Genomic DNA, 144,179 nt, shown 5'->3' with positions numbered 1-144,179 from the left:
CGACTTGAGTTACCTCAACAACTCGCGGCTGTACATAACACTTTCCACGTCTCGAATTTGAAGAAATGTTTTGCTAAAGAAGATCTCACTATTCCGTTAGATGAAATCCAAATCAACGAAAAACTCCAATTCATCGAAGAACCCGTCGAAATAATGGATCGTGAGGTTAAAAGACTTAAGCAAAACAAGATACCAATTGTTAAGGTTCGATGGAATGCTCGTAGAGGACCCGAGTTCACCTGGGAGCGTGAAGATCAGATGAAGAAGAAATACCCGCATCTATTTCCAGAAGATTCGTCAACACCTTCAACAGCTTAAAATTTCGGGACGAAATTTATTTAACGGGTAGGTACTGTAGTGACCCGAAATTTTCCATGTTTATATATATTAATTGAGATTGATGTTTACATGATTAAATGTTTCCAACATGTTAAGCAATCAAACTTGTTAAGACTTGATTAATTGAAATAGGTTTCATATAGACAATTGACCACCCAAGTTGACCGGTGATTTACGAACGTTAAAACTTGTAAAAAAACTATATGATGACATATATGTGGTTATATATATAGTTAACATGATATTATGATAAGTAAACATATCATTAATTATATTAACAATGAACTACATATGTAAAAACAAGACTACTAACTTAATGATTTTGAAACGAGACATATATGTAACGTTTATCGTTGTAACGACATTTAATGTATATATATCATATTAAGAGATATTCGTACATCATAATATCATGATAATATAATAATTTAAAATCTCTTTTGATATTATAAACATTGGGTTAACAACATTTAACAAGATCGTTAACCTAAAGGTTTCAAAACAACACTTACATGTAACGACTAACGATGACTTAACGACTCAGTTAAAATGTATATACATGTAGTGTTTTAATATGTATTTATACACTTTTGAAAGACTTCAATACACTTATCAAAATACTTCTACTTAACAAAAATGCTTACAATTACATTCTCGTTCAGTTTCATCAACAATTCTACTCGTATGCACCCGTATTCGTACTCGTACAATACACAGCTTTTAGATGTATGTACTATTGGTATATACACTCCAATGATCAGCTCTTAGCAGCCCATGTGAGTCACCTAACACATGTGGGAACCATCATTTGGCAACTAGCATGAAATATCTCATAAGATTACAAAAATATGAGTAATCATTCATGACTTATTTACATGAAAACAAAATTACATATCCTTTATATCTAATCCATACACCAACGACCAAAAACACCTACAAACACTTTCATTCTTCAATTTTCTTCATCTAATTGAACTCTCTCAAGTTCTATCTTCAAGTTCTAAGTGTTCTTCATAAATTCCAAAAGTTCTAGTTTCATAAAATCAAGAATACTTTCAAGTTTGCTAGCTCACTTCCAATCTTGTAAGGTGATCATCCAACCTCAAGAAATCTTTGTTTCTTACAGTAGGTTATCATTCTAATACAAGGTAATAATCATATTCAAACTTTGGTTCAATTTCTATAACTATAACAATCTTATTTCAAGTGATGATCTTACTTGAACTTGTTTTCGTGTCATGATTTTGCTTCAAGAACTTTGAGCCATCCAAGGATCCATTGAAGCTAGATCCATTTTTCTCTTTTCCAGTAGGTTCATCCAAGGAACTTAAGGTAGTAATGATGTTCATAACATCATTCGATTCATACATATAAAGCTATCTTATTCGAAGGTTTAAACTTGTAATCACTAGAACATAGTTTAGTTAATTCTAAACTTGTTCGCAAACAAAAGTTAATCCTTCTAACTTGACTTTTAAAATCAACTAAACACATGTTCTATATCTATATGATATGCTAACTTAATGATTTAAAACCTGGAAACACGAAAAACACCGTAAAACCGGATTTACGCCGTCGTAGTAACACCGCGGGCTGTTTTGGGTTAGTTAATTAAAAACTATGATAAACTTTGATTTAAAAGTTGTTATTTTGAGAAAATGATTTTTATTATGAACATGAAACTATATCCAAAAATTATGGTTAAACTCAAAGTGGAAGTATGTTTTCTAAAATGGTCATCTAGACGTCGTTCTTTCGACTGAAATGACTACCTTTACAAAAACGACTTGTAACTTATTTTTCCGACTAGAAACCTATACTTTTTTTGTTTAGATTCATAAAATATAGTTCAATATGAAACCATAGCAATTTGATTCACTCAAAACGGATTTAAAATGAAGAAGTTATGGGTAAAACAAGATTGGATAATTTTTCTCATTTTAGCTACGTGAAAATTGGTAACAAATCTATTCCAACCATAACTTAATCAACTTGTATTATATATTATGTAATCTTGAGATACCATAGACACGTATACAATGTTTCGACCTATCATGTCGACACATCTATATATATTTCGGAACAACCATAGACACTCTATATGTGAATGTTGGAGTTAGCTATACAGGGTTGAGGTTGATTCCAAAATATATATAGTTTGAGTTGTGATCAATACTGAGATACGTATACACTGGGTCGTGGATTGATTCAAGATAATATTTATCGATTTATTTCTGTACATCTAACTGTGGACAACTAGTTGTAGGTTACTAACGAGGATAGCTGATTTAATAAACTTAAAACATCAAAATATATTAAAAGTGTTGTAAATATATTTTGAACATACTTTGATATATATGTATATATTGTTATAGGTTCGTGAATCAACCAGTGGCCAAGTCTTACTTCCCGACGAAGTAAAAATCTGTGAAAGTGAGTTATAGTCCCACTTTTAAAATCTAATATTTTTGGGATGAGAATACATGCAGGTTTTATAAATGATTTACAAAATAGACACAAGTACGTGAAACTACATTCTATGGTTGAATTATCGAAATCGAATATGCCCCTTTTTATTAAGTCTGGTAATCTAAGAATTAGGGAACAGACACCCTAATTGACGCGAATCCTAAAGATAGATCTATTGGGCCTAACAAACCCCATCCAAAGTACCGGATGCTTTAGTACTTCGAAATTATATCATATCCGAAGGGTGTCCCGGAATGATGGGGATATTCTTATATATGCATCTTGTTATTGTCGGTTACCAGGTGTTCACCATATGAATGATTTTTATCTCTATGTATGGGATGTGTATTGAAATATGAAATCTTGTGGTCTATTATTATGATTTGATATATATAGGTTAAACCTATAACTCACCAACATTTTTGTTGACGTTTTAAGCATGTTTATTCTCAGGTGATTATTAAGAGCTTCCGCTGTCGCATACTTAAATAAGGACAAGATTTGGAGTCCATGCTTGTATGATATTGTGTAAAAACTGCATTCAAGAAACTTATTTTGTTGTAACATATTTGTATTGTAAACCATTATGTAATGGTCGTGTGTAAACAGGATATATTAGATTATCATTATTTGATAATCTACGTAAAGCTTTTTAAACCTTTATTGATGAAATAAAGGTTATGGTTTGTTTAAAAATGAATGCAGTCTTTGAAAAACGTCTCATATAGAGGTCAAAACCTCGCAACGAAATCAATTAATATGGAACGTTTTTAATCAATAAGAACGGGACATTTCATCTTCGCGCGGAAAGTATTCGACGATCATCTTTTCCTTCAAATCGGCCCAAGAGAGGGCATGAGCTTCATCGGTACCCACCGATTGAACATAGGTGTTCCACCAAGTGAGAGCAACACCGGAGAACGTGTGGGTGGAGTATTTGACCTTGTCTTGATCCCGACAACCGCTTATGCTAAAGACGGCCTCGGTTTGTTCAAACCAACGAGTAAGCACAACCGGTCCACCGGTTCCATCATAAGTGTGAGGTTTGCACCCCATGAAAGCTTTGTAGGAGCATCCCTCGTTTGAGTTACCGGCCCCATTGTTGTTGTTGTTGTTGTTGTGGTTGTTGTTATTATTATTGTTGTTGGAAGAGTGACCGGCCATGGCCGCATCTACGGCGGTAGCTATCATCCGTTCGAGAGCTTGTTCGGGAGTTTCATTGCGGCGTACACGACGAGGAGCCATTGTTCCTTCAAAACAAAAGAATACCGTTGGTTAGTATTCTAAATAATACTAACCGTGATATGGGATAAAGATAGAGAGAAAATTATCCTTGACCCGCCTTAAATTCTTTATGTCATAATGTCGGTATGTTCATATGAGTCACCGTAATATAATTTCCGGGAATTATATTACCCTAATTCATATGTGCATTCGACATTACATCATATAGTCAAGGTGGCGTGTCAATTAAATTATACAACGCAAGATTTAGATAGGATAAGAGTAGATATGAGTAAGAGAGTTCGAGTATAAATGCACAAATAGTCAAGTAATTCCTACGTCAAGTCTATATGCCGGTTGTAGTCTAGACTCACCAATGTACCCTAAGACTCGGGGTTGACACCAATGAACTCTAAATCCCTACAACCAAAGCTCTGATACCACTTGTAGCGACCCCGACAAATCGTCAAATGACGGCGTCATCTACGTATGGTCCCATTTCATGGTCGTAAGTCTTTATAACAAAGTTTGACCGAAAAGTATGTCGCATTCATTTCATAAATAAGGGTGTTTCAAAGTTTACAAAAGTAGTTTCCATAACAAGTACATAACAATGTTTAAAGTTTGTATGAAACACGTGCGACACGATTAAAAGTAGTCAAAAAGACGCTCCACGTATGCAAGTATACTCGACATCCAATGCAAGTATCAAATAGTATGAGCAGAAGCATGTATCACCTAAGTTCAAGGACCTGAGAAAAACATAGAGAATCTGTCAACGAAAACGTTGGTGAAATCATAGGTTTAAATAAGTAAATGAGTAATAGTAAGTTGAACCACAAGATTTGCAACATCGATAAAGCCATAGTACATCCTAAAAGTTAATATTCACGAGCACCCAATTATCAAAGCTTAACGTTCCGTCCGTTGAATACCCCATCAATTAGTGCTAGAACAACACTGTTCCCGAAAATATATTTCATTCGTAAACGGTAGCGAACCGTTTGAATGAGGGTTTGTCAAACCCATATGGCCATATAACATAAGTTCTCGCTTACACCATCTGATGTAATTAATGATAATCGGATTGAGGATTTTCGTTCTAAACTCGTATGTAGAATGTTTGTTTTCCCGTTCTTGTGTTCACTTAGTTCAAAAGTATCGTTTATGTTTTCTCATCCCAAAAGTAAGTTTAAAAGAGTAAAAGTGGGACTATGATCTCACCTTTGATTGCAAGAGTGAAATAGTACTTCAACAAGTAAACGTGCAAAGAACAATGCTAGTCTCGACCTAAACAATTAGGTTGTATCAATAACGATAGTCACGAAGGGTCAAAGATGTTCAATTAGTCCTATGACTCGACAAGACTCGATTATGTAGCATGTGAAGCAAATTGTCAAGTTTCATGCAAGATACAAGTATAGAATCATGTTAGAAAGATTGCATAATTAATTGGTTAAGTTTGACAAAAAGTCAAACTTGGTCGGGTCAAAGTCAACGAAAAAGTCAACATGTTCGGGTCGGGTCCCGGACAAATTTTCTATGCTAATTATTCATATACAAGTATATTAAAACAAGTTTCATGTGAATCGGAGGTCGGTAGCTAGTCAAACATTTCACGTGAAATGGGTCCAAGAGGTCAGAATCTGGCCAGGTGATTCTGCGCGCCGCGCGGGTATGTGGCGCGCCGGGCCACTACCTGGGCAGAGAATTCTGGTCAGTTTTTCCAAGTGTGCACGAACCAAAACCTTTTCTAACACAACACTTGACCCGCAAACACTTGTAACGCCTATCATACATCGTTGGAAAGGTATTTTGACGAGGAATGCAACTAAACACATCTCATCAATCAAACTTCTACTTGCAACAACCAAAAACCGCAATTAATGTTCCCCATTCAATGCATACAAGTCATAAATGCAATTTAATGATTTGGCAACCAAATTACATGAACGATACGCCGTTTCGAAGGTAATTAAGCATACAACACAACCTAACACTTACAATTAACATTATCAAGCATTTAAAGCATCAAAATTCAATTTACTTCTATCAAACCCTAACTCAAAATCACAATTTCAACAATCTTGCATATGAAACTAATCTATGTCAACCTACATACCAATTTGAAGCTAGTGATGTTAGGAACACAATTAAATCATGAACTTTCATCATTAAACAACATATGAACACCTAAAACTCAAGATTAAGTAAGCATTCTTTCAATATGAACTAGTTACACCAAAATAGCAAGAACAAGCATACAAAACACATAATCATACTAGACTTGAGCCATAGACACTAATTAACAACCTTTTAACTCAAAAATCTCAAGAACACATAAAATTAGTGACTTTAGAAAGTTACCCAAATTTGATGAAATCGGTATGGAATCGAAGAGGAGATCACGAGGAGTTCAAATATGTAATTTGTTTGGCAAGATGACCGCTAGCTCGATTTTGGATGATGAATCTTTGTATGGAAGTTGAGAGAAAAGTTGAAGTAGTAAGAGTGAAAGAGATGAGATTGAATGGATGAGGATGAGGGTTGACTCTTTGACCTAGTCAAAAGTTTCAACCCTTGGCAAGTTTGGTCCCTTAACTTTGAATCGGGTGCGTTAAATTACCTACACAAGATATTTTGAAACGCGTATTAACGGGAGACGTTATAAACATATAACGGAGTTTGAAATAGTATAAAGGAAAAATAAACGGAAAAAGGCGGGATGTTACACCTTCTGGGTTACTTCAGCAACCGGAGATCCCACAATGGAAGTGGGAAAGGATAACAATGGATTTCATCACCAAGCTACCAAAGACGGTAGGCGGATACGATACTATTTGGGTTATTGTTGACCGCCTTACCAAATCTGCACACTTTCTAGCGATGAAGGAAACTGATACAATGGAGAGACTTGCTCAGTTATACATCAAAGAGGTTGTATCTCGTCATGGTGTACCTTTATCGATCATCTCAGATCGCGATCCCTGTTTTGCTTCTAGATTTTGGCGTTCTTTGCAAGAAGCCATGGGAACTCGTCTCGACATGAGCACTGCTTATCATCCTCAGACTGACGGGCAAAGTCAACGAACGATTCAGACCTTGGAGGACATGCTGCGTGCATGTGTCATTGATTTTGGAAAGGCCTGGGAAAGACATTTGCCACTCGCCGAATTCTCGTACAACAACAATTATCACTCGAGCATTAATGCTGCACCTTTTGAAGCATTGTATGGCCGTAAGTGCCGATCTCCTATTTGTTGGGCCGAAGTAGGCGAAAAGCAAATCACCGGACCCGAGGTAGTCCACGAAATGACGGAGAAGATTGCTCAGATACAAGCGAGACTTAAGACTACCCGCGATCGTCAAAAGAGTTATGCTGATCTTAAATGTAAAGACTTTGAATTCAACGTTGGTGATCGTGTTATGTTGAAGGTTGCACCTTGGAAAGGTGTGATCCGTTTTGGAAAACGTGGGAAGTTAAACCCATGATACATTGGTCCTTTTGAAATTTTGGAACGTGTTGGACCCGTTGCATACCGTTTGGATCTACCAGCACAATTGAGCTCAGTTCATCCTACCTTCCACGTGTCAAACTTGAAGAAGTGTCTTGCTGCACCAGAACTTATCATACCACTGGAAGAACTTACAATTGATGACAAACTCCACTTTATGGAGGAACCTGTTGAAATTATGGATCGTGAGATCAAAACTTTGAAACGCAACAAGATTCTGATCGTCCGAGTACGATGGAATGCCAAAAGAGGACCTGAGTTTACTTGGGAACGAGAGGATCAAATGATGCAGAAGTATCCTCACCTTTTCCCGACTCCTCCATCTACCTCAGCTTAAATTTCGGGACGAAATTTTCTTTAACAGGTGGGTAATGTAACGACCCTGGATTTTCCAATGTTTATTTATTAATAATTACTATTATTAATACGTGTGATTAAACGAATGTATGTTATTACATTTATATGTTGCCATGACTATACGTACTTGAATTTAATTGCCCGAAACGTCTTTGTAACACCCGAAACTTTCACGAATAATATTTTTAGATATTATTTGCATTCATGATTAGTTTTATTAATCATTTTAATTAACTAAGGTTATTAGTTAATTACTTGAGCTTTAATTGGGTTTATTTGTTAAATACTTGAACTTGGGCCTTGTTAGTGTTAATGGACTTGAGTAAGCCCACCCTACTTATGTTAATGGATTAACTAGCCCATGTTTACAACTTGTAAGTATCATGTTAAGATGGAACTAGTTTGTTTAAGGCTTTAAGAATCTAGTTAGCAACTTATCCCCATGCATGACCATCCATTAACCACCTTTTATGAGCTTTACATGTAAGTGACTAGTGTGTAATCTCCTCTTCCCTTCCCCCACTTGAACCGTCGGCCTAGCACTCTTACAAGGGGTTTTTTGTTTTCAATTTTCATTACTTACATTCACTAGTTTCTCTCATTCAAACTCACACACACATACTTCTCATTTTACTTCCAAACTTTTCTCTCATTTCTCTTATCCTTTTGTAAGTAACTTTAACTTGTTCTTCCTTTTCTTTCTTTCTAAAACTGCCACCAAGGACTCTCATAATCATCATGATTCTTTGATTGTTACAATCTTTTGTTAGTTGTAGTTGTTACTTGATTATTGTTACTTACTTACTAGTTATTATCTTTCTTTACTTACATACTTACAAGGATCAAACTTCTTAGTTTAATTCTTCTATTATCTTGAATTTTCAAGAACACAAGAACATAAACTCACTAGTTTATGATTCTACTTCAATTGTTTCAAAAGTTGCAAGTTCCATGTGTTGATTAAAGACATACTTGAAGCTCATGAAGTAAACTTTAAAGTTTACTTTCTAAAGATCAAACTTTGGTTTGAATCTTTAAAGTATGAACAACCATGAACCTTTTCTTGTTTATTTAAGTTTACTTCTTCATTTTATGCACTTTAATTTCATGTAGTTAGTTTATATGGTCAAGTACTACAAGTTAGTCTTGATCTCATATCTCTTGAACAAATTAAGTTAACTTTGAAAGTTCAAGAACACACAAATAAGTTTTCTTTAAATATAACTTTGGATCTAGACTTTTGAGTCTTGGATCTTCAAGATCAAACTAAAAACTATGTTCTACTACTTATGATCTTGATTAGTTAGTTAACTTTCAAGTTTATAGTTCAATATTTCTTTTATAGTTCATATAAGTGTCAAACCTAAGACTTTGATGTAACTTTGGTTCATCAAACTACATGCAACTCTTAAGTGAGTTGTGCTTCATGTCTTAGACTTACACTAGGGTTATGATGGTCAAGACTTGGTTAAGAGGATGTAGATACATCAATGAGTTGTACACTTGAAGCTATATGCATCAAGGATGAGAACCATGATGAACATCAAGCACCAAGACCACCGGAACTCACTTAAACTTACTGTTTCTGTCCAAAACCTACTGACCGGCTGTTTCTGTAACATACCAGCAGACCTGGGCTGTTCTAACCATGATTTTTAGATAGATCTTTTCGAGTAGATAACTTTTCATATAGGACTCATCTTAATCTGAGTTACGGTTTAGGATTTATGGCCCTCCGATCGTTACTATGTCCTTTAACGTTGTGCAGAAATTTCTGACCTACTCGCACTTAGACCGTCGCCACGGTCAAACCAAGGCGAGTTTGCTTCTGTAAATTTTACCACACTTAAAAGACTCATAGGCGGAGCCATGGCCACTGGTCTCACCTTAATTCAGTAAGGGTAGAGGCCATGGTGACTGACTGAAGTCAGACTTTGTTTTAAACTACTTTCATAAACGAAACCTACTTTACGCCTTTTGTTTAATGATGAATGATGATGACCCTTAAGACCTTATTTACATACTTTTAAATCTATTAAGACGATTTACTGACTTAATACTATTTGCCTTAGGTTGAGGACCTTCGGACCGATTACTTGCACACCTTTTCCGAACCGACTTTACGACTACATTATCATTGTGAGTTATAGCATTCCCTTTTTACTTTAACTTATTTTGGGAACTGAGAATACATGCGGATTTTATGTTTTACATACTAGGCACGAGTACTTAAACTTATATATGTGTGGGTTATACAACGGCATAAACATTCCCTTTAGCTCGGTAACGTTTAATCATTGGTTTTTGAACCGTGAACGCGAATCTTAGATATGGATCCATAGGGTTTGACATCCCCACTCGGGCTAGTCGCGCTAGCAGTCAATGAGTGTTTAATACTTTGTAAACATACGCACTCGCCAAGTGTACTTTCAGGTGGTATTTTAAACGTTAAGTTAGTTACCAAGTGCCCACGGTTAAGCATATACTTTTACATACTTTGAAACGCTCGTTGTAGCACTGAAATCTCGTGGCCTACTTACATTACTGTTATACTTAAACTATAGCTCACCAACCTTTGTGTTGACATTTTTAAGCATGTATTTCTCAGGTGCTTGAGGTTACTTCTGCTGTGTACTAGTCGTGCTGTAGAACCCGCTGCTTAGAGTTGTTATCGCATGACTACTTATCTTGCATTCAAACTTATTTTCTTTTGAAACTATGTTATGTAACGACCTTTGAGGTCACGTTCACTTATTTATTGCTTCTACTTAGTGAAGCATGCTTTTGGATTGTAAAACATTTGATGTTTGTTATGACGTCACTTTTATTAATGAATGCAAACTCTTTTGAAATCGCATATAGTACTTAACCTTGTAATGATCCTATTGTTGATGGCCCGTACATGATGATTTAGTACGGGGCGTCACACGAGAACCAAGTGATAATTGATATATCAAGCCATCTATTTGTCATCAACCCCATGATATCATCAGGCATCATTGTGGAATAAGGGCTATCGTCATTGCCAAATACTTCTTGATCAGTCTTAAATGTTATCCCAGCAGTGAGCGGATTTACTCTTTTCATCCATTCTTTATAAAGTTTTTTCACGTTTGGGGGCCGGTTTTTTACTTCCTCATAATATCTAGCATGGAATTCCCTGAGTTCATTTGAACTCTTGGACAACGAGGCTTGTTTTTTTCTGGATGCGTGTTCATTTGATTCCTTTTTTGATGCACCCTTCTTCGACAACGAGGCTTGTTGTTTACCGTGTGATGAAGTTGGAGTTGATGGCTGTATCATGAAAATTGTAATATCAAACAATGCTTTCAACATATATAACCTTCCTAACTTAAATGAATTAATATCATATTATCCCATATCACAAAATAATATCATAAATATTCATTTTTAACACCTAAATACATCATATATACCCATTTAAACACTTAAAGAATTTTGATCAGCTTCTACTGTTGCTGCTGATGCAGCTTCTGCCGTCGGTCTGCTGCTGATCAGTTAGTTTATACTGAGGTCAAAGCTAAATTTAGACAACTATCCAGAGAACGCATATAATGAAAGGTCGTCGATAATTAACTTGAGGTATGATTTCTGACCTAAAAGTGTTGACTACTTTAGTCAAAATTAATGGTTAGATGGTGTAAAACGTACCTTGCAGATTTCAAGGTATTTGCTTGGCCATTGAATAAAACTACCCTTAGCTTGAACTAGAGTCATACTAGTATGGGTAGGCGGCGGTATGGGAATATCAAAGTTCTCATGTTCGGTTTCCACGATGTCCACTAATACAAATACATGACCAGCTTCCACATCATGATCACCATCTACTTGCACGGTCATGGTGGGTTGCAACAACCCTAGAGCATAACGAATCCTTTGCACCCCATAAGGGCGCAATAAATAGCACTGAGTTGGACCCTACAACAACATAAAAATCACAGATTCAGTTAGCATTTTGAACAAAGAAAGTTAACAAATGTAGTAAACATTTTGAGGAAAACAGATTCATGAATTTATAATTTGCATGTATTAATGTTATATTTTATATACATTTGTACTGCTTCAACTTTGTTCTGATGTTAAATGTAACACTTTTCTTTAAACCTCGCACCAACAACGGCTTACTTTCCTTTAAGGTAACCCTACCCAATTTGACCCGTGTGACTATTTTAATCCCATACCAAACCAGCAGCAGCCTAATTAACCTGACTATACCAAAACCTAACTTCAATTGGACTGTTTTAATTAACCTGACTATATGTGTTTTAATATCGATTACTAGTAGTTATCTTTAACCAAAATCAAACAGTGGGGTGTTTTATTGAGATTCAAAATCAAACATAAACAAATTCATGAATTTAGAAACTACCTGGACATGAGCCAACTGATCCACTTCTGGTGTTCCCGAGGCACAACTACTTCTCCTCGGTTCATCTTCTTGCACAACTAATCCCCGCTCAAGCTTCGCAATTTTTTCATCCGTTTTTTTTTTGTAAGCATCAAAATCTTCTTGCACAACGTGTGCCGTCTTTCACTTTTTCTTCTTCTCAACATATGGTTTCAAACCTTTCCTCCAACAAGTGGTGTAGCCAACCACCCTGGTACGCCCGTGATGCTCCGGTCCCATGACTGTCATCAGAAGATCTAATCCCGGTTCCGGGGCCCAATTTTCATCAACTTGCTTTTGTTCCAACTCTACCTGTTATATGTTAAATAATTATGAAATGATTATAATCAATCAATAAACCAATTATATATATATATATATATATATATATATATATATATATATATATATATATATATATATATATATATATATATATATATATATATATATATATATATATATATATATATATATATATATATATATATATATATAGAACAATAAAAAACAATACACTTACAAATTTTTTTACAGCGTCTTCCAATTCGGGAGGTATAATTCTCACCCCATCTGGACCTATTGACATCCTAGACAGCAAGTAATATCTCACGCGTCGGTCACGAATCCTATGTACAATTGTACATTTCTGGGGATCTTCGGCCTCCGCATCCCAAATGGGTATCGATCCCCGATAACCTTTACATCCTAAATGCGGATAATCCTTCCTTTTTAGTGCATTTCGTCTAGAAGTTTCACGCACTCTCTGAAAATAAGTGTAGCAATAAAATTAGCATCATCATAATTCATAATGAAACATCATATCATACCATACTTTAATATAACACTAAAAATAAAAATGATACATGTTTTTCTACGGTATTTTCGTTAATAACAAATTGTGCCCAATCTTTCTTCTCGATAAAATTATAAGGATCGAAAGGCTCCTTCCCTTTTAACATGAACTCCTTGCGAAGCATTGTTTTGAATCTTTTCCAAGTTCCATTACAAAGCTTAAGCACCTCTTTTTTGCATGTATCATCTTTAATATTCCAAAATTTCTGTCACAAAGTCAAATCAAAAATATTAAAACTTAGTAAAATTATAAACTAATACAATAAACATTACGATAATTATTTATATACTATACCTTGATCGCGGCCCAAAGTTCATCTCTGTCATCATTCTTGAATTGCTTCCAAGTACTCTTACAAATTGAAACAACTCTCCTTGTCACCACACCGCAATAATTCACAAATTTAGTTTGTTGCGGTCCAATCGGTTGACCTATGTCATTGAACTCGATCTCCCTCACTCCGGTCCACTTGGTTAAAGTGGTTATTCCTCTATGTGTACTTGTACTTTGTTGTCCTATTTCAAGATCAATACCATCAAATTCATAAACCCTAATTGTTTTAGATTTAAACTGTAGCACTAATTGATAAACCCTAACACTATTTTTTATAGTTATTATAAAGAGTAGCAACAGCAGTAAAATCAACAATAAACAATAGACATGCAATAGTGAACAAAATCAACAATAGTGAACAAAATTACCAATGTGAGTAAAATACAGCAGTAGACATGTGTAACATCCCGCATTTTTTCATTAAATTATTTTAACGACCGTCTTTTTTTTTTAGATAATATCTTCCGTTATCTAAATTTGTAGACCGTCTTTTTTTTTTTAGATAATATCTTCCGTTATCTAAATTTGTAGTTTCCGTTGACTAACGTTCATAATATTTCCGTTACTTAATTATAACATCACTCGTTTACTCGAGCGTTTCCAAAATATTCGTTCGGTAAAATCCCGCACCCGCTTCTAAACTCGAGGGACTAAAATTGACACGGGGCAAACTAGTTGACTAGGTCAACTAGTCCACCCCAATCACCACCATTCAATCATCTCCATCTCTCTCTCTTTCTCTCTAGCAAGAACACACACACATTTACCCAATTCAATCATTCATCATCTAAATTCGATCTAGGAGGCCAACATCAAAACAAATTACGTATTTGGAATCCTCTCTTCATCCTCTACAATTTGATACCAACTTCATCTCGTTTGGGTAACATTTCTAAAACTCTAGATTTCTCTAAATTCGTGTTTTTGATTTGAAATGGTGTTAGTTAGTGTCTATGGCTCGTGTCTAGCATGAATATATGATTTACTTGCTCGATTTGTTGTTTTGAGTAACTAGTATGAACAATTGAAATGGGTGTGCTTAATCTTTGATTTTGGATGAGTTAATGTTGTTAAATTGTTAAAGTTCATGTTTTAATTGTGTTACTAGTATCACTAGCTTCAATTTGGTGTGTAGGTTGATTTGGAAAAACATCACTAAAATGATTATTGATTTTGTGATTCTTGGCTAGGGTTTGATAGCTCTTAAAATGGACTTTTGATGATTTGAATGCCATGAAACATTGTTAGTAAGTGTTTAGTTGTATTGTATGTTTCGTTACCTTCAAAACGGCATATCATATGTATAAATTGGATTCCCGAATCATGAAATGCATTTTGCGAACTTGAGACTTTGATTATGAACATTTAACGATCTCTTGACGAGGTTTTTGTTGTTGTAAATAATAATACTCGATTGATGATATGTGGTTAGTTGTATCCTTTGTCAAAATACCTTTCCGATGATATAGGATACATGTTTTGATTAATTGCGGGTCATAAATTGGGATTGTTTGAGTTTTGGTTCGTGCATTTCTTTGTTGCACCAAAACAGGGCCTGGATACAGATCTGGACGCCGTCCTGATTCTTGGACGCCGTCCAGCCCTTCAGACTTAGACGCCATCCAGGCCTTCAATACTGGACGCCGTCCAGCCATTTTGGACGCCGTCCAGATGAACTATCAGGGGCTGTCCAAAATTGTCGTTTTTCGTTTAATTCTAACTATGCTACGCACCTCCGATTAACATGAAACTTGACCAACATGCTCATATATGATTAAAAACCTCAGAAAAATAGTTCGGGACCCGACCCGAACGTGTTGACTTTTCGTTGACTTTGACCGACCGAAGTTCGACTTTTTGTCAAACTTAACCAAATGATTGTGCAATCTTCCTAACTTGTTTCTATACTTGTATCTTGCATGAAACTTGACAAATTGATTCACATACTATATTTAATCGAGTCGTAACGAGCCATAGGACTAATTGAACACATTTCACCCGACCTTGTGTCGTAACCGGTTAATTGATACAACTTACTTGTTTAGGTCAAGGCTAAGCAACTTTCATGCACACGTTTACTTTGTGAAGTACATTTATACTCGTGCACTCGAGGTGAGATCATAGTCCCACCTTTTCAACAACTTTTTATACTTTTAAATTGTGGGCTGAGAAACATATACTTTGTTACATTTTGTACTACTTACTTTTATACTTTGAACACAAGTACGATGAAACAAACATTCCACAGCGAGTTAGAACAAAAATCCTCAATTCGATTATCATTAGTTACACTTGCAGGGTGTAAGCGAGAACTTATATTGTGTGGCCATACGGGTTTGACAAACCCTCATTACGGACGGTTCGCTACCGTCTACGGATGAAATATATTTTCGAGAAACAGTGTATGTTCTAACACTATTGTGATGGGGTTCTATGGAAGGAAACGTTAAGTCTTGATAATTGGGTGCTCGCGAACAAACTTTTGGAATGCAAACGATTTGGATAATCAACATATTGGAAATACTAAATCTTGTGGTTCAAAATATAACATTTACTAATACACCTATGATTTCACCAACGTTTTTCGTTGACAGTTTTCTATATGTTTCTCAGGTTCATACTTGGCTACTTGATTTATGCTTCCGCGCACTTTGATTACTTGCTTGGAGTCAAGTATACATGCATACGCTAGGGATAGCCCTTTTGGATTCAAACCTAAAGCTTACATACTTTTGCTATTTATAGCAAACCGTGATTTTAAACTAATTATGTCGCAAGTTATTTCATTTACACTTTGTAACTTTTGTAAACTTAAACTTGTTGTCGAACCTTTTGGTAAACTGAACTTTGCAAGCATGATACGTTTCAAAAGAACGCGACATAATTTTGGTCAAACGAGTCTCATATAGGGACTACGACCACGTAACGGGACCTAAGTTAGCGGCGCCGTCAATGACGATTTTGTCGGGTCGCTACAACATGCAATAGTGAACAAAATCAACAATTGGGCAAAATCAACAATTTCACACTAATTTTTACGAATTGGTAGAACATAATTACCATTGTAATGGAGAGCTAGGTCAGAGAAAACTAAAGTCGCTGGATTGATGCTGAAGCGGCATGGTAACTTGTGAAGCTAATATTGCAGTTAGGGTTTTGCAGTAGACATCAGAAAATGGAGGTAGATTTTGCAGTTAGAGTAAAATACAGCGGTAGACATGCAATAGAAAACTAAAGTCGAGTGCAATTAGATTTTGCAGTTAGGGTTTGCAATAGAAGAGGAAGAGGAATAATGAAGCTAGCGATGACTGAATAGATGAAGAGTGAAAGAGTAGAAGAGGAAGAGTGAAAGAGTAGAAGAGGAAGACTGAATACGACGACTGAAGCAACTAGGGTTTGCAGTTAGTGAATTGAATCGAGGAATTGAATAGACGAAGAGGAAGAGTGAAAGACTACAGCTTTAGGTCGCTCAATTTTTTATTTTGGCGGTGCCCCTTCTTTTTCCCCGCTATATTGAAATAAATCAAAATAAATTTAAATATTAATAATAATTAATTATTAGTAATAAATATTACTATATAATATTTTTAAACATTAATAATAATAATTATTATTATAGTATATACTATATTATTTATACAATATTATTTTTAAATCAACAATCATAAATACCTTTCTTTTCTTTTTTTTCGGGCGACGTTCATCGATCCATAAAACTTCATTATGATCGGTTCTTAAGTAAACAGTATCATCAATCACGTCACTTGTCGGTGTAATACCAACAGAAAATGGAGGTAACTCGTCAAATTGATCGTACTCTTCCTCGTCCACAACATTGTCAACTCCAACTATTCGACGTTTACCGTGCAAAAAGATGTGCCATTTCGAATCTTTTGGGTCTTCAACAAAGAATACTTGGGTGGCTTGTTTAGCGAGAATAAATGGTTCTGCGGTGTAGCCATCAGTAGAAATGTCGACGATTGTGAAACCATCTTTATCAACTTTAACACCCTTTTGATTTTCAACCCATTTACACTTGAACAACGGTATAGTGAAGGTATTATAATCTAATTCCCAAATTTCTTGTATAACACCGTAGTAAGCATTTTTTGCTATCCTCGACCTTGCATCACGGTTCCCCCTAATGAATTCTGTCGTTGAGGCTATAAGTGTAACTCCGCTATTTTGTAAGGTGCTCTTTGCGTCTTGTTGTTTAGTGTAAAATGTATACCCGTTAATGTCGTACCCTTGATATTTTGTCACCTTGATACTCGGACCGGCCCCCAACATTTTTACCGATTGGTCCACAACATCTGCCTTTTTTACTCTTTCTTTCAACCATGATGCAAAACTTTTGTTATGTTGAGTTGACAACCACCTATCATTCTTGTCGCGATTCTTAGATTTTAATAGCGCCATGTGTTGTTGTATGTACGGAGCAATTGAAACCATGTGCTGGAGAACTGTAAAATGTGCTTGCTGAATATAATTTTTGTCATCATAAACAAATTTTTTTCCTATTGTTCCAACTCCATGAAGTCTACCTTGGTGACGAGGCTCAGGTACACCAATGCTCCTCACACCCTCCAAATAGTCATTACAAAAATCAATCACCTCCTCAGAAACATATCCTTCAACAATACTCCCTTCTGGTCGACTCTTATTCCTCACATAACCTTTTAGGAACCCCATGTATCTCTCGAACGGATACATGTATCGTAAAAACAAAGGACCACAAGCCTTTATTTCATACACAATATGAGATACAAGGTGGACCATTACATCAAAAAATGAAGGTGGGAAGTACATTTCAAGTTGACAAAGAGTAAGGATAATATCACTTTGCCATGTATCCAAAACAGCAGGATCAATCACTTTTGAATGGATCACATTAAAAAACAAGCAGAGCTTTGTGATTGTATGTCGGATTCGGTCAGGAAGTATTCCACGAATTGCAATAGGAATCATTTGGGTCATCAAAACATGACAATCATGAGACTTCATACCAATAAGTTTAGTGTCTTTCATCGAGACCAAACTCTTGATATTAGCAGAATAGCCAGATGGAACTTTAACACCATGTAAGCATTGACAAAATTTTATTTTCTCGGCCTTTGATAGGGTATAACAAGCGACGGGCAAATAAGGTCGTTTTCCTACTTCTTTATTCTTCGGATGAAGCTCACTTCGGATTTTCATTTCGACCATGTCATTTCGAACATTAAGTCCATCTTTCGTCTTCCCTGGTATATTCAACAACAAACCTATCAAGCTGTCACAAACATTTTTTTCAATATGCATAACATCAATACAATGTCGGACATGTAAATATTTCCAATACGGTAGATCCCAAAAAATAGAACGTTTTTTCCAAATCCCTTTCTCTCGACTTGTATTGCTTTTTCCAAACAAAATGTTAATGCTTTCAACCTTCGCAAATGTAGCTTCCCCATCCAACGGTGGACGTAGACTATCAACCTCATCATTACCATCAAACAAATTTCCCATCATACGATATGGATGAGTTAATGGAAGTGATTTTCGATGTCCCATAAACACTGGTTTCTTACAATTTTTTAACCATACCGAACATGTTTCGCTTTCACAAATAGGACATGCCTTCATCCCTTTGGTACTATAACCCGATAAATTTCCATAAGCCGGAAAATCACTTATGGTACAAAAAATCATGCATCGCAAATTAAAGTTCTCTTTCATATATGCATCATATACTTGAACACCTGGACTCCATAACGTTTGCAAGTCTTCAACTATCGGGGCTAAATACACATCAATGTCATTTCCGGGTTGTTTTGGACCCTAGATTAATAAGGACATCATGATGTATTTGCATTTCATGCATAACCATGGTGGGAGATTATATATACATAAAAGAACCGGCCAAGTGCTATGACGGCTGCTCATGTTTCCAAAAGGATTAATACCATCCGAACTAAGTCCAACTCTAATATTTCTAACCTCATTTCCAAATTCCGTATATATATTATCAATATTCCTCCATTGAAAAGAATCTGCCACATGTCTCAGCTTTCCATCATTTTTACGCTCTTCGGCGTGCCAACGCAATAACTTTGCATCTTTCGGGCTGGCAAATAATCGTTTTAGTCTTGGAATGATGGGAAAATACCACAATAGTTTCGCCGGAGGGCCATTTTTTTGTCACGTCACTTTCAACTTCCGTTTGTTTTTTTTGCTTGTACCTTGACGCACCACATACATAACATTGATGCAAGTTTTTATTCTCGTTTCTATATAGTATACAATCATTGGGACATGCATGTATTCTTTCAACTTCCAATCCCATTGGACACAAAATTTTTTTTGCTCGATAATATGAAACGGGTAGCTCGTTATCTTTAGGTAGCATTTCGTGCAATAACTCTAAAAGGCTCGTGAAACTTTTATCGCCCCAATTGTTGTTCGCTTTTAAATTTACCAACTTTAAGACAGCCGATAATTTGGTAAACTTCATACAACCGTCATATAATGGTATTTCCGAGTCGGTTAAAACTTGTTGAAACTTTTTATAATTAGTTTCATCAATATTACCTTCCAAATCATGGAACATATCGTCTAAATCATCAAGATAACCATCACTGTCTGAATCAATATTTCTTTCATTGTGCGAATTGATATTTTCATCAATAACATCATCACTACGTTCATAAATAACATTATTGTTATTATTTACTAATGTTTCTCCATGCCATGACCAACAATCATACTCATCTACAAAGCCGTTTACTATTAAGTGTTGGCTAATTAAACTAAGGTACGCGTAGCTATTGAAATTTTGACATTTTTTACACGGACATGGGGCTTTCTCTTTTTGTTTTTTCACTCGATCCGCGTCGGCAACTTTTATAAATTCAGACAACTTTGAAAGATACTCATGACTATGACGTGGTATCTCGTACATCCATTTTCTACGTTCCATCTATACATATACATATAAAACTAATTAACAAGATATACATCACATGTATACGTAATTCTTGTAGGTGGCATAATATATGATAGTATATGAACTTAATGCTAGCAACAAATCATACATGAATGACTTAAGTTATAAAGAAATATATACCTTATGTTTGTTTAAGATTCAAGGTAACTAGTCAACGACAACTTTAAACTTCAACATGATGATAAATAATCTTCAAATAACTACATTCAAATTAAAAATTAATTTTTAACCTAATAACACATTCAAAATACATACTACTTAAATAAATAAATAACATTAAAATACAATGAATATTTAAAAATATACATAATAAAAGAGAAATGAAATATACCTTGATAAATTTCTTGAAATGAATTTATTGTTGTTAAAATTATATCATTGAGCAAAATAAATAAATGTGTAAGTTGATTGAGGATGAAGTAAATGTGTGTGTAATTGAATGGGGAGTTAGAAATTTAATGATGATGGTGTTTGAAATTGATTGGGGAGTGAATATGTGTGTTGATTGGGAGTGAAGAGATAAGAGGATGAAGAATGCAGATACAGCTACTAATAGGAGCCGTTATACAAAAACCAGATCGAAACCGGTTTTATATAAAAATCAGGTTTGCAAACCCAGAGAGGTTTTTAATAATAAACCGGTTTGCATTCAAAACCTACGGAACCGGTTTTATATAAAAAACAGGTTTGGAAGCTGAAAGCGGTTTTTAATAATAAACCGGTTTGGATTTTCGACATTTGAAACCGGTTTTTATAAAAAACCGGTCTCCATTTGCCTTACAATTCAAAACCGGTCTGCATTATCTTTCTAAACCCTTTTTTTTTCCCAAAATTAAAAAACAGGTTTCTATAAGGGGTTTGCATTCTTATTTATGTAGTAGTGACTGCCTACACCAACGCCAGCCAAACGCCGGCTCCCAACGTCGCGATACGACAAAAGGGTGGCGTTTTAAGCCTTCCTTGGCAACAACGGGGTTGAAACACCTGCGTTACAACTGGTCTTATAACCATTTTAAAAACTGAATTTTAAGTGGAATGAATGAAACCTATTTTTATTTCTTTGAGCACGTACAGTACTTTCGTATATTATTTAGTGATAAATTCTTATTAATGAGCAAGAGGTTTCGGATATTCGTTTAAAAGCTAAGTATTGAGCTCAAATCCATTGGTTCAGGGTGCCTCTACGCTGACATCATAATGGCAGATGGCCTTGCTTATTGAAAATAATAGTTTCCATAAATATTCAAAAATAATTACCTATTGCAGGAGCTGTTGGAGATAATCGGTTAATAGATGCAAATTATAATCTCACATCGAAAATTGAAAATAAAAAACATACGCTTATAAGCTTATAAGAACCTCTGTCTATCACAAATTTTGAATGCTCTCGAGTGGTAACCTTTTACAATTTATTATTTCTTCGTTCTACTAAAACTCAGATCTTATCTACATTCGACTGATGTAATTTTCTATTTAATAGACGTGTATTGCGGAGTTAGTTATGAAAATGATATGAATGACGGATTATTCAAGTAGGGTTTCACTATAAATATAAACTCTAGGTTTCCGTAAAATAGACACAATTATTTGGCATACATTCTCTCGGATTACATATTGAAGTTTCCGTAAAATAGACACAATCATTGGCATAAATTCTCTCGGATTACATATTGAACGACAGTTCTTCATGCTTAGGATTTCAGTTCACGTTTAGAAAAAATTTCATGGTTGGTCCCCAAAGTTTGTATCAAAAATCAAAATGAGACCTAAAGTTTAAATTGATCATGGTTGATCCCAAGATTTAAACATTGTACACGATTGATCCCGAAGTTAACTGAGCGTTAGTCATGCCGAATTAAGTTAGTCACGTGCTCGTCATTTTTTTCATTTCACTTATAACATGGATTGGGTTATGTTTAATGAATCAGAGTAGATGATATTCATTTGTTAAATACTAAAGCGCTTATGACCTTTTGCAAACCAACCGAGTATAAGGACACGTGCTACGAGGCATTAGCACACCTGGCTAAAAACACATTCGCCACCAAAAAGGACTCCCTAAAGTAACCAAAAAGGCCAATAAAAAGGCTAGTACTTTTAGGGAGGGTTTGCAATGTCGAACGAACGATTATGATAAGCATGCTTGTGTTGAGTAAACTGTGAGAAATAGTTGGGGTACGCTATCGATGACCTGCAATATATTAAAAAGGTTTCGTCTAATGCCAAAATTGGTACTTTACCTGTTCAAGCTAAATCACATCTGTCTGGCCGAAGACTGACTGCTGATTTCGTAGTTCCTCTCTTTTTAGTTCGTGATACAGTACTCGCGCAACAGCGCTTACAACAGCTCATAGCTATTATATGCAATGCATGGTGCTTCGGTACATCGGGGCTATGTTAGAAAATCAAAACCAAATGAATGCTAACTGCGGCTCGTGCATTCCAAACAACATGTCTTGATTTATGAAAAACTTCGTTGGGTATATTATATGTAATTCTATTATGATTTGGCTATATCATAAGCAGGCATAACCCAATCGAAGTTAGTTGGGTATATTGAGTAACCTTATTGAACTCAATACATATTGAGTAAACTAGTGAAAGGACATGTGGAACCACGAGTTTTTTAAATGAAACAGTTGAATTTAAATGTTTAGATATTAAACAAATATAAATGCTATAATCGATTAGTTAACATCACGTTCACAATCAGATATTCAACTACCATTAGCGTATGAATGAAAATGCAATTGGTAAACTATAATAAATTACGAATATATAATAAAGTGTATTAATCTACATCTATCTATCTATAGATTCTATTATATTGCTAAAATGATGACATCATAAAAAAACAATTTTCTTTGTTAAAAAATATTTAAAATAAAGAAGAAAAAAATCTAAGCACTCTAGATGACATCACTAATCATTTAATTTACAATTAAAAATATAATTTTTATAATTATACATATACAATTATATGACTGTAATTAACTATCATTTTTCTAATTAGAAAAATAAAATAAAATACGGGGAAAAATTGCATTGCTTAGTCGATAATTAAGCAAATATCATTAAACCACACCTACTAATATGGAAACAATATTAATATCCAATAAGCTCTGCATGCTTATATACCCAACCCTAACAAACTCTCTCCATTCATCAAATCTTTCTCTCTCAAAATTCTCTTCTAAAATAAAGGTTTGTAAATTTCCTCTCTATTATTTCCTATTTGAGTATGTTATTTTTCATATATAACGAAATTGACATTGATTTCCATATAATTTGCTGTAATCGATCGCAATTGTAGCATAATTAGTGGGAATGTTATTTTGTTAATTTATCTAATATATTCCGTAAAGTAAAAAACAATTTTTTTTTGAAATGAGAATAAATCTACGTAATCAGTTTTAATAAAGCGAATATTTTTGAAACTATCACTCAAACAATAAAAAAAAAAAAAAAAAAAAAAAAAAAAAAAAAAAAAAAAAAAAAAACAATCAACTTAAACAATCAATTTAAATTTGAAAAAAAATTGTAACAACTTTTAGCTAAAGTAAAAGACAACATATTTACTATGTTTATACGTTTTTTAAAACCAATGATTTGTATATTTAAATTTGGAATACAAAATATATGTGATATATGGTAATTCGGTCAAACAAATAAAAAATTGATTTGATTAAATACAAAAAGAAATTGTATTTACGATTATTTTATTTAATTATACTATTTGTAAAAAAATTTGAAAATTAATAGTTTTAATTTGAAGACTCAAATAATTAAATTTGTATCGATGCATTACAGAAGCAATGAGTCATATATCTTTTGATTGATTTCACGTGATGCTTATTTCAATTGATATAGTCATAATTGTGATAATTGATGTAAATTGATACCACAAATTCTATACAAATTGTGATAATTGATAAAAAAAAAATCGTGATGATAGAGAGAGACGGTGATTCATATAAACTATATAGTGATTGAATTGTGATAATTGATAGCATTAGTGATTGATATTTTCAATTATCACGAATTCTACAACAATTTGATACAAATTACGATAAAATTGTGATAATTGATAGAATTTGTGATTGATATCAACATACAATGATGTATCCAAATGTATTAAATTTATAAGGTTATCACATGAATATCAAGTAACAAATGATGTAGATTATTAATAGATGAACTTCAAGTATCAAAACACAAGCATCAAAAGATTCAAAACAAAAACTTTGAACTAAAAACAAACATTAAGACAATTTAAAAAAAAATCAAAGATCTAGACTTGTTAATCTTCACTTCAAATCATATATTCTTAATTTTCATACTTATATAAGTGTGCATGAGGAAGGCTTGTCTTAACTACAATCAAAGTTAGTACCTACATACATGAACACCATATTAAAATTAATTAATATCATATTTAAAAGAACGCATCATTGTTCCACATACATGAACATTCAAATAGGTGTTTTTATCATAAAAAATCATTTGCGCATAAATTTCTTTACGTATTTGAATGAGGAAACAATAGAGAGGAAATTTACAAACCTTTATTTTAGAAGAGAATTTTGAGAGAGAGAAAGATTTGATGAATGGAGAGAGTTTGTTAGGGTTGGGTATATAAGCATGCAGAGATTATTGGATATTAATATTGTTTACATATTAGTAGGTGTGGTTTAATGATATTTGCTTAATTATCGACTAATCAATGCAATTTTTCTTCTGTATTTTATTTTATTTTCCTAATTAGAAAAATGATGGTTAATTACGGTCATATAATTGTATATGTATAATTATAAAAATTATATTTTTAATGAGTGCTTAGATTTTTTTTCTTTTTTATTTTAATTTTTTTAACAAAGAAAATTACTTTTTTATGATGTCATCATTTTAGCAATATAATAGAATATATAGACATTAAAGTATTTATTTATTTATCATTTAATTTAAACAACTAACCCGCGATGCTGGTCGAGTTACTATGTATAGGGATGGCAATCGGCGAGAAAAAACCCGTGACCCGCGGGTACCCTATCCGCGATGGACGGGTAAAATCATTAAATCTTAACTGCGGGCACGAGTACGGGTAAAAGGTTATACCTGCCGACGGGTCGCAGGCGGGTCGTGGGTACACCCGTCACGGGTAAAACCCAATCCGCAAATTCATGAGACTTTTTCTAGTTTACCCGCGAGTTTACACATACAATTATTAAACTTAAAAGTGATTTTACTTATAAGGAATAATGATTAAATATATAATATTACCATATTAATTATTAGACAAAAATGATGAATAGTATCAGGGGTATTTTTGACATTTCGCCTTTTTCTTTAAACTAACTTTCACTTCGCCAAAAAACCCCCCCACACTGTAAAGTGCCAAATCAACATTTTCATAAAAAATCTTAAATAAACTCCACCCAAATATTCAACGGGTCATAGCTTGTCGCTCGCAACGAGTTAATTTTTTTCGACATCATCGTTAAACTCGAAATAATTTTACGAACACAATGTCACTAACTATACGCAAAACGGATTCTTTTTAAAAACGCCAAATATTTGGGGTACTTTTCATACACGACAGTTCCATAGCGAAACGTGTAGATGTACATATATTGTTAATTTGAAATAACATTTAAATCTTTCACGGGTTATACCTTTTAGTTCGACTCGAGTTGCGCTTCAACGACATCATCGTTAGCCACGAAATAATTTTACAAACTAAACGCAATAAAATACATTGAAAACCGAACCCCCAGCACGAAGCGAGGGTTCGAAAACTAGTTTTTACAATAAGTATAAAAATTTGATTTTCATGTCGTTTTATATGTAGCTTGTACATATGGTTTAAAATTAATAAAAAATTTCAACTTTTTAAATTTTTTTTTAACTAAGTTGTATGCTTTTATTACCCGTGGATTACCCGCGGATCACGGGTATCCACGTGTCATGGGCATGGGCGAACGTTTTTACCCGCAGGCTGGTAACGGGTCCTAATGAGCAAAACAAACCCGACGGGCGGATCGCGAGTATATAAGATCCGCGCCCATCGCCCGCGGATGCAATCCCTAACTATGTAATATATTGAAAGTTTGGCCTCTATCAGAAAATTAAAAAAGAAAACCCATGCCCAGGAATCGAACCTGGGTGTTTTAAAAGGATAGCTCTATTCAAGCCTACTACCTTTTTTTCCGGGAAGTATTATAAAAAAGAAGCCATTCATCAAAAGAATGAAGGCTTCTACAAACGTACAAAGGCAAAGTAAATCGGCTAACAATAATAAAACTAACAACATGAGCTTCTTAAGCCGATCCACTAAGCAACCTTACAAACAGTTGAGGAACGTGACAATATATGAAAGTAAAAGCACATACGAACACCTTGATCTTGATGTTGAGAACCTTGACGCAAACATTAACTCACATTGAATTTCTTAGATGAAGAAAAGGGAGCTTCCAAATTCCAAAATATGTTGAATAGAAATTGTTGACATGTTGATTATAACCCATTCAATTTCAACAGGAGGATGTTCAAGGGTGACAGAGAATAGAGATCAAAAAAATTAGAGTGCTTATTCTTCAAAGATACACGTGTTAACATCCCATGTGTCTAAGATTTGTGTCCTTGTACGCTTTGACAAACCAAATGCTCCCATAAAGCATTCAATGTAGGATACTGATCTTTAATTACCATGGAATCATAAATGGACAAAAATTTAACTTGCAAACGACTAACCATTGTACACGTCAAATGACCTCTTGCAAACGAATAACCATTGAACCCGCCAAACGATCTTTATTTGTGTTTCCAAGGCCGCGGGTATTCCATGAGGCTAACTTCATGCTTTCGATTTCTTGATTGGCAACTCTTCCGCCGCCATTTTTTCCATGAAAACGCCAAAGTTTTGAAGTTCTTCTTTGTATGTGATTTTTTTTGAACCCGTCTCACTGCTCTCTTTGTTTTCTGAGATGTAACTAGATTTTGAAACTTTAGCTTCCAAGGTTCTGATCTCACTTTGCGTGTCAAACATAGGAGATTTGTCACGCTCTTTATCAACCAACACTTGCTCACTTTGTACAGAAGCATTATTCAAACCGGAAATAGGGTGAGCGATTTTATTGTTAACAACTTTCGATTTATCACCTCTTTTACGAATGACATCGCAATAACTTTGACACTCTATGTCTATGCATTGGTTTTTCTTTTGAACATCGATGGGTGATGATATTTTTGTGCTACTTGTGTTTTGTGGGTTTGAAGGGGAAACGTTTTTTGTTTGACTGCTCGGGTCCCAACAAGTTTAAATAGGTATGTCGCATCTTCTCTTCCAAATGCAAATTGAACTAGTCGACCACCTAACAAATAAGTACGAAGCCGATTAAACATTTCCGATAGTAGCTCATCTCTTCCAATTTGTCATCAGGTGAGATTTTTACTTGAATAAGTTAGGGTTTCATACCGATTCATTTTGCCCTAATAAGTTAGGACGACGATTTCTTTAATATAGTACTACTAATCGTGAATCGATCGATTCAGTGATATATGAGTATTTATTACAAAATACTGTATCGATTTGTGTACCATCATCTCTATGTTTATATTGTATGAGTTGCCGAATTCAATTTCATCCAGGTCATAGAGGTCATAGTTGCAAAATGACAAACTTCCCAGCATGTGTACTGCACGTGACTCACTTAACTGGGCGACTAACGCTCAATTAACTTCGGGACCAATCGTGTCCGATGCTTAAAATTTGGACCAACCATAATCAATTTAAACTTTAGGTTGGTACAAACTTTGAGGACATGAAATTTTTCTCAGGTTTATATAATGGTATACCTACATATATACTTGCTCTTGCCATCGAATGGTGACATGCTTTCAATGGTGGACTCAACATTTAACCATCCTGGTAAATATTTGTTTGATCACCATATATGTTAGTCTTTCAAATTCATTGTAGGTGGCACAAGATAAACTAATGGCTAAGATGCCTTATTATATCAGTTCAATGACGTACTTCAAGTTATTGTAGGGTTTTAATTGGTTTCCATTTATGAGCAAATGTTAGTTCAAGCCCAAAGCCCAACAAAATAGGCCCAAGATGCTATTTGACTTAGTCAATCATTCTAGGTCATTTTAAACTTCAAGTGTGCAGCTATTTTGGTCATATGAGAGATCAGAGAGATCAAGAAAAAGAGTGAGATATTCCATTCCCGTTTTTGAAAATAGCAGGTCAGAATAGAGACGATCCCCAGAGATCTAACCGTTGGATCTTCATCAAATTTGGGCTGTGTCTTCCTGACATCAGTGCCAAGGATTTCAACCGTTGAATTCGTCTAAAGAGGTCTGTAGCTCGAGTTATAGCTTCTGGATCAGACTGCAGTTTTTTTGGTGAAATCATTCATCTTTTGTCTTTAATTGTTTCATATACTTGTTGATTGTTGTAGTTCAAGAGTATGATGATATTGTATACCTCTAGTTGATCTAGAGAAGGATTATTGTATTGCTCTCTTGTTGATGATAGTGGAATTTAAGTGGCTTAAATCGTCCCGTGGTTATTACTCTCGATTTTGAGAGGTTTTCCACGTAAAAAGTCTCGTGTGTATTGTGTGTGCTTGATTATTCGTTATTAGTTGATTTGCTACTGAATTGGGACAGATTTGGGTTGGATTCGATATAGCTTATTTGTTAGCATCCTCACGGTTTCATACGGGTCGGGAAATGTTTGTCAAACGGATGTTTGTTTCCGTTTTGTAGATTGCCCGTTGTGACCATTTTTCCATCAAATTGGTATCAAGAGCTAGGTTATTTGATTTGAGTTGTGTGAAAGATGAAAGCTAATACAAGTAAAATGATTAGTTTAAATGGTTCAAATTATCATGTTTGGAAAGGTAAAATGGAGGATCTTCTTTATGTAAAAGATTATTATTTACCTGTTTTTACTGAGGGTATGCCTGATGGTAAGTCTGAAGCTCAATGGAAAATTTTGCATAGACAGGTATGTGGGTCTATTCGGCAGTGGGTTGATGATAATGTTGTGAACCATATTAGAGGGGAGAATGATGCTAAAGCCTTATGGAAAAAGCTTGAGCAGTTATATGAACGAAAGACTGGGAATAACAAGTTGTTCATAATTAAGTAGATGATGGCTTTGAAGTATCATGATGGGACTCCTATTACAGATCACCTAAATGCATATCAGGGTATTATAATCAGCTTGCAGGTATGGGTATCAAGTTTGAGGATGAGATTCAGGGTCTCTGGTTACTTGGTACATTACCGGACTCTTGGGAGACTTTTAGGACATCTTTGTCCAACTCTGCACCGAATGGTACTATCACCATGGAATTGGCTAAGGGTAGTATTTTGAATGAAGAGATGAGAAGAAAGACACAAGGTTCCTCTTCATAGTCAGATATCTTGGTCACAGAAACGCGGGGGAGAAGTCATAGTAGAGGTCAGGGTAAAAGAGGCAATCATCGTAGCAGCTCACGTAAAGGAAAATTTGCTAATGTTGAGTGTTATAATTGTCATGAAAAGGGGCACACAAAGTGGTATTGTCCAAAGTTGAAGAATGAGAAGAAAAAGGCATATGACAAGAATAAACAAAAGAAAAGTGATGGTGGTGATGATGATAAGGTTGAAGTTAACGCTATCACATATGAGTTCTTTGTTTGTATTGATTATGATATGATCAATCTTACTCATGATGACACAAGTTGGATTGTTGATAGTGGTGCTACATGTCATGTTGCAATTTGTAGAGATCACTTCTCATCTTACACTCCAGGTGACTATGGATTTGCTAGGATGGGTAATGCCGGGTTATCAAAGATCGTTGGTATTGGAGATGTTTGTTTGAAATTTGACACGGGAATGGAGTTAGTTTTGCATAATGTAAAACATGTTCCGGATATGAGACTTAATGTTATTTCAACAGGCATTCTTGATGATGATGGTTATTATAACGGTTTTGGCAATGATATTTGGAAACTAACTCTTGGTTCTATGATAGTGGGAAGAGGCAAGAAAGACTCAAGATTATACATCACGCGTTCGAAGATCATCCAGAACATTGTTAACGCAGTGGACAATGTTGATTCTACTGAGTTGTGGTTTAAAAGACTTGGCCACATGAGTGAAAAGGGGATGTCTATCTTGTTCAAGAAGAATGTGTTGTCGGGTGTTAGTTGTATTGATTTGAGTAAGTGTTCTCACTGTTTGGCAGGGAAACAGACCAGAGTTACGTTTAAGAGTCATTCTCCTTTTCGAATGGAGAACATACTTGATCTAGTTCATTCGGATGTTTATGGGCCTATGAAGACTAGGACACTTGGTGGATGTTCCTACTTTGTTACATTCATCGATGATCATTCCAGGAAGGTGTGGGTTTATACTTTAAAGTCAAAGGATCAAGTATTTGAAAAGTTTAAGGAATTTCATACACTAGTTGAAAGGCCAACGGGGAAGAAACTCAAGTGTATTCGGACTGATAATGGCGGTGAATACATTGGCAGATTTGATGCTTATTGTAAGGAGAATGGTATTCGGCATCAAAAGACTCCACCAAAGACACCTCAGTTGAATGGCTTAGCAGAGAGGATGAACAGAACTTTGGTTGAGAGAGTTAGATGTTTGCTTTCACATGCAGGGTTGTCCAATTTCTTTTGGGGTGAGGCTTTAAATACGGCAGTTCATATTATTAATATACCCCCTTGTGTTCCTTTGCGTTTTGATGTTCCTAACAGGGTTTGGAGCGGCAAAGATGTTTCTTACTGTCATTTACGAGTCTTTGGATGTAAAGCATTTGTTCATGTTCCCAAAGATGAAAGGTCAAAGCTTGATATGAAGACTAAGCCATGTGTATTCCTAGGTTATGGTGAAGATGATTTTGGGTACAGGTTATATGATCCAATTCAGAAGAAACTCGTACGAAGCCGAGATGTTGTGTTTACAGAAGATCAGATGTTAAAAGATGTTGATAAGACAGATTCAGTTCCTCAACCTAGTGCTGATCTTGTTGATTTGGATCCAGTTACTCCACAACATGTTGGAGATGATGTTCATAATGATGAACATGGTACTGATGATGATTATGCTCCGGAGCAGGTAGAGATTCCAGTACCAGATGTGCCCCCATTTGTCCCACTTAGGCGGTCTACCCGAGACCGTCATCCCTCTGTTAGATATTCTGCTAATGAGTATGTATTACTCACTGATGGGGGAGAGCCAGAGTGTTATGCAGAAGCTATGAAAGATGAGCATAAGAAGGAGTGGGGTGAAGCCATGCAAGATGAGATGAATTCCTTACAAGAGAACAATACTTATGAGCTGGTGAAGTTACCTAAAGGCAAGAGAGCTTTGAGAAACAAATGGGTATTCAAAGTGAAGACAGATGAGCTTACTTCACAACCAAGGTACAAAGCTAGGTTAGTCGTTAAAGGATTCAGTCAGAAAAAGGGTATTGATTTTGATGAAATTTTCTCACCGGTTGTGAAGATGGGATCTATTCGAGTGGTTCTTGGGTTAGCTGCTAGTCTTGATCTTGAGGTTGAACAGATGGATGTCAAGACTGCTTTTCTTCACGGTGATTTGGATAAGGAAATCTACATGATGCAACCTGAAGGTTTTCGGGTTAAGGGTAAAGAAAATTATGTTTGTAGACTTCAGAAAAGTCTATATGGGTTGAAGCAAGCACCGAGACAGTGGTATAAGAAGTTTGAGTCGGTTATAGGAAAGCAAGGCTACCGAAAGACAACTTCAGATCATTGTGTTTTCTTTCAGAGGTTTGGTGATGATGATTTCATCATATTGTTGTTATACGTTGATGATATGTTAATTGTTGGTAAAAATATTAAAAGAATTGCGCAGTTGAAGCGAGAATTGAGCAAGTCTTTTGCTATGAAAGACTTGGGACCAGCAAAACAGATTCTTGGCATTCGGATTTTTAGAGATAGAGGTGCTAAGACGTTACATATATCACAAGAGCAATACATTGAAAAGGTGCTTAGTAGATTCAACATGAAGAATGCTAAAGTGGTTAGTTCCCCTCTTACTAACAACTTTAAGCTAACAGATAGATATTGCCCTACTTCAAAGGAGGATGTTGAGGAGATGGATAAAGTTCCATATGCTTCAGCGGTTGGTAGCTTGATGTATGTTATGGTGTGTACTAGGCCTGATATAGCTCATGCGGTAGGTGTTGTTAGTCGGTTTATGTCAAATCCGGGTAAGAAGCATTGGGAAGCAGTTAAATGGATTATGAGATACTTACGAGGTACTTCAAAGTTGGGTATCACATTTGGAAATGGAGAGCCGATGCTTGTTGGTTATACAGACTCAGATATGGCAGGAAACAAAGATAACATGAAATCCACTTCTGGATATTTGATGACTTTCGCAGGGGGAGCAGTTTCATGGCAATCAAGGTTACAAAAGTGTGTTGCATTGTCTACGACCGAGGCTGAGTATATGGCAGCAACAGAAGCGTGCAAAGAACTATTGTGGATGAAAAGGTTTCTACAAGACATTGGGTTTAAGCAACCACGATATGTGGTTCTTTGTGATAATGAGAGTGCGATTCATTTAGCTAGAAATTCTATGTATCATAAGCGGATAAAACATATAGATGTGCGGTATCATTGGATTAGAGAACGTCTTGAAGAAGGTTCGTTTGAACTTGATAAAGTTCACACCGATGATAATGGTTCCGACATGTTCACAAAGGCTTTAGCAAGTGAGAAGCTCAAGGTATGTTGCTCGATCGCCGGGATGGCGATTCCTTCCTCATAATTGGAAAGGGGGAGATTTGTTGGGTTTTAATTGGTTTCCATTTATGAGCAAGTGTTAGTCCAAGCTCAAAGCCCAACAAAATAGGCCCAAGATGCTAGTTGACTTAGTCAATCATTCTAGGGCATTTTAAACTTCAAGTGTGCAGCTATTTTGGTCATATGAGAGATCAGAGAGATCAAGAAAAAGAGTGAGATATTCCATTCCCGTTTTTGAAAATAGCAGGTCAGAACAGAGACGATCCCCAGAGATCTAACCGTTGGATCTTCATCAAATTTGGGCTGTGTCTTCCTGATATCAGTGCCAAGGTTTTCAACCATTGAATTCGTCTAAAGAGGTCTGTAGCTCGAGTTATAGCTTCTGGATCAGACTGCAGTTTTTTTGGGTGAAATCATTCATCTTTTGTCTTTAATTGTTTCATATACTTGTTGATTGTTGTAGTTCAAGAGTATGATGATATTGTATACCTCTAGTTGATCTAGAGAAGGATTATTGTATTGCTCTCTTGTTGATGATAGTGGAATTTAAGTGGCTTAAATCGTCCCGTGGTTTTTACTCTCGATTTTGAGAGGTTTTCCACGTAAAAAGTCTCGTGTGTATTGTGTGTGCTTGATTATTCGTTATTAGTTGATTTGCTACTGAATTGGGACAGATTTGGGTTGGATTCGATATAGCTTATTTGTTAGCATCCTCACGGTTTCATACGGGTCGGGAAATGTTTGTCAAACGGATGTTTGTTTCCGTTTTGTAGATTGCCCGTTGTGACCATTTTCCCATCAGTTATGAGTTATGTATTTATGATAATAGTAGAAACTGAAATAATATGGTGAAACTGAAATAGATATCATTTCAAAGTTTATATATTGCATGACGTATTTCTATTTACAAACTATAATAGTTCCTATTTGTTAGTTGCTAACAAAACTGTGATAACAGAGACAAATTCTTTACAAGCTCATAACGCGCCCAAATGAGAAGCAAGATTAATGAAAATGTCTTCACTACACGGAATCGTGAGGCCACCCATTGGATGGTTGTACCCGAACTCTTCTTCTGCTAGATGTAGTAATTCTTGGAACATAGGCTGGCTTAATAATGATACAGGTACCACAAATCGCTTTTTCTCTTGTTCACCTACATAAACAGCAAAGTAGCCTTTTGGGATGTCCATTGAGGTTGTTGTGTTGCTTCCGTTTGAGAATGATCGTCTAAGAGTTTTCTTCACTTGAATAATCCGAGGCATACGAATGGCCATTTTAGACTTTAAAAGTTTGATGAAAGCAGAGAATGTATTGAAATATTTCTTAAGATGTTTTGAAGGATTGTTATGAAAGTTCTGGTTGCTTTGTTCATATTGAATGGTTTATATAGAAGATGCATTAGGCATTAGATGATAGATAGTGATGTATGGTTCAGAAGGCAAACTCACATGTTTTTTTGTCTTCCAACTTGCTTTATCAAGGAATTAAAATACAAATACATTTTTATTAATGTAATTAAGGAAAATATATGGCCTGGTGTAAAGAACACCATGGTCCCTCATCATCATGATCATTCAACAAATCCTTGTATAATAGATTAGATTGTGGATATGAAAGGAAATTTTAATGTCTGATTGTGATGGGAGATATAAGAAGCAATCTCACATGGGTTTCTTTTTCAAACTTGTTTTATAAAACGAGTTATCAGTTTATTAACATTAGTACTATTAATGTGGACTACACTCGTATGGCCGGAGTTATAAACACATTTAGTGAAAAGTAGTACCAAATCACATGGTGTTTTCTTAAGGGTGAGGTGTATGTAAAATGTAGCGCCTTAATATCACCTAAAACCAAATATAAATTTGAAATCTAAGTGGCTTAAACATAACCTGTTTATGTCACAAACATGTTTTGATATCAACTAGGTTATTGGGCTAAAACTTGGATAACCCACAGTTATCTTAATGTTCATATGGATTTCATTCTTCATGTACTATCAGTAGATGAGTTCATGTGATAAGATTAGATACAGATGCAAGATGCATCCATCGTTACATGTATAATATATGGTCTGCTGATCAACTCTGAGGTTGATCTCATTAGTACCCACACAAAATTAATGTCTTTATTCTGTTGAGAGTAATGGTCTAAACATATTACTATATAAGGTATAGAATATAAAATACTTTTCATTCGGTAAGTTAAACATAATTGTATATTCATCATTCTTAAGAGCTTGTCAGGCCCATTTTTATGCATAAAATCAGTAATCACGTATGGCATGCAGAACTTCTGATCAATGAGTAGAAATTTTCTTATATACACTGATCTATAGGCTTAAGTATACTAGTTTCCATAAGTTATTCAGAAATATTTATCCAGATGCAGAAACTGCAGTAAAGTTCTTGTGTGGTATGTATCTTTCAGTTTATTCTTTCTGAAAGTCAGATATATCAATCTTATTCTTTTGTAGCATTTGTATGTAAACGAGGAACTAATGTGTTGAGAATCTTTGTTGGTAAAATCATTGACCTTTGGCCGTAATTTTTTTATATTTATTCTTGGTGACACAGATAAGATGCTTATATATGTTCAATTACAGATCAATTACAGACTTCGATTAAGAGTATGTGGATACCAAAATAGTGAAAGGTGCAATAAGTTTGTCATCTATGTCTAATGTCTAATTATATAGATAGTAAATAGTAAATAGAGCACAGTGAAGTAGAAATAGTTGTCATTTTAATTTGGCAATTTTATACAAGTGGAACAAGTATCTCTATTTACAAGCTAATACTAGTTCTTAGTGGTCTCCAAAATTGTGATCACGCAGATGAAGTGTAGAACTCATAAGGCACCCAAACGAGAAGCAAGGTTGATGAACATGTCTTCACTACACGGAATTGTGAGGCCACCCATTGGATGGTTGTACCCGAACTCTTCTTCTGTCTGATGTAGTAAATCTTGAAACATAGGTTGACTTAATAGTGATACAGGTACCACAAATCGTATTTTCTCTTGTTCTCCTACATAAACGGCAAAATAACCTTTTGGGATGTCGATAGATGTTGTGTTACTTCCGTTTGAGAATGATCGTCTAAGAATTTTCTTCGCTTGAATAATCCGAGGCATACGAATAGCCATTTTGCTACTTGGAAAGGTTGATGAAAGGAGAGATTTATTTTCAATGTATTCCTTACGATATTTGGAAGGATTGTAATGAAAGTTGTGATTTGGGTGTACATATTGAATGGTTTATATAGAAGGGGAAATGGGCATTAGATGATAAAGCAAACTCACATGGTTTTGTCTTCCAACTTGCTATATCAAGGATCAAATTACAAATAATCATTTACAGTAGTAAGTAAAACATACATGGTCTGGTTTCAATGTGTAAACAACACCATGGTCCCTCATCATCATGCTCATTCAACAAATCCTTGTATGGATTTGAAAAGAAATGTTAGTGACTGATTGTGATGGGTGTTATAAAAACTCATCTCACATGGGTTTCTTTGTTTGTAAGAAAAAGTTTAGTGTCACTACCATCACTTGATAAATATATTACTAGTACTATTATTGTGGACTACAGTTAAAACACAATTAGTGAAGAATAGCACCAAATCACATGGTGTTGTCTTATGGTTGAGGTATCTGTAGGACATTGTGCATGTCACCTAATTACAAGAATATAAACTTGAATAATAAGTGGCTTAAATGTAACCTATTTATGTAAAGTTTTTATGTACAAGGTCATTGGGCTAAAACTCGGAGAACTCACAGTTCTCCTAATGTTCATATTGTTGGAGGTTTTATTGAGATTTCGTGTAGGGTAAAATAATCGATAGCCGGATAAATCACTGAATCGTGGTATCACTTTCCGAAAGTAATTATTCGACCCTTATTGCCTGGGTTACACGAATATCACTTTGGGATAAGACAGAGATTAGTTCTTGTTATTGGCAGTAAACAAGAACTCTTTTACATAAGAGTATTAAGGTGTTTTTCGTATATCTTATTCTCATAAATGATAGTCTCTATTTATAGGCACCCAAAAACAAGTATTATTCCACGATGGAGATGTTTCACTAACTAATTTCGTTTTCAAATCTAAAACAAATCCTTTACATAAAGTTGTTTGTTTTATTTCAAACATCCTAATCAAGGAAATCGTTTTCAAATCTAAAACAAATCATTTACATAAAGTTGTTTGTTTTATTTCAAACATCCAAATCAAGGAAATCGTTTTCAAATCTAAAACAAATCCTTTACATAAAGTTGTTTGTTTTATTTCAAACATCCAAATCAAGGAAATCGTTTTCAAATCTAAAACAAATCCTTTACATAAAGTTGTTTGTTTTATTTCCAACAACCAAATCAAGGAAATCTAGATTAAATCCTTTTCATAAAGTTGTTTGTTTTATTTCCACCTAGTGCAAGAATAATACTTCCGTAATCACTCAAATTTGTGATAATGGAAAACCATTTTCGGGTCCGGGCAATCTATCACTTAATGGGTGTACACTCCGTACCTCCTAACCCATTTACAAGTATAGATTAAATCCCTCAATTACACTAAATTTCTAACAATCCTCCCCAATTTAGTGCAATTCGTTTCATGAGAATTAAACAAATTAAAACAAAAACTCATGCATAAATGAAAATATCTTGAAGATTGAATTTTCACCTTAGTACATTACACATTCCAAATATTCGAGAATCAGGGTGTTCTAAGAATTGAACCCTTCAACCCATTTTGAATAACTGAAAATAACATACACATAAGTTTTCAAATACTCTAAAGCTATCCTGACACTTTACAAGCCATGTGTCCATATCCTTTCATGAATGTATCCAAAGCTAAAAGTCCAAGCTTTGTTGAAGCGGCAAAACTTCACATTCACATAGGTAGTTCACTTCAGTCATGCACCTGCTCTTGCACTTTTTCAAATGAACTATTAAGAAGCTAGACTTCAACCTGACCTTCAGCAGTTCCGAGTACATACCTTACCTTGGGATGATATAAAATTTATGTACTCCAAATTTCTAAGTATAAGCCTTCCGCATTGAATTCAACTTCTAATTTTCATCAGAAGGGAATTGGGTATCTTATAATTAGAAATTTATGTGGACTTTAAACCCATCCCCACAGCAGACTTGTCAACCAAGTCTCTTGCCAATCCTTTCGTCAAGTGATCAGCTAAATTCTGTTGTGACCTTACGAACACTATAGAAATCACCCCATTCATGATGAGTTCACGAATCATACTATGTCTGACACCTAAGTGTCTAGACTTTCCATTGTACATCTGGCTATAAGCTTTTGCCAATGTCGCAGCACTATCACAATGGATAGACATGGGTGCTATAGGTTTAGGCCATAATGGTATCTCATGGATCAAGTTTCTAAGCCATTCTGCTTCTTTACCAGCAGCAGCTAAAGCAACAAACTCAGATTCCATCGTTGAGTTGGTAATACATGTCTGCTTTTTAGAAGCCCATGAAATAGCACCTCCCCCAAGCAAGAACACCCAACCACTCGTTGAAGAATGATCTTCAATATTGGTTATCCAACTCGCATCAGAATATCCTTCTATTACAGAAGGAAATCCACTGTAAGATAAACTATATGCCATAGTTTTCTTTAAATACTTCAGTACCCGCCTAATTGCTTGCCAGTGATGAGTACTAGGATTACTAGTATATCTACTCAGTTTTCCCACAGCAAAAGCAATATCTGGCCTTGTACATGTCATGGCATACATCAAACAGCCAATCACCTGAGAATACTCAAGTTGTGATATAGCTTTACCTTGGTTAGGCATAAGCTTCTCACTTGGATCAACAGGTGTACTCACAGGAGTACATTCAAAGCAATTAAACTTTCTCAACACCTTCTCAATATAATGAGATTGAGAAATTGAAATTCCTTTGCTTTCACGTTTGATCCTAATACCAAGGATAACGTCAGCCTCCCCCATATCTTTCATGGAGAACTTTGATGACAAAAATTCTTTTGTTAAATCAACTTGACTTTGGTCAGTCCCAAAGATTAACATGTCATCAACATATAGACAAATTATAACTCCTTTACCAGAATCATCAAATTTGCTATACACACATTTATCTGCTTGGTTCAATCTAAAACCACTAGATAAAACTACTTCATCAAACTTCTGATGCCATTGCTTAGGTGCTTGTTTCAAACCATATAAGGACTTCACAAGTTTGCACACCTTGCTTTCATTTCCTGGCATGACAAAGCCCTGAGGTTGGTTCATATAAACCTCCTCATCCAAATCACCATTCAAGAATGCTGTCTTCACATCCATCTGGTGAATAACCAGATTGTGAATTGTAGCCAAAGCAATCAGCAGTCTAATGGTAGTGATACGTGCCACAGGAGCATAAGTATCAAAATAGTCAATTCCAGACTTTTGTCTAAAGCCTTGAATGACTAACCTTGCCTTGAACTTTTCAATAGTTCCATCCACCTTCATCTTCTTTTTGAAGATCCATTTACAACCCAAAGGTTTGCAACCGGGAGGTAGATCAGCTAACACCCAAGTGTTATTGCCCATGATGGAATCCATCTCATCATTAATTGCCTCTTTCCAGAATGCAACATCCTGAGACCTCATTGCTTCATCATATGTTTTAGGATCATCATCAACATTGAAACAATATGAATATTGGGTAGAAACATCATCCCTAGAACCTTCAACTAAGTATAGTTGAAAATCTGGTCCGAATGATTTAGGTTTCCTTTCTCTTTTGCTTTTCCGAAGCTCAAGTGACTGATCAACAGCCTTTTCAGAGACTTCATCATTACAATCCTTATTGATTCCATTGTTACTTGGAATCATATCCTTTGGTCTAGGTATAGATGAAAATCGATTTTCATCAAAGATTGCATCCCTTGAATCAATCACAGAATTGATTGAGACAAATTCATTAGGCTCTATTACATAGAACCTATATGCCTTGGAATGTTCAACATATCCAATAAAAATGCAATCTATACCTCTTTCACCTAAACTTTTCTTTTTGGGATCAGGCAGTCTTACAACCGCCCTACAACCCCATACACGAAGATAATTCAAGTTAGGTTTCCTTTTATTCCAAAGTTCATAAGGTGTAATCTTGTTTCTTTTGTTAGGAACTCTATTAAGCAAATAACAAGCTGTTAACATAGCTTCCCCCCAAAATCCTTCACTTAAACCCGAATAGGATAACATGGAATTAACCATTTCCTTAAGGACCCTATTCTTCCTTTCAGATATACCATTTTGTTGTGGAGTATAAGGAGCTGTGGTCTCATGGATAATACCAACGGATTGGAAATACGATTGGTCAATGTATTCACCTCCCCTATCTGTTCTAAGTCTTTTAATCAAAGCCTTTTGTTGTAATTCTACTTCAGTTTTAAATATTTTAAATTTATCTAATGCTTCATCCTTAGTATGTAACAAATAAACATAGCAAAATCTAGAAGCATCATCAATAAAAGTCACAAAATATTTCTTGTTTCCTAAAGTAGGAGTAGCATGCAAATCACATAAATCACTATGTATTAATTCCAAAATTTCAGTATCACGATGTACATTTTGAAATGGTTTCTTAGTGATCTTTGTTAACATACACGTTTTACACTTTTCATTGTTCATGTCAAAAACCGGTATTAATCCATCTTTAGACATATCTTGCATTCTTTTAAAGTGTATATGTCCTAGTCTAGCATGCCAAAGTGTAGAATTATTTATGCTAGAAGTAGATATAAAAGCAAAATTAACATTCAAGTGATTAATGTTAAGTCTAAACATTCTATTGCATAAATAACCAAAACCAACAAACATACCATGTTTTGACAAAACAAACTTATCAGATTCAATCACTTGTTTATAACCACAACAATTTAACACACTACTGGAAACTAAATTTTTTCTTATTTGTGGTACATGCAAAACATCAAACAAACAAATAGTTTTTCCAGAACTAAAACACAAATCCACACTTCCACGTCCATGAACAGAGGCTGTTGACTCATTTCCCATATGAAGAATTGATCCATCAGTCACGGACTCGTAAGTCTTGAACCAAAATCTATCCTTGCATACATGGGTGGTGGCTCCCGAGTCAACCCACCACGCGACATCATCATCCTGCACAAAATAAGCCTCAGATATATATGAAACATAATAATTCTTATTTGAATTATTAAATATATTCTGACCTTTCGAGTTGTGGTTGTTTAAACCATTTCCCGAACCGCTTGTGCTAGATCCTTTGGCATTATTATTACCAAAAATAACCTTGCAATCCTTTTTTATGTGTCCAGTTTTACCACACTTCCAACAAGTCAATTTAGACTTCTTGTTCGGATTAGCCTTGTTATAACCTCGATGTTTACGTTTGCCCTTTTTGTCATTATTACTAGTGAACTTTTTATGTTCCACCATATTGACAACAGACGTACCAGCAACTTCGTTGCTCTTTGGCTTGTCATTATCCTGCAACCTGAGGGATTCCTCAATACGCAGATGACTACCCAACTCAACAAGAGTTAACTCCTCCTTCTTATGTTTCAAAGAATGTTTAAATTCTTTCCAAGATGGAGGTAGTTTATCAATTATGCTTGAGACTTGAATAGACTCATCCATGTTCATCTTATGTTGTGTGAATTGACCAAGTATACGAATGAGCTCATTGTATTGTTCCAAGACCGGTCTAGAATCGACCATCTTGTAATTATTAAAATTACTAACAAGGAACTTTTTACTAGAAGCATCCTCAGACATATACTTGGTTTCTAAACAGTCCCATAGTTCTTTAGAAGATTCAACATTTAGGTAAATATCAAAAAGGGAATCAGCCATACCATTGAGGATTAAACCTCTAGCGATGTAGTCATCGTTCTCCCACTTGCACCTTTTCCGAATTTGTTCAATAGTGGCATCATCACCATGATCTTCAGGAATTGGTGTGCTGAGTACGTACACCACACTCATGCTGCTCAGAAAGAAGTGCATCTTCTTTTGCCATCTCCTAAAATCAATTCCCTCAAACTTATCAAGTTTGGAGAAATTCGCCGTCATGTGTTTCATCGTAGCCGCCATCGATTATAACGAATAATTACTTTCGATTGTTGGAGGTTTTATTGAGATTTCGTGTAGGGTAAAATAATCGATAGCCGGATAAATCACTGAATCGTGGTATCACTTTCCGAAAGTAATTATTCGACCCTTATTGCCTGGGTTACACGAATATCACTTTGGGATAAGACAGAGATTAGTTCTTGTTATTGGCAGTAAACAAGAACTCTTTTACATAAGAGTATTAAGGTGTTTTTCGTATATCTTATTCTCATAAATGATAGTCTCTATTTATAGGCACCCAAAAACAAGTATTATTCCACGATGGAGATGTTTCACTAACTAATTTCGTTTTCAAATCTAAAACAAATCCTTTACATAAAGTTGTTTGTTTTATTTCAAACATCCTAATCAAGGAAATCGTTTTCAAATCTAAAACAAATCATTTACATAAAGTTGTTTGTTTTATTTCAAACATCCAAATCAAGGAAATCGTTTTCAAATCTAAAACAAATCCTTTACATAAAGTTGTTTGTTTTATTTCAAACATCCAAATCAAGGAAATCGTTTTCAAATCTAAAACAAATCCTTTACATAAAGTTGTTTGTTTTATTTCCAACAACCAAATCAAGGAAATCTAGATTAAATCCTTTTCATAAAGTTGTTTGTTTTATTTCCACCTAGTGCAAGAATAATACTTCCGTAATCACTCAAATTTGTGATAATGGAAAACCATTTTCGGGTCCGGGCAATCTATCACTTAATGGGTGTACACTCCGTACCTCCTAACCCATTTACAAGTATAGATTAAATCCCTCAATTACACTAAATTTCTAACACATATTGATTTTAGTTTTTGTACTATACGTAGATGAGCCAGGAGTGATCCTGTTAGGCTGCGTCCATTAGAGTATGGGGTGGGATTACTCACCCTCCCGGTAGCCCGAACGGGGAAAAACCTTCTATCTTTTTTATATGTAGATGAGCTCTTATCTTAAGATTAGTTATGAGATATTTTTATCATTATGGACATAATGTACAGTCCTGCTGATCAACAGTGAGATTGACACAATAGTACCGGCCCAAAATGAATGTCTTTATTCTATTAAGTGTAGTGATTCTAAACTTAAGGTATAGAATAGTTTTCAATGAATAAGGTACACATAGTTGTATACTCATCCTTCTTAAGAGCTTGTCAGGCTCCTTTCAATGCATAAAAACCAATAATCACATAGGAGACGTCGAAAATTTTTAAGGCTGTATAATTAAAACCTACTACTATATGTTAAAATAATAATGTTTTTCTAGATATTTCTAGAATTAATTAAGTAGAAGATATTTAGCATGTAATATTCTAGAAGTAGATATTTAATCAAGAAATTACTAGATTAGACTAGGTGTATATATCATGTAATTACTAGAGAAGTCTAAACCGACTTAGTGAAGCCTATAAATAGGCAAAGCTTGTTGCAAAAGTGTAGAACAACAAAAAAAAAAAAAAAAAACAAGTTCAATATAAAAAACTCCTTTCTTACTAAAACAACAAGTCTTCATCATCTACTCTATTTGATAACTTCCCCTCTCAATATCGATCACTATCACTATCTAATAATTTAAAATTAATCAACATTATTTAATTAATCTTAATTTCTAATAATTCTAACAAGTGGTATCAAGAGCTGTTTGGGCGTTCGTTCGCATACACCATGACTACCGTTGGTGTGTACAATATTTCCGTCCCCATCTTTGATGGCGACAACTATGATTTTTGGAGTATCCGAATGAAGACATATTTCCAAGCACAAAGCTTGTGGGATATTGTCGAAGTCGGGTTTACAACTCCAAAAGACGACGAAACTCTGTCCGCAGAAGATAAAGAAAAATACAACAAAAATGTAGTCAGAAATGCTGCTGCTTTAGGCTACATTCAACAAGACTTGACACCGTCTATCTTTCCACGAATCATGGGATCTACGACAGCCAAGGAGGCGTGGAAGATCCTTCAGGAAGAATTTCAAGGAAATGTCAAGGTGAGATCCGTCAAACTTCTAACTCTCAGAAGAGATTTTGAAAATTTAAATATGAAAGAGACTGAGACCGTAAAAGATCACTATTCTAGAATTAAAGAAATAGTAAATCAAATGAGAGCCTATGGAGATAACATAACTGATAAGAAGATCGTAGAAAAGATACTTATCAGTATGACCGAGAAATACGATCATGTAATTACCGCTATTGAAGAGTCAAAAGACATTGAGACTCTGTCAGTAACGAAATTAATTGACTCTCTTGAAGCATATGAGGCTAGACTGAGTCGGCGTAGTGAAAACTCACTCGAAAGTGCCTTTCAGTCTAAACTCAAATTAAGGTCTCAAAAATCTAATAATGGGGGGAAAAGAAATCTTGAAGAAAATTCGAGAGGAGGAGAAAAATCCAGAACCGGGTTTGATCAGAGAAGAAAAAGCTACCCTCCATGTGGTATCTGCAAAAAGACAAACCACTTGGAGAAAGATTGTTTCCACAAAGGGAAGCCACAATGCAATAATTGCAAAAGATTTGGGCATCTTGAAAAAGATTGCCGTTTAAAACAAAATCATCGAGCTAACTTCACGGAAGAAAGTGAAGATATACCGGAGAACAAAAATCGACTATTCTATGCCTGCCATGTCGCAAATAAACAGAGGGACGATACTTGGTTGATCGACAGTGGGTGTAGCAACCACATGACAGGAGATGAAAAGTTATTTAATAATATCAACAAGTCCGTAAAGTCCCGCGTCAAACTAGGGAATGGAGCGCTTGTTGACACTAAAGGCAAAGGTACAATTACTGTTCAAACTAATAACGCCACTCGATCTGTTAATGACGTTCTTCTAGTACCAAGCTTATCAAGTAACTTGCTAAGTGTTGGACAAATGATGGAGCACGACTACTCTTTACTCTTCGAAGAAAATTCATGTTTTATTTGTGACAAGAAAAACAACTACAAATTAATAGCTGAAGTGCCAATGGAGAACCGCAACTTTCCACTTCGCTGGCAGTATATCATAGACACAGCCATGAAAGTACAAGTTGAAGAATCATGGCTATGGCATCGAAGATTTGGCCACTTTAACTTTCACGCACTAAAAATCCTCCAACAGAAGAATATGATGAGAGACTTGCCGAACATAGAAGAGATCACTGACACGTGTGAAAGCTGTATGATGGGCAAGCAACATCGAAAACCTTTCCCTCGTGACAAAGCCTGGAGAGCGAAAGGTATACTAGAGCTGGTGCACACCGATGTATGTGGACCAATGAGGACCCCGTCTCTTAACCAAAACATGTACTTTATTCTCTTCATCGATGACTATTCTAGAATGACGTGAGTTTATTTCATGCGTGAAAAATCAGAAGTATTTTCGATATTTAAGAAGTTCAAGAACTTCGTAGAAAAAAGTAGTGGCCGTTATATAAAAACACTAAGGAGTGATAGAGGGAAAGAATACACCTCTACACAATTCAAAAAATTTTGCGAAGATGAAGGTGTTAAACGCCAACTCACTGTTGGTTAAGCTCCAGAGCAGAATGGCATCTTTGAACGCAAAGATAGAACTGTTATGGAAATGGCCAAAATAATGATACATGAAAAAGGTCTTCCAAACAGTTTCTGGGCTGAAGCTGTATACACGGCTGTCTATATACTAAATCGATGTCCCACGAAAGCCGTAGAAAACAAGACTCCAATTGAGGCATGGAGCGGAAGGAAACCATCAGCGAAACATCTGCGAGTATTTGGGAGTATTTGCTACATCCACGTTCCTAAGGAGAAACGTCACAAGCTCCAAGAAAAATCAGAAAAAGGAATATTCTTGGGCTACAGCACACAGTCTAAAGGCTACCGAGTCTATAACCTGAAGACTAATAACTTCGTGATCAGCCAAGACGTGGAGTTTGATGAAGACGCTTCTTGGAACTGGGAAAAGGACAAAGTTGAAAAACAAACATATCTGCCTCGGATATCTATGGAAACTCTAGCCCAACAACCACTACAAGTTGAGCATTCTGAACCACATGAAAGTACCGGTGAAACAAGCCCTGCTACACCAACTTCTCCATCAACAAGATTACCTTTGGCGCAAGATGAGTCAAGTCCAGAGTCAACACCTGGAAGAGTCAAAGCATTAGTAGAGATATACGAGACTTGCAACTTTACAACTATAGAACCTGAAAGCTATGAAGTTGCAGCCAAAGATAAAAAAAAATGGGTAACTGCTATGAACGAAGAAATAGAATGATCGAGAAAAACAACACATGAGAGTTAGTTGATCCTCCAGAAAATAAAGAAATCATTGGAGTTAAGTGGGTTTACAAAACAAAGCTCAACCCTGATGGTTCTATACAAAAACACAAAGCAAGGTTAGTAGCTAAAGGCTACTCGCAACAGCCTGGAATTGACTACACCGAAACTTTCGCACCCGTAGCACGACTGAATACTATAAGAGCACTTGTGGCACTAGCAGCTCAATGAAGATGGAAGATTCACCAACTAGATGTGAAATCAGCCTTTCTAAATGGGTTTCTAGAAGAAGAAATATATGTAGGGCAACCACAAGGTTTCATTCAAAAAGGAAAAGAAGAAAAAGTCCTAAAGCTCAAGAAAGCCTTATATGGACTTAAACAAGCGCCACGCGCATGGTACAACCGCATTGATAGCTACTTCACAAGTTCAGGATTCAAAAGGAGCCAAAGTGAGCCCACACTCTACATCAAAACCCAAGGTAAGTCTGACACTCTCATTATTTCCTTGTATGTAGATGATCTTATATATACGGGAAACAATGAGAGAATGATACAAGAATTTAAAGAAGTCATGATGAAAACATTCGAGATGAGTGACCTTGGTTTGATGCGTTATTTTCTTGGCATCGAAATTAGTCAAGAAAATGAAGGCATCTTCATATGCCAAAAGAAATATACATAAAATCTTCTGAAAAAATTTAAACTATATGGTTGTAAAACCGTCGCCACGCCACTAGTTGTCAATGAGAAGATGAGAAAAGAAGATGGATCGGAGAAAGCAGAAACTTCAAGATTCATAAGTCTCATTGGAAGCCTACTTTATTTAACAGCAGCAAGACCAAACATCATGTACGCAACGAGTCTACTATCCAGGTACATGCAAAACCCTACTCAAATACATTATGGAGCTTCTAAAAGAATACTAAGATACTTGCAAGGTACCATGGACTATGGAATATGGTACAAGCCGACTATAGACTCGAAGCTTCATAGATACACAGATAGTGATTGGGCCGGATCAGTGGATGATATGAAAAGTACTTCAGGATACGCATTCACACTTGGATCTGGTGTATTCTCATGGGTATCAAAGAAACAAGAAACAGTGGCACAATCATCAGCCGAAGCCGAGTACGTCGCAGCCGCAAACTCAGCTAATCAAGCTATATGGCTAAGAAGAATACTAGAAGATATGGGTGAGAAACAAGACAAAGCTACAAAGATATATTGTGACAACAAGTCTGCAATCGCGATGACAAAGAATCCAGTGTTCCATGGTAGAACAAAACACATTGATATTAAATATCACTTTTTGCAAGAAGTCTCAGCGAATAAAGATATTGAATTAAAATACTGCAAGACAGAAGAACAGGTTGCAGATATTTTCACTAAAGCACTACCAAGACCCAAGTTCGAGTATCTACGCAACAGGCTCGGAGTAATCTCGAAAAACATTAAGGAGGAGTGTTAAAATATTAATGTTTTTCTAGATATTTCTAGAATTAATTAAGTAGAAGATATTTAGCATGTAATATACTAGAAGTAGATATTTAATCAAGAAACTACTAGATTAGACTAGGTGTATATATCATGTAATTACTAGAGAAGTCTAAACCAACTTGGTGAAGCGTATAAATAGGCAAAGCTTGTTGCAAAAGTGTAGAACAACAAAAAAAACAAGTTCAATATAAAAAACTCCTTTCTTACTAAAACAATAAGTCTTCATCATCTACTCTATTTGATAACTTCCCCTCTCAATATCGATCACTATCACTGTCTAATAATTTAAAATTAATCAACATTATTTAATTAATCTTAATTTCTAATAATTCTAACACTATCATTTTTTCAATGATGAGAACTTCTGATTTAGTGAGTAAATAGTTTTTATGTATACCAATCCGCAGGCTTAAGATTTCATTCTGTTAAAATAATAATGTTTTTCTAGATATTTCTAAAATTAATTAAGTAGAAGATATTTAGCATGTAATTTACTAGAAGTAGATATTTAGTTAAAAAGCTACTAGATTAGACTAGGTGTATATCATGTAATTACTAGAAAAGTGTAAACCGACTTAGTGAAGCCTATAAATAGGCAAAGCTTGTTGCAAAAGTGTACACAACAAAAATAAGTTCAATATAATAAACTCATTTCTTACTAAAACAATAAGTCTTCATCAAATACTCTATTTGATAACTTCCCCTCTTAATATCGATCACTATCACTATTTAATAATTTAAAATTAATCATCATTATCTAATTAATCTTAATTTCTAATAATTCTAACAAGTGGTATCAAGAGCCGTGTTGGGCGTTTGTTCGAGTACACCATGACTACCGTTGGTGCATACAATATTCCCGTCCCCATCTTTGATGACGACAACTATGATTTTTGGAGTATCCGAATGAAGACATATTTCCAAGCACAAAGCTTGTGGGATATTGTCGAAGTCGGGTTTACAAATCCAAAAGATGACGAAACTCTTTCCGCGGAAGAACAAGAAAAATACAACAAAAATGTTGTAAGAAATGCTGCTGCTCTAAGCTATATTCAACAAGCCTTGACACCGTCCATCTTTCCACGAATCATGGGAGCTACGACAGCCAAAGAGGCGTGGAAGATCCTTTAAGAAGAATTTCAAGGAAATGTCAAGGTGAGATCTGTCAAACTACTTACTTTAAGACGGGATTTTGAAAATTTAAACATGAAAGACACTGAGACCGTAAAATATTACTATTCTAGAATAAAAGAAATAGTAAATCAAATCAGAGCCTATGGAGATTCTATAACTGATAAAAGGATCGTAGAAAAAATACTTATTAGTATGACTGAAAAATACGATAATGTCATTACCGCTATTGAAGAGTCAAAAGACATCGAGACTCTGTCAGTAACGGAATTAGTTGGCTCTCTTGAAGCATATGAGGCTAGACTGAGTCGGCGTAGTGAAAACTCACTTGAAAGTGCCTTTCAGTCTAAACTCAAATTAAGGTCTCAAAAATCTAAAAATGAGGGGAAAAGAAATTTTGAAGAAAAATCAAAAGGAGGAGAAAAACCCAGAACCGGGTTCGATCAAAAAAGGAACGGCTACCCTCCATGTGGTATTTGCAAATAAACAAACCACTTGGAGAAGGATTGTTTTCACAAAGGGAAGCCACAATGCAATAACTGCAAAAGATTTGGTCATCTAGAAAAAGATTGCCGTTTAAAACAAAATCATCGAGCTAACTTCAGTGAAGATATACCGGAGAACAAAAATCAGCTATTCTATGCCTGTCATGTCGCAAATAAACAGAGAGACGATACTTGGTTGATCGACAGTGGGTGCAGCAACCACATGACAGGAGATGAAAAGTTATTTGATAGTATCAACACCTCCGTAAAGTCCCGCGTCAAACTAGGGAATGGAGCGCTTGTTGACACTAAAGGCAAAGGTACGATAACTGTTCAAACTAATAACGTCACTCGATCTGTTAATGATGTTCTTTTAGTACCAAGCCTTGCAAGTAACTTGCTAAGTGTTGGACAAATGATGGAGCATGGCTACTCTTTACTCTTCGAAGATAAATCATGTGTTATTCGTGACAAGAAAAATAACAATAATTAATAGCCGAAGTGCCAATGGAGAACTGCAACTTTCCGCTTCGTTGGCAGTATATCCAAGACACTGCCATGAAAGTTCAAGTTGAAGAATCATGGCTATGGCATCGAAGATTTGGCCACTTTAACTTTCACGCACTAAAAATCCTCCAACAAAAGAATATGATGAGAGACTTGCCTAACATAGAAGAGATCACTGACACGTGTGAAAGCTGTATGATGGGCAAGCAACATCGAAAACCTTTCCCTCGTGACAAAGCTTGGAGAGCGAAAGGTATACTAGAGTTGGTGCACACTGACGTATGTGGACCAATGAGGACCCCGTCACTTAACCAAAACAGGTACTTTATCCTCTTCATCGATGACTATTCTAGAATGACGTGGGTTTATTTCATGCGTGAAAAATCTGAAGTATTTACGATATTCAAGAAGTTCAAAAACTTAGTAGAAAAGAGTAGTGACCATTATATTAAAACACTAAGGAGTGATAGAGGAAAAGAATACACCTCTACACAGTTTAATAAATTATGTGAAGATGAAGGAGTTAAAAGTCAACTCACTGTTGGTTACGCTCCTGAGCAAAATGGCGTCTTTGAACGTAAAAATAGAACTGTAGTGGAAATGGCCAAAACAATGATACACGAAAAAGGCCTTCCAAACAGTTTCTGGGCTGAAGCTATATACACAGCTGTATATATACTAAATCGATGTCCCACGAAAGCCGTCAAAAACAAGACTCCTATTGAGGCATGGAGTGGAAGGAAACCATCGGCGAAACATCTGCGAGTATTTGGATGTATCTGCTACATCCATATTCCAAAGGAGAAACGTCACAAGCTCCAAGAAAAATCAGAGAAGGGAATATTCTTGGGCTATAGCACACAATCAAAAGGTTACCGAGTCTACAACTTGAAGACCAATAACATTGTTATCAGCCGAGACGTGGTGTTTGATGAAGACGCTTCTTGGAATTGGGAGAAAGATAAAGTCGAAAAACAAACATATTTTTCGAGGTTATCTATAGAAACTCTAGCTGAACAACCACTACAAACGGAGCATTCTAGACAACAGGAAAGCACCGGAGAAACGAGCCCTACTACGCCAACTTCTCCGTCAGCAACACTACCATTAGTACAAGACGAATCAAGTCCAGAGTCAACACACCTTGAAGAGTTAAAAAGTTAACAGAGGTATACGAGACTTGCAACTTCACAACTATTGAACCCAAAAGCTATGAAGTTGCATCCAAAGATGAAAAGTGGGTGGCTGCTATGAACGAAGAAATCAGAATGATTGAGAAAACAACACATGGGAGTTAGTTGATCCTCCAGAAGACGAAGAAATCATCGGAGTTAAGTGGGTTTACAAAACAAAGCTCAACCCTGATGGATCTATACAAAAACACAAAGCAAGGCTAGTAGCTAAAGGCTACTCGCAACAACCAGGAGTCGACTACAACGAAACTTTCGCACCCGTAGCATGACTGGATACTATAAGAGCACTTGTGGCGTTAGCAGCTCAACGAAGGTGGAAGATTCACCAACTAGATGTGAAATCAGCCTTTCTAAATGGGTTTCTAGAAGAAGAAATATACGTCGAGCAACCACAAGGGTTCATTCAAAAAGGAAAAGAAGAAAAAGTCCTAAAGCTTAAGAAAGCCTTATATGGACTTAAACAAGCTCCACGTGCTTGGTATAGCCGCATTGACAGCTACTTCACAAGTTCAGGTTTCAGGAGGAGTCAAAGTGAGCCTACACTCTACATCAAAACCCAAGGTAACTCTGACACTCTCATTCTTTCCTTGTATGTCGATGATCTTATATATACGGGAAACAATGAGAGAATGATACAAGAATTTAAAGAAGACGTGATGAAAATGTTCGAGATGAGTGACCTTGGTTTGATGCGTTATTTTCTTGGCATCGAAATTAGTCAAGAAAATGAAGGCATCTTCATATGTCAAAAGAAATACACAGAAAATCTCCTGAAGAAAAATTTAAACTATACGGTTGCAAAACCGTCGCCACACCATTAGTTGCCAATGAGAAGATGAGACAAGAAGATGGATCTGAGAAAGCAGTTGCTTCAAGATTCAGAAGTCTCATTGGAAGTTTACTATATCTAACAGCAACAAGACCAGACATCATGTACGCAACGAGTCTACTATCCAGGTACATGCAAAACCCTACTCAAATACATTACGGAGCTTCTAAAAGAATATTAAGATACTTGCAAGGTACGATGGACTATGGAATATGGTACAAGCCGACTACAGACTCGAAGCTTCATGGATACACAGACAGTGACTGGGCCGGATCGGTAGATGACATGAGAAGTACTTCAGGATACACATTCACACTTGGATCTGGTGTATTCTCATGGACATCAAAGAAACAAGAAACGGTGGCACAATCATCAGCCGAAGCCGAGTACATCGCAGCTGCTAACTCAGCTAATCAAGCTATATGGCTAAGAAGAATACTTGAAGACATGGGCGAGAAACAAGACGAAGCTACTCAAATATTGTGCGACAACAAGTCTGCAATTGCTATGGCAAAGAATCCAGTATTTCATGGTAGAACAAAACATATTGACATCAAATATCACTTTCTACGAGAAGTCTCAGCCAGGAAAGATATTGAATTACAATACTGCAAGACTGAAGAGCAAATTGCTGACATATTCACCAAAGCACTCCCAAGACCAAAGCTCGAGTTTCTACGCAACAGGCTCGGAGTAACCTCAAAAAATATTAAGGAGGAGTGTTAAAATAATAATGTTTTTCTAGATATTTCTAGAATTAATTAAGTAGAAGATATTTAGCATGTAATTTACTAGAAGTAGATATTTAGTTAAAAAGCTACTAGATTAGACTAGGTGTATATCATGTAATTACTAGAAAAGTGTAAACCGACTTAGTGAAGCCTATAAATAGGCAAAGCTTGTTGCAAAAGTGTACACAACAAAAATAAGTTCAATATAATAAACTCATTTCTTACTAAAACAATAAGTCTTCATCAAATACTCTATTTGATAACTTCCCCTCTTAATATCGATCACTATCACTATTTAATAATTTAAAATTAATCATCATTATCTAATTAATCTTAATTTCTAATAATTCTAACACATTCATATTAGCCTTATTTGTTAAAGGTACTAGTTTCCATAATTTTTTCTGGACTATTTATCTAGCTGAAGAAACTGCAGTAAAATTCTTGTGTGGTACCCATTTTTCAGATTATTCTTTCTCAAAATCAGATATATTGCTCTTATTCTTTTGCAGCATGTTTATGTACAGTAAAATCAATGACCTTTTCTTGTAATCTTGCTACATTTATTGTAGGTGACATAAGGAAACTAATGTATAAGATGGGTATATCAGTGCAAAATGCAGACTTCGATTAAGAGATTATCCGGATACCAAAATATTGCAAGGTGCAGTAAGTTTTTCATCTACGTCTAGTTATATGTATGGTAAAGGTAAATGGTAAATAGGGTACAATAAAACAAAAGTAGTTATCATTTCAATGTTTATACAAGTGGAACAAGCATCTATATTTACAAACTATAATAGTTCATACTGGTTAATTAGTTGTTAACAAAATTGTGATGACTGAGATGGACTGTTGTATATAAGTCATACTGCGCCCAACCGAGAAGCAATATCGGTGAATATGTCTTCACTACATGGTATTGTGAGGCCGCCCATCGGATGGTTGTACCCGAACTCTTCTTCTGCAAGATGTAGTAATTCTTGAAACATAGGTTGGCCTAATAGTGATACGGGTACCACAAATCTCTTCTTTTCTTCTTTCCCGACATATACGGCAAAATAGCCTTTTAGGATGTCTATAGATGTTGGCGTGTTGCTTGCATTTGAGAATGATCGTCCGAAAATTTTCTTTGCTTGAATAATTCTAGGCATACGAATGGCCATTTTTTTTCAATTTAAAGGGCTGATGAATTGAAAGTAAAAAATTTATTGCAGTACTTGTTAGATTGTTGTTAAAGAATTATAAGGAAGTTGTGGTTGTGTTGTGCATATTCAATGGTTTATATAGAAGCTTGGGGCGTTACGTCTTCGATGATAGAGACGTATGGTTGAAAAGGAAACGTCACATGGTTTTGTCTTCCAACTTACTTTTAGAAGGATCGAAAATACAAATTCGTTTATGAAGGATAACATATGGCCTGGTTTCATAATGTACATGACACCGTGATCTTGTTAGCATATATGGTGGATATGAAATGGAAATTTAAGATATATTAACAATGTCACATGGTACTTTTCTTGTACCAACTTGCAAGAAAGAACAAAATTAAGGGTCTCAAGTCTCAACCATAAAAATAATAGATATTTAATATAATAATTATTGTGGACTACAACCTTCACTATGCAAAAGAAGATAGGTGAGAAGTTGTATGGCCAGAGTTTTAAACATAGTTTGGAGACTAGTACCAAATCACATGGTATTGTTTTGATATTAATAACTTGAGGTATCTGTACCCTGTAGGACAGTGTGTCTTTGCAACTAATAACCAATACAGTTCTGTATTTTTAAGAGCTTAAATGTGATCTATTTTGTCCTAGACATGTTTCACATATCTACAAGGCCGGCTAGAATTCTGTAGGCCATTTCAACTAATGTAAATATGAATTTTAATTTCCTATTAGCAATAATAGTAAAGTTCTTATGATAGGATTAAATAAAAGATAGTTATATCATTATGGACACAGTAACTAGTTACACAGTCACACAGATAATATCACAACGGAATGTTTTTGTGCCATAGAGAGTAAATTTTTATGGTAACAGAATAGCAGCTTCTTTTATGTTTGGTTTTAGGCGAAAGGCACTAAATTTACAGATACCTCACAAAATTAATGTCTTTATTCTGTTGAGAGTAATGAATTTAAACAGGTTGCGTTCTTAAGTGGTTTAAGAGCTCATTAATAAGTTTATCCATCATTTTATCCGGAGTTGTTAGAAGTACTAGTTTCCCTAAGTTTTTCAGAAATATTTATCCAGATGCCGAACCATTTTTCAGTTTATTCTTTCGGAAAGTCAGATATTTTAATCTTATTATTTTGTGGCATGTTTATGTAGACGATAAACTAATGTATTGAGAATCTTTGTTGGTAAAATCAATGACCTTTGCTCGTAATCTTTTACTTCTATTTTAGGTAACACATATACGATACTTATATCAGTCCTATTGCAGACTTCGATTAAGAGATTAATTATGTGGATACCAAAATAATGCAAGGTGCGGTAAGTTATATATAGTAAAAAATAACTAAAAATAGTAAGTAGAGAACAGTGAAGTAGAAATAGTTATCATTTCAATGTTTATACAGGTGGAACATTCAAGTCTCTATTTACAAGCTAATACTAGTTCTTAGTGATTAACAAAATTGTGATCACAGAGGTGAACTGCTGTGTAGAACTCATAAGGCACCCAAACGAGAAGCAAGATCAGTGAAAATGTATTCACTACACGGAATTGTGAGGCCACCCATTGGATGGTAGTACCCGAATTCTTCTTCTGCCAACTTTAGTAATTCTTGGAACGTAGGTTGACTTAATAGTGATACAGGTACCACAAATCGTGTTTTCTCTTGTTCACCTACATAAACGGCAAAATAGCCTTTTGGGATGTCTATAGGCGTTGTTGTGTTGCTTCCGTTTGAGAATGATCGTCTAAGAATTTCCTTGGCTTGAATAATCCGAGGCATACGAATAGCCATTTTGCTACTTTGAAAGGTTGATGAAAGCTGAGAAAGTTTTACTGTATTTCGTAAGTTGTCTTGAAGGATTGTTATGAAAGTTGTGATTTCAGTATGCATATTGAATGGTTTATATAGAAGGGGAATTGGGCATTAGATGATAAAGCAAACTCACATGGTTGTCTTCCTACTTGCTTTATCAATGAAGGATCAAAATTCAAATAATCATTGATTAAGTAAAACATATGGCCTGGTTTCAATTTGTAAACAACACCATGGTCCCTCATCATTATGCTCATTCAATAAATCCTTGTACCATCAGTTGATAGATATTAGTGCTATTATTGTGGACTACAATTTGTACTAATTACAAAAATAGCACCAAATCACATGGTGTTGTCTATGGTTGAGGTATATGTAGGACATGTGCCTTTCACCTAATTATAAAAATATAAACTTTAATTATAAGTTGCTTAAATGTAACCTATTTATTTTTTTATATCAACACTGTCATTGGGCAAAAACTCGGAGAACCCACAGCTATCCAAATGTTAAATTTAGTTGTACTATCCATACATGAACTCTTATCTTAAGTTTATATATGAGATGTTTTTATGATTATGGGCATAATGTACAGTCTGCTGATCAACTTTGAGGTTGACTCAGTAGTACCCGCCCAAAATGAATGTCTCTATTCAATTAAGAGTGGTGATTCTAAATACATAAGTGTACCGGTATACGGATCAGGTTGGGTTAAATTTGGGTCAAAACGGGTCATGGGTCGAACAGGCCAGATTTTTTAGATGGGTTAGACGAGTTGGGTCTAAATATGTTGGGTTGAGTTGAGACTCGTTTCTCAAAGTCTCTTAAACTCATAAAACCTCTAGATAATACGGAATCTTTAAAATCTCGTAAAGACCCGTTAAGGACCCGTTGGACCTTATATATATTTGTTAGGCTTCATATGGGTCTAAATTAATTAGACCCATTCTTTAACTTTTTTATGCTCCCATTTGGTTATATATCTAACCCAATGGAACCATTTTTCAAGCTATGGATCTCAATTGTCGGGTTTGAATATAACATACTTTTCAAAGGATTAGTTAAACATAATTGTATATTCATCCTTCTTAAGAGCTTGTCTGGCTCCTTTCAATGTATGACATCAATTCATCACATAGGACACGCAGAAATATTACAACGGTTATGCAGAAATACTTATAAGTTATAACTACTACCATCATAATTTCACTGATGAGAAGCTTTGTTTAACGAGTTTAAAGTTTCTTACTTATATTATTTTTTATTTACTAAAATTATAAATTTTATTTTATTTTATAACAACATATAGGATAATACCCTTAAAAAAAAGTTATACGCTCTTCTTCTTCTTCTCTCCTTCATTTCAACCTGCACTTCTTCTCTCTTTCTTCATTACAGCCTGCAAATATAAGAAAAAAAGAAGCAAATAAAGAAAAAGAAGAAGAAAGAAAAAAAGAAGTAAAAACATCGTCGGGTGGGTAACGATGGCCACCGTGAAAGGGATTTAACGCCGATTTAACGGCGGGGCAGAGTGGTGTTTGCCACCGTCTCCACGGTTAAATCATTGTAACGGCGGTATCCTTGTGTTAGAGTTTGAATATAACTCGATTACTTATTCTGACGTTTACTTATTCCTCAAGAATAGGAATATGACTGAATTTATTTTTTATTCAGTTTCCTTATGTTTACTGATTTCTATCTGTATAAATAGTCGATAGGGTTTATTAATAAAAGTATCGATTCAATTAAAATTCTATATGCTGTTCGTCGCTTAGATTCGTAGTTTAAAGGTAACATATCTCACCAATGTTTTTGTATAACAATCGTGACTTGATGGGTTAGGTCAAAAGCGATTATTATAACCTAGGGTTTTTTTTCTTCGTTTTGTAAAATTAGGGCTTTTATACACTCACAAAATTCAAAGGATGAAACTTTGATGCACTCACAAAAATTGAAGGTTTAACATCATTTAATTCATAGTAGAACCCACCAAATCATCATCAATTCTACCTTTTGTGCTAAATTGGGGGTTTTTTAAACCCTAGATTTGAAGGTTTGAAATTATAGTGTGATTTTTTATTGAATGAATGGAATAGTTTTGATTTGTGGTTGTCTATTATAAATTATGTATGTCATATACTCTGTTTTAAAAACGAATTTGAATGATGAACGTGGTTTATGTAGAAATTTACTTATGGGGTTTTGATTATGATGATGATTTTTGGGTTTTATGATGATTGGTTTGGGTTATAAATATGTCACTAGCATATGTTCAAAGTCCTAATTTGTGTTAGTTTAGTTTCAGTTTTCTTAAAACTACTAAGTTTTCATTAAGTTGATGATGATGTTGATAAGAAGAATGATACAATATTAAATTAGATAAAAGTGGTGATTTTTTATAATGAAGATGGTATTATATTAAAGAGGATAATAAGATGATGATGATGTTACTTACATATGTAGAGATGGTATTGTTGAAATTAGAAGAAAGAATTTTGTTAAAGTGTTATTTAATCAAAGAAGAGTAGAAGATTCAAGTGGAACCATTTGATCTAACATCATCTCATGTTTCTATTGTCAGCAGCAGCAGATCAAACATGTGGAAAGATCAGGGGATGTTACAAGATTTATTATTGGCTCTTATTGGTATTGGTATATGGTCTGCCATAATAATTCGGGGCCACCTTGTTGCTGTAAGGTACAACTCTATCATGATTTGGAACAACGGATGGAGAGAGTGGAGACGACAAAGACAGATTCAACAACAAATTGCGGAGCAAGAAAAAGAAATCAGGGAGCGGTACAAACAAGCAAGACTGTTGATAGAACGTGAGCGAAAGGAAGAAGCTAGCAAGTTGGCAGAAGTTAGACGAAAGATGTGTGTAATCTGTAATAAGTCTGTACGACGTTCTGTATTCGCACCTTGTTGGCATCTAGCCTGCTGTCCAGAATGCGCTCTCTCTATTGAACAGCAATCGCCTCCCAAATGTGTAGTGACCCGAACTTTTCCATGTTTATTTATATTAATTGAATTTGATAATTACATGATTAAGTGTTTCCAACATGTTAAGCAATCAAACTTGTTAAGACGTGATTAATTGAAATAAGTTTCATATAGACAATTGACCACCCAAGTTGACCGGTAATTCACGAACGTTAAAACTTGTAAAAACTATATGATGACATATATATGGTTACATATATAGTTAACATGATATTATGATAAGTAAGTATCTCATTAGGTATTTTAACTATGTGTATATACATAAAAATGAGACTATTGAATTAAGAAAACTCAAAAACGATATATATAACGATTATCGTTATAACAACGTCTTACTAAATACATATGAATCATAATAATATATTGATACACTATGTTTAATCATGAAATGATAAGTAAACATGTCATTAAGTGTATTAACAATGAACTACATATAAAAAAACAAGACTACTAACTTAATGATTTCGAAACGAGACATATATGTAACGATTATCGTTGTAACAACATTTAACTGTATATATATCATACTAAGATATATTAATATATCATAATATCATGATAATGTAATAATTTAACATCTCTTTAGATATTATAAACAATGGGTTAACAACATTTAACAAGATCGTTAACCTAAAGGTTTCAAAACAACATTTACATGTAACGACTAACAATGACTTAACGACTCAGTTAAAATGTATATACATGTAGTGTTTTAATATGTATTCATACACTTTTGAAAGACTTCAAGACACTTATCAAAATACTTCTACTTAACAAAAATGCTTACAATTACATCCTCGTTCAGTTTCATCAACAATTCTACTCGTATGCACCCGTATTCATACTCGTACAATACACAGCTTTTAGATGTATGTACTATTGGTATATACACTCCAATGATCAGCTCTTAGCAGCCCATGTGAGTCACCTAACACATGTGGGAACCATCATTTGGCAACTAGCATGAAATATCTCATAAAATTACAAAAATATTAGTAATTATTCATGACTTATTTACATGTAAATAAAATTACACATCCTTTATATCTAATCCATATACCAACGACCAAAAAAATGTACAAATACTTTTATTCTTCAATTTTCTTCATCTAATTGATCTCTCTCAAGTTCTATCTTCAAGTTCTAAGTGTTCTTCATAAATTCTATAAGTTCTAGTTTCATAAAATCAAGAATACTTCCAAGTTTGCTAGCTTACTTCCAATCTTGTAAAGTGATCATCCAACCTCAAGAAATCTTTCTTATTTACAGTAAGATATCTTTCTAATATAAGTTAATACTCATATTCAAACTTTTTTTCAATTTCTATAACTATAACAATCTTATTTCGAGTGGAAATCTTACTTGAACTTGTTTTAGTGTCATGATTCTGCTTCAAGAACTTTCAAGCCATCCAAGGATCCTTTGAAGCTAGATCTATTTTTCTCATTTCCAGTAGGTTTATCCACAAAACCTGAGGTAGTAATGATGTTCATAACACCATTCGATTTATATATATAAAACTACCTTATTCGAAGGTTTAAACTTGAAATCACTAGAACATAGTTTAGTTAATTCTAAACTTGTTCGCAAACAAAAGTCAATCCTTCTAACTTGACTTTTAAAATCAACTAAACACATTTTCTATATCTATATGATATTCTAACTTAATGATTTAAAACCTGGAAACACGAAAAACACCGTAAAACCGGACATACGCCGTTGTAGTAACACCGCGGGCTGTTTTGGGTTTGATAATTAAAAGCTATGATAAACTTTGATTTAAAAGTTGTTCTTCTGAGAAAATGATTTTTCTTATGAACATGAAACTATATCCAAAAATCATGATTAAACTCAAAGTGAAAGTATGTTTTTCAAAATGGTCATCAAGACGTCGTTCTTTCGACTGAAATGACTACCTCTTACAAAAATGACTTGTAACTTATATTTTCGACTATAAACCTATACTTTTTCTATTTAGATTCATAAAATAGAGTTCAATATGAAACCATAGCAATTTGATTCACTCAAAACGGATTTAAAACGAAGAAGTTATAGGTAAAACAAGATTGGATAATTTTTCTTGTTGTAACTACGTGAAAATTGGTAACAAATCTATATTAATCATATCCTAGCTAACTTATATTGTATTATACATGTATTCTAATATATTATGTAATCTTGGTGATAATGATAAAAACGAACATATATTTCATAGCATTATTCCTCAAGAAAGACAAGCTTTTAGTTGCAATTGTTCTATTTACAAGTGATATTCGTTTAAATAATAAAAGGTGAAGACAAAAGACAGATTCGACGAATTGAAGATGCAAAGGTCCAAAAAGCTCAAAAGTACAAAATACAATCAAAGTGGTTCCAATTATTGATAAGAAACGTCTCAAAATTACAAAAGTACAAGATTCAAAACGTAAAGTACAAGATATTAAATTATTCGCAAGGACGTTCGAAAATCCGGAACCGGGACCAGAGTCAACTCTCAACGCTCGACGCAACGGACTAAAAATTACAAGTCAACTATGCACATAAATATAATATAATATTTAAATAATTACTAAAATTATTTATATATTATATTTATTTATATAATCGTCGGCAAACAAAGAGCCAAAGTTGAGTGAGCTGTAAAATGGAACTCCGCGACTTGCGGAGTTCGAAGACCAAATGGGCCGCGACTCGCGGAGCCCCAAAAAATGAAACTGCCTATAAAAGCAAACGCAGTTTGATCGATCAAAAGATCCATATATATCAATCTCTCTATATCTATACGTAATATTTATATTTATAATTTATATTTTAATTTTAATTTTAATTTTAAATCCTAATAATAAGGGTATGTTAGCGAATGTTGTAAGGGTGTAAGTCAAAATTCTGTCCGTGTAACGCTACGCTATTTTTAATCATTGTAAGTTATGTTCAACCTTTTTACATTAATGTCTCGTAGCTAAGTTATTATTATGCTTATTTAATCCAAAGTAATCATGATGTTGGGCTAATTACTAAAATTGGGTAATTGGGCTTTGTACCATAATTGGGGTTTGGATAAAAGAACGACACTTGTGGAAATTAGACTATGGGCTATTAATGGGTTTTATATTAACTAAACAATACCTTGTTAATTTAATATACAAACTTATAATTCGACGTATTTATATATAACCACATACGCTTGACTGGGTACGGTGGGCGGGATATCTATAAATACCAATAATTATTCATTTTACCGGACACGGAACTGGATTAATAGTTAATAGACTTGTTGAAACAGGGGTGAATTACATTCAAGGGTAATTGGTGTAATTGTTAACAAAGTAGTAAAACCTTGGTTTACACGCAGTCGATAACCCGGTGTATTCATTAAACAAAGTATTAAAACCTTGTTACAATTCGAATCCCCAATTAGTTGGAATATTTGACTTCGGGAATAAGAATAATTTGATGAAGGCTTTCGCTCTTTATATTTATGACTGATGGACTATTATGGACAAATCCGTATGGACATATTAAATAATCCAGGACAAAGAACAATTAACCCATGGGCATAAAACTAAAATCAACACGTCAAACATCATGATTACGGAAGTTTAAATAAGCATAATTCTTTTATTTCATATTTAATTTCCTTTATTTTATATTTAATTGCACTTCTAATTATCGCACTTTATTTTATTGTTATTGTATTTAATTGCACTTTTAATTATCGTACTTTTTAATTATCGCACTTTTATTTATCGAAATTTCATTATCGTTATTTATTTTACGCTTTAAATTAAGTCTTTTATTTATTTAATATTTTACATTTTGTTTTAACTGCGACTTAAAGTTTTAAAAATCGACAAACCGGTCATTAAACGGTAAAAACCCTCCTTTATAATAATAATATTACTTATATATATATTTGTATTTTTATAAAATAAAACTAATATAGCGTTAAGCTTTGATTAAAAGATTCCCTGTGGAACGAACCGGACTTACTAAAAACTACACTACTGTACGATTAGGTACACTGTCTATAAGTGTTGTAGCAAGGTTTAAGTATATCCATTCAATAAATAAATAAATATCTTGTGTAAAATTGTATCGTATTTAATAGTATTTCCTAGTAAAATTTAAGCTATTTTATATACACCTCGCATAACATCAAGTATTTTTGGCGCCGCTGCCGGGGAACAATCTAGCTTAAAAGCCGGAAGCGCAACGCTAATAAATATAAAAAAAAAAAATTTTATTTTTAGTTTACTTTTATAAAAAGACGTTTTTTTAAAAAATACGTTTTAAATATTCGAAAACATAGAAAAGAAAAACAAAAATATAATATTTTTAAGAGTTTGTTAAATATTTAAGTTTTATAAAGTTTCTTTATTTTTATTTTATAAAAATATAAGTTTTATTTAAATATTTTGTTTTTATTTAAAACATAAAATAAAAAAATCGAAAAATATATATATATATATATATATATATATATATATATATATATATATATATATATATATATATATATATATATATATATATATATATATATATATATATAAAAATCTATTTTTAAGATTTTTATAAAATTATAAAGTATCTTATTTTTTTAAATATAAGTTTTATTTAGTTTTTTATAAATATTTTATATAAATATTAAAAACAGAAAATAAAAAAAATATATTTAAATAAAATTAAACCTGTCGAACGAAACAGCCTGCCTCATTTGAATTTTTAAGCCCCGCGACTTGCGGAGTTTTTTGCCAGGTTTCACCGCGACTCGCGGAGCAGCCCTGACACGGGTACACAGAAACCCTAACTGCATCATTACGGAGTAATTATTATTATTATTTTTTAATTAAAACCCTAATTAGGTTTTTAGTTTTTAATTAGTTTTTAGTTTTTATTATTATTTTGTATATTTAGTTTAATTAGTTTAATTAATTTATAAAATTAATAGTTTTATAAAATAAATAATATAAAAATAATATTTTTATAAAAATTGTACTTTTTACAACTTTTAGTATATTTTTATATTTTGTCCCTTTTTAATTGTTTTAGCGTAATATTTGTGTTTTTCGTTCATATTTAGTTTTAAACATAGTTTTTGCCATAGTTATTTTTACTTCTAGATTTTTAGGCCTTGCCGTAAAATCCCTTAAGTGCTTTTTCTTTAGACTAAGATTTAGGTGCTTTAGAATTTTGCGACGCCTTTTAAAGTTTTAGTTTCTTTTTAAGTTATTGCCATTTGGGATATAGTTTTACTTGTAAGCTTTAATATTTTAGAAGCAACTTTTAATTTTTAGTTTTTAGTGCCTTTTTAAATTTCAACGCGCTACTTTCTTATTTTTATTTTTTGACGCCTTTTACCTATGTATCAATTATCACTCCAATTAGTAATCTCAATTTGCGATTATAATTTTAAGTTAGTGATAGTAATATGGTTGGGTTAGTCGAGTGTTTTTAAGTTCTATAAGTCATTTTTTTTATTATTTCTTATTTTTCGGCGCATTTTATTTTTCAACCATTTTCTTTTTCTTTTTCGACGCACTCTTTTTCTTTCTTATTTCTCGCTATTCTAGTTTTTAGGACATAGATTTTTATTCTACTTCTTATCTAAATTTCTTAAAATTACGAAAATTTATTTTAAGTGGTTAAATTGATAGACATCAAAATTTTCTGGTTCGTAGTAATAGTTGGATTTGTACGTGGACCGGGTTATTGGAGCCAAACAGTCCTCAATTATATTGGGACCAAACGAATCCTGCCCCTCTGCTGCATCTTTTGGCTATTCGAAACGTGGGCAAAATCAGAAAAGTCTATTAATTGGATAACTTATATAATTTTTCTTTCCTTTTTAAAAACTAATAGGATATTCAGTGAATGCACCGAGCAAGACGTTCACCACCTTTTGTACGTTCACCACCTGTAACTAGATCAAGACATCTAGTTAATATTACCGCCGTTGATTTTTCTTTAGAATCGTCATCCAGTCGACCAAGTACTCCAATTCAAATTTCCGATAATCCATTTTTTGAACCCGACCTCACAATTGAGAATCCGGAGAATATTCAGGGACGATTCATAGATCCTGAACCATTAAATTTTCCTCCGGAACCACCAATCATTCAAACAGAGATTGTTGAGGAACGAACCATTAAATCAGAATCCTCTAGTGATTCCGATTCAACAAATTCAATTATGGAGAATCTGGAACCTTTAAGTATGGAAGACCGAATGAGAGCTAAACGCACTGGCCAAGGTCACGCAATTACTCATCCAGACATTAATGCGCCAGATTATGAAATCAAAGGACAAATTCTACATATGGTGACTAATCAATGCCAATTTAGTGGTGCGCCGAAGGAAGATCCAAATGAACATCTTCGTACCTTTAATAGGATCTGCACTCTATTTAAAATAAGTGAAGTTGAGGATGAACAGATATATCTCATGTTATTTCCCTGGACTTTAAAGGGAGAAGCCAAAGATTGGTTGGAATCGTTACCTGAAGGGGCGATTGATACATGGGACGTTTTAGTTGAAAAATTTCTTAAACAATTCTTTCCGGCATCTAAAGCCGTAAGACTTCAAGGAGAAATTGTTACGTTCACACAGAAACCGAATGAAACTCTATATGAAGCGTGGACAAGATTTGGAAAGTTATTAAGAGGATGTCCGCAACATGGTTTAGACACCTGTCAAATAGTACAAATAGTCTACCAAGGATGCGGCATCACTACAAGAAAAGACATCGATATAGCAGCTGGTGGTTCCATTATGAAGAAAACCGAAACTGATGCTTATAAAATTATTGATAACACTGCTTCCCACTCATATGAGTGGCACCAAGAAAAAGATATCGTTAGATCATCTAAAGCAGCTAGAGCCGATTCTAGCCATGACTTAGATTCCATTTCCGCAAAGATAGATGCTGTCGAGAGACGAATGGAAAAGATGACTAAGGATATTCGCTCAATACGAATTAGTTGTGAGCAGTATGGAGGACCACATTTGACAAAAGATTGTCTCAGTATTGAGTTAACAATGGAACAAAGAGAGAATATTTCATACATAAACCAAAGGCCTGGAAATAATTATCAGAATAATTATCAACCGCCAAGACCGATCTACAATCAAAACCAGAATTATAATCGAAATATTCCATGCAACAACCAACAAGGTCCTAGCAATCAACAAGTATCTAACAATACTTACAACCAGCAAAGACCTAATTTTCAAAACAAACCACCACAAACCGATGATAAAAAGCTGAATTTAGAAGATATGATGACGAAACTAGTTGAAACTCAAACGCAGTTTTTCACATCTCAAAAACAAACTAATGAACAAAATGCTCAAGCATTTAGAAATCAACAAGCTTCTATTCAAAACTTGGAACAAGAAGTAAGTAACCTAGCAAGGTTAATAGGTGAAAGAAAACCGGGAAGTTTACCTAGTGATACAAATGCAAACCCCCGGAATGAAATAGCTAAAGCCATTACCACAAGAAGTGGTACAACACTTAAACCACCTGAACAAGAACCACAACCTGATGATGAAGCTATTCCTACTCCACAAGAACCACAACCTGAACAAGATAAGGAAAAAGAACCGGTAGTTGAAAAGGTTAATGAAGATAACACAGCTAAGGATAAACCTTATGTTAAACCATACCAACCACCACTTCCTTACCCGAGTAAAATGAAGAAAGAGAAACTTGAAGCTGAGAAATCCAAATTCTTGGATATGTTTAAACAGATAAATGTAAATCTTCCTTTCATTGATGTGATTTCAGGAATGCCTAGATATGCTAAATTTCTGAAAGATCTAATCTCGAATAGAAAGAAAATGGAAGAACTCTCGGCTGTTACTATGAACGCTAATTGTTCAGCAGTGCTGTTGAATAAGATACCAGAAAAATTATCTGATCCAGGAAGTTTCACAATTCCATGTTTTCTGGGTAGTCTTAGTTCAATAGAAGCATTGGCAGACTTAGGTGCTAGTATAAATTTAATGCCGTATTCACTATACGCTAAACTAGACCTTGGAGAATTGAAACCAACAAGAATAAGCATACAACTAGCCGATCGATCAATAAAATATCCTAGAGGGATAATGGAGAACATGCTAGTTAAAGTTGGTACTTTAGTATTTCCAGTAGATTTTGTTGTTCTGGACATGGAAGAAGATTCTCAAGTTCCTCTCATATTAGGAAGACCATTCTTAAACACGGCTAAAGCAATGATAGACGTGTTTGGTAAGAAATTGACCCTAAGTATAGAGGACGAGAGTGTTACCTTTTCATTTGATAGAGCAATGCAACAACCGCAATCTGCAGATGATACATGCTATTATATTCAAACTATAGACTCACATGCAGAATTGTTAGAAGAATTTCCAGAATTACAAGGAACAGGAGAATGTTCTTTAGGAGAAGGAACTGAACCAATTGATGAAGCTGAAATGTTAGCTACACTTATAGCTAATAGATATGAACCAACAACAGAAGAAATTCAAATGCTAAAAGAAGAAGACAGATATCGATACAAATCATCGATAGAAGAACCTCCGAAATTAGAGTTAAAGCCACTTCCAAACCATTTGGAATACGCTTATTTACATGGTGAGTCTGAATTACCTGTAATAATATCGTCTTCTCTTACTGAAAATGAGAAATCACAACTCATTTCTGTGTTGAAAGCTCATAAACCAGCTATTGCATGGAAGATTCATGATATTAAAGGAATAAGTCCTTCGTATTGCACACATAAAATCCTTATGGAAGAAGGTCATAAAACGTATGTGCAACGCCAACGAAGACTAAATCCGAATATGCAAGATGTAGTAAAAAAAGAAATTATTAAACTACTAGACGCAGGTTTAATTTATCCAATTTCTGATAGTCCATGGGTAAGCCCAGTTCAATGCGTGCCTAAGAAGGGTGGCATGACTGTCATTACAAATGAAAAAAATGAGCTTATTCCTACTAGGACTGTAACAGGATGGCGTGTATGTATTGATTATAGAAAATTAAATGACGCCACCAGAAAAGATCACTTTCCCTTACCTTTCATTGATCAAATGTTGGAAAGGCTAGCCGGAAATAGTTACTATTGTTTTCTTGATGGATTTTCCGGATATTTTCAAATTCCAATAGCACCCGAAGATCAAGAGAAAACCACATTCACATGCCCTTATGGTACTTTTGCTTACAAACGCATGCCATTTGGACTTTGCAACGCCCCTGCAACCTTTCAAAGGTGTATGATGGCGATTTTTCACGACATGATAGAAGAATGCATGGAAGTTTTCATGGATGACTTTTCAGTCTTAGGTGATACATTTGAATCATGTCTAGCTAATCTTGAACGAATGCTTATTAGATGCGAACAATCAAATCTAGTTCTTAATTGGGAGAAATGCCATTTCATGGTTAAAGAAGGCATCGTTCTTGGACATAAAATCTCAAAGGAAGGAATTGAAGTGGATAGAGCTAAAGTAGATGTAATTGCTAAACTTCCACATCCCAGCAATGTTAGAGGAGTTAGGAGTTTTCTAGGGCATGCCGGTTTTTACCAACGTTTCATAAAAGACTTTTCTAAAATTGCCACTCCTATGAATAAACTCCTAGAAAAGGATGCTCCATTCATCTTTTCAGATGAATGTATCAAATCTTTTAATATTCTTAAAGAGAAACTCACTAATGCGCCGATCATGATAACACCAAATTGGAATCTACCGTTTGAATTAATGTGCGATGCAAGTGATTTTGCAATGGGAGCCGTTTTAGGACAAAGGATTGAAAAACGATTTCAACCTATATATTATGCTAGTAAGACATTACAAGGAGCACAAACGAATTACACAACTACTGAAAAAGAACTCCTTGCTATTGTCTTTGCTTTTGACAAATTTCGTTCATATCTCGTTCTAGCAAAAACGGTGGTCTATACCGACCATTCTGCTCTTAGATACCTATTTTCAAAACAAGATGCCAAACCAAGATTAATCCGTTGGATCTTACTCTTACAAGAATTCGATATTGAAATCCGAGATAAAAGAGGAGCAGAAAATTTCGCCGCTGATCATCTTTCTCGTCTTGAAAATCCCGAATTAGAAGTTCTAAATGAATCGGCCATACAAGACAACTTTCCTGATGAATATCTATTGAAGATAGATTATAATAAAATTCCATGGTTTGCAGACTATGCAAACTACTTAGTATGTGGATTCCTTGAAAAAGGATTGTCGTACCAAAAACGAAAGAAATTCTTCAGTGATATAAAACACTATTTCTGGGAAGATCCACATCTATTTAAAAGTTGTCCAAATGGAATAATACGCTGATGTGTATTCGGAGATGAAGCTAGTAAAATTTTAAACCATTGTCACACAGGACCAACAGGAGGGCATTATGTAGTGACCCGAACTTTTTCATGTTTATATATATTAATTGAGATTGATATTTACATGATTAAATATTTCCAACATGTTAAGCAATCAAACTTGTTAAGACTTGATTAATTGAAATATGTTTCATATAGACAATTGACCACCCAAGTTGACCGGCGATTCACGAACGTTAAAACTTGTAAAAACGACATGACGATATATATATGGATATACATATGGTTAACATGAGATTATGATAAGTAAGTATCTCCATAAGTATATTAACAATGAGTTATATACATATAAACAAGACTACTAACTTAAGGATTTCGAAACGAGACATATATGTAACGATTATCGTTGTAACGACATTTAAATGTATATATATCATATTAAGATATATTAATATATCATAATATCATGATAATATAATAATTTAACATCTCATTAGATATAATAAACAATGGGTTAACAACATTAATTGAGATCGTTAACTTAAAGGTTTCAAAACAACACTTACATGTAACGACTAACGATGACTTAACGACTCAGTTAAAATGTATATACATGTAGTGTATTTAGATGTATTAAAATACTTTTGGAAGACTTCAAGACATATATCAAAACACTCATACTTAACGAAAATGGTTACAGTTACTTTCCCATTCTTTTCTTTCATCAAGAATTCTAGTCGTATTCTTACCCGTATTATACATAGCTTCAAAACATTCTTACTATGGGTATATACCAATAGGAACTAGCATGGGATTCCACTCTTGATTATGTCATGTATGACTAATCAATTTTAACTTTTACCATGAGCTAGTCAACTAACTAGAACTTCTTTTAACCCCACTCACCACTCACCAATTACCACTCATCATTCACTCCATTTCACTTCCAATTCTCTTTCTAATTCTCTCTCAACACACACACACACACTATTATGAACGTATTTTTCCAGTAGTTAATCATCATCTTCATCAAAAATCACTTCAAGAATCAAGCTATAATCATCATAGGAAGAACACTTCAAGAACACTTCAAAAATCCCTTCAAGTTTACTAATTTACTTCCAAGCTTTCTAATCCATTCCAAGTAATCATCTAAGATCAAGAAACCTTTGTTATATACAGTAGGTTATCTTTCTTATTCAAGGTAATATTCATATTCAAACTTTGATTCAATTTCTATAACTATAAACTATCTTAATTCGAGTAAAAATCTTACTTGAACTTGTTTTTGTGTCATGATCCTACTTCAAGAACTTTCAAGCCATCCAAGATCCTTTGAAGCTAGATCATTTCTTGTCACTTTCAGTAGGTTTACCTACTAAACTTGAGGTAGTAATGATGTTCATAACATCATTCGATTCATATATATAAAACTATCCTATTCGAAGGTTTAAACTCGTAATCACTAGAACATAGTTTAGTTAATTCTAAACTTGTTGGCAAACAAAAGTTAATCCTTCTAACTTGACTTTTAAAATTAACTAAACACATGTTCTATATCTATATGATATGCTAACTTAATGATTTAAAACCTGGAAACACGAAAAACACCGTAAAACCGGATTTACGCCGTCGTAGTAACACCGCGGGCTGTTTTGGGTTAGTTAATTAAAAACTATGATAAACTTTGATTTAAAAGTTGTTATTCTGAGAAAATGATTTTTATTATGAACATGAAACTATATCCAAAAATTACGGTTAAACTCAAAGTGGAAGTATGTTTTCTAAAATGGTCATCTAGACGTCGTTCTTTCGACTGAAATGACTACCTTTACAAAAACAACTTGTAACTTATTTTTCCAACTATAAACCTATACTTGGAGTTAGCTATACAGGGTTGAGGTTGATTCCAAAATATATATAGTTTGAGTTGTGATCAATACTGAGATACGTATACACTGGGTCGTTGATTGATTCAAGATAATATTTATCGATTTATTTCTGTACATCTAACTGTGGACAACTAGTTGTAGGTTACTAACGAGGACAGCTGAATTAATAAACTTAAAACATCAAAATATATTAAAAGTGTTGTAAATATATTTTGAACATACTTTAATATATATGTATATATTGTTATAGGTTCGTGAATCAACAGTGGCCAAGTCTTACTTCTCGACGAAGTAAAAATCTGTGAAAGTGAGTTATAGTCCAACTTTTAAAATCTAATATTTTTGGGATGAGAATACATGCAGGTTTTATAAATGATTTACAAAATAGACTCAAGTACGTGAAACTACATTCTATGGTTGAATTATCGAAATCGAATATGCCCCTTTTTATTAAGTCTGGTAATCTAAGAATTAGGGAACAGACACCCTAATTGACGTGAATCCTAAAGATAGATCTATTGGGCCTAACAAACCCCATCCAAAGTACCGGATGCTTTAGTACTTCGAAATTTATATCATATCCGAAGGGTGTCCCGGAATGATGGGGATATTCTTATATATGCATCTTGTTAATGTCGGTTACCAGGTGTTCACCATATGAATGATTTTTATCTCTATGTATGGGATGTGTATTGAAATATGAAATCTTGTGGTTTATTGTTACGATTTGATATATATAGGTTAAACCTATAACTCACCAACATTTTTGTTGACGTTTAAAACATGTTTATTCTCAGGTGAATATTAAGAGCTTCCGTTGTTGCATACTAAAATAAGGACAAGATTTGGAGTCCATGTTTGTATGATATTGTGTAAAAACTGCATTCAAGAAACTGATTTCGATGTAACATATTTGTATTGTAAACCATTATGTAATGGTCGTGTGTAAACAGGATATTTTAGATTATCATTATTTGATAATCTACGTAAAGCTTTTTAAACCTTTATTTATGAAATAAAGGTTATGGTTTGTTTTAAAAATGAATGCAGTCTTTGAAAAACGTCTCATATAGAGGTCAAAACCTCGCAACGAAATCAATTAATATGGAACGTTTTTAATCAATAAGAACGGGACATTTCAGTTGGTATCAGAGCGTTGGTCTTAGAGAACCAGAATTTTGCATTAGTGTGTCTTATCGAGTTTGTTAGGATGCATTAGTGAGTCTGGACTTCGACCGTGTTTACTTGAAAAATGATTGCTTAACAAATTTTGTTGGAAACTATATATTTTTAACATGTGAATATTATGTGATATATTACTCTCTTAACGCGTTTGATATTATGTGATAGATGTCTACCTCTAGAACAAGTCCCATTGACTCACCTAATAATAATGAAGAGTCAAATGTAAATTGGAATGATTCGTGGACTGATTCACAAGTTCCCGAAGAGGAACCGGAAGAAGAGTCGGAACCGGAAGAAGAATCAGAACCGGAAGAAGAATCGGAACCGAATGAAGAAATAGAACCGGTGGGGGAAAAATAATAAAATGGTTAAGTAAAAGAAAATCCTCAACCAACCGACCAAGGTTAATTATGGTCAATGGTGTTTCCGCTAAGGAAGCAAAATATTGGGAGGATTACCAATTCTCCGAGAATCGGATTCTGACGAGAATTCCGATGACGTTATAGAAATTACCCCAACAATAAGGGAAAGAGCATAAAAATAGAGAAATCTAATTCCAACCCCGATGAACTTTATATGTATCGTCAACCCCCGAAGTCCTTAAGTTGTAACAATGACCCGGGAACCTCTAAACCACCAGGTTTTTCTAAACCAATGTGGAAAACGACGGCTCGTATTAGGGGAACATCATATATCCCTAGAAACTTGGCAAAACGAACCAAAATCGAAGAAGAAGAAACAAGCGAGTCGGAATAAGGTAGTTGTATTCGTGTGGTGTAATATATGTAATATAGTGTGCTTATGCTTTATGATATATGTAAAAATTGCTTGTATTAATAAGTATTTTTTTTATGAATCTAACTCTTGTCTATTTTACAGTATAAAAGCATAAAATGGATAGACAACCCAATATTTTAAGAGACCTACCCGGAGACATGATTGATGAAATCTTGTCTAGAGTCGGTCAGAATTCTTCGGCACAACTATTTAAGGCGAGATCAGTTTGTAAGACATTCGAAGAACGTTCCAAGAATGCCTTGGTTTATAAAAGGCTTTCGTTCGAAAGATGGGGGATATCACATTGGGAAATCCATAAGTTACGATGTGTTTACTTTGACGCATATATTGCGGGGAACCCAAATGCTATTTTATGCAATGGGTTAAGAAATTATTTTGACTCAATATATCCGAATATTGGACTTCATGATTTAGAAAAAGCGGCTAACATGCAACATAAAGAAGCATGTTATGCTTACGGATTAGTAATGTTCGCTTCTCACCAAAGTGAGAACAAGAACATCGGCCTACAACTATTAAACAAAACGTTCCCACAAGTGACGGAGTCGGTAATTGGGGTAAGAAATGAGGTTTTTAGATTGTTACGGGACTGTTGGACATTACGTAACCCTCGTCCCTTTGACGACGTTACAACACGATGTCTTATCAACGGCCATAACGGTTATGTTCCATAAGACCAAGGATGGGAAGTAATCCTAGTAAAACCAGAATGCATGACTTGTTTCTGGACGTATGAATTACGTGTCTTTATTGCCTTTGCTGAACGACTTGTGTACTAGCTAGAATTATCTTCATAACTATCTTGTATCAAAGTTATTGTGTGCTATATTTCATGCTTTATATAAAATAAGCGGTATTGTAAGTTTGTAAAATATTGTATAAAAGTTTGAACGCGAAATATTATTACAATCAGTTTTTCATATAGAATTGTAGTAGTTGAATTGTATATTAGCTACTAAGTATGAACTTAACGGGTAGGTACTACCAGAATTTAAACTTATAAAACGCTAATATGAAGAAAAAGCTTTTATAAATGAGTTCATATTATGCTACGAAATACTATTAACTACTCTTAATATTCTGTATGATTAACTTGTTCCATTGGACTATTTTGAAGGAAATGGCACCGACTACTCGACACACCGTGAATATGAATGAAGAGGAATTCCGTACTTTTCTAGCTTCAAACATAGCCGCAGTACAGGCTGCGCTACATACCAACAATAACCTTGGATCTGGCAGTACAGGAAATCGTGTAGGATGCACCTACAAAGAATTCACTGCCTGCAAACCTTTGGAATTTGATGGAACCGAAGGACCGATCGGATTGAAACGGTGGACCGAGAAGGTCGAATTGGTGTTTGCCATAAGTAAGTGTACTGAAGAGGACAAAGTAAAGTACGCTACGCATACCTTCACAGGTTCTGCGTTAACATGGTGGAATACCTATCTAGAGCAAGTGGGACAAGACGATGCGTACGCACTACCGTGGTCAGCATTCAAGCACTTGATGAACGAGAAGTACCGTCCCAGAACCGAGGTCAATAAGCTCAAGACAGAACTTAGAGGGTTACGAACCCAAGGATTTGATATTACCACGTACGAAAGACGATTCACAGAATTGTGCCTATTGTGTCCGGGAGCATTCGAAGATGAGGAAGAGAAGATCGACGCGTTTGTGAAAGGATTACCGGAAAGAATCCAAGAAGATATAAGTTCACACGAGCCCGCCTCCATACAACAGGCATGTAGAATGGCTCACAAACTAGTGAACCAGATTGAAGAAAGAATTAAAGAACAGACTGTTGAAGAGGCCAATGTGAAGCAAGTCAAAAGAAAGTGGGAGGAAAACGGTGATAAGAATCACCAATACAACAACAGCAGCAATTACAACAATAATCGCAACAATTATCCCAACAATCGCAACATCAATCGCAACTACAACAAACGACCCAACAATAACAACAACAACAACACCAACAACAGCAACTACAACAATCATCCCAATAACAATAATAACCGCAACAACAACAACATTCAGAAGCAGCTATGCCAAAGGTGTGAAAAGTAATACTCGGGGTTCTGCACCAAATTTTGCAACAAGTGTAAAAGAAATGGTCATAGCACGGCGAAGTGTGAGGTCTACGGACCAGGGGTTAATAGAACGAAAGGAACAAATGGTGTCAGAACGAGTAATGGCAGAGCAAGTAGTGTCGGAGCAAGTTATGCCAATGTAGTTTGTTATAAATGTGGAAAACCGGGCCACATTATTAGAAATTGCCCGAACCAGGAGAACACGAATGAACAAGGCCGCGGAAGAGTTTTCAATATTAATGCAGCAGAGGCACAGAAAGACCCAGAGGTTGTTACGGGTACGTTTCTTATTGACAATAAATCTGCTTACGTTTTATTTGATTCGGGTGCGGATAGAAGCTATATGAGTAGAGATTTTTGTGCTAAATTAAGTTGTCCATTGACGCCTTTGGATAGTAAATTTTTACTCGAATTAGCAAATGGTAAATTAATTTCAGCAGATAATATATGTCGGAATCGAGAAATTAAACTGGTTAGCGAAACATTTAAGATTGATTTGATACCAGTAGAGTTAGGGAGTTTTGATGTGATAATCGGTATGGACTGGTTGAAAGAAGTGAAAGCAGAGATCGTTTGTTACAAAAATGCAATTCGCATTATACGAGAAAAAGGAAAACCCTTAATGGTGTACGGAGAAAAGGGCAACATGAAGCTACGTCTTTTTAGTAATTTGAAGGCACAAAAACTAATAAGAAAAGGTTGCTATGCTGTTCTAGCACACGTCGAGAAAGTACAAACTGAAGAAAAGAGCATCAATGATGTTCCCGTCGCAAAAGAATTTCCCGATGTATTTCCGAAAGAATTACCGGGATTACCCCCACATCGATCCGTTGAATTTCAAATAGATCTTGTACCAGGAGCTGCACCAATAGCTCGTGCTCCTTACAGACTCGCACCCAGCGAGATGAAAGAACTGCAAAGCCAATTACAAGAACTTTTAGAGCGTGGTTTCATTCAACCAAGCACATCACCGTGGGGAGCTCCTGTTTTGTTTGTCAAGAAGAAAGATGGTACATTCAGGTTGTGTATCGACTACCGATAGTTGAACAAACTTACCATCAAGAACCGCTACCCACTACTGAGAATCGACGACTTATTTGATCAACTACAAGGCCCGTCTGTTTATTCAAAGATTGACTTACGTTCCGGGTATCATCAAATGCGGGTGAAAGAAGATGATATTCCAAAGACTGCTTTCAAAACACGTTACGGTCATTACGAGTTTATGGTCATGCCGTTTGGTTTAACTAATGCACCAGCTGTGTTCATGGACCTTATGAACCGAGTGTGTGGACCATACCTTGACAAGTTTGTCATTGTTTTCATTGATGACATACTTATTTACTCAAAGAATGACCAAGAACACGGTGAACATTTGAGAAAGGTGTTAGAAGTATTGAGGAAGGAAGAATTGTACGCTAAGTTTTCAAAGTGTGCATTTTGGTTGGAAGAAGTTCAATTCCTCGGTCACATAGTGAACAAAGAAGGTATTAAGGTGGATCCGGCAAAGATAGAAACTGTTGAAAAGTGGGAAACCCCGAAAACTCCGAAACACATACACCAGTTTTTAGGACTAGCTGTTTACTACAGAAGGTTCATCCAAGACTTTTCCAGAATAGCAAAACCCTTGACTGCATTAACGCATAAAGGGAAGAAATTTGAATGGAATGATGAACAAGAGAAAGCGTTTCATTTATTGAAGAAAAAGCTAACTACGGCACCTATATTGTCATTGCCTGAAGGGAATGATGATTTTGTGATTTATTGTGACGCATCAAAGCAAGGTCTCGGTTGTGTATTAATGCAACGAACGAAGGTGATTGCTTATGCGTCTAGACAATTGAAGATTCACGAGCAAAATTATACGACGCATGATTTGGAATTAGGCATGGTTGTTTTTGCATTAAAGACTTGGAGGCACTACTTATATGGGGTCAAAAGTATTATATATACCGACCACAAAAGTCTTCAACACATATTTAATCAGAAACAACTGAATAGGAGGCAGCGTAGGTGGATTGAATTGTTGAATGATTACGACTTTGAGATTCGTTACCACCCGGGGAAGGCAAATGTGGTAGCCGATGCCTTGAGCAGGAAGGACAGAGAACCCATTCGAGTAAAATCTATGAATATAATGATTCATAATAACCTTACTACTCAAATAAAGGAGGCGCAACAAGGAGTTTTAAAAGAAGGAAATTTAAAGGATGAAATACCCAAAGGATCGGAGCAGCATCTTAATATTCGGGAAGACGGAACCCGGTATAGGGCTGAAAGGATTTGGGTACTAAAATTTGGAGATATGAGAGAAATGGTACTTAGAGAAGCTAATAAAACCAGATACTCAATACATCCTGGAACGGGGAAGATGTACAAGGATCTCAAGAAACATTTTTGGTGGCCGGGTATGAAAGACGATGTTGCTAAATACGTAGGAGAATGTTTGATGTGTTCTAAGGTCAAAGCTGAGCATCAGAAACCATCAGGTCTACTTCAACAACCCGAAATCCCAGAATGGAAATGGGAAAACATTACCATGGATTTCATCACTAAATTGCCAAGGACTGCAAGTGGTTTTGATACTATTTGGGTAATAGTTGATCGTCTCACCAAATCAGCATACTTCCTGCCAATAAGAGAAGATGACAAGATGGAGAAGTTAGCACGACTGTATTTGAAGGAAGTCGTCTCCAGACATGGAATACCAATCTCTATTATCTCTGATAGGGATGGCAGATTTATTTCAAGATTCTGGCAGACATTACAGCAAGCATTAGGAACTCGTCTAGACATGAGTACTGCCTATCATCCACAAACTGATGGGCAGAGCGAAAGGATGATACAAATGCTTGAAGACATGCTACGAGCATGTGTTATTGATTTCGAAAACAGTTGGGATCGACATCTACCATTAGCAGAATTTTTCTACAACAACAGCTACCATTCAAGCATTGAGATGGCGCCGTTTGAAGCACTTTATGATAGAAAGTGCTGGTCTCCGATTTGTTGGAGTGAAGTGGGGGATAGACAGATTACTGGTCCGGAGATTATACAAGAAACTACCGAGAAGATCATCCAAATTCAACAACGGTTGAAAACCGCCCAAAGTCGACAAAAGAGCTACGCTGACATTAAAAGAAAAGATATAGAATTTGAAATTGGAGAGATGGTCATGCTTAAAGTTGCACCTTGGAAAGGCATTGTTCGATTTGGTAAATGAGGGAAATTAAATCCAAGGTATATTGGACCATTCAAGATTATTGATCGTGTCGGACCAGTAGCTTACCAACTTGAGTTACCTCAACAACTCGCGGCTGTACATAACACTTTCCACATCTCGAATTTGAAGAAATGTTTTGCTAAAGAAGATCTCACTATTCTGTTAGATGAAATCCAAATCAACGAAAAACTCCAATTCATCGAAGAACCCGTCGAAATAATGGATCGTGAGGTTAAAAGACTTAAGCAAAACAAGATACCAATTGTTAAGGTTCGATGGAATGCTCGTAGAGGACCCGAGTTCACCTAGGAGCGTGAAGATCAGATGAAGAAGAAATACCCGCATCTATTTCCAGAAGATTCGTCAACACCTTCAACAGCTTAAAATTTCGGGACGAAATTTATTTAACGGGTAGGTACTGTAGTGACCCGAACTTTTCCATGTTTATATATATTAATTGAGATTGATATTTACATGATTAAATGTTTCCAACATGTTAAGCAATCAAACTTGTTAAGACTTGATTAATTGAAATATGTTTCATATAGACAATTGACCACCCAAGTTGATCGGCGATTCACGAACGTTAAAACTTGTAAAAACGACATGACGATATATATATGGATATACATATGGTTAACATGAGATTATGATAAGTAAGTATCTCCATAAGTTTATTAACAATGAGTTATATAGATATAAACAAGACTACTAACTTAAGGATTTCGAAACGAGACATATATGTAACGATTATCGTTGTAACGACATTTAAATGTATATATATCATATTAAGATATATTAATATATCATAATATCATGATAATATAATAATTTAACATCTCATTAGATATAATAAATAATGGGTTAACAACATTAATTGAGATCGTTAACTTAAAGGTTTCAAAACAACACTTACATGTAACGACTAACGATGACTTAACGACTCAGTTAAAATGTATATACATGTAGTGTATTTAGATGTATTAAAATACTTTTGGAAGACTTCAAGACATATATCAAAACACTCATACTTAACGAAAATGGTTACAGTTACTTTCCCATTCTTTTCTTTCATCAAGAATTCTAGTCGTATTCTTACCCGTATTATACACAGCTTCAAAACGTACTTACTATGGGTATATACCAATAGGAACTAGCATGGGATTCCACTCTTGATTATGTCATGTATGACTAATCAATTTTAACTTCTACCATGAGCTAGTCAACTAACTAGAACTCCTTTTAACCCCACTCACCACTCACCAATTACCACTCATCATTCACTCCATTTCACTTCCAATTCTCTTTCTAATTCTCTCTCAACACACACACACACACACACACACACACACTATTATGAACGTATTTTTCCAGTAGTTAATCATCATCTTCATCAAAAATCACTTCAAGAATCAAGCTATAATCATCATAGGAAGAACACTTCAAGAACACTTCAAAAATTCCTTCAAGTTTACTAATTTACTTCCAAGCTTTCTAATCCATTCCAAGTAATCATCTAAGATCAAGAAACCTTTGTTATATACAGTAGGTTATCTTTCTTATTCAAGGTAATATTCATATTCAAACTTTGATTCAATTTCTATAACTATAAACTATCTTAATTCGAGTAAAAATCTTACTTGAACTTGTTTTTGTGTCAAGATCCTACTTCAAGAACTTTCAAGCCATCCAAGATCCTTTGAAGCTAGATCATTTCTTGTCACTTCCAGTGGGTTTACCTACTAAACTTGAGGTAGTAATGATGTTCATAACATCATTCGATTCATATATATAAAACTATCATATTCGAAGGTTTAAACTCGTAATCACTAGAACATAGTTTAGTTAATTCTAAACTTGTTGGCAAACAAAAGTTAATCCTTCTAACTTGACTTTTAAAATTAACTAAACACATGTTCTATATCTATATGATATGCTAACTTAATGATTTAAAACCTGGAAACACGAAAAACACCGTAAAACCGGATTTACGCCGTCGTAGTAACACCGCGGGCTGTTTTGGGTTAGTTAATTAAAAAATATGATAAACTTTGATTTAAAAGTTGTTATTCTGAGAAAATAATTTTTATTGTGAACATGAAACTATATCTAAAAATTATGGTTAAACTCAAAGTGGAAGTATGTTTTCTAAAATGGTCATCTAGACGTCGTTCTTTCGACTGAAATGACTACCTTTACAAAAACGATTTGTAACTTATTTTTCCAACTATAAACCTATACTTTTTCTGTTTAGATTCATAAAATAGAGTTCAATATGAAATCATAGCAATTTGATTCACTCAAAACGGATTTAAAATGAAGAAGTTATGGGTAAAACAAGATTGGATAATTTTTCTCATTTTAGCTACGTGAAAATTGGTAACAAATCTATTCCAACCATAACTTAATCAACTTGTATTGTATATTATGTAATCTTGAGATACCATAGACACGTATACAATGTTTCGACCTATCATGTCGACACATCTATATATATTTCGGAACAACCATAGACACTCTATATGTGAATGTTGGAGTTAGCTATACAGGGTTGAGGTTGATTCCAAAATATATATAGTTTGAGTTGTGATCAATACTGAGATACGTATACACTGGGTCGTGGATTGATTCAAGATAATATTTATCGATTTATTTCTGTACATCTAACTGTGGACAACTAGTTGTAGGTTACTAACGAGGACAGCTGACTTAATAAACTTAAAACATCAAAATATATTAAAAGTGTTGTAAATATATTTTGAACATACTTTAATATATATGTATATATTGTTATAGGTTCGTGAATCAACAGTGGCCAAGTCTTACTTCTCGACGAAGTAAAAATCTGTGAAAGTGAGTTATAGTCCCACTTTTAAAATCTAATATTTTTGGGATGAGAATACATGCAGGTTTTATAAATGATTTACAAAATAGACACAAGTACGTGAAACTACATTCTATGGTTGAATTATTGAAATCGAATATGCCCCTTTTTATTAAGTCTGGTAATCTAAGAATTATGGAACAAACACCCTAATTGACGCGAATCCTAAAGATCGATCTATTGGGCCTAACAAACCCCATCCAAAGTACCGGATGCTTTAGTACTTCGAAATTTATATCATATCCGAAGGGTGTCCCGGAATGATGGGGATATTCTTATATATGCATCTTGTTAATGTCGGTTACCAGGTGTTCACCATATAAATGATTTTTATCTCTATGTATGGGATGTGTATTGAAATATGAAATCTTGTGGTCTATTGTTACGATTTGATATATATAGGTTAAACCTATAACTCACCAACATTTTTGTTGACGTTTAAAGCATGTTTATTCTCAGGTGAATATTAAGAGCTTCCGCTGTTGCATACTAAAATAAGGACAAGATTTGGAGTCCATGTTTGTATGATATTGTGTAAAAACTGCATTCAAGAAACTGATTTCGATGTAACATATTTGTATTGTAAACCATTATGTAATGGTCGTGTGTAAACAGGATATTTTAGATTATTATTATTTGATAATCTACGTAAAGCTTTTTAAACCTTTATTTATGAAATAAAGGTTATGGTTTGTTTTAAAAATGAATGCAGTCTTTGAAAAGCGTCTCATATAGAGGTCAAAACCTCGCAACGAAATCAATTAATATGGAACGTTTTTAATCAATAAGAACAGGACATTTCGCATTATGGGCCTCAACTAACAGCAAGAAAAGTTTATGATGCTGGATTCTATTGGCCTACAATTTACACAGACGCACACCTTCTTTGCAAATCCTGTGATGCTTGTCAAAGGGCAGGAAAAATAAGTCAATGTGATGAAATACCACAAAATGTCATTCAAGTATGTGAAGTATTTGACATTTGGGGTATTGACTTTATGGGTCCATTTCCAAAATCTCATAATAATCTATATATTCTCGTAGCCATTGATTATGTATCTAAATGGACGGAAGCACAAGCTCTCCCAACTAACGATGCACGAGTTGTAGTCAACTTTTTAAAACGTCTTTTTGCAAGGTTTGGAACACCGAAAGCTTTAATAAGTGATCGGGGAACTCATTTCTGTAATAATTAACTTGAGAAAGTTCTTAAAAGATATGGAGTAACTCATAAAATCTCCACTGCATATCATCCACAAACAAGTGGACAAGTTGAAAATACCAACCGAGCTTTAAAACGTATTCTAGAGAAAACCGTAGGATCAAATCCAAAGGAATGGTCCATTAAATTGGAGGATGCACTCTGGGCTTTTAGAACAGCCTACAAAACTCCAATTGGAACCACACCTTTTAAACTCGTCTACGGAAAAGCATGTCATCTTCCAGTAGAAATTGAACACAAAGCATTTTGGGCTTTGAAGACATGTAATCTTGATTTACATGAAGCTGGACGTCTACGATTAAGTCAACTAAACGAATTAGAAGAATTAAGACATGAAGCATACGAAAATTCGTTAATCTATAAAGAAAGAACGAAGAAATGGCATGATAAAAGAATCAGAAGTTCAAAAGAATTTAAAGAAGGAGACAAAGTTCTTCTTTTCAATTCACGATTCAAGCTATTTCCTGGAAAATTGAAATCAAGATGGTCTGGACCATTCATAGTCAAAAGTGTTTTCCCATACAGAATGATAGAATTAATAAATTCAAATGGGATTGAATTTAAAGTTAATGGTCACAGAGTTAAACATTACATACATGGTCCGATGGAAGTTGACAATGAAGTTAATCATAATTTCACCACCCAAGAAAACCTTCAAAATGAAAACATAAATATGTTATCAACAACATATGAAAAATCAAAATTAGAATATAAGGAGGATTCAAATTTGAGTGATGAAGAAGAATTCTTATACAAACCTCCCATTCCAAGAAACGAAGAAAAATGTGAACAAGAAATTCAAATAGAAGTGAAAGAACCAAGGAAAGAACATCCGAAAAAGGTTTACAAACCAACTCGACTTACTAAAGCAGGAGACCCGGGTGAATTTATCATTTCTTGCTTGCTTAATGATGGTGCTGTATATAATGGACTCGCAGATTTAGGAGCAAGTGCAAATATTATGCCTCTTTCCTTATACAAAAGATTAGGCATGGGTAAATTAAAACCAACCAAAATAGGTGTTCAATCATTTGACCAAACCATTAAACACCCAGTTGGAATAGCAAATAATTTACTTGTTAACGTGGGAAGTTTGACCTTTGTTGCAAACTTCATAGTGATTAATATGGAGGAAAACCTTGATATTCCTCTAATTCTAGGTCGCCCATTTTTAGCAACCACCGAGGCATTCATTGATGTAAGAGAAGGTAGAATGACACTTAGGGATGGTGATACATCGATCACCTTTGTGAACCGAAAGTTTAGATCTCCACCAACCAAAACTGTTAGACCAATAAAAACGCATAAGTGTGGGGAAGATGAAGAAACACTTAATGATGATCCAATCACAAAGAATGCCGTTGATGATACGAAATTAGATGAACCCATTTTTAACAGTTCAACGAAGAAACTTTATAAACGGATTCACGATGCTAAGATTAAAGGAAACTTTAAGTTATATAACCGATTAATATCCAATTTATCGTCAAAAAAAAGGCGATGTTAGTTGAATTTGTGAAAGTTACGGAGGAAATCAACAAATGGATTGAAGTAAAAGTCAAAGATATACAAGTTGTTGATGATTCAATTGAAAATAATGTTAATCACAATTTCAACTAAGTATAGGGAGGTTTATGTATTTCTGTTAGAGTTAGATTTTCTGTTTTCGTGTAGTTCTCGAAAATGGAACTCGAATGGTCTTTCCCTAGCAGACCCTAAATAACTAGTCTTCTCCCCCCATTCTGAATTTTTATTTTTTAGGAAATGAAGACTGCCTGTGAACTAAACCATGGTCTAATGCAACACGCTTTGATCACTAAACGTAATAATGACACACTTCCGAGTGAACTAGTATCAGTAATCAGAGAAAGATTGGACGGAGTAAGAAAAGAATCCAGATGCGAAGATAATAAGTTACAATTTGGTAAAGGAAAATCAAAATCCGCAGCGAAAAGAAGAGCACGACACCTTGAAAAATGTCACAAATGCGGAAAATGGTCACATGGAGGTAAATGTTCAAATAATCAAACCTATTCAAACACCGAATTTGTTACTTTATGCAGAGACGGACCGTTCATATGTTTAGAAGAAAAAACACTGAATGCTCGAGGTTACGCCTATGTAGCTATGGAAAACCAATTAAACCGACTATCTTATGAGTGGGATAGATCGTATCACTAAGAATACTATCTCACAGGTAAGTCTGTACAGTTTTTATTTTTTATTTTTATTTTTAACCTTTTGATAATAAACGCTAATTTATTCGCTATAAAGTATTAAATTGGTATTGAATAAAATTAGGTTTGGCGACCGAAATTATTGATATCATACAAAAAATTTATTACATCACTGCGAAATTTAACGTTTATTCTTAAGGTATAAATATCTTTAATCAATCAACCCAAAATATTTCAAAAATTCGTCATGAGTTAAATTAGGTCATGGAACCGAAATTACTTTACCGAAAAGAGGGGCGTATATTTTTGATAATATATGATTGATTAAAGTGGGATAAAAGCCAAAAAGATTTTTAATTTTATTTTTACCATATTTTTAAAATTAATATATAAATATTAATTTAATATTGTAACTTATTTAAAATTGTAAATATTTGAATATTTAATATAGGTTTGTATGTATAAAAAACAAAAATATAAATTAAGTTTGGTGTGAATTTTTAATTTTTTGCATTTTAAATTTAAGTTTGGAGTGAATTTAAAAACAAAAATTTACTTTATTTTGCTAAGTTAAAAATATGATTTTTAAAATTCGTCGTAAGTTGAAGACTAGGTCGTTGAACCGAAATTGCTTTACCCGAGGGAGGGACGAGAACTTTTATTATCATTATTTTTAATCTTATTGAATTAAAGTATGCCAAAAACATTAAAAAAAAAAACCAAAAATCTTAGCTTTTAAAACAATCGCTACAAAAAGACAAATTTTAAAATTTTGTCGAAGGACGGACTAGGACATCGATCCGAAACGACCTCGTCCTAAAACAAAGGAAAACAAAATTTTAAATTGATTTTATATTTGTTTTATAAGTTAAGGCTTATTTAAAAAAAAAAAAATCACTGCGACTCGCGGAGTTTGAAGTGAAAAACCACCGCGACTCGCGGAGCTTGCGAAATTCAGAAAAAAAATAAAAACGCTGGAAACAGATCAGTTGCACACTACCACTCACAAAATACTGCGAAAAACACCCAAAAACACACACGAAATTCGCAAATTTTCACCATTTTTCATCAAATCTTTCACAAAATGATGTTGAGAAGGATGCTATCAAGGAATTACTCAAGAAAAATGGTAAATTTCTACACCTAAACACCATCTAATCCGAAAATTAGTGTTCTTGAGCAATTTTATACCCAATTCGATTTTGATGCTTTTTAGTGTAATTATGCTTAAATTGTTTATGTATTATACTTGTATAACCTAGATTGATGCTATTTAACATGATTAGAAGCTTTAAACTTCAAATTTTGTGTAATCTAGGGTTTGTGTTCTTGAGCAATTTGGGGCTTTTTGATATAAATAGGTTATGGCCGATTTTTGTCATGAATTGTTGCTAAATTGAGTAGTGTAACATGTTTAGGTAGTTAAATGATCTAAACTTTGAGCCTAAACATGATTTTGAGAATTAAAGTGGACTTTTTCAAGTCTAAAATTCATGAACTTGATTTTTGAGAGATAATGCCATTTGAAACTTATTTAATTGCTAGTAATGATTACTTTGACATGTTATTTGAGTTGAATGCTTATGAACTTGGCGAACATTTTCGTATATGCTTATTTGAAAAAGTGTAGATTTGATAAAAATATGAAAATGAGCATAAGTTTGATATAAATTGGACATGTCATTGTAATTATTTTGATTGATGATTTTGCTGACACTAATGCATATTTGGATGCACAAAAATTGTGTTTGATGTGTTTTGCAGACTGAAAGGGGTGAATCTTCATCCCAAGCTCGCAATGCTCCTCCTGAGAATGCGGAACAACAGGATGTTTATAGCTATTATAAACAAGATATACCTCATCCAGTCATGACATTTTCAGATATGCACTTGGAAGATTTGCACCCGAACTTGAGATTTGACAGACGTTGGATAGATTATTCAAAATACCAAAGGGGTTTGCATACTCTTCATTCTAAAGCTGTTGAAGTACCTAGGGTAATAGAATGGGCACGTTTAGAAGCTGTAGAATTAGCAGGGCCAATTAGGGAATTACTTACACAGAGGTATGGTAATTCTACTTTTAACGATTGGGTACGTTTATTAAACATGCGTAGACCTGTATATAAAGTATGGTGTGAAGAATTATTGTGTAATATAGAAATAAATGATCAGGTAGTTAGTTTAACTGATCGATCTTTCATTAGATTTTTGTTAGGAGGTTCGATGCGCCACATGTCTTTACTAGACATGGCTCAGGCTTTACGTATATATACGCCTGAGGTGTTAGCATCTGCCGATTGTAGAGGGTTGATACTAAATGGTAGAAAAATAGACGAAAATTTTGATACGCATGGTGTATGGAGTCAAATGACTAGCCATCACCGATTTAAAGGGGGAAATTACTCTTATTTGGATATAGATAGAGCAGAGTTAAGAGTAATTCATAGGTTTTTAGCCAATTCGATTACACAACGAGGTAAGAACAAGGAAAAGGTAAATGAACAGGATTTGTTTTACCACATGTGTATTCGAGACCCACAAAGCGCTGTAAGTATACCTTATTGTGTGGGTTATTATTTATCAGCTATGGTTAGGGGGATGAGACAGCATAGCATAATAGGAGGTGGTATATTTATTACTTTGATTGCTGAATATCTCGGTGTGGATATAAGTCGGGGGGGATTATTAGTCGAAGAACCAGAACCCCGAGATACAATAGGTTTAAATGTATACCATGGTGCGAAGGTTTTGAAGAGGCGAAATAACGCCGCAGTACAATACCATGGTAGACATCTACAGGTTGAGAGAAACCAACAGCCAGGTAATGTGGGAGGAGGAAATGAAATGATAGAAATGCAAAGGTTTATAGCTTCACAAGAGTATGAAAATGCTAGACATCGAGCATTTGAAGATTGGCAAGTTCATCAAAACCAAATCATAGCTCATTGCCAACATGTAGGTAGAAACTATATTCCTACTCCATCGCCCGTATTTCCTCCCTGGTCTATAGAGATCCAACCACCGTATCCTACGTATAACCCAGCCGAAGCATTTTATAACATATATGGTTATGCATGGAACCCCTACTGGTATCAGTATCATCCCTAGTCTACTTAGTTTTATTTATTTTATAATTTGTAATGTTGATACATTTAATACTTATGTTGGAATTGTATTATTTTTTATAATTTACAAATGTTTATTTTTAGATTTTAATAATGTTTGAATGTGGGGTAATATACCAAACTTCAAAAATATGTATATATGTTTGCAGTTTATCTTATGTACACAACAGGGTAAAACAACGCATTTTCAAAGACTGGCATTAAGTTCAGTAAAAGCAACTAATTTTGACGACAAGATGCAAAATAAATGTGATATAACAACAAGACGGAATGAACAAATGATATGCACCATTTATCATTCAGCAAACAAACGCCAATATGTTTGGAAACTTTGGTAAAATTTAATCATTTTCACATAAATCACCGTCAATAATTTAAATTGTTACTGATTTCTTGCAAATGAGGGCATTGCAAGATCTTAAGTGTGGGAAGGGGTTAAATTCTTTCGGATTTTAAAATTTTTACTTTATACACTTGGTTACCATTAGAAATACTAGTAAAGTAGTAGTTGTATTAGAATCTAGTGCTCTCTGATAATAAAGAACAGCCCTAGTCTTATATACTGACTACCCAATTCTAGTAAAATTTTTAAAAATTTTCAATTAAATGAACTCAAAATCATGTTTATACATATTTATGAACGATAAAACTAGGTTTTAACACCGAAATTATTGTTACCTCGGAAAGGACATAAATTGAGAAACAAACCAAAATGTTAAAATTCATTTAAAATGGAATAGAGGACAATAAAAAGGAAAATAAAAGCCAAGTGTGGGAAAATTTACCAAGATATTTTAAACATATGTCACATATTTCTGTAACAAATAACTGAAAATACTTTTGCTTTGGATTAAACTAAACTGTTTTACCCGATGAAAGAAAAGAAGAGATGGATCTACATGATGAATCAATTCCATCATTAAAAGGAAGTAAAGTCTTCCGAAAAAGAAACGCGCTTCTTGATTTAGGTCAGGAAGTTGTCGTCCAGACCAGCTGTAGGTTGACGAAAAATCTAGAAAAGTCATCACTAAAATCAGCAGGAAATCCACGGACCTCAGCATAAAACAGGGTCGCCAAGTGGTCAGATTTATCCTAACCATGAGAAGGATTTATCTCGTAAAATGGGGGGCACCGTGCAAATTAGCTTGATAAGACTAATAAATCAGATCCCCAGAAAGGATAATCTCCTTAAAAGATCAAAAATCAGCTTTTAAGCCTGATATTACTCAATCCTAGAGACTGACCTTAAAGATTGAGAATTCAAACTCATGGAATTAAATGATATCTAAACTCGAGCTTGAACGAGAAAATATTTTGATCAAAGTTACAAATCGATTTGTTTTCTGAAAACCCATTTTCAATGCGTTCATTACCATTGAACGTAAAATCCTAAGAATTCACCTGGAATCCATTAGGTCACCTGAACCAAATCGGGTGTCAACCGTAAGAACGGTGGTTGCATAGCATGGTCGAAGACAGGACCTTGTGCCAGACCGAAAAATCATAAGGGTGAGCTTTACTATTGCTCCTACCAAGGATAGTAATTGCGTCCGACACGTTATAGACCATAATTAAAAGCATGTCAGGTGACATTGCCTTAACAGTTGCTTGTTCAACGCTTTCCTTTACAACCGGACAGTAGTTTACTGAAAGGTAATATACGGAGCAAGTATACTGGACGTGTTGCTTTCCTAATACAAGGTTAGCAAGTAGGTGACACAAAACCGCAAGTTTTGAGCTAAAATTTTCAAATCTGAAACCCACCAAACCCACAAAAATATTTTGCAAACACCGATGAAGGGTTATTCCGAAAAACTTATCTAGGGTAAAAGCTAGATTAAAATTTTCAAAAGATCAAATGTTTTCATAAAGATCCAATTTCCTTAAAGGATCTAAATTTTATAGTCATGTGGGACTGTAAACCATATCGTTACTACCATTGTTTATACCGCCGTATAGAAATCACTGATGTACAAAGTGTGAAAAATAAAGAAGTGATTCTAGTATTTCAAGACTATATTGCTTGAGGACAAGCAACGCTCAAGTGTGGGAATATTTGATAATGCTAAAAACGAACATATATTTCATAGCATTATTCCTCAAGAAAGACAAGCTTTTAGTTGCAATTGTTCTATTTACAAGTGATATTCGTTTAAATAATAAAAGGTGAAGACAAAAGACAGATTCGACGAATTGAAGACGCAAAGGTCCAAAAAGCTCAAAAGTACAAAATACAATCAAAGTGGTTCCAATTATTGATAAGAAACGTCTCAAAATTACAAGAGTACAAGATTCAAAACGCAAAGTACAAGATATTAAATTATTCGCAAGGACTTTCGAAAATCCGGAACCGGGACCAGAGTCAACTCTCAACGCTCGACGCAACGGACTAAAAATTACAAGTCAACTATGCACATAAATATAATATAATATTTAAATAATTACTAAAATTATTTATATATTATATTTATTTATATAATCGTCCGCAAACAAAGAGCCAAAGTTGAGTGAGCTGTAAAATGGAACTCCACGACTTGCGGAGTTCGAAGACCAAATGGGCCGCGACTCGCGGAGCCCCAAAAAAATGAAACTGCCTATAAAAGCAAACGCAGTTTGATCGATCAAAAGATCCATATATATCAATCTCTCTATATCTATACGTAATATTTATATTTATAATTTATATTTTAATTTTAATTTTAATTTTAAATCCTAATAATAAGGGTATGTTAGCGAATGTTGTAAGGGTGTAAGTCGAAATTCTGTCCGTGTAACGCTACGCTATTTTTAATCATTGTAAGTTATGTTCAACCTTTTTACATTAATGTCTCGTAGCTAAGTTATTATTATGCTTATTTAATCCAAAGTAATCATGATGTTGGGCTAATTACTAAATTTGGGTAATTGGGCTTTGTACCATAATTGGGGTTTGGATAAAAGAATGACACTTGTGGAAATTAGACTATGGGCTATTAATGGGTTTTATATTAACTAAACAATACCTTGTTAATTTAATATACAAACTTATAATTCGACGTATTTATATATAACCACATACGCTTGACTGGGTACGGTGGGCGGGATATCTATAAATACCAATAATTATTCATTTTACCGGACACGGAACTGGATTAATAGTTAATAGACTTGTTGAAACAGGGGTGAATTACATTCAAGGGTAATTGGTGAAATTGTTAACAAAGTAGTAAAACCTTGGTTTACACGCAGTCGATAACCTGGTGTATTCATTAAACAAAGTATTAAAACCTTGTTACAATACGAATCCCCAATTAGTTGGAATATTTGACTTCGGGAATAAGAATAATTTGACGAAGGCTTTCGCTCTTTATATTTATGACTGATGGACTATTATGGACAAATCCGTATGGACATATTAAATAATTCAGGACAAAGAACAATTAACCCATGAGCATAAAACTAAAATCAACACGTCAAACATCATGATTACGGAAGTTTAAATAAGCATAATTCTTTTATTTCATATTTAATTTCCTTTATTTTATATTTAATTGCACTTCTAATTATCGCACTTTATTTTATTGTTATTGTATTTAATTGCACTTTTAATTATCGTACTTTTTAATTATCGCACTTTTATTTATCGAAATTTCATTATCGTTATTTATTTTACGCTTTAAATTAAGTCTTTTATTTATTTAATATTTTACATTTTGTTTTAACTGCGACTTAAAGTTTTAAAAATCGACAAACCGGTCATTAAACGGTAAAAACCCCCCTTTATAATAATAATATTACTTATATATATTTGTATTTTTATAAAATAAAACTAATATAGCGTTAAGCTTTGATTAAAAGATTCCCTGTGGAACGAACCGGACTTACTAAAAACTACACTACTGTACTATTAGGTACACTGCCTATAAGTGTTGTAGCAAGGTTTAAGTATATCCATTCAATAAATAAATAAATATCTTGTGTAAAATTGTATCGTATTTAATAGTATTTCCTAGTAAAATTTAAGCTATTTTATATACACCTCGCATAACATCACTTGGGATACCATAGACACGTATGCAAATGTTTTGACATATCATATCGACCCATCTATATATATTATTTGGAACAACCATAGACACTCTATATGCAGTAATGTTGGAGTTAGCTATACAGGGTTGAGGTTGATTCCAAAAATATATATACTTTGAGTTGTGATCTAGCCTAAGACGTGTATACACTGGGTCGTGGTTTGATTCAAGATAATATATATCAATTTATTTCTGTACAACTAACTCTGGACAACTAGTTGTAGGTTACTAACGAGGACAGCTGACTTAATAAACTTAAAACATTAAAATGTATTAAAAATGTTGTAAATATATTTTGAACATACTTTGATATATATGTACATATTTGTTATAGGTTCATGAATCGACCAGTGGCCAAGTCTTACTTCCCGATGAAGTAAAAATCTGTGAAAGTGAGTTATAGTCCCACTTTTAAAATCTAATATTTTGGGATGAGAATACATTCAGTTTTATAAATGTTTTACGAAATAGATACAAGTAAATGAAACTACATTATATGGGTGAATGATCGAAGCCAAATATGCCCCTTTTACTTGGTAACCTAAGAATTAGCAAACCAGTCTACTAATTGACGCGAATCTTAAAGATAGATCTATTGGGTCCAACAGACCCCATCCGTTGTAGCGGATGCTTTAGTACTTCGATGTTGTTTTATCATGTCCGATGGATGTCCCGGAATGATAGGGGATATTCTTATATGCATCTTGTTAATGTCGGTTACTAGGTGTTCAAACTATATGAATGATTTTTATCTCTATGTATGGGATATGTATTGAAATATGAAATCTTGTGGTCTATTATTATGATTTGATAATATATAGGTTAAACCTATAACTCACCAACATTTTTGTTGACGTTTTAAGCATGTTTATTCTCAGGTGATTATTAAGAGCTTCCGCTGTTGCATTCTAAAATAAGGACAAGATTTGGAGTCCATGCTTGTATGATATTATGTAAAAACTGCATTCAAGAAACTTATTTTTGATGTAATATATTCTTATTATAAACCATTATGTAATGGTCGTGTGTAAACGGTATATTTCAGATTATCATTATTTGATAATCTACGTAATGCTTTTTAAGCCTTTATAGATAAAATAAAGGTTATGGTTGTTTTAAAAATGAATGCAGTCTTTGAAAAACGTCTCATATAGAGGTCAAAACCTCGCAACGAAATCAATTAATATGGAACGTTTATAATCAATATGAACGGGACATTTCAGTTGGTATCCGAGCGTTGGTCTTAGAGAACCAGAAATTTGCATTAGTGTGTCTTATTGAGTTTGTTAGGATACATTAGTGAGTCTGGACTTCGACCGTGTTTTCTTTAAAAACGATTGCTTAACACTGTTGTTGGAAACTATATATTATTAACATGTAAATATTATGTGATATATTAACCTCTTAATGTGTTTGATATTGTGTGATAGATGTCTACCACTAGTAGAAATCCCATCGATTCACCTAATAATAATGAAGAGTCGAATATATTTTGGGAAGATTCACAAATTCCCGAAGAGGAACCGGAAGAAGAGGAACCAGAAGAGGAGGAACCGGAAGAGGAGGAACCGGAAGAGGAGGAACCGGAAGAAAAAGAGGTTCCGGAGGAAGAAATATTGATACCTATAGTAAATCGATTAAATAAAAGAAAATCCTCAACCAACGGACCAAAGTTAATAATGGTCAATGGTGTTTCCGCCGAGGAAGCAAAATATTGGGAAGATTATCAATTTTCCAATGAATCGGATCCCGATGAGGATTCCGATGATGTTATAGAAATTACCTCGACCCAATTTAATAAAGCGAAAGAAAATAATAAGGGAAAAGGTATATAAATAGAGAAACCTGATTCCAACCCCGATGAACTTTATATGTATCGGCAACGTCCGTACTTCCTAAATTGTAACAATAACCTGGGAACCTCTAAACCACCAGGTTTTTCTAAACCATTGTGGAAAACGACGGCTCGTATTAGAGGAACACCATATATCCCTAGAAAATTAGGAAAACGAGCCAAGTCCGAAGAAGAAGAAACCAGTGATTCATATTAGAGGGTTGTAATCATGTTGTGTATTATATGTATTGTAGTGTGCTTGTACTTTTATGTTCTATGTAAAAAATTGCTTGTATTGTTTGTTAATTATCTTTTATGAATCTAATCCTTGTCTATTTTACAGTATAAAAACAAAATGGACGTTAAGGGTAGACAACCGAATATTTTAGAAGATCTACCAGAGGATATGATTGAGGAAATCATGTCTAGAGTCGGTCAGAATTCATCAGCACAATTAATTATGGCAAAATTAACTTGTCAAGCATTTGAAAGACTTTCCAGAAATGCCTTAGTTTATAAAAGGCTTTCCTTTGATAGGTGGGGTATATCACATTGGGGAGACCATAAGTTACGCCGTGTTTTCTTTAAAGCGTTAAATGCGGGGAACCCAAATGCAATTTTACGCTACGGGTTAAGAACCTATTTTGACTCAACATATTCCAACATAGGATTTCGTGAGTTAGAAAGAGCTTCTAACATGCAACATAAAGAAGCATGTTATACTTATGGGTTAGTGATGTTATCTTCTTACCAAAGTGAGAAAAAGAACATCGGATTACAACTTTTAAATAAAACCTTCCCACAAGTGACGGATTCAGTAGTTGGGGTGAGAAACAAGGTTTTTAGATTATTACGGGGCTGTTGGACATTACGAAACCCTCGTCCTTTTGACGACATTACAACATGCTGCCTAGCCAATGGTCATAACGGTTACTTTCCACAAGATCAAGGATGGGAAGTCGTCTTAGTAAAACCTGAATGCATGACTTGTTTCTGGACTTATGAATTACGTGTCTTTATTTCTTTTGCTGAACAACTTGCGTATTAACTAGAATTGCCTTCATAGCTGCCGAGTAGCAAAGTTATTATGTGCTATATTTCATCCTATATGTATAATAGTAGTATTGTAAGTTTGTAAAATATTGTATAAAGTTTGAACGCGAAATATTATTGTAAAAAGTTTTTCACATAGAATCGTAGTAGTTGAATTGTATAATAGCTATTAAGTATGAACTTAACGGGTAGGTGCTACCCGAATTAAAACTATAAAATGCTAATATGAAGAAAAAGCTTTTATAAATAAGTTCATATTATGCTATGAAATACTATTGACTACTTTTAAATTCTATATGATTAACTCAATTCTTTTGGCTATTTTTGAAGGAAATGGCACCGGCGACTCGTCAGAACTTGAACATGAGTGAGGAAGACTTCCGTGTTTTCCTTGCTGCGAACATAGCCGCAGTGCAGGCGGCGATGCAAAATATCAATAACTCTGGATCTAGCAGTGGAACTAATTCAGCAAGAAATCATGTAGGATGCTCCTACAAAGAATTCACTGTCTGCAAACCTTTGGAATTTGATGGAACCGAAGGACCAATTGGATTGAAACGGTGGACCGAGAAGGTCGAATCGGTGTTTTCCATAAGTAAGTGTACTGAAGAGGACAAAGTTAAGTATGGTACGCATACCTTCACAGGTACGACGTTAACATGTTGGAATACCTATCTCGAGCAGGTAGGACAAGATGTTGCTTACGCACTACCATGGCCAGCATTCAAGCAATTGATGAACGAGCAGTATCGTCCCAGAAATGAGGTCAATAAGTTCAAGGTAGAGCTTAGAGGATTACGAACGCAAGGTTTCGATATCACCACGTACGAACGACGATTCACAAAATTGTGCCTATTATGTCCCAGAACGTTCGAAGACGAAGAAGAGAAGATCGACGCATTTGTAAAAGGGTTACCGGAAAGAATTCAAGAAGATGTGAGTTCACACGAGCCCGCCTCCATACAAAAGGCAAGTCGAATGGCTCACAAATTAGTGAACCAGATCGAAGGAAGGATTAAAGAGCAGGCGACCGAAGAGGCTAACATGAAACAAGTCAAGAGAAAGTGGGAAGAAACCAATGACAAGAGTCACCAATACAACAACAACAATCACAACCACAATCGCAATAACTATCCCAATAACCGCAACATCAATCGCAACAACAACTTCAATAAACGTCCCAACAACAACTACAATAACTGTTCCAACAACAATAACAACAACAACAACAACAACAACAACAACAACAACAACAACAGCAACAATAACAATCCCAACAACAATCCCAATAACAACAATGGCAACAAAAACCAAAAACAACCATGCCAAAGATGTGAAGAGCATCACCTGGGGTTCTGCACGACATTTTGCAACAGGTGTAAAAGAAATGGTCATAGCGCGAAGAAGTGCGAAATTTACGGACCAATGCATAACAGAACTAAAGGAACAAATAATGCCGAAACTAATAACACCGCCATAGTTTGTTTTGGATGTGGAAAACCGGGCCACTTTAGTAGAAATTGCCCGAATCAGGGGAATACTAATGGGCAGGGCCGCGGAAGAGTTTTCAATTTTAATACGGCAGAAGCGCAGAAAGACCCGGAGCTTGTTACGGGTACGTTTCTCATTGACAATAAATCTGCTTATGTTTTATTTGATTCGGGTGCGGATAGAAGCTATATGAGTAGAGATTTTTGTGCTAAACTAAGTTGTTCACCGACGCCCTTGAATAATAAATTTTTACTCGAACTAGCAAATGGTAAATTAATTACAGCAGATAATATATGCCGCAATCGAGAAATTAAACTGGTTAGCGAAACATTTAAGATTGACTTGATACCAGTAGAGTTAGGGAGTTTTGATGTGATAATCGGTATGGACTGGTTGAAAGAAGTGAAAGCAGAGATCGTTTGTTACAAAAATGCAATTCGCATTATACGAGAAAAAGGAAAACCGTTAATGGTGTACGGAGAAAAGAGCAACGCGAAGTTAAATCTTATTAGTAACCTGAAGGCACAAAAACTAATAAGAAAAGGTTGCTATGCTGTGCTAGCACACGTCAAGAAAATCAATTCCGAAGAAAAGAACATCAATGATGTTCCCGTCGCAAAAGAATTTTCTGATGTATTTTGGAAAGAATTACCAGGACTACCTCCACACCGGTCCATTGAATTTCAAATAGACCTTGTACCGGGAGCTGCAGCAATAGCTCGTGCTCCATACAGACTCGCACCCAGCGAAATGAAGGAACTTCAAAGCCAATTACAAGAACTTTTAGAGCGTGGTTTCATTCGACCAAGCACGTCACAGTGGGGAGCTCCTGTTCTGTTTTTCAAGAAGAAAGATGGTACATTCAGGTTGTGTATCGACTACCGAGAGTTGAACAAACTTACCATCAAGAACTGCTACCCACTACCGAGAATCGACGACTTATTTGATTAACTACAAGGCGCGTCGGTTTATTCGAAGATTGATTTACATTCTGGGTATCATCAAATGCCGGTGAAGGAGGATGATATTCCAAAGACTGCTTTTAGGACGCGTTACGGTCATTACGAGTTTATGTTTATGCCATTTGGGTTGACTAACGCACCAGCTGTGTTCATGGACCTCATGAACCGAGTGTGTGGACCATACCTTGACAAGTTTGTCATTGTTTTCATCGATGACATACTTATTTACTCGAAGAATGATCAAGAGCACGAAGAACATTTGAGAAAAGTGCTAGAGTTACTGAGAAAAGAAAAACTGTACGCTAAGTTTTCAAAGTGTGCATCTTGGTTGGAAGAAGTTCAATTCCTCGGTCATATAGTGAACAAAGAAGGTATTCAGGTGGATCTAGCAAAGATTGAAACCGTTGAAAAGTGGGAAACCCCAAAAACTCCAAAACACATACGCCAATTTTTAGGGCTAGCTGGTTATTACAGGAGATTCATCCAAGATTTTTCCAAAATAGCAAAACCCTTGACTGCATTAACGCATAAAGGGAGGAAATTTGAATGGAAGGATGAACAAGAAAAAGCGTTTCAATTGTTAAAGAAAAAGTTAACTACGGCACCTATATTGTCATTACCTGAAAAGAATGATGATTTTGTGATATATTGTGACGCCTCAAAGCAAGGTCTCGGTTGTGTATTAATGCAACGAATGAAAGTAATTGCTTATGCATCTAGACAATTGAAGATTCACGAGCAGAATTATACGACGCATGATTTGGAATTAGAGGCGGTTGTTTTTGCATTAAAGACTTGGAGGCACTACTTATATGGGGTCAAAAGTATTATATATACCGACCACAAAAGTCTTCAACACATATTTAATCAGAAACAACTGAACATGAGGCAGCGCAGGTGGATTGAATTGTTGAATGATTATGACTTTGAGATTTGTTACCACTCGAGGAAGGCGAATGTGGTAGCCGACGTATTGAGTAGAAAGGACAGAGAACCCATTCGAGTAAAAGCTATGAATATAATGATTCACAATAACTTTACTACTCAAATAAAGGAGGCGCAACAAGGAGTTTTAAAAGAGGAAAACTTAAAGGATGAAATACCCAAAGGATCAGAGAAGCATCTTAATATTCGGGAAGACAGAACCCGGTATAGGGCTGAAAGAATTTGGGTACCAAAATTTGGAGATATGAGAGAAATGGTACTTAGAGAAGCTCATAAAACCAGATACTCAATACATCCTGGAACGGGGAAGATGTACAAAGATCTCAAGAAACATTTTTGGTGGCCGGGTATGAAAGCCGATGTTGCTAAATACGTAGGAGAATGTTTGACGTGTTCTAAGGTCAAAGCTGAGCATCGGCAACCATCAGGTCTACTTCAACAACCCGAAATCCCGGAATGGAAATGGGAAAACATTACCATGGATTTCATCACTAAATTGCCAAGGACTACAAGTGGTTTTGATACTATTTGGGTAATAGTTGATCGTCTCACCAAATCAGCACACTTCCTGCCAATAAGAGAAGATGACAAGATGGAGAAGTTAGCGCGATTGTATTTGAAGGAAGTCGTCTCCAGACATGGAATACCAATCTCTATTATCTCTGATAGGGATGGCAGATTTATTTCAAGATTCTGGCAGACATTACAGCAAGCATTAGGAACTCGTCTAGACATGAGTACTACTTATCATCCACAAACTGATGGGCAGAGCAAAAGGACAATACAAACGCTTGAAGACATGCTACGAGCATGTGTTATTGATTTCGGAAACAGTTGGGATCGACACCTTCCGTTAGCAGAATTTTCCTACAACAATAGCTACCATTCAAGCATTGAGATGGCGCCGTTTGAAGCACTCTATGGTAGAAAGTGCAGGTCTCCGATTTATTGGAGTGAAGTGGGGGATAGACAGATTACGGGTCCGGAGATAATACAAGAAACTACCGAGAAGATCATCCAAATTCAACAACGGTTGAAAACCGCCCAAAGTCGATAAAAGAGCTACGCTGACATTAAAAGAAAAGATATAGAATTTGAAATTGGAGAGATGGTCATGCTTAAAGTTACACCTTGGAAAGGTGTTGTTCGATTTGGTAAACGAGGGAAATTAATTCCAAGGTATATTGGACCATTCAAGATTATTGATCGTGTCGGACCAGTAGCTTACCGACTTGAGTTACCTCAACAACTCACGGCTGTACATAACACTTTCCATGTCTCAAATTTGAAGAAATGTTTTGCTAAAGAAGATCTCACTATTCCATTAGACGAAATCCAAATTAATGAAAAACTTCAATTTATCGAAGAACACGTCGAAATAATAGATCGTGAGGTTAAAAGACTTAAGCAAAACAAGATACCAATTGTTAAGGTTCGATGGAATGCTCGTAGAGGACCTGAGTTCACCTGGGAATGAGAAGATCAGATGAAGAAGAAATACCCGCACTTATTTCCAGAAGATACGTCAACACCTCCAACTGCTTAAAATTTCGGGACGAAATTTATTTAACGGGTAGGTGCTGTAGTGACTCGAACTTTTCCATATTTATTTATATTAATTTAATTTGATAATTACATGATTAAGTGTTTAAAACATGTTAAGCAATCAAACTTGTTAAGACGTGATTAATTGAAATAGGTTTCATATAGACAATTCACCACCCAAGTTGACCGGTGATTCACGAACGTTAAAACTTGTAAAAACTATATGATGACATATATATGGTTACATATATAGTTAACATGATATTATGATAAGTAAGTATCTCATTAGGTATTTTAACTATGTGTATATACATAAAAATGAGACTATTGAATTAAGAAAACTCAAAAACGATATATAACGATTATCGTTATAACAACGTCTTACTAAATACATACGAATCATAATAAGATATTGATACACTATGTTTAATCATGAAATGATAAGTAAACATGTCATTAAGTGTATTAACAATGAACTACATATGTAAAAACAAGACTACTAACTTAATGATTTCGAAACGAGACATATATGTAACGATTATCGTTGTAACAACATTTAACTGTATATATATCATACTAAGATATATTAATATATCATAATATCATGATAATGTAATAATTTAACATCTCTTTAGATATTATAAACAATGGGTTAACAACATTTAACAAGATCGTTAACCTAAAGGTTTCAAAACAACATTTACATGTAACGACTAACGATGACTTAACGACTCAGTTAAAATGTATATACATGTAGTGTTTTAATATGTATTCATACACTTTTGAAAGACTTCAAGACACTTATCAAAATACTTCTACTTAACAAAAATGCTTACAATTACATCCTCGTTCAGTTTCATCAACAATTCTACTCGTATGCACCCGTATTCATATTTGTACAATACACAGCTTTTAGATGTATGTACTATTGGTATATACACTCCAATGATCAGCTCTTAGCAGCCCATATGAGTCAACTAACACATGTGGGAACCATTATTTGGCAACTAGCATGAAATATCTCATAAAATTACAAAAATATTAGTAATCATTCATGACTTATTTACATGTAAACAAAATTACACATCCTTTATATCTAATCCATATACCAACGACCAAAAACACCTACAAATACTTTCATTCTTCAATTTTCTTCATCTAATTGATCTCTCTCAAGTTCTATCTTCAAGTTCTAAGTGTTCTTCATAAATTCTATAAGTTCTAGTTTCATAAAATCAAGAATACTTCCAAGTTTGCTAGCTTACTTCCAATCTTGTAAAGTGATCATCCAACCTCAAGAAATCTTTCTTATTTACAGTAAGATATCTTTCTAATACAAGGTAATACTCATATTCAAACTTTGATTCAATTTCAATAACTATAACAATCTTATTTCGAGTGGAAATCTTACTTGAACTTGTTTTAGTGTCATGATTCTGCTTCAAGAACTTTCAAGCCATCCAAGGATCCTTTGAAGCTAGATCTATTTTTTTCATTTCCAGTAGGTTTATCCACAACACCTGAGGTAGTGATGATGTTCATAACATCATTCGATTTATATATATAAAACTATCTTATTCGAAAGTTTAAACTTGAAATCACTAGAACATAGTTTAGTTAATTCTAAACTTGTTCGCAAACAAAAGTTAATCCTTATAACTTGACTTTTAAAATCAACTAAACACATGTTCTATATCTATATGATATGCTAACTTAATGATTTAAGACCTGGAAACACGAAAAACACCGTAAAACCGGACATACGCCGTTGTAGTAACACCGCGGGCTGTTTTGGGTTTGATAATTAAAAACTATGATAAACTTTGATTTAAAAGTTGTTCTTCTGGGAAAATGATTTTTCTTATGAACATGAAACTATATCCAAAAATCATGGTTAAACTCAAAGTGGAAGTATGTTTTTCAAAATGGTTATCAAGACGTCGTTCTTTCGACTGAAATGACTACCTCATACAAAAATGACTTGTAACTTATATTTCCTACTATAAACCTATACTTTTTCTCTTTAGATTCATAAAATAGAGTTCAATATGAAACAATAGCAATTTGATTCACTCAAAACGGATTTAAAACGAAGAAGTTATGGGTAAAACAAAATTGGATAATTTTTCTTGTTGTAGCTACGTGAAAATTGGTAACAAATCTATATTAATCATATCCTAGCTAACTTATATTGTATTATACATGTATTCTAATATATTATGTAATCTTGGGATACCATAGACACGTATGTAAATGTTTTGACATATCATATCGACCCATCTATATATATTATTTGGAACAACCATAGACACTCTATATGCAGTAATGTTGGAGTTAGCTATACATGGTTGAGGTTGATTCCAAATATATATATACTTTGAGTTGTGATCTAGCCTAAGAAGTGTATACACTGGGTCGTGGTTTGATTCAAGATAATATATATCAATTTATTTCTGTACATATAACTCTGGACAACTAGTTGTAGGTAACTAACGAGGACAGCTGACTTAATAAACTTAAAACATTAAAATGTATTAAAAATGTTGTAAATATATTTTGAACATACTTTGATATATATGTACATATTTGTTATAGGTTCGTGAATCGACCAGTGACCAAGTCTTACTTCCCGACGAAGTAAAAATCTGTGAAAGTGAGTTATAGTCCCACTTTTAAAATCTAATATTTTGGGATGAGAATACATGCAGTTTTATAAATGTTTTACGAAATAGACACAAGTAAATGAAACTACATTATATGGGTGAATGATCGAAGTCGAATATGCCCCTTTTACTTGGTAACCTAAGAATTAGCAAACCAGTCTACTAATTGACGCGAATCCTAAAGATAGATCTATTGGGCCCAACAAACCCCATCCGTTGTAGCGGATGCTTTAGTACTTCGATGTTGTTTTATCATGTCCGATGGATGTCCCGGAATGATAGGGGATATTCTTATATGCATCTTGTTAATGTCGGTTACCAGGTGTTCAAACTATATGAATGATTTTTATCTCTATGTATGGGATGTGTATTGAAATATGAAATCTTGTGGTCTATTATTATGATTTGATAATATATAGGTTAAACCTATAACTCACCAACATTTTTGTTGACGTTTTAAGCATGTTTATTCTCAGGTGATTATTAAGAGCTTCTGCTGTTGCATACTAAAATAAGGACAAGATTTGGAGTCCATGCTTGTATGATATTATGTAAAAACTGCATTCAAGAAACTTATTTTTGATGTAATATATTCTTATTATAAACCATTATGTAATGGTCCTGTGTAAACGGTATATTTCAGATTATCATTATTTGATAATCTACGTAATGCTTTTTAAACCTTTATAGATAAAATAAAGGTTATGGTTGTTTTAAAAATGAATGCAGTCTTTGAAAAACGTCTCATATAGAGGTCAAAACCTCGCAACGAAATCAATTAATATGGAACGTTTATAATCAATATGAACGGGACATTTCAAAATGCCCTTTGTGTCATCAGGATATCATTTGTTCAGTCACGATTAAAGACAGTATGGAGGTATGAAAACATATTTTGATTGAGATCCGTTTGTAATGTACATGGTTATCTTTGAAAATGTTTTTTTTTCCTTCTTTTTTTAATTTTTTTTTACTATGAATCAAATATTTGATATGTTAATTCTCACTCAGGTCAAGAATTTGTTGATTGGCACGACAAGTTGAGGAATTCACATTTGCGGTGCTATTTGGACGCATTTGGAAGGGGCATCGAATATGTAGGGTGTTTTTTTAATAGTCAAGAATTATCTATTATGTTTTTGTTTCCTTGTTTTTCCTGTCTTATGTAGGGTGTGTCTATGAATGTGCTTTTAAAGCATCTATTATCAACTCAGTCGTAATGTAATGGGATTATGTTATTTAAGCTACTATTGTGATGGCTATGACATTTTTAGTTTAACATGTGCTTGTAGCATGTTGGACACTGAGTTGTTTTGTTTTTTTTTTTTTTTTTTTTTTTTTGTTTAAATTTGGTACTGGTAGTAGAGTTGGATATTGACCTTAGTATGACTTTGACCTTAGTAGATTTGGGTGTTGAAGATCAGTCAATTTAATCACTTTTTGTATGAACTCTTTGTTTGCTTTTGCACCATGTTTATCTTATCTCTTCACAGCCACCACCACCTACATCCATTCATGCACACTAAAATCATTGATCATATACACATCTTTACTTCAATTAACTACATTGACTTTCCATTAACATAAATACATTAACATATTAGAAAGTTTTTTAACCTTGCCATCAGCTAGAGTTCCTTTATAAACTTTTCCAAATCCACTTTCGCCTAATAAACATTCTCGCTTAAAATTGTTGGATGCCAATGCCAAAGCTCTGAACTTGAATGTATGAGTTGAACCTGCAAGCGATTCATCCGTAGTGGTAGTAACAGCAGCGGCAGGAGGAGGTGGATCAGCGGTAGCAGTCGTAGCATCACCACCACTACGTCGACTGCTTAAAATAGCATTTTTTACTGCATCACATAAAGGCATGTTTATTTATATGTGAATGTGCCAACATGGGTGGGTCAGGAAGATTGGTTAACTGGTTGTCAAAATGAGTTCGGGTCAAAACAGATAACTTTAGTTTATTTAATTATATTATATATATAAATGAATAATTAAATTATTGAAACAACCATCATAAAGGATTTTGGTGTAACTGGATTTACTAAGTAGAGAATGTTGGTAACCTTTTGATACTCTAAAACGGATTCGGTGAAGTGTGGGGTGCATGTTTGTAAAGACTAAGATTGATTACGGTAAAAAGAACGTGAATGTTGTGATCATGAAGTGAATAAAAATGTGAACTGAAGGTGGCACGCCGTGACACTTTGTCACGCCATGCCAGATTTACCTTGGTGGTAACAGAAGTCAGGTGGCACGCCGTGTCAAGTCTGGTCTAGTGGAAAACAGGAACAATGTGTCACGGGGTGACACTTTGGCACGCCGTGCCACTGACGGTTTTTGGCCAGTTTTTTAGTATTAACTTACATCTTCACACTTTTTTTTTTTTGGGTAAAGGGTTTCCCCGGTGAATATTATTAAAAATAATACAAGAATGGAACAATTGCGTTCATACACCTCAAGTGAGTCTTGAGGCCCCTAGACAAACCAGCTAGACTTCTAGCAAAGGCCTAAGCCTACAACCCGACAATAAAAACAAATTAAGGGATTTTCCAATTATTCTTCAACAGCTTCACTTGATCCGACTCTCTGAATTTAATAGACATAAGCTTCATCTGGACAGTAGCAAAAATAACCTCAAAAACTTGCTCCACAGATCTGCGAGTCTGTGTAAAAAACCTAGCATTTCTTTCCTGCCAAATGAAATACACCGTAGCAGCGACCAAAAGCTTTGTGGACACCACACTAGTGACATTCCATCCCCTTACCTTGCTCAGCTCATCTCTAATATCCTTCCACTTGTTGCTCGACAACGGAATCAGACACATTTTAGCAGCCTTTTGCCAAACTTGAGCAGTGAAAGAACACTCAAAAAATAAATGATCATGAGAATCCGGTTGTAAGCTACAAAACACACATAACAAATTAGTATTATCGTGGATTTCCCACACCTTCAATTTATCTTGCGTCTTCAGGTTTTCCCCCATCAAGAGCCACATAATGAAAGTGTGTCGGGGAATACATTGCCCGAACCATACCAATCGATACCATGAAACTTCCACAGCTTGAGGCCTTATGGAATTCCACACCTCGTTCACAGAAAATTCTTTGAGCCCTCCTTGTGCATTTTTCCACATGAGCTTATCTTCAAGTTGGTTTAAATTTGGGACCTGGACAACCCATATAGATGGAAACAAGTGCTGCCAATATGGAGGCCAACACCAATCACCATGCCGAATAACATCAGACACCACCAACTTAGCACTGAAGCCTGCACGATAAATGCTTCTGCTGGGAACAATCGCTGATAACTGCCCAAGTTCACACCAATAGTCTGACCATACATTTGTGCTACTGCCATTTCCAATTTCATGCACCAAGGAAGGCCGCACTACATTTCGAATACGCAACAATTTTTTCCACCCATAACTATCAGTAGCTACAATCTTAACGTCCCAAAAACTATGACTCTTCAAACGGTATGAATGAATCCATTTAACCCAAAGAGAGTTCTTATTGGAGAAAAGACGCCAAATATGAGATGTCATGAGAGCAACATTCCACATCTTTAAACTTCGAATTCCCAAACCACCTTCAGCTTTTGGAAGACAAACTGTACTCCATTTAACTTTGGACTTTCCTCTCTTCATCTCTCCATGGCACCATAAGAAACCCCTTAAAAGTTTCTCAATATCTTTCATAATAGCATCCGGAAGAAGGAAAACCGACGCCCAGTAAATGTGCATCGAGGCCAAAACCGAATTAATTAATTGCATCCTACCTGCGAAAGATAGGGTCTTGTTTTTCCAATCTGAAATACGTCTTTGGACCTTCTCAACCAATATTTTACAGTCACGATATTGCAACCTTGAGGACACCAAAGGAACACCAAGATAGCGGATAGGAAGTTTACCCTCCTCAAAATCCATGATCGCCATAAGCTGTCCTTTTAACTGATCCGAAACATGAGCAAAAAAACCCGAACTTTTGGCCATGCTAGGAACTAATCCAGAGCAGTTTTTGAACTCCTCTAATGAATCTGCTAAAATCTTGACCGAACCTGTGCTAGCATAAGAAAATAGAAACAAATCATCTGCAAAGCAGAGGTTCACAATCTTTTGTTGATCACACTTAGGGTGAAATCGAAAGGTTGCAGAGTTGGAAACGTTTCTAGTCAACATCAAAGTTAGCACTTCCATAACAAGAGTAAACAAGTAAGGAGACAACGGATCGCCCTGTCGAAGACCCCTTTTCCCTCTGAAATAACCATGAAGATTACCATTGATACTAATAGAAAAAGACGTCGTCGTGACACAAGCCATAATCCATTTTATCATCACTTTATGAAACCCAAAATGATGTAAAATATCTTTAAGGAACCGCCAATTCACAGTATCATAAGCCTTTTGAATATCAATTTTAAACGCGCATCTGGGCTTGCCCTTATTAACATGATAATTGCGCATAAGCTCATGGGTCAAAAGAATGTTATCTGAAATACGACGACCCGGAATAAAAGCCGATTGGTTAATATTGACAATATCCCCCAAACTATCAGTAATGCGATTAGTAATGATCTTACTAATGCATTTGTATAGAACGTTACAGCAAGAAATGGGACGATAGTCGCTTACATTACTCGGCTGAGCAACCTTTGGAATTAAAGCAACAATGGTGTGATTAAGTTCCTTTAATAATTGACCATTATTGAAGAAGTCTTTTACCGCCGTACACACATCATCCCCGATAGTTCCCCAGGCATGCTTAAAGAAGACCGCCGAATAACCATCTGGCCCTGGCGACTTATCATTACCAATACCGAATATGGCTTCTTTCACCTCCAAATTGGTCACGGGCCTTATCATGTTGCGAGCTTTAACCTGGTTGATCTTAGCGTGAAAAAGATCCTCAGGATTATTTATATGATAACAATTACAACTTGCTCCCAAGAACTCTTCATAATGATTCACAAATATGTCAGGAACTTTATCTCCTTCCACCAACATATTATTATTATTTAAAACCGAATGAATATGATTTCTGTTCGTGCGACCTTTAACCATTCTATGGAAGTAACTCGTGTTACTATCCCCAGCCCGTAACCATTCCACTTTAGCCTTTTGTTTCAGAAAACGCTCTTCTTCCAAACAAGCTTCATTAAACTTCATAAGCATATCCGTTTCCTGATTTCGGATGTCCAGATTTTGAGGGAAACGATCAAGCTGAATTTGAACTTCATCCAGTTGCTTACGCAGCTCAATCACTCTCATATGAATATTACCTTTACTCCACATTAGTTTTCTAATAGGAGATTTCAGCCCTCGCAGTCTTTTAACCACCCGGAACATCATGTGACCCATCACCTCCTTACTCCATCCTTCTGATACAATATTTTTAAACTGGTCATTATCTACAACATAGTTGCTTATCTTGAACGGTTTCGGATTATGGACTCTGCGCTGATCAAACTTGAGAATGGCCGGGGCGTGATCTGAAATCCTATAGGGTTGAAATATAACAAATGCATCGTTGTATTGATTAAAGAATTCCTCATTAGCCATAACCCGATCAATTTTCTTCATAACCCCCGTACCTTCCCGCGGCCGTTGATTCCACGTATAATGCAAACCAGAATAGTTAACATCCTCCATATGAAGTTCCTCGACGCATTCATTGAATTCACGCATAGCAATTGTAATTTTTGATGAGCCAGCAGTGGTGTCCTCTAGACTAAGAGATGCATTAAAGTCCCCTAACATAACCCAAGGCTGTTGACGAACGAAGTTTTTATGTATCACAAGATCCCGCCACAGCTCTCTCCTGTTCGCATAATGATTGGCCGCATACACAAAAGATACAAAAAATTGCTTAGTATCAGCCAAAGACTTCACTAAACAATGGATTACTTGCTCTGTCACATGAATCACCATAAGCTGGACGATTGACGGGTCCCAGCCCAATATGATACGAGTACCTTTGTTACAAACATTGTTATTTGAAGCCCAATTCCACCTTGGAAAGACAGCGTTGCAAATACTATTCAAACGATTAATAGCTACATGAGACTCTAAAATTGCACAAATACTTAGTTGATTACCAATGACAACTTCTTGAACCGCATTCTGTTTCGGGGTCCGGTTCAAACCCCGTATGTTCCATGAAGCAATATTAATCATTTAAACCCTTTTGACCGGGAGTGCTTGCCCCCTCAGAATTTTTTTTCCCAACCACATCTTGCACATTATCTTGATTCGTCTTGTTCAACTCGCTTTCATCATGTGTATCCAGTCTAGTTGTTTCAATTTTTTCATCTTGCAAACCACTCAATATATCATACTGATTATTGACCTCCACCTCACCAATATCAGCACTCTTACTATTACCAGTTTGATCATTGTTAGTTTGCATATTGGTTTTTTGGACTCGTCGATAAACCATTATCGGCTTCTGTTTTCCCATTACAAAAACAGTTCGTGGCTCCTTACTAGCGCCATTTTTAGTAGCTTTTTTAGTTACCCTTTGGAAACCATCTTCCTGAACAGCTTTCTGAATATCAATCACAGGAATATTCTTGGGACACTGAATGTCTTTATGACCAAAAACCTTGCATCCCCCACATCTCGGCGGTGACCATTCATACTCGATGGTGACCATATCAGTAACCACTTTCGACCCATCAGCACAAGGAGTAGCTATCGTCAAGGACTCTCTCATATCCTTATCTGCAGAAAGTTCTATCATGGCCCGAGCATAATTTGGGCGCCCCCACGATTCCATACACATCGTGCTAGTATACGAATCTAGCATCATAGGCCTCCCGACTTTTGAAGCGATCCTGCTTAATCCTTCCTCCGTAAAACCAGCAAGAGGTACATCATATAATTTCACCCATACCGGTACTCTAGTAATGTCCTCTTTTGTTAGAGAAATCTCAGTGGACCATTTGTTTAAGATAATAGGGATACCACGTATCATCCAAGGACCATTTTCTAGCACTTTTAACATCCCCGCATTCGAATCGAACTTAAAGAAATAGAACCCCTTGGAGTTCATCATCACCTTTTCCAATCCATATTTTTTCCAAACATTCAAAACATAGTTATTTACGATTGGAAAAGCTAGGCGCTTACCAAGAAAATAACCATATAGAGTGTTACTGTACCGCTTCTCAGCTTCCTTAACTGATGCTAATGGAATCATTACATCGATACCATCTTCAAGAACTTCAGTCTGTGGAATAAATCTAAAATTAGCTTTGCGATTTACTTTTATTCCAGCGGCAGCAGCATGTAAGTATGGTTTTTGCAGGGGATCCGTTGCAATTGGACCATCGTTAACCACATCCTCATCATCTATAGGCTTCACCAGCATATCCTCTTTTCCAATCTTGTTTTCTGGGACCCTAGGTTCCATCTCAATTTCTGATGAAGATTCATCCTCTGTGTGGCTACTAACATTCTCATCCAGATCCTGTAGATCATTCTTCATGCTATAGTGTAAACCCTTTTGATTATGTTCATGATCATCTGCCAATGGTCGCTTAATCAAATCCTCAGCCGTCATGTTAATTTGGGATTCCAACCCAATTTTCCTATTCCTTAAAACTCTAGGAATAGTAGGAGGTACTGTTTTCTTCTTTCCTGCAGATGATTTCCCCATCACCCGTCCCTACCTTGATTCCTGTTGTTATCAGATCTTCAATATCGATTAATCATAAGCAGAGATGGAACAAATTTAGAAAATCGCCCAAAATCGCCCTTTTTCACTCTTTTTACATCTTCACACTTTTGTTCCATACGTTTTACACACATTTTCTCTGCATTTTCATAAGGAAACAACTCTCTACATTCATATAATTTAATTCTCTTTTAGCCAAGAGATTAAATATTCCTTGTCTTATCCCAATCGAGATTTCGTGCAACCCATGGTTAATTGAGTCGAAATACTTAATTCGGAAAGTGCTTCACGATTTAAGGATCAATCCGGATGTTAAGATTCTGGAAACCCAACCCCCATATTATATAACAGATAATCCCCAGAAGAATCATATAAATCACCCATTATGATCCAATGATGTAGCATACATTCCAAATTCCGGCACAAAATCGAAAAATCTGGGCACTAATGAAAATATTTAGTGCAGAATAAAACAAATTCTCCCAAAATGGATAAATTCAGCGCAAAATGAAATGTTTCGCTCAAAATAAATAAATTTCAAATTTAGCATTAAATATACAACTTGCATATAAACATACCAGAAGTTAGTTTGGAAATGGGATTTTGTTTTGGTTGTGCCACAGACAAATCCTCATCTTTAATCTCATCTTCCTTTTTTTCATCTAACTTTTTTCCTTGTGATTTCTTTCCTCTAAGGCATGGCAAACAATTCATTCTTTACGCAATGATATAAACAGGAAACAGATATTAGTATATTTCCAATGTTCTATCAAAGGACGAATAATTTGATCCGTTTATCTGCTGCATATTAACTCCCTCGCAACATGATTTTGTGGAAAGTAGACTCGAGTTGGTGAAACATGGAATTGTTGGGAAATTACGGTCTCACTAATTCCCACCACCCAGCCCAACAATAATAGTAAAGAAATAAGAACAATACACAACACAAGATTTAACGTGGAAACTCCAAAACAGGAGAAAAACCACCGGCCCCCAAAGAGAGAAATACACTATATCACAAATTGTTACAATGATATAGACGACTCTCTTAAGCCAACTACACTCTCCAAAATATTTAACTAATACAACTTTCAAACAAGGGTAAGAAAGAAAGAAATAATCAAATACTTAAAGCGTATTGATTGGTGCGATTTAGAATGAAGACTTAGCCCCTCTTATATAACCAAGTCACTCACCCCTCACATCTTCCTCCCACCAATGTGGGATAAACATATCTTCTACTAGCCAAAATAAACCAACAAATCTCCACCTTTTGGATAGAAGAAGATAACCATGCTTCCACATTGCAAGGATAACCGATGTAGACGCTTCCTCGACGACAACTTCAAGATCCTCATCTTTATGCCGTTGACATTATCTCCCAAGAGACAAAACTTGCATCTTCATCGAACATTATCTAAACCTACAATCATTGTCATCACAGACAATCATAACTCTTAACAAGAATTATCATACTCCACCATTAAGAGTATAGCACTTAGAATATCACATTCCAAGCATTTCACCTCGGCACATGTTGTTGAACAACCAGCTGAAACTTTATGGTGCAACTTCCCTGTTTGGCTTTTCCGAAAGTCCCATCAGCTACAACATCAGTTTCCACCACACAACCTGCATAAATGCCAAACCAATGCCCATGTGTAATTGTGGAACCGCTAACGAACATCCCTTTCCACGGTGGCGCGGACACACCATGAGGATGACGTGACTTCAGAGGAATTCGTCACTCTCCGTAACAACGGAGACAATGTTAGCGTCTTTGGAGCCATTTGCCGGATTAGCTCCACCGGGACAATTAACCCTTACATGTCCAGTCTTCCCGCACTTCCAGCATGTCAGATTCTTTCTAGAGTTTCTCTTCTGCCTATCCGAACACAACACTATCGTATCTCCTGATGACGAGACCCCGTTACCTTCCAGTCTTTTCTCCTCGGATAGGAGCTTGCTAGTAACGTCTTCAAACTTCAGAGTTTTCTTCCCATACATCAAAATAGGTTTCATGTGTTCATAAGACGATGATAAAGATAATATCAACCTCAAAGCTTTATCTTCATCATCCGTTTTAACTCCAATAGCCTCCAGTTCTGAAACAATACCGTTAAGAATACTTAGATGATCTGAAATCTTTGAACCCCCATCCATACGCAGAGTATGAAATTGTTCTTTAAGACACAACCGATTTGAGATGCCCTTGCCCTGGTACAACTGCTCTAGTTTAACCCAAAGCTCCTTTGCCGTTGATAACCCGTGCACATTTGCAAGCACGTTCTTTGCAAGACACAAACGAATCGCACTTGCTGCCCTCAAATCCATATCATCCCATTCTTCTTCATCAAACTTACTGCTAGAATCACTGCCAGGAACAAGGGTGGGTTTACCCTTCAAAGCCTTGTGTAAACCGGACTGAATCAACACATCCTTGACTTGAACCTGCCATAAGCCAAAATTGATCATCCCATCAAATTTCTCTACATCAAACCTCATTGGACTGAACTTCGACATCGTATCCGTATCCTATAAACAACACTTTCTCTGATTTTGCTCACGTTTCGAATAGCCAAAAGATGTAGCAGGTAGCCAGGACCCTTTAAATCGGAAATCCACAACTAGACCACTAACAAATCCAACTATTACTACGAATCAGAAAAAATATTGTCTAACCAGATACCCTATACGATCAATAGAACTCGTTTCTGATGTGGACGATCCACTCCCGTGGCAACCACAGAGCATACTCCGACTCCTATAACCGAGACCCCCGTCAAACCTGACGCTCTGTTACCAGTTGTTGGGAAATTACGGTCTCACTAATTCCCACCACCCAGCCCAACAATAATAGTAAAGAAATAAGAACAATACACAACACAAGATTTAACGTGGAAACTCCAAAACAGGAGAAAAACCACCGGCCCCCAAAGAGAGAAATACACTATATCACAAATTGTTACAATGATATAGACGACTCTCTTAAGCCAACTACACTCTCCAAAATATTTAACTAATACAACTTTCAAACAAGGGTAAGAAAGAAAGAAATAATCAAATACTTAAAGCGTATTGATTGGTGCGATTTGGAATGAAGACTTAGCTCCTCTTATATAACCAAGTCACTCACCCCTCACATCTTCTTCCCACCAATGTGGGATAAACATATCTTCTACTGGCCAAAATAAACCAACATGAATTGTGAGGCCACCCATTAGATGGTTATAACCAAACTCTTCTTCTGCCTGATGTAGTAATTCTTGAAACGTTGGCTGGCTTAGTAGTGATATAGGTACCACAAATCGCGTTTTCTCTTGTTCTCCTACGTAAACGGCAAAATAGCCTTTTGGGATGTCTATATATGTTGTGTTACTTCAGTTGATAAGTATTATTACAATTATTGTGGACTACAATTTAAACTAATTACAAAAATGGCACCAAATAACATGGGGTTGTCTGATGGTTGAGGTATCTGTAGGACATTGTGCCTTTCACCTAATTACAAAAATATAAACTTTTGAATTATAATTGGGTTAAATGTAACCTATTTATGTGAAGTTTTGATATCAACAAGGTCATTGGGCTAAAACTTGTAAAACCCACAGCTATCCGAATATTCATATAAATTTTAAATTAGTCGTTCTATCAGTAGATGAACTCTTATTTTAAGATTAGATATGAGATGTTTTTATCATTATGGGCATAATGTACAGTCACTGATCTACTCTGAGGTTAACCCAAAAGTACCCGCCCAAAACGATTGTCTCTATTCAATTAAGAGTGGTGATTGTAAATATATAAGCGTACATGGCAAACGGGTTAGGTTGGGTCGAGACCTGAATGGGTTTGGGTCAAAACGGGTCATGGGTCGAACAAGCCAGATTTTTTATACGTGTTAAACGAGTCGGGTCTATATTTGTCGGGTTGGGTCGAGACTCGTTTCTCAAAGTCTCTTAAACTCGTAAAACCTCTAGATAATAATATTTTTTAAATCTCGCAAAGACCCGTTAAAGACCCATTGGACCTTATATATATTTGTTAGGCTTCATATGGGTCTAAATTAGACCCATTCTTTAACTTTTTATGCTCCCATTTGGTTAAATATCCAACCCAATGGACCTGTTTTTCAAGCTATGGATCTCAATTGCCGGGTTAACATATAAGGTATAACATACTTTTCAAAGGATTAGTTAAACATAATTTTATATTCATCCTTCTTAAGAGCTTTTCTGGCTCCTTTAAATTTATGACATCAATTAATCACATAGAACATGTAGAAATATTACAACGGTTATGTAGGAATACTTATAAGTTATAACTACTACCATCATATTTGCAGTGATGAGAAGCTTTGTTTAACGAGTATAAAGTTTCTTATGTATTCCCATAAACTTCTCAGAAATATTTGTCCAGCAGCAGACACTGCAGTAAAGTTCTTGAGCGGTACCCATTTTTCGGTTTAATCTTTCTCGAAGTCAGATATATTGCTATTATTCTTATGCGGCATGTTTATGTAGAAGATGAACTAATGTATTGAGAATCTCTGTTGGGAAAATCAGTGACCTTTTCTTGTGATCTTTTTACGTTTATTGTAGGTAACACCAGAAAACTAATGTATAAGATGCATATATCAATGCAACTGCATGCAGACTTCAATTATAAGACGGTGCAATAAGTTTGTCATGTTTGTCTAATTATACATGGTAAATATAGTACAGTAAAATAGAAGTAGTTATCATTTCGATATATATACAAGTGGAACAAGCATCTCTATTTACAAACTATAACAGTTCATAGTGGTTAGTTGTTAGTAACAAAATTGTCACCGCAGAGATGGACTGCTGTGTAGAACTCATAAAGCGCCCAAACGAGATGCAAGACTAATAAACATGTCTTCATGACATGGAATTGTGAGGCCACCCATTGGATGGTTGTACCCGAACTCTTCTTCTGCCAGATGTAGTAACTCTTGGAACATAGGCTGGCTTAATAGTGATACAGGTACCACAAATCGCCTTTTCTCTAGTTCACCTACATAAACCGCAAAATAGCCTTTTGGGATGTCTATAGATGTGGTGCTTCCGTTTGAGAATGATCGTTTAAGAATTTTCTTCGCTTGAATAATTCTAGGCATACGAATGGCCATTTTTTTTTTCAAATTGAAGGGTTGATGAATTGAAAGTAGAAATTTTTTTGCAGTATTTGTTAGATTGTTGTTAAAGAATTCTAAGCAAGTTGTGGTTGTGTTGTGCATGTTCGATGGTTTATATAGAAGCTTGGAGCGTTAGGCATTCGATGATAGAGACGTATGGTTGAAAAGGAAAAGTCACATGGTTTTGTCACTTTTAGAAGGTTCGGAATACAAATTCATTTATGAAGGATAACATATGGCCTGGTTTCATTATGTACATGACACCGTGATCTTGGTAACTTATATGGTGGATATGAAATGGAAATTTAATGACTGATAATTGTGATGGAAGATATAATCAACAATGTCACATGGTACTCTCTTGCACCAACTTGCAAGATAGAACAAGATTAAGGGTCTCAACCATAAAAAATACGGAGTAATAGATATTTAATATAATAATTATTGTGGACTTCAACCTTCACTATGCAAAAGAAGATAGGTGAGAAGTTGTATGGCCAGAGTTATAAACACAGTTTGGAAGACTAGTACCAAATCACATGGTCTTGTTTTGATATTAATAATATGAGGTATCTGTACCCTGTAGGACAGTGTGTCTTTGCAACTAATAACCAATACAGTTCTGTATTTTGAAGAGCTTAAATGTGATCTATTTTGTCCTAGACATGTTTCGCATATGTACAAGGCTAAAATTCTATAGCCCATTTCAACTAATGTAAATATAGATAGATCTTAAATTCCAATATTAGCAATAGTAAAGTTCTTATGATGGGATTATTATGGGCACAATATACACTCTGCTGAACTTACAGGTTACACAGTCACACAGATGATATCACAACGGAATGTTTTTGTGCCATAGAGAGTGAAATTTTATGGTAACAGAATAGCAGCTTCTTGTATGGTTGGAGTAATAAACACAATCAGTGACGAATAGTAGCAAATCATGTGGTGTTTTCTAAAGGTTGGGGTATCTGTAAATGTAGTGCCTTGTATGTTTGGTTTTAGGTGAACGGCACTACATTTACAGATTCCTCACAAAATAAATGTCTTTATTCTGTTGAGAGTAATGATTCTAAACAGGTTACGTTCTTAAGTGGTTTAAGAGCTCATTAATAAGTTTATCCATCATTTTATCCGGAGTTGTTAGAAGTACTAGTTTCCCTAAGTTTTTCAGAAATATTTATCCAGATGCCGAACCTGCAGTAAGTTCTTGTATGTTAACCATTTTTCAGTTTATTCTTTCTGAAAGCCAGATACTTCAATCTTATTATTTTGTGGCATGTTTATGTAGACGATAAACTAATGTATTGAGAATCTTTGTTGGTAAAATCAATGACCTTTGCTCGTAATCTTTTTACTTCTATTCTAGGTAACACATATAAGATACTTGTATCGGTCCTATTGCAGACTTAGATTAAGAGATTATGTGGAACCAAAATTAGTGCAAGGTGCAATATATATATATATATATATATATATATATATATATATATATATATATATATATATATATATATATATATATATATATATATATATAATATATATAATCAATCGGAAAAAAGCAGGGGAAGGCAATTTTTTTTTTCTTTTCATTTTTTGAAAAAACTTTGTTCACGAACATTATAGATTAGATAAAAATATGAACATTTAATAAAGACACTTTGTGATAAATGTTGTTTTATTTTAGCGGAAAAACGCTCGAAGAAATAATATATAACAATTATTGTGTTTTTCGAGCGTATGTTGAGGTTTTAGATATTAGGGTTTAGATAGTGTGGTTTAGATATTAGGGTTTATAGGGTTTAGATGTTAGGGTTTAGAAATTTAGGGTTTATGGTTTAGATTTAGGATTTAGGATTTAGAGTGAGTTTATAACACGAACGGTTTATAGTTTAGGGTTTAGGGTTTAGTGTTTTGGGTTTATGGAATAAACCCAAAACACCAAACCCTAAACCCTAAAGCCTAAACTCTAAATCGGGCTAAATTTTACTTCACAAAACATGAAGAAAAAAAAACGTTCACATTCTTCACGAACAATATTATCTTGAATGTTATTTTTGTCGATCGTTTTTCCGCCTAAATAATAATATTCATCACGAAGTGTCTTTTCTAAATGTTCATATTTTCGTGATCTTGATGCCGGAAAAAAAAATTCCAAAAAAAACAAAAAAAGAATTGCTTTCCCCCGTTGGTTACTTCCCCATTGATCATGCCCCTATATATATATATATATATATATATATATATATATATATATATATATATATATATATATATATATATATATATATATATATATATATATATATATAGTCAAAAGTTCAAACGAGAACCATACAAAAGGCGAGAACTACGAGAATATTGATTTATAAAGATTTTCGTATGTAACTAGATTGAATCACTTATAAATGTTGATGGAAAGTAAAAATAAACATAAAATAGTTTGAAAAAAGTTATATTTTACCTATATAATCAAATATATAAATTCTCGTTCACATGTGCATATTTTTTTCTGAACATGTGAACAGTTTCATATAATTAACAATTTAACATGTAATTTTTGGTAATGAACATATGTTTGCTGATAATATGAGCATTAATTAATATTTGCATGTAATTTGTTGCATTTAAATGCATAAAAACTATGAAGTTAAAAAGTTCTCGCAGTTCTCGTCATTTTTGTGGTTCTCGTTTGAACCTATATATATATATATATATATATATATATATATATATATATATATATATATATATATATATATATATATATATATATATATATATATATATATATATATATATATATATATATATATATATATATATATATATATATATATGGTGAAGATCTGGCGCTAAGTGGTACTTGGTGGGATAAAGGGATAAGTGATTTTGTGATTTTTATATCTTGAGTTCTACAGCTTCGATTTTTAAAAAAATTTGCTTGTATCTAACCCAATGGACCCATTTTTAAAGCTATGGATCTCAATTGCCGGGTTTACATATAAGGCATAACATACTTTTCAAAGGATTAGTTAAACATAATTGTATATTCATCCTTCTTAAGAGCTTGTCAGGCTCCTTTCAATGTATGACATCGATAATCACATAGGACATGCACGAATATTATAATGGTTATGTAGGAATACTTATAACTACTACCATCATATTTTCAGTGCAGAGAAGTTTTGATTAACGAGTATAAAGTTTATTATGTATTCCGATCCATAGCGTTAAGAGTACATTCATTATCGCCTTAGCTGCTAAAGGTCTAATTCCCATACACTTTTCAGAAATATTTGTCCAGCAGACACTGCAGTAAAGTTCTTGTGTGGTACCCATATTTTGGTTTAATCTTTCACTAAATCCGATATTTTGCTAGTATTCTTTTGCGGCATGTTTATGTAGAAGATAAACTAATGTATTGAGAATCTCTGTTGTAAAATCAATGACCTTTTCTTGTAATCGTTTTACGTTTATTGTAGGTAACACAAGAATACTAATGTATGAGATGCGTATATCAATGCAACTGCAGACTTCGATTATAAGATTATGTGGATACCAAAATAGTGCAAGGTGCAGTAAGTTTTTCATCTATGTCTATAAGGTAAATTGGTAAATAGGGTATACAGTAAAATAAAAGTAGTTATCATTTCAATGTTTAATTGTTTATACAAGTGGAACAAGCATCTCTAATTACAAACTATGGTAGTTCATACTGGTTAGTTGTTAACAAAATTGTGATGACTGATATACACTGATGTATAGAACTCTCATAATGCACCCAAACGAGAAGCAAGATCGGTGAATATGTGTTCACTACATTCGATTGTGAGGCCGCCCATTGGATGGTTGTAACTGTTAAAATACAATGCAAATTTAGAATAATATGGAATTAGTATATGTATGTGGGTAAAATATCTAGATATTAATATGTATATGAAAAATATCTAGATATTAAAATGTAAAGAAAAATCTAGATATTTATGTGTGTAAGAAATATCTAGATATTTATATGTATAAAAATATCTAGATATTTATATATATCCATGGAAATATCTAGTTTCTAGAAACTTCCATGGAGTAGTATAAATAGGAGTGACGATTTCATTTGTAGAGTGTGAAGTAAGTTGTGAGAGTTGTGAGTAAGTTGTGAAAAGAGTGAGTTGAGAAGTAGAGAAGAAGTAAGAAGTGAGAAGAGTGTGAGTAGAGAAGAAAAGCTTGTAAGTAAGTAATATTGTAATTGTATTTTGTATTAATAAAAGTGTTCTTTGTTAAGTTTCCCGGTTAAGCCTTAGTTTGTGTTTAAGTTCTTAGTGCACTTGTGTTGTTCTTCTTATATGGTCGGCTCTGCCGCCTAAGTGATATATGGTCGGTTATACCGCCTAAATGATATATGGTCGACACTGTCGCCTAAGTATTATTGTGCACTAAGGATTCATATAATTAAATGCTAACCAACGTCAAAGTGTTGGTCTAGTGAGTGAGTATAACCTAGGTCCTCTATAGTGGGTGTGTTGGGCTCGTCGAAGCTTCCAACAATTGGTATCAGAGCGGGTCGTTCGGGACCATTTCTAGTAGAGGAAATCGGTAAACGTTGGACGTTTACATCGACTTGTTTTCACCAAGGCTCTAAGGGAGATTCTGTCGGGGCACAGTTAGGAACTGTGAAAGCTTATCGGTCTGGGACCAAGCTTATTAGACGTTGGACGTCATGATGGCAGATCTTGCAAGTATGAGCAGTGGAATCAAGAGTCTCAATAACCACAACTATGGTTATTGGCAGACTTGCATAGAATCCTACCTACAAGGACAGGATTTATGGGAAATAGTTGCTGGCAGTGACACAACGCCTCCACCGAAAGAAAATGCCGAAGCCTTGAGAAAATGGAACATCAAGGCCGGGAAGGCTTTATTTCTATTGAAGACTACAATCGAGGAGGATCTATTGGAGCACATCCGTGACGAGAAAACACCAAAGGCAGCTTGGGAAACTTTTGAAAAATTGTTTTCAAAGAAGAATGAAGCACGCCTCCAGCTCTTGGAAAATGAGCTCGCGGGTATCTCACAAGGAAGTCTGTCTATTTCTCAGTATTTCACCAAGGTGAAATCTATTTGTCGTGAGATATCTCAACTTGCTCCTGAAGAGAAAGTGAGTGATGCAAGGATGAAGAGAATTATCATCCACGGCTTAAGATCCGAGTATAATGGATTTATAGCCGCTGTGAGAGGATGGCCTACTCAACCATCATTAATAGAGCTGGAGAATCTATTGGCAAATCAAGAGGCATTAGCCAAGCAGATGAATGAAGTAACCGTAAAAGATGGAGAAGATGCACTCTTCACCAATAAGAAGAAAGCAACATCTCGAAGACAAGATGCGATGAAAGAAAGTCAGACATATGGATGGAAGAGTCACCCAAAGTCAAAAGGCAACACTTCAGGGGGAGCTCGGGGAGCTCAACAAGGAAGAAGAGATCATCGCCAACAATACGGGGAAAATGATAAGAGAAAGAATGGTGAATGCTTCAATTGTGGCAAGAAGGGTCATTTTGCTCAAGATTGTAGATTCCCCAGAAGGCGAACTTTCGAAGGAAATGTGGCCGCTGCAAGAGATGAGAAGAAAGAGGTCACATTCGAAGCAACCATTAATGAGGAAATATGGGATGCAGAAGCTGGACTCTCTGTTGAAGCTGACATAGATGATCAAGCTCTTACAACAACTTTAAAGTCAAAAATAAACTACAAAGATGATTGGATCATCGATTCTGGGTGCTCAAATCATATGACCAACGATGGGACGAAGTTGCAAGAAATGGAGGATTACAAAGGAAAGAGAGTCGTGTTGACAGCCGACAATTCAAGGTTGTCTATTTCTCACATTGGAAAGACAATAATTCCAAATGAAGGCGACTCTCATAAGCTCCAACTCGAGAAGGTGTATGTTGTCCCTGGCCTAAAGAAGAATTTACTATCAGTACCACAATTGACAGTAGAAGGGAATTATGTGCTCTTTGGACCAGAAGATGTGTCCGTATTCAAGAGAGTAAAGGTGGTTGGCAATCCAGTTATGCATGGAAGAAGAATAGAATCGGTCTATGTATTATCTGCTGAAACAGCTTATGTGGATAAGACTCGAAAGAATGAGACGGCTGATCTGTGGCATGAACGTCTTGGGCATGTGGGATACAATAAGTTAAAGGAGATTATGGTGAAACGCATAGTAAATGGGCTTCCTCAAATTGATATCCGAACAGATACAATATGTGCTGGATGTCAATTTGGCAAAGCTCACCAATTGCCATTCAAGGAGTCAGCACATCAGTCCAAGACACCACTAGAGCTCATACACTCAGATGTCTTCGGCCCAGTGAAACAAACATCACTTGGAGGTATGAAATATATGGTGACATTCATTGATGACTTCTCAAGATATGTGTGGGTTTACTTCATGAAGGAGAAGTCGGAGACTTTTCTGAAGTTTAAAGAGTTCAAGAACAAGGTAGAAAGTGAGCTCAATACTAAGATTCGATGCTTACGCACAGATATTGGAGGAGAATATTTATCAACCGAGTTCAATATCTATCTTGAGAAGCACAAGATCAGAAGGCAATTAACTTGCCCTAATACTCCACAACAGAATGGAGTGGTAGAACGTAAGAATCGTCATCTTTCTGAAACCTGTCGAAGTATGCTTCATGGTAAGAATGTACCAGGAAGATTTTGGGCCGAATGTATGAGGACGGCTTCATACGTGATTAACAGACTCCCACAAACGAAGTTGGGATATATTTCACCATATGAAAGATTATGGAAGATCAAGCCAACCGTCGACCATCTCAAGGTTTTTGGATGTGTATGCTACGTCTTCGTACCAGATCATCTACGAAGCAAATTTGATAAGAAGGCAATTCGGTGCATTTTTGTCGGTTATGATGAATCAAGAAAAGGATGGAGATGTTGTGATCCAAATACTGGAAAGTGTCATACTTCAAGAAATGTGGTATTTGATGAAGCTTCTTCATGGTGGTCACCTCAAAAGATAGAGCTTCCAGAATCTCATGGATTAGAAGAAGGTCCAGAAGAAAAAGAAGAACCTAAAGAGCAGATATTGGATCCAATAAAAGAAGGAGAAGAGTCGTACTCTAAGGAAAAGAGTCCATGGAAAACTGTTGTACATCAATCTATATCCGAGGAGGTTCGTCCAAGCCAAAAGGAAGTCGGGGAGCATGTGCAAGAATTACGGAGATCAACAAGGCCGAGGCAACCTAATCCGAGGTATGCCAATGCTGCTCATGTGGATGAATCAATACCTATTGAGCCTTCCACTTATGAAGAAGCAGCACAAAGTCAAGAATGGCAGAAAGCGATGGAAGAAGAAATTAATGCACTAAAAGAAAACCAGACATGGAGTTTAGTTCCAAAGCCAAAAGATGTAAAACCAATATCTTGTAAATGGGTTTACAAGGTGAAGACTCGATCAGATGGCTCCATTGAAAGGTATAAAGCTCGACTTGTTGCTAGAGGTTTTTCTCAACAATATGGGCTGGATTATGAAGAAACATTTAGTCCAGTGGCCAAGATCACAACAATTCGAGCTCTACTAGCTTTAGCCGCTAGCAAATCTTGGAAGCTGTGGCAGATGGATGTCAAGAACGCTTTCTTACATGGAGAACTTGACAAAGACATTTATATGGAGCAACCAAGAGGCTTTGAGAACAAGTCCCATCCTGACCATGTCTGCAAATTAAAGAAAGCACTATACGGCTTAAAGCAGGCTCCAAGAGCTTGGTACGGGAAGATTGGTGAGTTCTTAGTACAAAGTGGTTTCACAGTTGCTCCTTCAGATTCTAGTTTATTTGTGAAACAGGATCAAGGAAAACTAGCCATAGTGCTAGTATATGTGGATGACTTAATCATCACAGGAGATCACTATGAGGAGATCCAAAGAACAAGAAAGAATCTGTCTATCAGATTTCATATGAAGGAGCTTGAAGAACTCAAACATTTTCTTGGACTCGAAATAGAGCAGAAAAGAGAAGGATTATTTCTGGGACAACAGAAATATGCGCGAGATCTTTTACAAAAGTACGGAATGCTTAATTGCAAACCTATCTCAACTCCGATGGATCCGAATACAAAACTACGAGCAGATGAAGGAAAAAGTCTTCAAGATGTTACCATGTATCGAAAGATGGTCGGAAGTCTTATTTATTTCACACTAAGCCGGCCAGACATATCTTATGCAGTTGGAGTGGTTAGTCGATACATGAGCAATCCGAAGAAGCCTCACCTTGATGTTGTACGACGCATATTAAGGTATGTTAAAGGCACTATTAACTTTGGTATTTTATACAAGAAAACAAAAGAATGTCACGTGACTGGATATTGTGACGCCGATTACGCTGGAGACTATGATACAAGACGGTCAACAACTGGATACATGTTTAGTCATGGATCGGGAGTAATATCATGGTGCAGCAACAGACAACCAACAGTATCCTTGTCAAGCACTGAAGCAGAATATCGATTGGCAGCATCAGCAACACAAGAAATTATGTGGTTGAAGCAACTAATGGAAGATCTTCATCAATCAACAGATTATCAAGTAAAGCTTTTCTGCGATAACCTATCAGCTATTCGTCTAGCAGAAAATCCAGTCTTTCATGCGAGAACAAAACATATAGAAGTTCACTATCACTATGTTCGCGAGAAGGTCCTTGAAGGAGAGATCAAGATGATGCCAACAAAGACAGATGAACAGGTTGCAGATATATTCACCAAGAGCCTAAGTAAACCGAAGTTTACAAAATTCAGAGAAGCACTTGGAATGGTCTGCAAGACATCGTTGGAAGAAAATTTGTATTGAGGGGGAGTGTTAAAATACAATGCAAATTTAGAATAATATGAAATTAGTATATGTATATGGGTAAAATATCTAGATATTAATATGTATATGAAAAATATCTAGATATTAAAATGTAAAGAAAAATCTAGATATTTATGTGTGTAAGAAATATCTAGATATTTATATGTATAAAAATATCTAGATATTTATATATATCCATGGAAATATCTAGTTTCTAGAAACTTCCATGGAGTAGTATAAATAGGAGTGACGATTTCATTTGTAGAGTGTGAAGTAAGTTGTGAGAGTTGTGAGTAAGTTGTGAAAAGAGTGAGTTGAGAAGTAGAGAAGAAGTAAGAAGTGAGAAGAGTGTGAGTAGAGAAGAAAAGCTTGTAAGTAAGTAATATTGTAATTGTATTTTGTATTAATAAAAGTGTTCTTTGTTAAGTTTCCCGGTTAAGCCTTAGTTTGTGTTTAAGTTCTTAGTGCACTTGTGTTGTTCTTCTTATATGGTCGGCTCTGCCGCCTAAGTGATATATGGTCGGTTATACCGCCTGAATGATATATGGTCGACACTGTCGCCTAAGTATTATTGTGCATTAAGGATTCATATAATTAAAGGCTAACCAACGTCAAAGTGTTGGTCTAGTGAGTGAGTATAACCTAGGTCCTCTATAGTGGGTGTGTTGGGCTCGTCGAAGCTTCCAACAGTAACCAAACTCTTCCTCTGTCCGATGTAGTAGTTCTTGGAACATCGGTTGGCTTAATAGTGACAGAGGTACCACAAATCGCGTTTTCTCTTCTTCCCCAACATATACGCCAAAATAGCCTTTTGGGATGTCTATAGATATAGTAGCGTTGCTTCCATTTGAGAATGATCGTCTGAAAATTTTCTTTGCTTGAATAATTCTAGGCATACGAATGGCCATTTTTTTCAATTTAAATGGCTGATGAACTGAAAGCAGGAAAAGTTTTGCAGTACTTGTTAGATTGTTGTTAAAGAATTCTAAAGAAGTTGTGGTTGTATTGTGCATATTAGATGGTTTATATAGAAGCTCGGGGCGTTAGGTATTCGATGATAGAGACGTATGGTTGAAAAGGAAATGTCACATGGTTTTGTTTTCCAATTTACTTTAAGAGAATGATCGAAAATACAAATTCATTTGTAAAGGAGAACATATGGCCTGGTTTCATTATGTACATGACACCGTGATCTTGGTAGCATATATGGTGGATATGAAATGGAAATTTAATGACTCATAATTGTGATGGAAGATATCATAACAATGTCACATGGTACTTTTCTTGTACCAACTTGCAAGAAAGATGAAGATTAAGGTCTTAACCATAAAGATATATAATAGATATTTAATATAATAATTATTGTGGACTACAACCTTCAGTACTATGAAAAAGAAGATAAATGAGAAGTTGTATGGACAGAGTTTAAAACACGAGTAGTACCAAATCACATGGTCTTGTTTTGATATTAATAACTTGAGGTATCTGTACCCTGTACTACAGTGTGTCTTTGCACTTAATAACCAATACACTTCTGTATTTTGAAGAGCTTAAATGTGATCTATTTATGCCCCAGACATGTTTCACGGAATAGTAAAGTTTCTTATGATAGGATTAAATTAGAGTTAATCATATCATATCATTATGGGCACAATATACACTCTGCTGAATTTACTGGTAGCACAAATAATATCACAATGGAATGCTTTTGTGCCAAAGAGAGTGCAGTTCTTATGGTAGCACAAATAATATCACAATATACACTGCTGAATTTACTAGTAGCACAAATAATACATAATGTTGTATGAAGGTTGAGGTATCTGTAAACATTGTGACTTTCACATAACAAATTACATAGTGTTCTTATGAGAATCTATGTTGGTAAAATCAATGACCTTTGCTCGTAATCTTTTTACATTAATTCTAGGTAACACAGATAAGATGCTTGTATAAGTCCAATTACATACTTCGATTACGAGATTTTATGGATACCAAATTAGTGCAAGACTGCAAGGTGCAATAAGTTTGTCATGTATATCAAATTATATATTGTAAATAGTAAATAGTAACCACCGAAGCTTGGCTTGAGTGGTATGGGGTGAGATTCAACTTGGGGTACTGCCAACCCAGGTTCGATTCTCACTTCAAGCAGGGAGTTTCCAACCTTTGATGTTACTCCCAACATCAATGCGATTTGGGAAGGTCTCTGCCTCTCTGGGGGGTTTTCCCAACCTTCGATGGTACTGCCAACATCGTCGCGATTTGGTTTCCGCCAAACGCGTGTGTGGCTAACAAACGAGAGCATTCGATGTCGATAGCTCCGTTAAAGAAAAATAATAGTATATAGTAAATAGAGCACAGTGAAGTAGAAATAGTTATCATTTCAATGTTTATACAAGTGGAAAAAGTATCTCTATCTATTTACAACCTATACTAGTTCTTAGTGGTTAACAAAATTGTGATCACAGAAATGGACTGTTGTGTAGAACTCATAATGCGCCCAAACGAGAAGCAAGGTTAATAAACACGTCTTCACTACAAGGAATCGTGAGGCCGCCCATTGGATGGTTGTACCCGAACTCTTCTTGTGCCAGTTGTAGTAATTCTTGGAACGTAGGCTGGCTTAATAATGATACAGGTACCACAAATCTCTTTTTCTCTTGTTCTCCAATATAAACTGCAAAATAGCCTTTCGGGATGTCCATAGATGGTGTACTGCTTCCATTTGAGAATGATAGTCTAAGAATTTTCTTCGCTTGAATAATCCGAGGCATAAGAATGGCCATTTTTAACTTTAAAAGGTTGAAAGCAGACAAATTTTTCACAGTATTTCTTTATATGTTTTGAAGGATTGTTATGAAAGTTGTGATTGCGGTGTACATATTGAACGGTTTATATAGAAGGGGAATTGTGCATTAGATGATAAAGCAAACTCACATGGTTGTGTCTTCCTACTTGCTTTATTATGGATCAAAATACAAATAATCATTTAGTTGGTAAAACATATATGGTCTGGTTTCAATGTGTAAACAACATCATGGTCCCTCATCATCATGCTCATTCAACAAATCCTTGTATCATGGATGGTGGATTTGAAAAGAAATGTTAGTGACTGATTGTGATGGATGATATAAAACCCCATCTCACATGGGTTTCTTTGTGTGTAAGAAAAATTTGAAGTGTCATTACCATCAGTTGATAAATAGTACTCCACCATTATTGTGGACTACAATTCAAACGCAATTAGTGAAGAATAGCACCAAATCACATGGTGTTGTCTTATGGATGAGGTTTCAGTAGGGAATTGTTCATTTCAACTAATTACAAAGATATAAACTTTGATTATAAGTGGCTTAAAATGTAACCACCGAACCTTTGGTTGAGTGGTAAAAAGCCTCAATTAATTCCGGACCGTATCTTTGAAAGAATAGGTGCGAGTTGGGGAGAATTTTCTCCAAGGTTGTGCCTCTGGTATCCTTCACTCTGTGCGGGCCAAGCAGTTAACCTAAAGCATTCCGGGTACGCTTTGCGTGATGGATGCGAGGAGTTTGTTCCTAACGCGTGTGTAGGTGGAAAATGAGAGTAGTCTATACCGAATTTGCCGTTCAAAAAAAAAGTGGCTTAAAATGTAACCTATTCATGTAAAGTTTTGATATAAACACTGTCATTGAGCAAAAACTCACAAAATCCACAAGGCCACAACTATCTGAATGTTCATATAGATATTTATTTAGTTGTACTATCCGTAGATGAACTCTTATCTTAAGATTAGATATGAGATGTTTTTATCATTATGGACATAATGTACAGTCTGCTGATCAACTCTGTGGTTGACCCAATAGTACCCGCCCAAAATGAATGTCTCTACTCAATAGTACAGTCTGTTGGTCACTGGTCACTGCTGTTTCGTGTGGTGCTAGTAGGAGTTCTGGTCTTTTGGCCGGCCCACGGATAATTTCTTGTCGGGGCCCTGTGTCGTCGCTTTTCACACTATTCGCTCATTCCATCTTTCCCGTCGTCGCGCCTTGTTCGGGTGGGGTCGATGTCGTTGTCGACATCACCGTCTTTTCGGTTTCGCAAAATTGAAGTAATTTGAGGTGGTTTCTCGTGGTTTTTCTACTGCCTGAATGGTGGATTATAGTGCTCAACGATGCTCGGAGTTCATAGGTTTTTTGGTGGGTTCTTCCGGGTATTTTTTGGTTTTAAGAGATCGCTTCGGCTGCTGGCCTCAGGTTAGGTGTTCTTGGGTTCCCGGCGAGTGGTTCGGTTCTGTTTGGCTGTTGTTTAGCCTTTGCTGACAGGGAGGGGTTAGTTGGTTTGACTTGAAGGCTTCGGGACTCTGGTCGTTTAGCTTTTAAGTTTTGGCGTGCTGGTGGTCATTAGCGGGGGTTTGGATCATACTCGGGGTAGTATGTATTTAGGTCTTGTGCTCTCTTGGGTTTTACTCATTCAAGGATTTCTACTGTTTGGTTTGTGGTTGGTCATTTACGGGGTTTGATGTATTTTTAATTACGGGTATTGTAATTTTATATCACGGGTATTGTTAGTCAATCATCGGTTTTCATGTACGGTCAATAGGCGTTCTAGTTTAAAAGCACAATATGTACCACAGATTTGATCTGCACAAGGTGTAGCCTCTTGATCATTCGATCTTATTATATATATACTTATATTTCTCCAAAAAAAAAAAATATAAGTATACCTGGAAAACAGGTCGGGTCGAGTCGGGTTGGGTCGAAACATGAATGGGTTTGAGTCAAAACGGTTCATGGGTCGAACGGGCCAGACTTTTTAGATGGGTTAAATGTGACCAAGCTAAATGGTTCGGGTCATGTCGGGTTGGGCCGAGACCCATTTCTCAACGTCTCTTAAACTCGTAAAACCTCTAGATAATAGTATTTTTAAAATCTGGTAGACACCCGTTAAGGCCCAGTAAGGATCCATTGGATCTTATATGTTTTTGTGAGGATTCATATGGGTCTAAATTAGACCCATTCTTTAACCTTTTTTATGGACCCATTTGGTTAAATATCTAACCTAATGGACCCATTTTTCAAGCTATGGATCTCAATTGCTGGGTTTTCATATAAGGTATAACATACTTTTCAAAGGGTTAGTTAACGAGTATAAAGTTTCTTATGTATTCCGTTCCATAGCGTTAAGAGTACATTCATTATGGCCTTAGCTGCTAAAGGTACTAATTCCCATAAACTTGATAGAAATATTTGTCAAGCAGCAGAAACTGCAGTAAAGTTCTTGTGTGGTACCCATATTTCCGTTTTAATTTTCTCAAAGCCAGATATATTGCTATTATTCTTATGCGGCATGTATATGTAGAAGATGAACTAATGTATTGAGAATCTCTGTTGGTAAAGTCGATAACCTTTTCTTGTGATCGTTTTACGTTTATTGTAGGTAACACAAGGAAACTAATGTGTAAGATGCTTATATCAGTGCAAACGCAGGCTTCTATTATAAGATGGTGCAATAAGTTTGTCATCTTTGTCTAATTATAGATATGGTAAATAGAGTGCAGTAAAATAAAATTAGTTATCATTTCAATGTTTATACAAGTAGAACAAGCATATCTATTTACAAACTATAATACTTCATACTGGTTAGTTTAAACAAAATTGTGATGACTGAGATGGACTGCTCTATAGAACTCATAATGCACCCAAACGAGACGCAAAATCGGTGAATATGTGTTCACTACATGGAATCGTGAGTCCACCCATTGGATGATTGTACCCGAACTCTTCCTCAGCCAGATGTAGTAATTCTTGAAACATTGGCTGGCTTAATAGTGATATTGGTACCACAAATCGCGTTTTCTCTTCTTCCCCAACATATACAGCAAAATAGCCTTTTGGGATCACTAAAGATGTTGTGTTGCTTGCATTTGAGAATGATCGTCTGAGAATTTTCTTTGCTTGAATAATTCTAGGCATAGGAATCGCCATTTCTTTGCAATTTAAAGGGCTGTTGAATTGAAAGGAGAAAAAAGTTTGCAGTACTTGTTAGATTGTAGATAAGAATTATTAAGGAAGTTGTGGTTGTGTTGTGGATATTAGATGCTTTATATAGAAGCTTGGGGCGTTAGGCTGTTAGGATATTAGGACCCAAACAACGCTAGTAATTCTACAAGACTACTTGCCGAGTAGTGATTCTATCAAGATCACTCAAACCCACTTAATGAACGAAAGATAATAAATGCGTAAATGTAAGAACGACACAAGATATAACGTGATTATATGCAATCGGTGTGATTGCTTTAGTCCACGGACCAACTAGAGAGTGTTTATTACTGAGAATCTGTATTTGGTATGTTACAATTGCATACAATGAGTTCTATATATAGGAGAAAACAAGAACACCATGAAAACTAGCTAGGAATCTTCATCATGACAAGTAATCATCTTGTTTACCAACTAGCCATGCTTTCCACCTTGTAATGGCATGATCACAGCCCTAATTTTAGGTGTAAAGTGATTAACTTTGCACCTAAAGTGAAAGGAGGCCAAAGCATGCTCGGATGTAAAGGTTGCAACTTGCCAACTTGCTGCCAGACACCAGATGCGCCGCATCTGATGTATGATGCGCCGCATCACTTGCTTTTCACGTTCCAGATTCATGTACCAACACTCGATGCGCCGCATCGAGATGGTGATGCGCCGCATCTGACCCCTGATGCGCCATATCAGCTCAATGCTCCGCATCAATAACTCTCGGACTATTTTGCTCTATGAATGCGCCGCATCCATGTCAAGATGCGCCGCATTTGACTGCTTCACGCTTCCCGAAATCTGCAAAATCCGTGCAAGTGTTGGAACAGTTTTTTTTTTTTCTCGTTTTGTATAAATGTCTCCATAATCTAACAAATCTCCCACTTGGAGACTTTGAACAAAACTCCAATCATATCAATGAATTAACCAAGAACATTAAACCACCTTCGATTACCGCCAAATACCATTTGGGACACGCACGCTCAACACATTCTTCAGATGAGTAGACTTTCGATAAAAGGTCTTCAATATTACTTGTTAAACTTGTAACACCATTCACATCTCTAGCTGGGGTCTTCTCTCATCAATTCATGAGAAGGCCAATTGAGGTAATGCAAAACCTCAATTTCTCCGTCGTAACCACCTTAGTAAACATATCAGCAGGATTCTTCGTACCAAGGATTTTCTCCAAGAATAAAGTGCAATCATTTATATGTTGTCAAATAAAATGATACCTTATCTTGATGTGTTTCGTTCGACTATGAAACACTGGATTCTTCCCAAGATGAACCGCACTTTGATTATCACAATACAAGACGCAGTAGTCTTGTCTTTTACCCAACTCACCTAAGAAGTTCTTCAACCACACTAGCTCTTTAGAAGCTTCCGCAATAGCCATGTATTCGGCTTCGGTGGTTGACAAAGCAACACTCTTTTGCAATCGAGATAACCAACTAATCGCCGTCTTCCCCATTGTGAAAACATAACCCGTAGTGCTTTTCCCCGAATCATCACATCAACCCAAATTAGCATCTGCATAACCTCTAAGTATGAGATTGTTTTTGGAGAAACACAATCCCATATTTGAAGTACCTTTCAAATAACGAAGCAACCATTTGACCGCTTCCCAATGCTCTTTCCCCGGATTAGACATATAACGACTTACAACTCCCACTGCTTGAGCAATATCGGGTCTTGTACAAACTATGGCATACATAATACTACCCACAGCCGATGCATATGGAACCTTTTCCATATCCTTCTTGTCTCTTTCCGTCTTTGGTGATTGACTTTTTGATAACTTTAAGGTGCTTCCCAAAGGCATAGAACGAGCCTTTAAATCTTCCATGTTGAACCTCTCTACTACTTTCTCAATATATTTGGATTGAGACAAGTATAGAGTACCCTTCAAATGATCACGCACAATACTCATGCCAAGTATTTGCCTAGCACCGCCAAGATCTTTCATCTCGAATTCTCGGGAAAGTAATCCCTTCAACTTGTTAATTTCGGACATGTTTGAACCTGCAAGTAACATGTCATCAACATACAACAATAAGATTATGTAAGAAGACTTGAATTTCTTCAAGTAGCAACAGCGATCCGCTTCACATCTTAAGAAACCAATCTTCTTCATAAACTCGTCAAACTTCAAGTACCATTGCCGAGGTGCTTGCTTCAACCCATACAAACTTTTCTTTAGCTTACAAACCCACTTCTCTTTACCCTTTACCTCAAAGCCCTCGGGTTGCCTCATGTAGATCTCTTCAACAAGATCACCATGTAAGAATGCAGTTTTTACATCTAGTTGCTCAAGATGTAAGTCTTCAGATGCAACCATAGAAAGTACCAAACGGATAGTAGTCATTTTAACTACCGGTGAAAATATCTCTTTGTAGTCAACCCCTTCCTTTTGTTGAAAGCCTTTGACTACCAAACGAGCCTTGTACCTTTTCTTGCTATCCATCTCATTCTTGATTCTATATACCCATTTGCTTTGCAATGCCCTTTTATCATGAGGTAACTTCACTAGTGACCAAGTCTTGTTCTTCTCAAGTGATCCCATCTCTTCTTTCATGGCAAGTTCCCATCCTATGGATTCTTTTGTTTTTCTTGCCTCAAAGTAACTTTCGGGTTCACCATTCTCGGTATAGAGCAAGTAGTTTGCTGATAGAGAATACCTAGGATTAGGTTTGGGCACTCTAGTCGAGCGTCTTGGTGTAGGAGTAACCGGAATGTTTGGACCGGTTTCATTTGTGTCCTCCTCATCACTAGAACTCGCACTATGTTCGGAATCATCACCGCTTTCCGAATCATCCCCATCATTAGCATTTTCCGACGCCTCACCGTTATTTGGCAATTCATTGTTCCCCGTACTCCCACTAGAACCTGCAAGATCATCAATAGAAACATCGTCAAAAGTAACTTGACTCAGTTTAGGACTCCCCGTTTCCGGTTTGCCATAGACCGAATCTTCATCAAAAGTAACATATCGCGAACGAATTACTTTTCTAGCTTCGTTGTCCCAACAACGATAGCCCATTTCATCCGAACCGTAGCCTATTAAAATACACTTCTTTGACTTAGCTTCAAGCTTGTCTTTATCCGCATCTTTGGTCTTCACATATGCATTACACCCAAAGATCCTAAGGTGACCATAACTCACCTTCTTACCTTGCCATTCTTCCTCGGGAATTCGGAAACCCAACGGTGTTGAGGGTCCCCTATTTATCAAATAAGCCGCCGTGTTAACCGCATCCGCCCAAAACATTTTAGGCAAACCGGCATGTAGTCTCATACTCTTAGCCCTTTCATTTAACGTACGATTCATACGTTCGGCGACCCCATTGTGTTGCGGTGTCTCCGGTACCGTTTTCAACATTCTAATACCGAGCTTTGCACAATGGTCTTTAAACTCAAGACTACCATATTCTCCTCCATTATCCGACTTTAAGCACTTAACCTTCAAGTTAGTCTCATTTTCTACCATAGCTTTCCACTTCACAAAAGTATTAAATACACCGGATTTAGCTTTAAGAAAATAAACCCATACCTTTCGAGTGGAGTCGTCAATGAAGGTGACATAATAACGAGAACCTCCATGTGATTCTACATTAGTTAGACCAAACACATCCGTATGAACGAGCTCCAATTTCTCCAACTTAGGTGCATTCCCTGATTTCCCAAAAGTCACCTTCTTTTGCTTCCCATAAACACATGGTTCGCAAAACCCAAGTTCTACCTTCTTCAAATCCGGAATTCTCCCACTCGAAACAAGCATCTTCATACCCTTCTCACTCATATGCCCGAGTCTTCGGTGCCATAGAGTTGATTCGGACTCAACATTAACCGTAGTAACCACCGTGTCTTCATCAAACACTTCAACCATATAAAGTGTTCCCCTTTTATGTCCACGAGCCACAATACTACTACCCTTAACCACCTTCCATTGGCGGTTTTCAAAAGTAACCGCGTTACCTTCATCATCTAATTGACCAACCGAAATAAGTTTCCTTTTCAATTTAGGAATGTACCTTACGTTCTTCAAAGTCCAATTAGAACCAAGAGTAGTCTTCAAAACAACATCTCCAATGCCCTCTATGTTGAGTTGCTTGTTGTCCGCCAATCTCACCTTGCCTTGATATGAACGAAAATTCTTCATCATGCTTTTGATATGAGTAGCATGAAACGAAGCTCCCGAATCCAAGATCCAAGACTCCATAGAATTTTTAACACTACACAAAAGTGCATCATCACTTTCCCCTTCGACCAAGTTTACACCTTTCGTGGAACTATTTTTGCAATTCCTTTGAAAGTGCCCTTTTTGATTGCAACCCCAACAAGTAACTTCACTTCTATCTTTCGATGGATGCCTCTTCTTAGACTTCTTCCTACCCTTCTTCTCACCGCGTTCAAATTTTCTACCACGGTTGTCGGTACTTAACAAAGAACCGGATGTTGATTCTCCCGAGTTTCTTCTACGAGTATCTTCACCAAGAATCAAATCCCTTATAGCTTCAAACGCTAGCTTAGTAGTTCCCGTAGAGCTACTAACCGCGGTAACCGTACCCGACCAACTTTCCGGTAATGATGAAAGCAAGATAAGTTCTTTTAGTTCATCATCAAACTTAATCTCTACCGATTCAAGTCTTGAAACGATATTATTAAATTCATTGATATGATCCGTTGCACTCGTACCTTCCTTCATCTTAGTATTAAACAATTGACGCATGAGAAATACCTTATTTGCAGCTGTAGGTTTCTCATACATGTTAGAGAGTGCTTTCAAGCAAGCAAACGTCGTCTTCTCATTCACAACGTTGTATGCAACGTTCTTAGCAAGTGAAAGACGAATAGCACCCAAAGCTTGACGATCCAAAAGCGTCCAATCGGCATCGTCCATGCTTTCGGGCTTGGTCTCTAACAAGGGTTGGTGTAGCTTTTTTTGATACAAGTAATCTTCAATTTGCATCTTCCAAAAGCCAAAGTCTCTTCCATCGAATCGGTCGATTCTAAACTTCCCATCTTCCGCCATCGTTCCCTTAACGAAACCTTGTGCTCTAGATACCAGTTGTTAGGATATTAGGACCCAAACAACGCTAGTAATTCTACAAGACTACTAGCCGAGTAGTGATTCTATCAAGATCACTCAAACCCACTTAATGAACGAAAGATAATAAATGCGTAAATGTAAGAACGACACAAGATATAACGTGGTTATATGCAATCGGTGTGATTGCTTTAGTCCACGGACCAACTAGAGAGTGTTTATTACTCAGAATCTGTATTTGGTATGTTACAATTGCATACAATGAGTTCTATATATAGGAGAAAACAAGAACACCATGAAAACTAGCTAGGAATCTTCATCATGACAAATAATCATCTTGTTTACCAACTAGCCATGCTTTCCACCTTGTAATGGCATGATCACAGCCCTAATTTTAGGTGTAAAGTGATTAACTTTGCACCTAAAGTGAAAGGAGGCCAAAGCATGCTCGGATGTAAAGGTTGCAACTTGCCAACTTGCTGCCAGACACCAGATGCGCCGCATCTGATGTGTGATGCGCCGCATCACTTGCTTTTCACGTTCCAGATTCATGTACCAACACTCGATGCGCCGCATCTGACCCTGATGCGCCATATCAGCTCAATGCTCCGCATCAATAACTCTCGGACTATTTTGCTCTATGAATGCGCCGCATCCATGTCAAGATGCGCCGCATTTGACTGCTTCACGCTTCCCGAAATCTGCAAAATCCGTGCAAGTGTTGGAACAGTTTTTTTTTTTTTCTCGTTTTGTATAAATGTCTCCATAATCTAACATAGGCATTCGATGATACAGACGTATGGTTGAAAAGGAAACGTCACATGGTTTTGTCACTTTTAGAAGGTTCGAAATACAAATTCATTAATGAAGGATAATATATGGCCTGGTTTTATTTTGTACATGACACTGTGATCTTGGTATCATATATGGTGGATATGAAACGGAAATTGTGATGGAAGATATAATAACAATGTCACATGGTACTTTTCTTGTACCAACTTGCAAGAAAGAACAAGATTAAGGGTCTCAACCATAAATATAATAATAGATATTTAATATAATTATTGTGGACTACAACCTTCACTATGCAAAAGAAGATAGGTGAGAAGTTGTATGGCCAGATTTTAAAACACAATTTGAAGACTAGTACCAAATCACATGGTCTTGTTTTGATATTAATAACTTGAGGTATCTGTACCCTGTAGGACAGCGTGTCTTTGCACTTAATAACCAATACATTTCTGTATTTTGAAGAGCTTAAATGTGATCTATTTATGTCCCAGACATGTTTCACTTATCTACAAGGCTAAAATTTGGAATTTCCTAATATTAGCAATAGTAAAGTTTCTTATGATAGGATTAAATAAGAGTTAGTCATATCATATCATTATGGGCACAATATACACTCTGCTGAATTTACTGGTAACACGAATAATATCTCAATGGAATGCTTTTGTACCAAAGAGAGTGCAGTCAAATATAAATACTTCATGTGTATAATCTTCTCGGCCTTTTTTAATGAACGACATCAATAAACACCTTGATCATGTTTGACTTGTGCAAAGAATAGTGGAAAGTTGTATGACCGGAGTCATAAACACTATTTCCAAAGAATACCGAATTACATAGTGTTGTGTGAAGGTTGAGGTATCCATAAACATTGTGACTTTCACCTAATAACAAATATAAACTTGAATTATAATTGCATTCATTATGGCCTTAGCTGTTGAAGTACTAGTTTCCAATGAAAAATTTATCCAGCTGCAGCAACTGCAGTATAGTTCTTGTGTGGTACCGATATTTAAGTTCATTTTTCTCAAAGTTAGATATACTGCTCTTATTCTTGGCAGCATGTTTATGTAATTGATGAAGTAAAATATTGAGAATATTTGTTGGGAAAATCAATGACCTTTGCTCGTAAACTTTTTTACATTTATTCTAGGTAACACATAACTTATATCAGTCACCACCACTAAGGCATTTCCTTAGTGGTACAACTCCTATGTTAATCCCAGGCCAATGTTCTTGAAATAATAGGCGAGGGTGCGAATCCTGAGATGGGGGTTTTCTCAAGGATTCTGTTGGGGTGATAGGGGCATGCCTTAAGCCTCTCGGTTTAATCCAAAGCACACCGGGTACCCAATGTGGCGATGGTGTGTGAAGTGTTTCCTCTTAACGCGTGTGTGGGTGACAAATGGGAGCATTCGATGTCGATATCGCCGTTTAAAAAAAAAGACTCTTATATCAGTCGAATTACAGAGTTCGATTGACATAAATAGTCCAAGATGCAATAAGTTTGTCATCTGTGTCTAACTGTATATATGGTAAATAGAGTTTAGAGAAATATAGAAATAGTTATCATTTCAATGTTTATACAACTGGAACAAGCATTTCTATTTACAAGCTATAATAGTTCACAGTGGTTAGTTGTTAACAAAATTGTGACCGCAGAGATGGACTGCTGTGTAGAACTCATAAGGCGCCCAAACGCGAAGCAAGGTTAATAAACATGTCTTCACTACATGGGATCGTGAGGCCACCCATTGGATGGTTGTACCCAAACTCTTCTTCTGCCAGATGTAGTAACTCTTGGAACATAGGTTGGCTTAAAACTGATACACGTACCACAAAGCGCGTTCTCTCTTTTTCGCCAACGTAAAGGGCAAAATAGCCTTTTGGGATGTCCATAGATGTTGTTGTGTTGCTTCCGTTTGAGAATGATCGTCTAAGAATTTTCTTGGCTTGAATATTCCGAGGCATACGAATGGCCATTTGTAACTTTGAGAGGCTGATGAAAGAAGAGAATGTTTTACTGAATTTCTTAAGTTGTTTTGAATAATTGTTATAAAAGTGGTTTATCTTGAATGGTTTATATAGAAGGGGGGTTGGAGTTTAGATGATAAAGCAAACTCACATGGTTTTGTCATCCAACTTGCTTTATCAATATCAAAATTCAAATAATCATTTATTAACTAAAACATATATGGACTGGTTTCAATGTGTAAACAACACTATGGTCCCTCATCATTATGTTCATTCAATCCTTATATCATAGATTAGATGGTGGGTATGAAAAAATATTTTAGTGACTGATAGATTGTGATGGGTAAATAAAAACCCATCTCACATGGGTTTCTTTGCGTGTAAGAAAAATTTGAAGTGTCATTACCATCAGTTGATAAATAGTAGTACTATTATTGTGGACTACAATTTAAACTCAATTATGAAATGTCCCGTTCATATTGATTATAAACGTTCCATATTAATTGATTTCGTTGCGAGGTTTTGACCTCTATATGAGACGTTTTTCAAAGACTGCATTCATTTTTAAAACAACCATAACCTTTATTTTATCAATAAAGGTTTTAAAAACATTACGTAGATTATCAAATAATGATAATCTAAAATATATTGTTTACACACGACCATTATATAATGGTTTACAATAGAAATATATTACATCGACATATGTTTCTTGAATGCAGTTTTTACACAATATCATACAAACATGGACTCCAAATCTTGTCCTTATTTTAGTATGCAACAGCGGAAGCTCTTAGTATTCACCTGAGAATAAACATGCTTTAAACGTCAACAAAAATGTTGGTGAGTTATAGGTTTAACCTATATATATATATATATATATATATATATATATATATATATATATATATATATATATATATATATATATATATATATATATATATATATATATATATCAAATCGTAACAATAGACCACAAGATTTCATATTTCAATACACATCCCATACATAGAGATAAAAATCATTCATATGGTGAACACCTGGTAACCGACATTAACAAGATGCATATATAAGAATATCCCCATCATTCCGGGACACCCTTCGGATATGATATAAATTTCGAAGTACTAAAGCATCCGGTACTTTGGATGGGGTTTGTTAGGCCCAATAGATATATCTTTAGGATTCGCGTCAATTAGGGTGTCTGTTCCCTAATTCTTAGATTACCAGACTTAATAAAAAGGGGCATATTCGATTTCGATAATTCAACCATAGAATGTAGTTTCACGTACTTGTGTCTATTTTGTAAATCATTTATAAAACCTGCATGTATTCTCATCCCAAAAATATTAGATTTTAAAAGTGGGACTATAACTCACTTTCACAGATATTTCCTTCCTCGGAAATAAGACTTGGCCACGGATCGATTCACGAACCTATACAAATATGTACATATATATCAAAGTATGATCAAAATATAATTACAACCATTTTTATTATGTTTTAAAGATTTGAGTGTATTAAGTCAGCTGTCCTCGTTAGTAACCTACAACTAGTTGTCCACAGTTAGATGTACAGAAATAAATCGATATATATTATCTTGAATCAATCAACGACCCAGTGTATACACATCTCAGGCTAGATCACAACTGAAAGTATATATATTTTTGGAATCAACCTCAACCCTGTATAGCTAACTCCAACATTACTGCATATAGAGTGTCTATGGTTGTTTCAAATAATATATATACATGGGTCGATATGATATGTCAAAACATTTGCATACGTGTCTATGGTATCCCAAGATTACATAATATATTAGAATACATGTATAATACAATATAAGTTAGCTAGGATATGATTTGTATAGATTTGTTAAACATTTCCCGTAGCTAAAAAGATCAAAAATATCCAATCTTGTTTTACCCATAACTTCTTCATTTTAAATCCGTTTTGAGTGAATCAAATTGCTATGGTTTCATATTGAACTCTAATTTAAGAATCCAAATAGAAAAAGTATAGGTTTATAGTCAGAAATTTAAGTTACATGTCAATTACTAAAGAGGTAGTCATTTTCGTCGAAAGAACGACATCTTGATGACCATTTTGAAAAACATACTTTCACTTTGAGTTTAACCAAGATTTTTGGATATAGTTTCATGTTCATATGAAAAATCATTTTCCCAGAAGAACAACTTTTAAATCAAAGTTTATCATAGTTTTTAATTATCCAAACCAAAACAGCCCCCGGTTTCACTACGACGGCGTATATCCGATTTTATGGTGTTCATCGTGTTTCCAGGTTTTAAATCATTAAGTTAGCATATCATATAGATATAGAACATGTGTTTAGTTGATTTTAAAAGTCAAGTTAGAAGGATTAACTTTTGTTTGCGAACAAGTTTAGAATTAACTAAACTATGTTCTAGTGATTACAAGTTTAAACCTTCGAATAAGATAGCTTTATATGTATGAATCGAATGATGTTATGAACATCATTACTACCTCAAGTTTTCTGGATAAAACCACTAGAAATGAGAAAAATGGATCTAGCTTCAAAGGATCCTTGGATGGCTTGAAAGTTCTTGAAACAGAATCATGACACGAAAACAGTTCAAGTAAGATTTTCACTCGAAATAAGATTGTTATAGTTGTAGAAATTGAATCAAAGTTTGAATATGAATATTACCTTGAATTAGAAAGATAACCTACTGTAAATAACAAAGGTTCCTTGATCTTAGATGATTACTTGGAATGGATTAGAAAGCTTGGAAGTAGACTTGCAAACTTGGAAGTATTCTTGATTTTTATGAAACTATACTTATGGAATTTATGAAGAACACTTAGAACTTGAAGATGGAACTTGAGAGAGATTAATTAGATGAAGAAAATTGAAGAATGAAAGTGTTTGTATGTGTTTTTGGTCGCTGGTATATGGATTAGATATAAAGGATATGTAATTTTGTTTTCATGTAAATAAGTCATGAATGATTACTAATATTTTTGTAATTTTATGAGATATTTAATGCTAGTTTCCAAATGATGGTTCCCACATGTGTTATGTGACTCACATGAGCTGCTAATAGCTGATCATTGGAGTGTATATACCAATAGTACATACATCTAAAAGCTGTGTATTGTACGAGTACGAATACGGGTGCATACGAGTAGAATTGTTGATGAAACTGAACGAGGATGTAATTGTAAGAATTTTTGTTAAGTAGAAGTACTTTGATATATGTCTTGAAGTCTTTCAAAAGTGTAAGAATACATATCAAAACACAACATGTATATACATTCTAATGGAGTCGTTTAGTCTTCGTTAGTCGTTACATGTAAGTGTTGTTTTGAAACCTTTAAGTTAACGATCTCAATTAATGTTGTTAACCCGATGTTTATTATATCAAATGAGATGTTAAATTATTATATTATCATGATATTATGATGTATGAATATCTCTTAATACGATATATACATTAAAATATCGTTACAACGATAATCGTTACATATAAGTCTCGTTTCGTAATTCTTGGGTTAGTAGTCTTGTTTTTACATATGTAGTTAATTGTTAACACACTTAATGATATATTTAAATATCATTTTATCATGTTAAATATAGTGTATCAATATCTTAATATGATACATATGTATTTAGTAGACGTTATCATAACGATAATCGTTATATATATCATTTCGAGTTTCTTAACTTAGTAATCTCATTTCTTATGTATATCACACATTGTTAATATACTTAGTGCGATACTTACTCATCATAATCTTATGTCAACCATATATATATGTCTATATATACCACAACATGTAGTTTTTACAATTTTGTAACGTTCGTGAATCGCCGGTCAACATGGGTGATCAATTGTCTATATGAAACTTATTTCATTTAATCAAGTCTTAACAAGTTTGATTGCTTAACACGTTGGAAACATTTAGTCATGTAAATATCAATCTTAATTAATATATATAAACATGGAAAAGTTCGGGTTACTACAGTACCTACCCGTTAAATAAATTTCGTCCCGAAATTTTAAGCTGTTGAAGGTGTTGACGAATCTTCTGGAAATAGATGCGGGTATTTCTTCTTCATCTGATCTTCACGCTCCCAGGTGAACTCGGGTCCTCTACGAGCATTCTATCGAATCTTAACAATCGGTATCTTGTTTTGCTTAAGTCTTTTAACCTCACGATCCATTATTTCGACGGGTTCTTCAATGAATTGAAGTTTTTCATTGATTTCGATTTCGTCCAACGGAATAGTGAGATCTTCTTTAGCAAAACATTTCTTCAAATTCGAGACGTGGAAAGTGTTATGTACAGCCGCGAGTTGTTGAGGTAGCTCCAGTTGGTAAGCTACTAGTCCGATACGATCTATAATCTTGAATGGTCCAATGTACCTTGGATTTAGTTTTCCCCATTTACCAAATCGAACAACGCCTTTCCAAGGTGAAACCTTAAGCATGACCATTTCTCCAATTTCAAACTCTATATCTTTTCTTTTACTGTCCGCGTAGCTCTTTTGTCGACTCTGGGCGGTTTTCAATCGTTGTTGAATTTGGATGATTTTCTCGGTAGTTTCTTGTATTATCTTCGGACCCGTAATCTGTCTATCTCCTACTTCATTCCAACAAATCGGAGACCTGCACTTTCTACCATAAAGTGCCTCAAACCGCGTCATCTCAATACTAGAATGATAACTGTTGTTGTAGGAAAATTCTGCTAATGGTAGGTGTCGATCCCAACTATTTTCGAAATCAATAACACATGCTCGTAGCATGTCTTCAAACGTTTGTATCGTCCTTTCGCTCTGCCCATCAGTTTATGGATGATAGGCAGTACTCATATCTAGACGAGTCCCCAATGCTTGTTGCAACGTCTGCCAGAACCTTGAAACAAATCTACCATCCCTATCAGAGATAATAGAGACGGGTATTCCATGTCTGGAGACAACCTCCTTCAAATACAATCGCGCCAACTTCTCCAGTTTGTCATCTCCTCTCATTGGCAGGAAGTGTGCTGACTTGGTGAGACGATCAACTATTACCCAAATAGTATCATAACCACTTGCAGTCCTTGGCAATTTAGTAATGAAATCCATGGTAATGTTTTTCCATTTCCATTCCGGGATTTCAGGTTGTTGTAGTAGACCTGATGGTTTCTGATGTTCAGCTTTGACCTTAGAACACGTCAAACATTCTCCTACATATTTAGCAATATCGGCTTTCATACCCGGCCACCAAAAGTGTTTCTTGAGATCTTTATACATCTTCTCCGCTCCGGGATGTATTGAATATCTGGTTTTATGTGCTTCTTTAAGTACCATTTCTCTCACATCTTCAAACCTTGGTACCCAAATTCTATCAGCCCTATATCGGGTTCCGTCTTCCCGAATATTAAAATGTTTCTATGATCCTTTGGTATCTCATTCTTCAACTTTCCTTCTTTTACAACCCCCTGTTGCGCCTCCTTTATTTGTAACAACCCAAACCAAACCACGAACAACCCGCGTATAATGTGAAATAAAAAAAAAATTTATGCTGTTCAGTTGGTGGCACGGCGCGCCAGGTATTCGTGCGGCGCGCGGAATCACCTGGACAGCCCGCTATCTCCGGAAGTCAATTACACGAAAATGTTTGACCTTTTCCCGACATAATTAGACAAAACGCTTTCAACCACATACTCATACATGTAAAACTAACACGTTCCATTAATAAAATTAGTTTTACGAAGCAGGGCCTACACGACCCAAATTACAAGTTTAATACATAACGCGAGTTTCGACCACAAAAAGTTTAAATGCCAAACGACACATCGAGCATGGTGTTTGGCGTTAAACTACCCAAGTCTCGGTCGAACTTCCAAAAGCTATAATCCCCGAGCCACTAATCCAAGCGAATACCTTTGCCCTTATCCAAGCCGGATCCTAAAAAGGTAAATAACGAGAGGGTAAGCTAACGCTTAGTGAATGCAATATTATACATATACATATATAATATACCTACTTGCAAAGCACTTACACAAATACCTCATACACGCTAGCAATATATATAGCATACCATCGCAAGTATAACTCTAAACCCTCCAAGATCACAAGC

General features: G+C 35.2%; 11 protein-coding genes across 11 annotated transcripts; 1 reads left to right on the top strand and 10 right to left on the bottom strand.

Annotated features, from left to right (window-relative positions):
- Nucleotides 1-34,164: 34,164 nt before the first annotated feature.
- LOC139853392 (auxin-responsive protein SAUR21-like) lies at nt 34,165-34,613 on the bottom strand. The gene has a single exon (XM_071842786.1). The coding sequence runs from the start codon at nt 34,546-34,548 to the stop codon at nt 34,249-34,251; it is 300 nt and encodes a 99-aa protein (XP_071698887.1). The 5' UTR covers nt 34,549-34,613; the 3' UTR covers nt 34,165-34,248.
- A 1,393-nt stretch (nt 34,614-36,006) lies between these two features.
- LOC139853187 (auxin-responsive protein SAUR21-like) lies at nt 36,007-36,491 on the bottom strand. Its single transcript, XM_071842568.1, has one exon. The coding sequence runs from the start codon at nt 36,419-36,421 to the stop codon at nt 36,125-36,127; it is 297 nt and encodes a 98-aa protein (XP_071698669.1). The 5' UTR covers nt 36,422-36,491; the 3' UTR covers nt 36,007-36,124.
- Nucleotides 36,492-53,755: 17,264 nt separating this feature from the next.
- LOC139852348 (auxin-responsive protein SAUR21-like) lies at nt 53,756-54,292 on the bottom strand. Its single transcript, XM_071841625.1, has one exon. The coding sequence runs from the start codon at nt 54,193-54,195 to the stop codon at nt 53,896-53,898; it is 300 nt and encodes a 99-aa protein (XP_071697726.1). The 5' UTR covers nt 54,196-54,292; the 3' UTR covers nt 53,756-53,895.
- Nucleotides 54,293-55,575: 1,283 nt separating this feature from the next.
- Nucleotides 55,576-56,288, bottom strand: LOC139852347 (auxin-responsive protein SAUR19-like). Its single transcript, XM_071841624.1, has one exon. The coding sequence runs from the start codon at nt 56,104-56,106 to the stop codon at nt 55,708-55,710; it is 399 nt and encodes a 132-aa protein (XP_071697725.1). The 5' UTR covers nt 56,107-56,288; the 3' UTR covers nt 55,576-55,707.
- A 1,083-nt stretch (nt 56,289-57,371) lies between these two features.
- Nucleotides 57,372-111,082, bottom strand: LOC139851365 (uncharacterized). The gene is made up of 4 exons (XM_071840391.1): nt 110,797-111,082; nt 104,153-104,388; nt 103,915-104,038; nt 57,372-57,427 (listed from the first exon to the last, which is right to left on the bottom strand). Exons 1-3 carry the CDS (start codon nt 110,930-110,932, stop codon nt 104,015-104,017), a joined length of 396 nt encoding a protein of 131 aa, XP_071696492.1. The 5' UTR covers nt 110,933-111,082; the 3' UTR covers nt 57,372-57,427; nt 103,915-104,014.
- On the top strand, nt 58,475-103,809 carry LOC139856182 (E3 ubiquitin-protein ligase SPL2-like). The gene is made up of 3 exons (XM_071845432.1): nt 58,475-59,017; nt 103,361-103,415; nt 103,547-103,809. The coding sequence occupies exons 1-3, from the start codon at nt 58,626-58,628 to the stop codon at nt 103,577-103,579; spliced, it is 480 nt and encodes a 159-aa protein (XP_071701533.1). The 5' UTR covers nt 58,475-58,625; the 3' UTR covers nt 103,580-103,809.
- Nucleotides 111,083-114,902: 3,820 nt separating the features above from the next.
- On the bottom strand, nt 114,903-115,445 carry LOC139852521 (auxin-responsive protein SAUR21-like). Its single transcript, XM_071841819.1, has one exon. The coding sequence runs from the start codon at nt 115,368-115,370 to the stop codon at nt 115,077-115,079; it is 294 nt and encodes a 97-aa protein (XP_071697920.1). The 5' UTR covers nt 115,371-115,445; the 3' UTR covers nt 114,903-115,076.
- Nucleotides 115,446-119,040: 3,595 nt separating this feature from the next.
- Nucleotides 119,041-125,385, bottom strand: LOC139855325 (auxin-responsive protein SAUR19-like). Its single transcript, XM_071844553.1, has 2 exons — nt 124,933-125,385; nt 119,041-119,240 (listed from the first exon to the last, which is right to left on the bottom strand). The coding sequence occupies exons 1-2, from the start codon at nt 125,262-125,264 to the stop codon at nt 119,156-119,158; spliced, it is 417 nt and encodes a 138-aa protein (XP_071700654.1). The 5' UTR covers nt 125,265-125,385; the 3' UTR covers nt 119,041-119,155.
- A 1,227-nt stretch (nt 125,386-126,612) lies between these two features.
- Nucleotides 126,613-127,453, bottom strand: LOC139853278 (auxin-responsive protein SAUR21-like). Its single transcript, XM_071842649.1, has one exon. The coding sequence runs from the start codon at nt 127,035-127,037 to the stop codon at nt 126,741-126,743; it is 297 nt and encodes a 98-aa protein (XP_071698750.1). The 5' UTR covers nt 127,038-127,453; the 3' UTR covers nt 126,613-126,740.
- A 2,464-nt stretch (nt 127,454-129,917) lies between these two features.
- LOC139856095 (auxin-responsive protein SAUR21-like) lies at nt 129,918-130,350 on the bottom strand. The gene has a single exon (XM_071845330.1). It carries the CDS (start codon nt 130,212-130,214, stop codon nt 129,918-129,920), a length of 297 nt encoding a protein of 98 aa, XP_071701431.1. The 5' UTR covers nt 130,215-130,350.
- A 7,286-nt stretch (nt 130,351-137,636) lies between these two features.
- LOC139851744 (auxin-responsive protein SAUR21-like) lies at nt 137,637-138,132 on the bottom strand. The gene has a single exon (XM_071840906.1). The coding sequence runs from the start codon at nt 138,076-138,078 to the stop codon at nt 137,779-137,781; it is 300 nt and encodes a 99-aa protein (XP_071697007.1). The 5' UTR covers nt 138,079-138,132; the 3' UTR covers nt 137,637-137,778.
- Between the last annotated feature and the right edge of the window lie 6,047 nt (nt 138,133-144,179).

Source organism: Rutidosis leptorrhynchoides, chromosome 6, assembly GCF_046630445.1.
Source record: "Rutidosis leptorrhynchoides isolate AG116_Rl617_1_P2 chromosome 6, CSIRO_AGI_Rlap_v1, whole genome shotgun sequence".
NCBI classification, from domain to species: domain Eukaryota; kingdom Viridiplantae; phylum Streptophyta; class Magnoliopsida; order Asterales; family Asteraceae; genus Rutidosis; species Rutidosis leptorrhynchoides.
The sequence above is the reverse complement of the archived record's forward strand: the minus strand, read 5'-3'. Positions and strand labels throughout refer to the sequence as shown.

Coding starts and splice junctions, on each gene's coding strand:
- LOC139852348 (XM_071841625.1), bottom strand. CDS start 54,195: ATGGCCATTCGTATGCCTAGAATTATTCAAGCAAAGAAAATTTTCGGA.
- LOC139855325 (XM_071844553.1), bottom strand. CDS start 125,264: ATGCACAATACAACCACAACTTCTTTAGAATTCTTTAACAACAATCTA. Junction 119,241..124,932: donor GAGTTTGGTTACTGTTGGAA/GCTTCGACGAGC, acceptor GTATTTTAACAG/TTACAACCATCCAATGGGCG.
- LOC139853392 (XM_071842786.1), bottom strand. CDS start 34,548: ATGGCCATTCGTATGCCTCGGATTATTCAAGTGAAGAAAACTCTTAGA.
- LOC139851365 (XM_071840391.1), bottom strand. CDS start 110,932: ATGAATTGTTTGCCATGCCTTAGAGGAAAGAAATCACAAGGAAAAAAG. Junction 104,389..110,796: donor CATTTCCAAACTAACTTCTG/GTATGTTTATAT, acceptor TATGTGATGCAG/TAAAAAATGCTATTTTAAGC. Junction 104,039..104,152: donor GAACTCTAGCTGATGGCAAG/GTTAAAAAACTT, acceptor GAATGGATGTAG/GTGGTGGTGGCTGTGAAGAG.
- LOC139853278 (XM_071842649.1), bottom strand. CDS start 127,037: ATGGCCATTCTTATGCCTCGGATTATTCAAGCGAAGAAAATTCTTAGA.
- LOC139856182 (XM_071845432.1), top strand. CDS start 58,626: ATGTGGAAAGATCAGGGGATGTTACAAGATTTATTATTGGCTCTTATT. Junction 59,018..103,360: donor CAGCAATCGCCTCCCAAATG/TGTAGTGACCCG, acceptor CATTTCAAAATG/CCCTTTGTGTCATCAGGATA. Junction 103,416..103,546: donor CGATTAAAGACAGTATGGAG/GTATGAAAACAT, acceptor ATTCTCACTCAG/GTCAAGAATTTGTTGATTGG.
- LOC139852521 (XM_071841819.1), bottom strand. CDS start 115,370: ATGGCCATTCGTATGCCTAGAATTATTCAAGCGAAGAAAATTCTTAAA.
- LOC139852347 (XM_071841624.1), bottom strand. CDS start 56,106: ATGCATACTGAAATCACAACTTTCATAACAATCCTTCAAGACAACTTA.
- LOC139853187 (XM_071842568.1), bottom strand. CDS start 36,421: ATGGCTATTCGTATGCCTCGGATTATTCAAGCGAAGAAAATTCTTAGA.
- LOC139851744 (XM_071840906.1), bottom strand. CDS start 138,078: ATGGCCATTCGTATGCCTCGGAATATTCAAGCCAAGAAAATTCTTAGA.
- LOC139856095 (XM_071845330.1), bottom strand. CDS start 130,214: ATGGCGATTCCTATGCCTAGAATTATTCAAGCAAAGAAAATTCTCAGA.